The sequence below is a fragment of the Stylophora pistillata genome, chromosome 14, assembly GCF_964205215.1.
Source record: "Stylophora pistillata chromosome 14, jaStyPist1.2, whole genome shotgun sequence".
Taxonomy (NCBI): Eukaryota; Metazoa; Cnidaria; class Anthozoa; order Scleractinia; family Pocilloporidae; genus Stylophora; species Stylophora pistillata.
The window spans coordinates 12202657-12346835 of record NC_142532.1 but is presented as its reverse complement, the minus strand read 5'-3'; the positions used below and the strand labels follow the sequence as shown (position 1 = coordinate 12346835).

The 144179-nt window shown below is 39.5% G+C and overlaps 6 protein-coding genes and 1 non-coding gene across 11 annotated transcripts in view; 3 read left to right on the top strand and 4 right to left on the bottom strand.

Annotated features, from left to right (window-relative positions):
• The window catches only part of LOC111328179 (uncharacterized), a 92677-nt gene extending 57738 nt beyond the window's left edge, over nucleotides 1-34939 (bottom strand). The window contains exons 1-39 of the mRNA XM_088744605.1: nucleotides 34546-34939; nucleotides 33378-33454; nucleotides 26951-27172; nucleotides 26296-26487; nucleotides 25203-25277; nucleotides 23996-24321; nucleotides 22036-22555; nucleotides 20968-21196; nucleotides 19784-19830; nucleotides 18200-19051; nucleotides 17735-17831; nucleotides 16444-16529; nucleotides 15260-15479; nucleotides 14548-14992; nucleotides 13713-13995; nucleotides 12261-12467; nucleotides 11109-11352; nucleotides 10192-10239; nucleotides 10031-10063; nucleotides 9783-9854; nucleotides 7475-7534; nucleotides 7267-7320; nucleotides 6956-7048; nucleotides 6649-6678; nucleotides 6324-6467; nucleotides 5691-5732; nucleotides 5359-5412; nucleotides 5114-5191; nucleotides 4528-4803; nucleotides 3887-3928; nucleotides 3699-3752; nucleotides 3488-3565; nucleotides 2648-3169; nucleotides 2266-2307; nucleotides 2080-2133; nucleotides 1759-1836; nucleotides 1191-1262; nucleotides 645-1028; nucleotides 1-32 (exon numbers count right to left, since the gene is read on the bottom strand). The exon at nucleotides 1-32 is cut by the window's left edge and continues 10 nt beyond it. Of these exons, the coding sequence (XP_088600731.1) occupies nucleotides 1-32; nucleotides 645-1028; nucleotides 1191-1262; nucleotides 1759-1836; nucleotides 2080-2133; nucleotides 2266-2307; nucleotides 2648-3169; nucleotides 3488-3565; nucleotides 3699-3752; nucleotides 3887-3928; nucleotides 4528-4803; nucleotides 5114-5191; nucleotides 5359-5412; nucleotides 5691-5732; nucleotides 6324-6467; nucleotides 6649-6678; nucleotides 6956-7048; nucleotides 7267-7320; nucleotides 7475-7534; nucleotides 9783-9854; nucleotides 10031-10063; nucleotides 10192-10239; nucleotides 11109-11352; nucleotides 12261-12467; nucleotides 13713-13995; nucleotides 14548-14992; nucleotides 15260-15479; nucleotides 16444-16529; nucleotides 17735-17831; nucleotides 18200-19051; nucleotides 19784-19830; nucleotides 20968-21196; nucleotides 22036-22555; nucleotides 23996-24321; nucleotides 25203-25277; nucleotides 26296-26487; nucleotides 26951-27172; nucleotides 33378-33454; nucleotides 34546-34646 (6565 nt within the window). The 5' untranslated portion in view covers nucleotides 34647-34939. The remainder of the gene's footprint in view (nucleotides 33-644; nucleotides 1029-1190; nucleotides 1263-1758; nucleotides 1837-2079; nucleotides 2134-2265; nucleotides 2308-2647; nucleotides 3170-3487; nucleotides 3566-3698; nucleotides 3753-3886; nucleotides 3929-4527; nucleotides 4804-5113; nucleotides 5192-5358; nucleotides 5413-5690; nucleotides 5733-6323; nucleotides 6468-6648; nucleotides 6679-6955; nucleotides 7049-7266; nucleotides 7321-7474; nucleotides 7535-9782; nucleotides 9855-10030; nucleotides 10064-10191; nucleotides 10240-11108; nucleotides 11353-12260; nucleotides 12468-13712; nucleotides 13996-14547; nucleotides 14993-15259; nucleotides 15480-16443; nucleotides 16530-17734; nucleotides 17832-18199; nucleotides 19052-19783; nucleotides 19831-20967; nucleotides 21197-22035; nucleotides 22556-23995; nucleotides 24322-25202; nucleotides 25278-26295; nucleotides 26488-26950; nucleotides 27173-33377; nucleotides 33455-34545) is intronic.
• A 22580-nt stretch (nucleotides 34940-57519) lies between these two features.
• Nucleotides 57520-120189, bottom strand: LOC111328178 (uncharacterized). The gene is made up of 44 exons (XM_088745829.1): nucleotides 119947-120189; nucleotides 119030-119106; nucleotides 117682-117825; nucleotides 117368-117460; nucleotides 116660-116752; nucleotides 116045-116146; nucleotides 115621-115731; nucleotides 114677-114880; nucleotides 114079-114279; nucleotides 113613-113642; nucleotides 112284-112591; nucleotides 111460-111979; nucleotides 110431-110668; nucleotides 109515-109561; nucleotides 108247-108620; nucleotides 107411-107897; nucleotides 106791-106908; nucleotides 106442-106588; nucleotides 105305-105354; nucleotides 104284-104509; nucleotides 103448-103642; nucleotides 101777-102023; nucleotides 98717-98966; nucleotides 95512-95718; nucleotides 94662-94932; nucleotides 93726-94148; nucleotides 93238-93306; nucleotides 91028-91303; nucleotides 90146-90235; nucleotides 88496-88690; nucleotides 83426-87997; nucleotides 80094-80183; nucleotides 78790-78987; nucleotides 73439-78286; nucleotides 70092-70181; nucleotides 68791-68988; nucleotides 65306-68293; nucleotides 62810-62992; nucleotides 61265-62287; nucleotides 60544-60671; nucleotides 59672-59730; nucleotides 59242-59370; nucleotides 58806-58854; nucleotides 57520-58028 (listed from the first exon to the last, which is right to left on the bottom strand). Exons 1-44 carry the CDS (start codon nucleotides 120030-120032, stop codon nucleotides 57625-57627), a joined length of 20838 nt encoding a protein of 6945 aa, XP_088601955.1. The 5' UTR covers nucleotides 120033-120189; the 3' UTR covers nucleotides 57520-57624.
• Nucleotides 120190-120999: 810 nt separating this feature from the next.
• LOC111328172 (citrate synthase-lysine N-methyltransferase CSKMT, mitochondrial) lies at nucleotides 121000-125214 on the bottom strand. 3 transcript variants are annotated; one of them, XM_022932549.2, is made up of 3 exons: nucleotides 125156-125214; nucleotides 124908-125011; nucleotides 121000-123133 (listed from the first exon to the last, which is right to left on the bottom strand). In XM_022932549.2, the coding sequence occupies exons 2-3, from the start codon at nucleotides 124984-124986 to the stop codon at nucleotides 122394-122396; spliced, it is 819 nt and encodes a 272-aa protein (XP_022788284.2). In that variant the 5' UTR covers nucleotides 124987-125011; nucleotides 125156-125214; the 3' UTR covers nucleotides 121000-122393. The 3 variants fall into 3 exon arrangements, with proteins under 3 accessions (XP_022788284.2, XP_022788285.2, XP_088601958.1); XM_022932550.2 differs by having other exon boundaries at nucleotides 121000-123130; XM_088745832.1 differs by having other exon boundaries at nucleotides 121000-122716; nucleotides 123056-123133; nucleotides 124908-125203.
• Nucleotides 125215-125216: 2 nt separating this feature from the next.
• LOC111328171 (protein-L-isoaspartate(D-aspartate) O-methyltransferase) lies at nucleotides 125217-132122 on the top strand. 3 transcript variants are annotated; one of them, XM_088745831.1, is made up of 8 exons: nucleotides 125217-125366; nucleotides 125433-125537; nucleotides 125915-125946; nucleotides 126954-127058; nucleotides 127706-127826; nucleotides 127941-128026; nucleotides 128831-128999; nucleotides 132088-132122. In XM_088745831.1, the coding sequence occupies exons 1-8, from the start codon at nucleotides 125273-125275 to the stop codon at nucleotides 132105-132107; spliced, it is 732 nt and encodes a 243-aa protein (XP_088601957.1). In that variant the 5' UTR covers nucleotides 125217-125272; the 3' UTR covers nucleotides 132108-132122. The 3 variants fall into 3 exon arrangements, with proteins under 3 accessions (XP_088601957.1, XP_022788282.1, XP_022788283.1); XM_022932547.2 differs by lacking the exon at nucleotides 132088-132122 and adding an exon at nucleotides 129353-129721; XM_022932548.2 differs by lacking the exon at nucleotides 132088-132122 and adding an exon at nucleotides 129353-129721 and having other exon boundaries at nucleotides 128831-129002.
• LOC111328176 (uncharacterized) lies at nucleotides 129559-130279 on the bottom strand. The gene is made up of 2 exons (XR_015995581.1): nucleotides 130121-130279; nucleotides 129559-129858 (listed from the first exon to the last, which is right to left on the bottom strand). It is a non-coding gene; the product is annotated as an uncharacterized LOC111328176 (transcript).
• A 1903-nt stretch (nucleotides 132123-134025) lies between the features above and the next one.
• LOC111319226 (uncharacterized) lies at nucleotides 134026-136309 on the top strand. The gene has a single exon (XM_022922041.2). The coding sequence runs from the start codon at nucleotides 134806-134808 to the stop codon at nucleotides 136123-136125; it is 1320 nt and encodes a 439-aa protein (XP_022777776.2). The 5' UTR covers nucleotides 134026-134805; the 3' UTR covers nucleotides 136126-136309.
• Nucleotides 136310-136454: 145 nt separating this feature from the next.
• Nucleotides 136455-142006, top strand: LOC148716586 (uncharacterized). Its single transcript, XM_088745830.1, has one exon. The coding sequence runs from the start codon at nucleotides 136734-136736 to the stop codon at nucleotides 141846-141848; it is 5115 nt and encodes a 1704-aa protein (XP_088601956.1). The 5' UTR covers nucleotides 136455-136733; the 3' UTR covers nucleotides 141849-142006.
• The last annotated feature ends 2173 nt before the right edge of the window (nucleotides 142007-144179 follow it).

Here is a 144179-nt window from a genome sequence, read left to right as displayed (position 1 = left end):
TTGACACACTTGACGAACTTGAAGTAGATACACTATAAAGAGAAATAAAAAGGAACATGAGAAAACAACTGCAACATATGTAGAATACAGCAACTAAAATCTGATCGACATTTTTCTAAATGTTGTTTGCTGCTGTGTAATCAGTAATGCCAATTCTTTGTCACTACTTAAAGTTACTTGAAGGCCAATGCATTTAAGTTTGTCAGTTAGTTATCTATACTACTGAAATTTTTAAACGCCCCAGGGTATAATAACTACCTGAGTCAATTGCTAAATTGTTTCCCTGTAACTTTCTAATATTGGTGTTTTTTTTTTCTCGATCAATATTTCAATTGCAATTTACGGTCTTGTGAAATGCTGAAAACAATTACTCGATTGAAACGCTCTTGGATTGTATCAACCTTTCTATTCAAAATAATTTATAATGGAAATGAAGGCTGATGATAAATTAGGCACAAAGTTGACAAATCACAATTTCATTATGTGAGGTTTGGATCAAAATTGTTTCCTCTGATTAAGAAAATGTAGCTGTGGATTATGTGAACCCAGCTGTTAGAGAGTAATAATTCTTCAGAATGCGTTTATAAATGAGCTCGCACAAAATGGTCACATGTATTGCTATCTGAACGAGAAAAGGTCCTTACCTCGTGGTAGTTGGTGTCGAAACAGAAGACGATGTAGACGCTGATGATGAAGTCGAAGCGCTTGATGATGTTGATGCCGACGACGATGATGAAATGCTCGATGAGGTGGAGATTGACGAAGATGTTGAGATACTTGATGATGTGGACACTGACGAAGATGTTGAAGCACTTGATGACGTCGATGCTGAGGACGACGTTAAAGCACTTGATGACGTCGACGCTGAGGACGACGTTGAAGCACTTGATGACGTCGACGCTGAGGACGAAGTTGAAGCACTTGATGACGTCGTCGCTGAGGACGACGTTGAGGCACTCGATGACGTCGACGCTGACGAAGACGTTGAAGCAGTCGTTGGTGTTGATGTTAAACTTGATGTAGAAATACTATTAAAGAGAGACAAACAGTTATATTTTTCTCTTTCAATTAAACCAGTTGATCACAGTAGCGTCAACGAAGTTCTTTTATGGAAACTACCCAAGTAAAAGGAGAAAGGCGGTTATTTGAGATTACACGGATTGATCCTTAAAAAGGAGATAATTAACTACCTTGATGAGGTTGACACACTAGACGACGTCGATACTGACGATGATGGGGATGCAGAACTTGATGTAGAAATACTGAAAGACAAGTAAAGTCGTTTAAAAAAGACGGCTACGGTGGAGAAAAGTTTTTCGTCACGAAGTCTAGAAACAGTCTCTCGATCACCCTTTATACCTCGATGCTCTTAGCGATATAGAAAAAAGAGATGATAGAGTCATTATCTGGCCACTAAAACAGTTACGTCTTCAAAGCAGAAATTAACAATTGGGGAGTCAGGAAGGGAAAGTACTAACCAATTCAACTCAAGTATAATAAATCTTAGAAAACCTTTAAAAACAGATATTGAAATATAGATAGCCTGCATCAAAAACCCGTTTATTCTTAAAAACAGTTATGAAAAAAGTAACCTTTCGCATTGAGTTAAATACTCCAAAATAATATCACGTACATCAATACTATCACTAATAACCTTGAAGTGGTAAATAAACCAGATGACAAGATGTAATGACTCAGTTATGTCGAGCAAAAACTCACGGGGGTTCAGAAACAAGATCTAACAGACGTCATTCATACCTCGTTGTTGTTGGTGTTGAAACAGAAGATGACGTCGACGCAGATGATGTTGTCGACACAGAACTTGAGGTTGATGCACTTATTGGAAAATAAAACACACCAAAATAGTTGTCAAGGTTTCACATAAAATGCAAAAAAATGCAATGTCTACAACAGTCCACTAACAACGGCGAAAAAAACCCAAGGATCATTTGCAGAAAAAATATTAAATGAAAATAAAAGCAATAATCTAACTGGTTCTCTTACAACCAATAATTGACATGATCCATAAATTTCATTTAACTCAAAGATCTAATTTAAAACCATTATGTTTGTTTCTACCTTGACGATGTTGACACACTTGACGAAGTTGACGCAGAGCTCGATGTGGACACGCTACAAAAAAATTTAAAGATTTTATGCGTCGAAAAGACTAACACATTAGTTTATCTATTTACTCTTTTAAATATGATTATATATCGATACCTGTTTCTGATCCACCCTAACTTTAAAACACATTCCAAATACCTTGAGGAAGTTGACACACTTGATGAACTTGAAGTAGACGCACTGAAGTAAAGAAATGCATTAAAATTTCACATGAAAGTGTATACACACAGTACAATTGTAAATTTAGCTTAGGCCCGAAAACAGACTATATACATGTTTAAGGAGTCTAAGAAGTTTCTTAGTAATTATGAGGAAGCATAATAGTTTTTAGCTCGGAGAGAAATGTTTGTAGACTGATAAAAGTTGTAGTGTATCATCCACATTTTAATAGAAAAACGCGTAATTGTCAAAGTTTCTTTTCTCTCGAAATGGTACAATGTGAGACTTCAATATCATATTGTCACATAATACTGATATTGAGATGAATATTGGTATTGAACTAAGTTTAACCAATACATACCTCGTTGTAGTTGGTGTCGAAACAGAAGACGATGTTGACACTGATGATGATGTTGAAGCGCTTGATGAAGTTGATGCCGACGACGATGTTGAAATGCTTGATGAGGTCGAAATTGACGACGATGTTGAGACACTTGAGGATGTCGATACTGACGATGATGTTGAAGCACTCGATGATGTCGATAGTGACGATGATATTGAAGTACTCGATGACGTCGATACTGACGACGATGTTGAAGCACTTGATGATGTCGATGCTAAGGATGATGTTAAGGTACTGGACGACAGCGAGAAAACGTATCCCGAGGATTTCGAAACGTACGACGAGAGAAACCTCGTTGATACCTTTGTTTCTGTCTGAGGTTTATATGGTGAAAATCTCAATGAGGTCGAAATTGACGAGGATGTGGATACGCTTGATGTTGTGGACACTGAGGAAGATGTTGAAGCACTTGATGATGTCGACACAGACGACGACGTTGAAGCACTTGATGATGTTGATGCCGAACTTGATGTAGAGACACTAAGAGATAGATCAAAACATAGATAAGGGAATAGTCTCTTTCTTTTCTTTATATTTTATTACACTTGGTGATCGCAATAACCTTAAAAAACTTCCTCAGAGAAATTACATACGTAAACTTGAAACGACGCCTATCAACGATTAAACAGAATAATCGCTAAGAATTAGACAGGGAAATACCCTAAACGGGGGGGAAAACTGGACAATGTTGAGATTGGCCATAGACTAGATGTAGAATTCGAAAAGTTAACACCAAGACCTTTAATATATTAGACATTAAATAGTCAAGAAGCAAGGTCTGTAAAGCATTATTCCTACCTCGTCGTTGTTGGTGTTGAAACACTTGCTGACGTCGACGCCGAGGAAGATGTTGACACTGAACTTGAAGTTGACGCGCTAGAAAATGATGAAGTCAATAAAACTTTAAGTGCTTCAATCCTTTTATGTTGATCGTATAAGCAATGAAAAGGGAATAAAAACATTACTAAGTTGGTATCGTAAGCAATGAAAAACAGTTGTTCAACATTACCTTGATGAAGTTGACACACTTGACGATGTCGATGCTGAACTTGATGTCGAAACACTGAAATAAAATTAAAAATATTCAATGCTGTTGGAAAAAATCTCATATACTTTCTATGGTTGGCTTTGTAGTTTTGCTTTAGCTATAATTCTTAATTAAAAATTACATATTCGTATCAAATAGTTTTTTGATACCTTGATGAAGTTGATACCCTTGACGAACTTGAAGTAGACACACTTTACAGAGAAATAAAAAGCAACATGAATCAAATGACTGCAACATATGTCGAATAGCACTGCTAAAAATTGATCGAGTTTTTCTAAACATTGCTTGGTGCTGTGCTATCAGAAATTCAAATTCTTTGTCTTTATTCCAGTTTCTTAAAGCCTTACCCATTTGAAGTTTCTTTTAATTTAAATATCTATTATTTGGACACTTTTAAAAGTTAAGGATATGGCATTTATCTCATTTAATTACTAAATCTTTTTTTTTTTGGATATTTGCACTACTGATTATTTTCGATCAATACTTTAATTTTAATGTCATCTACATAGTCTTGTAAAACTATGAGAAGAATAAGTCAATTTTAAGGCTCTCGCAGTGTATTTCCTTTCAACTAAAATTTATTCAGAATAAAAATAAATGCCGGTATTATTTTTTCTATTCATTTTGCCAATAAAATTGACATTAACGAAATATCATTTAAAAGTGTGAGGAAAAGTAGGTGTAGATGTTGTGAGACATGCTGCTTAGGAGTAATATTTCTTATGAATGCATTGCAGAACACTACATAATGGTTATAATTATTCTAATCTGAACACGATTAATTCCATACCTTGTGGTAGTTGGCGTCGAAACAGAAGACGATGTAGATACTGATGATGATGTTGAAGCGCTCGATGATGTTGATGCCGACGACGATGTTGAAATGCTTGATGATGTCGACACTGACGACGATGTCGAGGCACTTGATGATGTTGACAGTGACGACGATGTTGAGACACTCGAGGATGTCGAAACTGATGATGAAGTCGAAGCACTAGATGATGTTGATAAGGACGAAGAGGTTGAAGCACTGGATGATGTTGATGCCGAACTTGATGTAGATACACTACGAGGAAGAAAGGAATTTGTGTAACAGAAAATTTCTTTCGAACTTTTCACTTTTAGAAAATCTAATAATCACAGTAACCTTAAAAAATATTCTCGATAAAAGCTTTTTATGTAAAAAAGGCGACATTATTGAGATCTCAAAAAAACTAAATAGCTAATTGCCTTAATGGGGCTGACTCACAAGACAACTTTGACACTGACAGTGAAATAAATGCAAAATATTTGATAAGACCATTAGCATAGAGCCAAGAGTAAAGTTGTTTTTTCGATATAACATAGAGACAAGGTTTCTAAAGCGTTACTTATACCTCGTCGTTGTTTGTGTGGGAGCACTCGATGACGTGGACGCCGGGGAAGATGTCAACACTGAACTTGACGTTGACGCGCTAAAAATGTGAAATAAATGGAGAAATTTGTGTTTTAATGGTTTTATGTTAATTTAACGAGCAGTGAAAAGAAAATAAAAAGCGAAGTTAACTTGATGCTTTTAAAACAACGATAAAACATTTTAAGTAGGCATAGTAAGTAACGCAAATTATTTGTGTATCATTACCTTGATGAGGTTGAGACACTTGACGATGTCGATGCTGAACTTGATGTCGAAACACTAAAGTAAAATTAAAGAAAAGAAAGCTCATTTGCTTTCTATTGTTGGCTTTGTAACTTCGTTGAAGGAATACTTCTTACTTATGATTTTCAGTGTTTACGTGGTTAGTATTTGTGTATTTTTCTTGAGCGCACACTCAGTTTAGAGCCTCGCTCTATTGTGTATCCCGCACCTTCGTCCCTCGTTCTTTTTACCTTTCGAAAAGTATTTTTTTTTAGCACAAATGAATCAATGAATAAACTTAAAAACTACAATTGCGGATCAAAGATTTTTTATACCTTGATGAAGTTGACAGACTTGACGAACTTGAAGTAGATACACTATAAAGAGAGATAAAAAAGAAACATGAGAAAACAACTGCAACAAATGTAGAGAACCACCACTAAAAACTGTTCCCGGTTTTTTTAAAACGTTGCCCAATTTAAAAAATGCAACAAATGAAGAATAGCACCACTAGAAATCAATCAAGTTTTACTAAACTTTGCTTGGTGCCTTTGTATCAGCAATTCCAATTATTTGCCGCTGTCTTAGGCCTCTTGAAGCTATACCCATTTCAAGTTGCATTTAATTTATTTATTTATTTATATTTCAAAAATTTTTTAAAACCTTAGCAAATAATTACTCTCTAAGTCAATGACTGATCTTCTTTTTTTTTGTAATTGTGTACTTCTCATTTTTTCCATCAATATTGTAATTTAAGGGACACATATATGGTCTTTTTAAAAATTTGGAACACTGAGTCCATTTCAACTCTCCAGAAGTGTAAACACCGATCTACTAAAGTTTATCTATAATATCGATAAAGGCTAATGATAGTTTTTGTACTACTTTTATCGATCAAAACCACCTTATTCGAGGTTTAGACCAAAATGGTCACATCTATAGTAATGTGAACAAGATAAAGTCCCTACCTCGTGGTAGTTGGTGTGGAAACCGAAGACGATGTTGACACTGATGATGATGTTGAAGCGCTTGATGATGTCGACACTGATGATGATGTAGACGCTGATGACGATGTTGAAGTAGTTGATGACGACGGTGATGAAGAGGAAATACTGGGATATCGGTTTAAAAATTGTCAATATTTTCATAACTCATAAGAGTGCGTATTCATTACTCTTAAATTTCTTACTCATTATTGGTATTTGAAAACCACATTGACCAAGCTATATATGCAATGGTGCAATTATGTGCAGTTGGGAATAAACTGTTAACAAGAACAACACTTCATCGTACCTTGATGACGAAAGGCTTGACGAGGAAATGCTGCAGAAAAAAATTGGTGGTTAATTTACATCTTAGCATCATCAAACCCACACGTATTAAACTCCAGTTTTACAGCTATGGCGAGCTACGTCTATTTCAGACATCTGTGCTAAGCGGAATTCTTTGTCGTAGTAGGATAGGGTTGTACGGTGAAGTTATTCACTTTTTTGTTGGTGATTAACCAAACACTACTAGTCTATTTCGTAATTTTCATCAAAAAGGGTAACAAATCAATGACTGTTTACTCAAACTGAAAGAGTCTTAGTATTGTTCCTACCTTGTACTTCCTGATGACAGGGAAGTAGATAAAGATGAGGTAGACGCACTTGTTGAAAGTGATGAAGTGGAGTATGTAGAACTTTTTGTGCTGCTGGAAGGATTAACGTATGGATAATAAGTGAAGTTGAATGATAAACTAATTAAGATTATTTGGGAGGTGGATAAGAACACTACAGAGGAATTTACTATCCCGAGACATTTGCATATTTCCTTTTCTTCTTTAGCCATGTAAGTAAAGAAAGCCCTGGTATCTCTTTGCCTTACATCCATAAAGGTATTTCAAAACAACCGTGTAACTCTTGCACGAACCTTGAAGACGTTGACGCTGACGAGGATGTGGAAATGGAACTTGAAGTGGATATACTGAAAAAAAAAAACAAATCTATTGTGAAGATCGAATTGCCTTCAAAGACTGTATGTAAAATGTGCGGTAGTACACTCTTATCCAGAAAATGTGAAGTGTGCATTTTCCAGTCATTTAGCAGGGATAATTTGGGATTAGTGCTTCTTCTTTTACCTTGTTGAGGTCAGCGTTGAAAGACTTGATGAAGTCGATACTGACGATGATGTCGACACACTAAGAACCCAAAAAAATTTCTGAGGTAAGAGTTAAATTTTGTATGAGATTTCTATTGATAAGACACTTAATGTATGCGCGCCGAAGTATGGCTGCCTTATGCGACGTTTGTAGTGCTGAATGTCGATCAATAAGTTGAGCGCGGTGGTAACCCGCTTGAACGACGGAAACAGGGTAACCACGTTTATCGAAGAACTGGCACATTGTCTCTGATTTGTGGTGGAAATCAGAGTCATGATTATGGCCATAATTATGGCTCCCATCGTCAAAACTTTACCATCATATATTAAAGACAGTCAACACGCTCTTCGAATTTTTCGAGACTTTAATTTCCTTGGCCAAAACAAACTTCTTTTCACCATGGATATTACGTCTCTTTACACTGTCATTCCTAATGGCGAAGGCCTTCTGGCCCTTAAACATTTTTTTGATCAACGTACTGTTAAGGAACCTAAATCTGAAACACTACTACGCTTAGCCGAACTAGTGCTCACACTCAATTGCTTTTCATTCGGAAACAACTTCTTCAAACAAACCAATGGTGTAGCCATGGGCACCAAAATGGGACCTAGCTATGCCAATCTTTTTGTAGGTTTTGTCGAACATCAATTTTTCAGCTAATACAACGGGTCCAAACCTGAACTCTACGGTCGCTACATCGACGACTGTATCGGCGCTACCTCCTCTACCAGAGAGGAGCTCACTAAATTCATAACCGCAGTCAATTCTTTTCACCCGGCTCTGAAATATACTTGGGAAATTTCTGACAATTCTTTATCCTTTTTAGACGTCAAAGTTTCAATTGAAGGTAACGGTTTATGCACTAGTGTGTATTACAAACCTACAGACTCGCATAATTACTTGTTATATTCGTCTTCGCATCCATCTCACGTTAAGAATTCCATTCCTTTATCTCAGTTTCTAAGACTTCGTCGTTTATGTAGTGATGACTCTGATTTCCACCACAAATCAGAGTCAATGTGCCAGTTCTTCGATAAACGTGGTTACCCTGTTTCCGTCGTTCAAGCGGGTTACCACCGCGCTCAACTTATTGATCGACATTCAGCACTACAAACGTCGCATAAGGAAGATTCCGACCGCATTCCATTCACTCTCACGTTTCACCCTCACAACCACTCAGTTAAATCCATCATTCTTAAAAACTTTAAATTACTTCAAAACGATCTAGAGACAAGCACTATCTTTTCGCAGCCTCCGCTCATTTCATTCAAACGCGACAAAAACATAGGCAATTTTTTGGTCAGAAGTTCTTTTCAGACTAATGACCAACCAGGCACTTTTAAATGCGCTCGTGCACGATGCAAAACGTGTCCTTTCATTCACAACACTGATAAAATGTCGGGACCTAAACGATCCATTAAGATCACCGATCACTTCACGTGCACCTCCGCCAATGTAATCTATTGCATAACTTGCACTTATTGCAAAAAGATATACATCGGCGAAACAGGCAAAAGACTAGGTGACCGATTCCGAGAACACCTTCGAGACGTGGAAAGGAATGACAAGGACACATCGAAACCAGTCGCTAGACATTTTAATTTACGTAATCATTCTAAGCAGCACATGGCAATCTGCGGTCTTTCCTTGCACTTAGGTGGCACGGAAAGCCGTAAAAATCTTGAACAAAAGCTCATCTTTCAAAACGGTAGTCTAAATCCCATAGGGATCAACGAATGCTTTTCATTCCACTAATTTATTCATGAGATAGAATAAATATATGAAAATCATATATTTTGAACTGCGGTATTTGATACGTATGATGGACGATCCTCGCAGTAGATAGCGCTATTTGAGCAATAGCGAAATTCAGACCTGAAAAAAATCAGGCCTGTACGGGACATGTCTCGTTGCCATGCTCCCACCAATAACGTAGCTCCATTTTCTGCCTTTAAAAGCACACACAACCCAAAATTCCTCTATTCGCTCCGACGAAGGGCTAACGCTCGAAACGTCAGCTTTTGTAATCATTACGGTGGCTAATTTACCATTTCAACTTTGTTGATATATTCAAATTATTTCGTTACTCCCACCGACGCAGCCCCAAACAGTTTCTTTCGAAACTATCAGCCTTTATTCATTTTTATTAAGAACAGCTTGTCGATTTTCAGTTACTCTTCTAAGAATTACTATCACTCGATCACTTAGCAACTTTTTTTGTTTAGTAAGTGAAATTTGTGTTACTGAAATATACGTTAATAATTAAAATTGGGAAAAATGGTACTACCTTGAAGAAGTTGATAAAGATGAAGACGTGGATGCTGATGACGAAGTCGAGATCGAACTCGAAGTGGATACACTGAAACGTAATGTTTTCAGTGTCAACTTCGAATTAGCAAATTATCTTACAAGATCTTTAAATCTGAATAGCAAAGTTTACTAACGGGGAATTGGTCAACCTAGCAGAACGCACAATAGACATTTGAAACAAAAGAGACATTCGCCAGTTTATTTAAAGTTTAAAACATCTATTACCTTGATGATATTGAAGACGAAGTGGAAATTGAACTATAATAAAAAACGAAGACAAAATTAAATGCAGGAAAGTCAGAGTTGGTAAAGACATAAGTAGATTATTAAGAAAACCTTAAAAATTGGCGTCCCGCCTCTAAAATAAAAGCAGCAAAATTGGATACCTTGATGATATTGATGACGAAGAAGAAATTGAACTTGACGTGGAAACGCTTAAAAAAAAACAGAGGGAAAAAACATTAGATTGAAGTGCTTAGCGAAGGTCGTATTTCTTTCGAATGGGTCGAGGGCATTAGAGGCGCAGACCTCTGTTCTCCTCCGCTTTTACATTGTCTCATTTTAATTTTCAAATTTTTTCTAGTTCAAGAATTCATGGTTAACATTGAGATTTTATTTTCCAAATAAAGTCAGTTTTCTTTTCTTTTTTTAAAGATTAAGGAAGAAGGTAAGTTTTTGAGGTCGGTAGAAAGAGAATAAAAATGTCCGAGTCCCCATAAGGACTCGAAAAATTGTCCAAAATTGTTCCGAAAAAATGGAGTCATGCCACCTCTAGAAAAGTTGCAAGTAATAATCTAAACAATTAAAGGGGTTGTAGCAAGGTGATTAAGGTGTTATCAACTGAGTTGATAATATAAAATGACCACTCTAAAGAGTTTCAAAGCTAGTTCTAGAAGTTTTCGTGAAGATCTTCTCCTTCACCTTGCACAAATTCTTTATTACCAAGCTTTTCAATAGTTTAAAAATGTATTGATCTGCTTGTTTGAAACAGGTTTCATCACTTCATCTTGATTAATGACTTTTTTCTAACCGAGCGTGAAGAATATACTATTGACCAAGGACCAATATTTCGCAGTACGGCTCGAGCAAGCAAGTCTGATAAATAGTTTATTATATGGCAATCGTAGGAAACGTGTTTATTTGGAATTTGCTAGCTTTGGTGAACACAAATACACAGATCATAACCGTTTACGTGGGAAAACGGACGCAAAACGGACCCAGGTAAGAACAAATCAGAACGCTTGGATTTACCTCAGGACAAACCGGCCGTATAATAATGTATCTTACTTAGTTTTACACCAACCTTGAACTTGACATAGATGAACTGCTGACTGACGAACAAGGCTGTTCGCAAGCACCTGACTGCGCTACGCATTTCTTTCCATTGAAGTAGTTTCCAGCAGGACATGAACAACCCTCAACTTTTGTTCCACGACAACATCTCTCGTTCCCTGCTGCACATTCGCCCTTACTTTCGCAAGTGGAAGGTATGGTAATGTTTGCTTCATATCCACCACTGTTTGCACATGGTCGGCAGCAAGGAAGTTCTGTTTAAATATAGACCAAGCTTGTGTTGATGGACATACAAATTTTCAATTGAGCAGTGAGAGTAATTCCAGATTGCACCGACTTTGCCTTTTCTCGCCTCCTTATTAGTTTGGTAAATTTGCCCAAAGTGTTTCGTTTTTGGGAAGTAAAGCTGAACCAATTGCGACCTAGTCACTAATATTTTTAACATTCTAAATTCCAATTCTACTTGAAAACAGAGGACAAGAAGAACTACTTCGTGGAATGTCCACTGCTAAATCCCTTATTTAACATTACCCCATCCCATCCCATTACGTTTCCTTGCACTTCGAGTATTTTGCTTCACTTCGATTCCCATTTATTAATATCCTCGAAAATTGGATCTACATTGATTCTGGTCTGTGGTCATCCAATCAAATGGTGCTTTAATAAACGAGAGATTCACTCAATAGCTCGCGAAAATAATGATTCAAATTAATGATATCAATAAAATTCGCAATACGATCACTTTGCCGATCGACATCAGATATGACTGAAAACGTTGAGATATTTAAATCTAAGCAAAAAAAACTAAAGGCTAACTTTAAAAGAAGAATGAAGCTCCGAAAACCATTTCATTTTTATCTCTGCCACTTGGTGAATCATCCCCTTGTTGGCATTGTGCTCCCTGTTCAGGTCCGCTAAAATGACTCGAATGTACTTGTGTTGTGTGCTGAAGTCTCACAACAAGGGGCGTTTGGAATGACGACGCACACAGGTTTATAAGAGAGCACATTCAAAGAGATTAAATCATAATTTACTATTGTCAACTCGGGACATGGTTATTGTCATAACTTCATCCACACTTTATAAGTGGCGGAGAGAAAAAAAAAGAACTTTTCTGGAGTTAACTAAGCTTTCTTAAAATGTCACTCTATCCAGCTCTTACCACAAAATCCTTCCCGACGCCACGTGATGGAGACCCCGTGCTGATTACAGGCTCTCACATAGGTTGCAATAGCCGCACAGAAACATGCGCAGTCACCTCCTTTGCTGCACAAACACGTCTCGTGAAGACAAGCCTTATAATAATCAAGTGGTGGAACAACCGCGTGACAAGTGGTAAAGTTTTTGTCCGTATACAGCATTGCACATCCTACAAAGAAAAATGAGACAGATCAAGTATTACTTTTGTTATTTTACATACAACAATAATTTTGATAAAAGGGTAGTCATAGTCGTAGTAACAGAACAGTTTTTAATGAAGTGTCGAAAGTTTTTTTTTTTTTATTAAGCTTCGCCGACCGGTAGGGACACCGCAACAGCTTGCGCCAATTACTGAGGGCCCAGTAAACCCACCCATCCCACCCCAGGGGAGGACATCCACCAGTAATCCCGGATTTGTTTACTTCGCTCTGTGATTGGTTCAGAGAACTTGCGCCACTCTCTAAATCACTCCTTTGTCAAACCTTCTTAGCTTTAAGACGAAAATGCAAGAGGTTTTACTTAAATAACCACTGAATTGGCCAAGCCGAACATTAGTACCACTTTTTTCTTTACTCGATTTATTATTGTAAGTGAGTTGGCTCTCCCATAACCCCGGTGGCTCCTTGGGTCTCCTCGCCTTCTAGCCATTATCGCTGTAAATAAATCTTTGTATTGTTAAAATAAGGCAAATAAAGATGATGATGTTGATGATGACGAACCGATCATATACCAAAGTAAACCCAATCACGACTTGATCACCTGCGTTTTCCCGCGTTTTAAGCAGCTGATTTTGTTGTTACCTTTTGTTTTTATTGGTTCTTTGGGGTATTTTCCTTTTTTTGGATTGGCCTTTTGTGATTATTTTGGTGTCATTCTTACGATATTAAATCGAAAATCGCTCTAATTTGGATAATACTAATTTTTTCAAATAGTACTTACCAAATTTTAGCGTCTCTGTAAAACTGTTCTGTGGAAAACTGGACAGTTATGTTTGAAAAACCTTGTGAATCACTTCATACTTTTGCGATAATTCTCAACTATTGGATTCATTTTTGTTGCCTCTGTTTCACTGTTCATTCGAAAATCGTTGCTGTATCATAATAGACAATAGGTCTTACTACCAAAAGGGTGTGAAATAGCTAGTTGTTTATCTAATTGCATCTAAATGTACTCCTTCATTGTAGAGTGAACTCGAAGGAATCAGCAGTCAACAAGTACTTGATCCATGGGAAACCAGAGATAAGGGCTGTAGCAATTTAGGGATACCACTATTGATTGCCTAAGCATGGCTTGCAAAATATAGCTATTCCGAGCTCTGAGTTCTTCTTTTATCAGAGTGCGGTTAATGCTTAGCCTGAGTGAATTTCCTGGTCAACGCTGGTCAATTTTAAGTTAAAACTACCATTTAACTCACCTTTATAGGCCCAACTCTTTCGGTCGGAGTAGAGGTCGCACACCTCCATGAAACTAGTCTCTTCCGCAATACCATCGCAATCTTCATTATTCCTCCAATCATCAACAAAATCTTTGTTGCTCGTTGTTATGAGCTCATTCTTTCCCAGGGTTTCATTATTCCTCAGGATTTTATCATTCCCATTCTTTCCATCGAAGTTACCGCAAATTCCTTCAAGTTTGTTTTGATTTTTGAACTTTTTGTTAGGGGTAATGAAAACTCGGTTACCTTTGTCGTATTTCACCTGTAGTAGGGGAAGGAGGGTAAACAAATTAAAATTTGTGATGTAACGGTAATATCAGAGCTTTAAGTCGTCGAATACAGTGATGCCCACATTCTACATTATTGTCTCACCCCACAGCCTGTCAAATCTTTTCGAATAATGAACTAGCTGCTGATAGCTTATGGTTTGTTATCCTAAATGGCCATCGGGTTCCAACTCAGAATCATCAGCAATGCGCTAATGGGCTAAATGCCATTTTGCAGCTTTTTTTGAAATTCAACCTTCAATTTCTAATATCCTCAGTTTTTCTGATCCCCAATCTGGAATTCCGAATTCCAATTATGATTGACTGCCCGGGGTGAAATAGGTGGCTGCCATTACGAAACGACCAAGACATCTTGGAAATAAAAATCTAAACCGACGGCATTAATAGGCCTTAGGACCTGCGGAAGAGCGCAGGAAACTGGATATTATTGAAACCATCCCTGTGTATTACTCCGGACATAATGAAGAAGAAAAAGCATTGAAACCTATAATAAGAAAGGAACATAAGGTAAAAAAGTTTTGACAAACCTCAAACAAGGGCTTGAAAGGATCGTAGGGGCTGAACACACGCACGATTATAAATAACCCCTTGCTGAAAATCTCCGCGTTGTCTAATGCGCTTCTGGTGCATGGTTCAGGGTAGGTCCCTGGCACATATTGTGTAGATGATCCTGCGGTAGCAATTGTAATTTTCCTCTGGAAAAGTTCGATTGATCCTTCTTTTGTTTCGATGAGTACTTTCTTGCACATTTGCAGCTCCAGTGATTCCAAGCATGCCTCGTTTGACACGCTGACCGTATTTTTAGTGTTCTTTATCCGCATGAGTGTGTATTCGCAGTTTTCACCGCTATTAAATGTGACCCACATGCCGTCAAATGTTCGATACTGCTCCTGACCAAACGCAGCGCATTCGTATTCAGGCAGGGGATCAATGCTTGGATCAGTTATCCATTCTCGTGCACCAGAACATTTCCTGTCGGGAACGAAAAAATCAGTCGTTACAATTAAAAGAAATGGCTAGGAATCTATTCCTTTTTGAGCATCTAAATAATATTTTACAATATTTATAACATTTTAATTGGATTCTATTTAAATAGTCTTTTACATGCGTCACCAGAAATGATCCAACACATGGTGACATGAAGCAAAGCCTTTTGAAAATAACAAGGCAGACTTTTCATTACATGTACCCCTCTGTCGTTATTTTCCCACCTCCTACCTTTGACATACTAGTACTTACATTGAACAAGACAACGGTGAAGATTCGCCTTTTTCATAATATGCTTTTTCGTGGATGCATCCACACTTGTCCTTTGGAACGCACGCCTTCTTGTATTCATTCCAGTAAAGACCGTTTTTGCAGTGGCATCCTGGAGTGTTATCTGTAGGAAGGCCGTACTCCAAATCCAAACAAGTACGTCCAAATGAACTATATTCATGGTCCTCTGCTTCACATTGAACTGGAAGATTTCAAAAGATAAAAAAAGAGTTCGTGTTGGATTTGAAAACTTTTACTAGACCTTTGGCACGATTGCTGTTGCCAAGTGTGTATTGATATCATGATTATCATTATTTTCAAATTCAGTGCTTTGGGAATAATTTATGATTAACGTTCATCAGTCTGCATATTAGAATCAAGACAAGACATGGGTTTGCTTTAAAGTGAAGCAATCTGCACGAGGGCTTAATCTAACAGTTGAAGAACACAGACGTTAATCACTGGGTATGCGCAGATCGATTAATTTTCGCCGGCAGCACCTTAAACTCATGCGTTCAATTTTCAAAGAAGTACATAAGCAGCAATCTGAGTCGCACAAAACGCGAGAAGAAAAAAAGAATTGAAACGTACGTTCACAAAAAAAACTGTTGAAGGAATCAAAAGCAGGGAAACGAAAACTCGAGATTTTATAGCAACCAAGCTTATTTGATGTTGGTTAAATCCAAACACTTTACCTTTTTTTTTTCAAGCTTTCTCAGAAAGTTGTAATCTTTAAAAACGCGGAGATTTACACGCAGAGCCATTTCCTGTGACGAGGGGTTAACGGTCGAAGGTCGACTTTGAATGTTCTTGACGGTGGCTAATTACATTATCAACTTAGTGGATAAAACCAGACTATCTTGTTATATCCCAACTCCCCAACCCCCCCCCCCTACCAACGTTGTGTCAAAGAGACACATAGGCCCCTTTTTTGTTTAGATTGAAAGTACCGTGACAGATGGCCTCTTTAGACACTTAGTGTTCCACATGCAGAGACGTTTGACCGTCTTCTTAAACCGCGGAGATACCAACTACTACTAACAAATACAAAGGTTAATAGTATATGTAAATAATAACATTCGTTCATAGCAATTTTCATCCCCTCTTGTTATAATTTTGAACATTAATTCAATGTTGCTTCAAGCTTTAATGTAAAGTACTCTAACCTGCACATTCATCTTCTGCGACACACTCATTTCCGCGCAGAACCATGCCATCCTTTTTGCAAAAACACCCTTCTATGCATCCACGACTAAACAGAAAAAAAAAAGAAATTAAGCGAACAATTATTTGCTGGCAATAAACCAAAGAGCATAATCTGTGTAGGAGCACCGCACACCTGATTTTTTTTTTTCATAATCTTCTCGTCAAATGGTCAGCTTTTTATTGCATAAGCGGTGACAGAGAGAAAGAGTTCGTATAAATTTTGTATTTCCTTAAGCAGTCGTTGTGACTCAGGCAAAACGCCACGGTTGTTTTTACAAATATAACATTATGATTTAAGAAATAATTGCTAACTGAACTTTATGAGAAAAAATTGTTTCTAAACTGCTTGGTACGCATGACGGTTGAGTGACCGGTTAATGCCAAAGGTTAATGGCCAAAGGCACCCCCTCACAAATCGCGAAAACGTTTTCAGTTCACCACATCTGTTTCCTGAAGAAATTCAGTGCTGTCTTACACTAGTAGAAAATATGTAAGAAAACCTTTGTTCAAATGTGCTTTGTGCTTTGTGTAGTGTGCTTTGTGCAATGTGCTTTGTGCAATGTACTTTGTGCAATGTGCTTTGTGCAATGTACTTTGTGCAATGTGCTTTGTGCAATGTGCTTTGTGCAATGTGCTTTGTGCAATTTGCTTTGTGCAGTGCGCTTTGTGCAGTGTGCTTTGTGCAGTGTGCTTTGTGCAATGTGCAATGTGCTTTGTGCAGTGTGCTTTGTGCAGTGTGCTTTGTGCAATGTGCTTTGTGCAATGTTTACGTCGACTGTGAGGATATGACATACCTTGAATTCTTTCTACTTCTAAATTGATAAAGATTATCGAGGAAATCCGACAGCTAAAATGGGCCGGATGAAATGATGTTGCTGGTTATAAAAAATAAACTGAAATGCTACGAACTCCCTGATTGGCTTCTGATCCTGGATTTACAAAACGTTTCTCGTGTTCTCCCGACGTCCTGCATGGGTTTTTACGACGGTAAACCCTTACAAGGCGTGGTCTATTGTTTACAGAACCTTGCGATTTCGGTCTTGAACGTTTGACGGTTAACCCCACTGGGAGGCTTTTTTGTTAAAGTATTGAAACTGCAATGATAATGCAATAGACTAAAAGGAAGATGCAACACGAACCACCGTATACCCACTGGTATTTGAAGGTTGGCCTTGAAAGGTAAGTTCTCGCCTGCATTTGCAATTTATAGGCGAACCTAAACAACGTAAGCTATAAAGTTGTGAGACTTACTTCTGGCAAGCTTGCTTGTTTTTTACATCCCCACACGTCTGCGGGCAAGACGCATCTAAACAGTATTTAAACTCTTGATCACTGGATGGACAACTCGCTGCAAGACGAAAAAAAGAAATTAGCAGAAAAAAAGCAGGATAGTAAAACCCATCTTAGCATATGGCATACATGAACTGGCTGACTCGTTTGTGTTTCATTTCAAATTTTATGTTCAACTCTTTATCGAACGGATTTTGGAAGAGCTAGCAATGATTTGGTCCCATTTGCGTGAGTTCAAGTTTTTGGGCGAGTTTTGCAAAGTAATGTTTTATTTCCCATCAAGAGTTAGGACAATTAGAAAACTTTAACGCTGGGGACCATCTCGCTCCTCTTGAAGTGAAAAATTTACATGTACCTGTATAGGACCATCATTTGAACACTAAAGTGAAAAAAACTTAAAATGTTTAGAATAAAACCTTTACGTACGCTCATCACATAGGCCTTTGACCTCTGCTCGTTGCCTCCAGCGTAGCACTTTAATTCCTTTATCGCCACAAGCTTTGGCGTATCCAGCTATGACGTCGCAGAGACTAACAGAGTGCCTGCAGTACGCTTCTATGGCATTTTGGTAAAAAATCTCGTCTTGCACATGTCTCCGGCACTCTTTAAAAGGACTATCCACGGCCCTTAGCAGATCGGCGTGCATTTTCGCCGCAGGCTTAAGCTCAGAATTACGTTGGCAGAAATCCATCTGCGTGGGAGCAGCGAGAGCAGGGTCGTCTCCTAATTGTTTTCCAGTGCATGTTTTTGAATTTTCATCGTCCATGGTCAACCATTTCTTCAAGAAGTCGTTCGAAGAGGCAGCCTCCGCCAAGTCGGGTTTCAAAAAATCGTCGTTGCTGTTTTCGTTAAATGTGCCGCAGAGACCAGATGTCTGCTTCTTTAGATCAGGAGACACGGATAGAAAGAGATTTTGCCTGGTTGCTGTCATTTGGAAATAGCGAGTGGATAACACTACAGTCTGTCCTCCAACTTTTTCCACGGACATGTCTACATCCAAGGAGCCGTGGGTGACCAAGAATTTAGGATCTGAACTGAGGTGCCTTTCAATTGTAACAACTGTTTTATTATTACCAAAAAGGATAGTGATGTCTTGACCTTGGCAGAACGGACGTGCTATGGTCTCCTCGCAATCCTTATTTTTGACTCTAATATCGAATTCAGATATTTCGCCGTCCTTGTGTTTTAGTAAATGAAACTCGCAATCCTTAGGGAAAACCCTGTATGTTTTGCCATCAAACGTCTTGAAATTGGTACTTCCCAAAATCGTACATTCACCTGTAAATATATCCACATTTTAAATAGTTTAGTACTGCTATCACACCGTAGTATTTGTTCAATTGTTTCAGTCTTATTTTCCCATTTTTGTCTAGACCGCTAGACCTCGTAAAAGGTCTCTTGTCGAATCAGAAAAAACAACAGCACTGGTTGTGCAAGTATACTCGAGTTAAATGATTATCACAATAACTTTTTCATCTTCAATGATCTTACGGAAAGTATTATTATTCCCTTCCAACGTCGATTAATTTACGAAGAATTACCTCTGTTCAGTTTTAATTGTCAAGGAAAGTTAAATCTTAAGTAAATTTAGATGTATGTTTTGAAATCTTCATGCTTGTCTTTTTGATAAACCAAGAGAATTCCCGTGACACATCTGGTACAAAAAAAAAATTCATGTCGAAAGCAATTTTTGCTGACCAACCATAGTGATTTAAGAGATGAAGAGAGAGAGAGAGAGGAGGGGGGGGGGGGGAGAATTAATAAATCATTTATCACCAAGGTCGTGACCGAAATCTCTACACATAAATTCTGCCCAACCTGCGAAACAAATTGTATACAGTTCTAAAAATTTTCAATGGAGCTGAGAATGTACTAGGCGACTCAACACGCAACGGATAGGATACCACCTGCGTGAACGGGCCGGATTGAAGAATACTGCCCACTCTCGGAACAGAGGTTTTGAATTATACCGCCCGCTCACGCATCGAGAAAATAATAATAAATACTCACCTCTACAAGGAATGGAATAACAATTCCACGTTCCCCCTTCGCATTGGCTATAAAATGGAAAGTATTTTTTAATAAAAGTTATAAGAGGCGAATGAAAATCTTTAAATTAGTGTGGAAATGAGGGTTTCCAGTCTATCAGATTAACTAAAGTTCACCATGAACATCTAGTGGTATCCTAAATAGATAACCTGACTGACGGAACAGCATAAGTTACCTTGTTGGAAATACCGGTGCCTTCTCAAATGGAATAGATGTGTTGGCTGCTCAAAATTTGAGTCTCCAGAATGTAGTTTAAATTGTCACATTAATGACCAAGGGTTAGACTTTTTTGAGAGTCGCATATTTCTTTAAGAATAACAGATGCTGTAAACTGCGTTTTAGAAATTTGTTTCATCTTAATTTAAACAACATACACACTGAATTAATTTTGACCTTTAGGCGTGACGTTTTAAGAAACGAACTTTTAATGAGGCTCGAAAGTGTCCTTATGCCGGGACAGAATGGATCAAAATAGCTATCTCCTACTCGCGACCCCACCGCGAAATTGCGTGGCACGAGTTATAAACGATAACGGCAGCCATAATATCAATGAACAACTTTGGGCCTAGTCTAATTGTGTTTTCGTACGTGTTGTTTTCGTCAAGTTCGCACAAGAATTTTGCGATCGATAAGATGTTCATTCAGTTCTTCGTAAGTTAAGAGTTCAAATACTGCAAAATGAAATGTGATATTAGAAAAATAAATCCTGTAGTCAATGTTTATCATACGATACAACCGCACATTTTGTAGATTGCCCACATAGTTATAATTATTAATGTAAATTTAATGTAAATTATTCAGTTCAAACCCTAATTAGTCACCATTAGGGAGTCAATTCTTTCTCAAATTAATGAAAAAAAAACAGATAGCCAGGGCTGTAGCTAGATTTCAGGACAAGACCAGGCAAGTTTCGAGCGCCGAAGGCGCGAGCCGCTAGAGGGGTCTGGGGGCATGCCCCCCAGAAAACTTTGAAATCTAGAGGTTTAGAAATGCTCTTTTAAGGATTTTCTGTGGCATTTTTCTTCAGAAAAGTCAATCTTTAAAAAAAAAAATGAAAAAGGCCAAAATTAAGACGAGGCAATTGCCTCGTCTTGCCTCGTGCTAGCTACGGCCCTGATAGCCTGCTTAAGAACTATTCAGCTTACCAGGCTTCGCAGATATCGCGACGAACTTCTCCGTGTTCATAGCGCCGCTCATCGTGGTAACAGGAACAACTAGACTGCTCCACGCACTTCAACCCGTCGTGATACAACCCGGGGGGACAAGTGCAGCCTGGTAGGCATTTAGTTGTGCATTTTGGTGCATTTTTTTTGCAGGTTCTAGCACATCCACTGGCGCATTCACTGTACTCCATAGTTTCTGGACAGGTTTTCGCTGAGTGGCGAAAGAAAATGACACTCTTCAGAAAGCTTAAAATGCAATAGCAAACCTATTCGTCAGAGCGGACGAATTCTTTGAAAATTCCTTAACTGACTAGTTATTAAGCTGCAACCGACCGACCAACCAACCGACAGACTCATTAACTGGCTGACTAAATACCGGTCAGGAAATCTATTAAAATCAAAGACCGATTGACTGATTAGCTGACCTAAATCCTGAGTGGCTGATCGAGCTGCGACCGACCGACCAACCAACTGATTGTCACTTACTTGCTGGCTGGCTGATGTTACGGAATAATTCAACCGACAGAAAATCACTGCAATCTTGAAAACTCAACTACTTTATCAAATGACGTGTAATATTCGTAGTAAGGAGCGACTCCAGTAGAAATACAGTAACTATCTTGGATAACTTACTAAGCCCTCTACAAACTTCATCTTAGCTCACCACTGCACAAACTGACAGTTTTCACCAAAGTTCCTTAAAATTAACAATCTTCCAAAACAGTCCTCTCTATTGGTATAGCTTTTTCAAACAGTAAAGCAACACCTACAACTATTACAGGACCGATTCCACATTTTCAAAGTATACCGGAACTTTTCAGAAGCTTACAACATAACTATTTCGGTGCTATGACAACAAAACCTGATAAAAGGTTCTAGAAGGTTTTTGCATGAAAGTCAGCATGACTGTGCATTCTAGAAATTGCCTTGAAAATTAATTTTAGTCACTCTCCACAGCACTGGCAAGATGGCCAGGAGATCTCAAAGACCGATTTGCCATTATCTGACAGAAAGACTGACTGACAGTAATGCATAATACGTTTCACTTACGACAGAGGCTTTCTGATCTCCAGGTCAGCTCTGTGTTATTCCAACTACATAATTGACTGTAGCGTGTCAAAATCGCGCATCTTGCCTCTTCCATGAGCTGAGGTGTCTTGCTAGCAGCGCACACGTCTAATAGGCACATTTCTTTGAAGATTGTAGGATCCACCACGCTATGGCAGGCCTCAAAGTCTTTCGTGTCCAGAACTGAGCACAATCTCTTCACAGACTCGTTTGCATCGCAGGTGTCCTTTAACGTAATTTCATCTGACTTACACAAGGATTCACCAGGGGAGTATATGAAACTATTAGCGAAGTCGTACACCTTTTTCATAATCTCGTTTGCAAGGGATTTCATATCGTCAGAGTTGTCGTCATTGAAACTTCCACACAGCCCTGACGTGTGCCATGTTTCTTTGGCTGTGTCTGGCAGATGGATGTCCACCGATCTTTCTCCGTCCCATGTGATTATGACTTTGTCTTTCGTGGTTACTACAATATGTTCCTTCGTACCTTTAAGTGGAAACTACAAACGAAACAAGTTACTCTTTTTTTAGGTACTTTTAGAAAAGTTGTTCTGACAACTGTTTTCAAACCCGTTGTTAATTTTCTTGTTGCATTTATTTCTTCCTGGCTGTCCCTTATTCATTCATTCACATTTGAATATGATGTGAAATAACTAAATGTATTTTCCACGCGCAGAATGCCACCGAGGCTGGTAGCACCGCTTTGGTTAAGTAAAGTAAGTAACTTTACTTCAACTCAGGTTGTTGAGGTTGATTAGGCCCCTAGCAATACATGCTAATATGCCGAGCAAAGTAATTAAACACCCACCCACCCCACCCCAGGGGAGGACATCTACCACACGGTAATCTCGTACGTGGGAAATTAACATCTCCTACCCCTTACCCTGCAGGAGACGGGGCCTACGGTTAATTCGTCCTAATCCGAGAAGACTAGAATATCTATCCATTTCTTGATTTTATAGAAAGGTAGCAAATTCTCCTCAGTTATTTTAAGACCATTAGTATTGGTCCAGCCGGGGCTCGAACCCTCGACCTCCCGCACAACACAATCCGGCGCTCTAACCAATTGAGCTAACCGGGAGGCTACAACAATCTTGCTGGCATGCGAGAGGCGCAAGTGGAATCATTTCTTCATTAGTCACGAAAAAAGTCTCTTTACCACCTCTCCGTCAAACATCTTCTTTAATTGCATTGTAGTTGCCCATTGTCCCCAAAAAGCTTTTGCAATATTACCGGGGAATTTATGATAATTTTTAATCTTGGGGTCAGCGATCTGGGAAATGTATTTATTTCATACATACTGAGATTTACACTGTGGAGTACTATCGTTCTTGTCTCTGATTGAAGCGTTCATGTCTCTGATTGGAAAGATGTATTTTACAGTCGCTCGCTTCCAATCTGAGATGCGTCGGTCCGTAGGAAAAAGTCTCAGTATATATGAAATAAAAAAATCATACCATGGACAGTGCTTGAACGATTCCTATTCACTCGTTGCGATGTATCAAAAAACTCACTCGTCCGCTGCACTCATTTGTTCGTTATTTGAGATGTATCGCAACGAGTGGATAAGAATCCTTCGTACGCACTTTCCATGGAATAACCTCTATGTCTTTTTCTAAGATAATTTCACGAGGGTGCTAAGGGCATACGACCTTTTTTAAACCTACATTGAAAGAAAAATCTTTTGAATCATTGATTTTTCCCACCCTAGCGGAATTTTTCTAAGGGAAATAAATAAACAATGTGTGATTATTTACTCATTAGGTCCCTTGGTTAGCTCATGCACTTTTCATATCGAGTAGGGAATGTATGTCCCAGTATTTTGGTCTGGCCTTTAGATTGTTTACAAAGTATACAGGCCCCCGTTTAAACCAGCTTTAAGCTGAAGAAGGCCAGCCTATTAAAAAATCGCGAATGAATAAATGCAAGGGGCTACATACTAGAGCTTTGATGTATACTGATTTGGTCACATCTCTGTGTGGAATTTCCACTGGAGAGCCTCCAACTTTGACATCGAACTCTCCATGTTTCTTAGGACCAAGTTCGATGCTCACGCCGTGAACATAAAGAAGCAGAGTCTTCTGGCACACTTGCGTGGGGTCGCATTCGAAATCGTTCTCTAAGATTACTTTCAAATCGTCGGGATTATTCTCCAATTGTAACAGGATGTACTTGCATTTGCCGTGAAAGGCATACGTTACGTCATCAAAGGTTTTGAAGTATCCGTTTCCAAAAACTGAGCACGTACCATAACCTGGGTATTCACCTAAAGAAAGACGCCGTTGCGAAAGTAATTACAATTATATCTTGAAGAGGGCTAAAAAAAATGACAAAATGAGGGAAACAGGTGGATGGAGCCCTTTCCCAGATAAGTTTTGGTACATTTTTGCTACTTCTATATATGTAAAACATTTCAGTAGCATTTCCGTCTTATTTACCTTGACAGTATTCCAAAATTTGGACTTTTTGTCTTCAACACTTCATTTGTTTTGAAAAGGGATTCAATCTGTTTATTTTAAAACTTGTTTGAAACTTCATTTATTATATCTTCTATCTGATAAATTTTTTGAAGTTTGTTATCTGCCAGAGGTGAAATACTTTGAGCCCTTTCTCTCAGCTCCTTTTGATTGCCTTCCACCACATTTTGAAATAAAATAGCTGACATGCGCCTTAACAGCCACTACGCAAACCCGGGTGTAAAAATGCTGTGCGGTTCAGGGGGGGGGGGGGGAAACTTTGCGATGGACCAGCAGTTCATCCAGAGGCAAGTAGTTACACTTCCAATCGCTTCACACTATGGAGACCGGGATAAGCTCAGGCTGAATAGGCGCCACTTGGCTCGAGCACAGCACAGACTAGGAATGTCATAATAGCTAAATGCCTCGAGAAAATTAAATTATGAAATAGCCAATAGGACCTTTTTCGTCTTACGGGCGAGGCTGTTATGTTTTATGTTCTCATCACTTGCCTGCGGGACAATTTGTTGTTGATCATTGCTTAGAGTCATAGAGATCACAAGTATGATCAGTACATGATCCCTACATGAACGTCAGTACATGTTCCTATGCTCGTTTTCATCTTTAAGATCAAAAGCAAGTGATTTCTTTCAAACCCATTGACGGCAAGAAAAAAAAAATCAAACCTTACTTGTTAACGCTCCCTTTATCGGTTGTGTAAAGTCGAAGCCACTGTCAGCTTGATCGTCTAAGAGAGGTGTCTTTACTGTGGAGAGCAAAACAGGATGAAAATAGCACAGTCTAATTAAAAGCATTCCCATAAGTTATAATTACATTAAAACATATAAAAACAATTAATTTGGATATATCAACAAAGTTGAAATGGTAAATTGGCCACCGTAACGATTACAAAAGCTGACGTTTCGAGCGTTAGCCCTTCGTCGGAGCGAATAGAGGAATTGTGGGTTGTGTGTGCTTTTAAAGGCAGAAAATGGAGCTACGTTATTGATGGGAAGATGGAAACGAGAAAAACTAATTTAATTTATTCTTGTTTTTCTCGTTTCCATCTTCCCACCAATAACGTAGCTCCATTTTCTGCCTTTAAAAGCACACACAACCCACAAATCCTCTATTTGCTCCGACGAAGGGCTAACGCTCGAAACGTCAGCTTTTGTAATCGTTAGGGTGGCCAATTTACCATTTCAACTTTGTTGATATATCCAAATTATTTCGTTACCCCCACCGACGCAGCCCCAAACAGTTTCTTTCGAAACTATCAGCCTTTATTAAAAAAAATTAAGTCCACCCTCTCTCAAAACTTCCTTAATGAAATAAAAGTAATTTTGTAAACTTTTATAATTCAGGACTTTACAATAATGAGCACGTGAGGGGGGGACGAAGAATGAGCCGTTAATCTTTTGGACTGTAATAGGCACTTCAAACAAAAAACATTAGGTGGTCCTAAAACTTCATTTTAGTATTGTAATTATTTTCTTCACTTCAAACCCTATAAAACTTTTGTAGCTCTTCTCTGACGCTAGTCATCAGCTTACGATGTAAAAGTGAGAAAGAGAACCGATTACTTGAAGGCAATCAAAGTCAAACAAGATTTACCTCAGGGATCTATAGGATCTACAAATGACTCGTCGAAGAATAACGAAATTTACTGGCCTAGGGATAAAATTAATTCTCACTCCTTGGGCAAAATCTAGAATGAGTGGTGGTCAAGCTTCCAACTAAAAGTATAATTAGATATATCAAGTGACCTTGAATTGCATACTTACAGTTGTTCTGCACAATACAGTCTTTCAGACTGTCATATCTATTTTCGTTTCCAAGACAACCCCCGTAATCAAACTGTAAGCATGAGCTAGTATCAGACTTGAAATACCAGCGCTTTTCAGTTTGAACATTGACCTCTCCAAATTCCTCCGGCTCCCAGAGTTTGTAACAAAGACCCCCTGTTAGTCTTGGTACTAAAAGGAAAAAGCAAATTCACAAATACGTATTTTTAATCAGCTGCTTATGAATTCCATAATGAAATCAAGAAATGTTAGAATAACTGTGACAAAAAATATCATTTCCTATAAGTTGCACTGACCTTAATGTCATCCTGAAATTGCAAATAAAATTTTCGTGGCCACTGATTGGATAAAACATCACTGAAAAGATTCTGGCCGACAGACGAGGCTTTTGACCGGTGAAATGAACTTGGTTCATGAATTTGGTTCAAGAGTTTATCATTTAAGGCTAATTTCTCGTATTATTATTGTTATTTTTCTTATTAATAGTAATAAAATTATGATGATTTTATCACCATAAACATGATTATCTTTATCATTAGTATTTTTCTTAGTGTTCTGAATCTGATGTTTTCCAGTAAGTGTGATTTTGTACTTGCAAGGTTTCGTTGGAACCATAAATAGAGATAAAACTTACTACACATGGTGACGCATTCTCTTTTATTATGAAGCGAGTTGTTATCGTCACAACTCTGGTGTAGTTGCACCAGGTATCTAAAGCATTCGTCGGTATTAGCCGAATAACCACGTTTCCGCAGGATATTGTCGATAGCTTCCAGCAAAAACACCTTGTTTGCTCCTGAATCTGGTGCCAGTGACGGTGCATGTTCTGGTTCTAGTAGCGATGAAGCATCCTTCACTGTTAGAGCGATGAGACAATATTAAAGGGTTTACCAACGAGTTTATGTATCTAGTTTAAGGCTAAAAAGCTGGTTTTAATGGACTTTTATTTTTGTCCTCCACCCAATTGTGCTCACATTTTTACGAGAATATTGAAATTGAAATTGATGAAAGGTTAATATAAAACCAAGAGCATCCCAAATCTGTAGTATTTTTAGGAAAATTATAAGCGTCTTGCAATCTTTTGTTAGCGAACTTGGTTTTTTACCGTTCAAAATAATTCTATTTCACAAAACTTGAGAACAAGGCAATCAATCGCTCACCAAGGGGAATTCATTTCAAACCGCACTATTTATATTTGAGACGGAACATTTCTCTGCAATTAAAATGTTCCTGCTCGATATAACTTAAGGAGGCGCAACAACTTATTATAGTTTTTTAACTTACGGCCCTCAAAAAAATAAATTTAGATGACAAATATGCATATCAATATACATAATTATTACACATAACAGGAGAATTTTATTCCATAAAGCTCATTTGTAAAAATCTATACGCTTTATTTTCACATATGAAAAAAGCCTATACAGCCAATCAGAATGGCGTACAGCTCTTTCACGTGTCGAAGTATAACCAATCGAATTGCTCGAAAGAATTACACTGGCGCTCGCTTGCTCGTGCTCGCAAAATTTTTGTAACTGCTCGCATGCTCGCATTCACAATTTAAAAGTGCTCGCAAAATTTGGCCTTTGTTCGAATTGCTTTATTGTTATCGCACACTTAGATTTTTTAAAAAAACTTTAGTAAGTGCAGTTTTCCGTTCAGCACTTTATTCAATAAATTGAATTTAGCCTGTATCCGTAATTGGATCCTCCTTTGTCATCCGCGAAGTTGACTTCGGTCGTGTATCTTCGATAGATCCTTAGTTGGGTTTCATATGGGGTTATAGGCTTCCCCTACCCTGTCACCTTGAAAATTAAGTTTCCCGGGAGACCACGTCTCCGATCTCGTAAATCACATCTTTGATTGCGGGGTTGCCAGCGTAGTTGTCCTGATAGTGTAGTGGTCATCACCCCTGACTAGTAACAGGGGGACGTGGGTTCAAATCCCACTCAGGGCAAATTTTCTTTTCAAACATTTATTATATATATCTATATCTACTTAACGGCCTGCTCCCAGTTGGCTTGTTAGCTCAATTGGTAGAGCGCTGCACTAGTATCACAGAGGTCAGTGGTTCGAATCCCGTACAGGCCTGATTTTTTCAGGTCTGATTTTCGCTATTGCATAAATAGCGCTATCTACTGCGAAGGATCGTGCATCATACGTATTTAACACCGCAGTTCAAAATATATGAACTTCATATATATTCATTGCATCATATATATATATCTATATATATATTTAACAGTTATTCGCCTCAGGTTCGGTGAATATCGTCCAATAATCCCCGAGACGAACTCGAAGGGATTATTCGACAATATTCACCGAACCTGAGGCGAATAATTGTTTTAGTATAATTTTAGAGCTGAACAACAGAGGAATTTCTAAAGTCACAACATTTTAGTAACATTTATTAACATTTTATTTTAACATTTTATATAAACGGCGTGGAGCGGTTTATATAGCGTCATATAAGGAACCGCTCGACCAATCAGATTGCTGGAAACTCTTTGCTCAGCTCTGAAATTATACTAAATATACTAAATATATTTAACAATTATTCGCCGAAGGCGAGGTGAATATCGTCGAATAATCCCCGAGACGAACTCGAGGGGATTATTTGACAATATTCACCGGACCTGAGGCGAATAATTGTTTTAGTATAATTTCAGAGTTGAACAACAGAGAAATTTCTAAAATCATAACATTTTGGTAACATTTATTAACATCTTATTTTAACATTTTATATAAACCGCGTGGAGCGGTTTATATAGAGTCATATTAGGAACCGCTCGACCAATCAGATTGCTGGAAACTCTTTGCTCAGCTCTGATATTATTCTAAAATTATATATATACACAATTGCTTACAAAGCTCCAGGATTGTAGAGCACTCTCCGATTCGAGGATAAGGTTTTTTACGTTTTCTGTAACCCTAACCCCGCAAGTCGAGCACTCTATTATCCCGAGTCGACATGGAAAAGTTATTTATACAATTGTTTACAAAGCTTCAGGATTGTAGAGCACTCTCCGATTCGAGGATATGGTTTTTTATATATAGGGTTTTTATATAAGGTTTTTAGATAAGGTTTTATATATATATAATTATACTTCAAGATCTAGGCTACATGAACTTTTACTGCAGTAAAAGTTCAAGTAGCCTAGATCTTGAAGTATAATTATCCACAGCTCTAGCCCTGCTATCGAGCACTTTTTAGAAGATGATCTCATTCCGTTATTTTGGTTATATATATATATATATATAACCAAAATAGCGGAATGAGATCATCATCTACTAAAAAGTGCTCAATAGTAGGGCTAGAGCCATGGATAATAATACCTCAAGGTTTAGGTTACTTGAACTTTTACTGCAACTCTGAGTTTCATGCCTCTTGCGAAGCTTCGCAAGAGGCATGAAACTCAGAGTTGCAGTAAAAGTTCAAGTAACCTAAACCTTGAGGTATTATTATATAATAATGCAGACAGTAGTCTTTCGGCCTTCTGGGCCTCATCAGTGCAGTGCTGATGCTAGGATTGGAGAGAACCGATATGGTTACCCCGAACGATCTCACATTTATGGCATCGTCTAAGCCATGCCAGAGTGCTCAAACTAGGAAAGCCTAGTGAGCTATGCGCAATGCAAGCGGCAATGACTCACCCCACAGTGCTCAATTTGGACATATATATATAAAGAAACGATATTTAAATTAGTATAAGCTATAACACATAATAGAAATTGTAAATATAGAGATCGATGAAAGAGAGTAAAATATGGGGGTTGTGGTTGGTACTATGAAAAACAGTTAAAAAAGCAGAGAAGAAGTAGAGAACTCTTTTAGGTCGGAACTAGGATAGATGGAAAGTGTAAAAGCACTATAGGCAAGTGTGCGTTTCCAAGCGTTGCTATGTGGGCATGGCACCTTTACATCATAAAGAGGGGAAAAATGGCCCAAAGGTCCACGCGAATCTATTAAATCTGCTGTTTGATGCGAGACCCACGCAATAAAACAGTCCATAGTTGGCTGTTTTTTCTTTTTCGTTCCTTTTGATGACTAGCAAAACTGTGCAACTGCATGTAAATTTATTAGTTGCCAAGTAAAATCTTGTGTTAAAAGAGATCTTCAAGACCTATCCGAATTTAGTTATGGGATCTAACAGGCATTAGAATTATCCAAATATAGCATAGTCTCACTTGAAGTCAGCATTTTTGGTTCAATTTTTAGCCCTTGGTAGCTTTGTTTAAAAAATGGAAGTAGAGCGGACTCAAACTGCTTGAAAGCTTATCATGAAATCACTTAAATTGATTGACGTAGTTTTTTCACTCTAGGAAATTCACCGAAAAGGATTATTTACATTCTCCCAACGCCACCAGTCAAAAACTTAAAAATACGAGTCAAAAACTTAAAAACAACATTCAACTTTGCATTCGAGAAATGATGTTTTTAGCCGAAATTAGGCCGAAAAATAAAAATATCACGTTTGTAAAATGAGTCAGGCATTTCAGTCAAGCAGATGAACATGAAGAGGGAAAGAGTTTTAGAAACTTCACTGAACGACTAAAATATAACATAATATATAATATACTTTCTATAACCTTGACCGCAGTTCAGATATATGAGTTTCATATATTCGTTGTGTTTCATAGAAAATTTCAAAGAAAAAAAAAACAGCCAGAAACACATAAAAGTGTCGGAGTCTTTTGAGTAATCCTGTAATTTCTTAGGCTGCCGATCAGAATGTAAGAAATATGAAAATATGTAAAAAGAAAAACGCACAAAAGAACCACTCTAAATTGGAGGCATAAAACTTGCCGAGAAAATCATTTATGTCCTTGGACTTCAGTGGTTGAGGGGCGACGTAGGCAATCCATTAAAATATGAAGTTGCCCACTACCTAGACAATTACGCTTGGCGATTCTATCCTTGCCATCATGGTTTTACCTGACCCAGACCCCTTTGGTTGAATTTCCTTCCGGAAAAACTGCGGTTTCATGCAGAGGCAGTTAGTATCATATGGATATCTAGCTCTCGCTTGTTTAGTATTCTAATCGCTACATATAACGAAAAAAATCCAGATTGATACTTTCCGCTTTGATAACCCTCGGCAACAGGAAAGGCTCATGCATATGGACAGAGTTAGTAGGGTGGACTACTAAGTCTCAAGTGGGTTATATGGCTATGTCACGAAACATGGTAGCAATGTTAAAAACTCTTCTCGTTCCAGGCGATGAAATAATACAATGAATTGTCACAAAATCTAATCAAGAAACTCTTAAAAACCCTAGAGTGAAGATGATTGATTGAGGCTGCACGTTATCCCAACAAATATGATTTTTTTTTTACCTTTCTCAAGTTCTTTCAGGCTATTCCAGTAATAGAAACGTTCAGCTCAATCGGAGGACCACCCAGATATCTAAAACTCCCGAATCAGAGATTTTGTGATTTACAGAAGCTCTCAAATTTGGCATCCAAGATCGAATGCATAGACATTCGCTCTTGGAATTTGGTATAAATGAATTTTATTGACCTAATATAGCAGGAACCAACACTTTCAACAGAGTGCTTAACTCAAGTTCGGGCATAAATGAGCGCCATTTTCCATTTTGGTTTACTCTAATAAGGCGGTTTTTTTTTTTTGCTAAATGGCATGTATCATCTTTAACCCATTGATTTGAATTTAAATCGAGCCACCAACCAAGAGAAAAGAGATAAAGGATTCAAGAGATTACACCAATTGAGCAATTGCCAACCGGCCATCGAATTCAATCCAGAACAAGAAAATAAGCCATTCCTATAATGAAAGAGCAGTTGACCATTATTTGAAATAAGGAGCAAACCCCAGATAAACAAAACTGAAGCATGATAAACCCGATTGCAATCAGAATTTTTGAAAATTGTTCATCTCAAAGCTATTTTTTAGACTTTATCTCTGGTGCTTGTAAATTGAATTCATGACGCCCCACGGGGATTTGGTCTTCAGTATAGTGAAGGTTCGTTCTCAATAATGCACTAGTTCAACAATGGACCAGACTGATTGCTCTGATTAGGAGTGCAAAATACTATTACGGAAGATTCAGGATCTTTTTACAAGCATGTGGTCTCACAGTATGCATTCAAGACAGGGTGAGGTTCCTTTGGCAAACCGATGTACATGGGAAACAATACATTTTCGCTGCCAAGGTGGCTAAAACGTAAGGCCTGTTAGCGTGTGATAATTTCTGAAAGAAATTACTCTATTTAATGTTAGTAACAGGCGTCGATTGGTTACTTGAAGTGTGCTTTAATTATCAGAATTTGACTTCATAAGTTTACAATGTTCGCCGAGAAAGTTTTGGATGTGATCCAAAAAATTTATTCCTGAACAAAGTTTCTGAAATTTTGCATTAACAAGAGACATGGCTAATTACGTGAAATGATAGTCCACAAGCAAGGGGGTTTAACGAGTTGAAGAAAAGCTTTGTATAAACGTAAACCTTTAGCAATTCTCCTTGTTTGCCATTATAAATGCTCCCACAAATTTTTCCTTAGAAAAAAAAGGAAAATTTTTGTAGATCTTCCTTGGGAGATAATTAGGAAAGGAAATAAATGTGTTCAAGGTCTCACTCGATTCACGTGAACTGCTCGTGGGATTGTCCAATCAGAAGAAGATAAGTATCATAGAAACATACTCTAATGCGTACATATAAAATTTTTGGGTAATATACAGTTAAGAATGTCCTCAATAAATCTCAGAAAATGTAACTACTCCGTGAGTTTTTTCGCTTTTTTTCCTTATATTTCTTTCAACCAAACAGAAACGGCAGTAAGTCTCTGTCTAGAGGGTTGCCATGTAAACTGAAAATTTAAAACAAAACTGCAATTATTTAGCTACCTCCCTCGGTCCGATAAATTCATCCCACTTAAATATTTTTGCATTCGGAAATAGAATAGCTTGCTTAAGTAAAATGCGACTTCATAATTATTATGTTCAACAACTCAATGCTTTTTTAAAACAGTTGAAGTTACGTTTGTCTCGGATATCCCAAGCAGTATACTACTAAAGGAAATATTTTCCGCCAGTACTTACGGCTTCTTAAAGATCGTTGATTTTCCAGTTGTACAAGGCTGTCGACTTCTGTTTCAAATGTCTTTTCGAAATTATACCTGAGGGACAAAATGTCGAATAAATTGTCAGACATGTATTTTCATCAATATTCTGATATTGAGTAACGGTAAGAAAATGTTGTAGTTAAGGACAGATGACTCGAATTTTCATAAAGAATAAAAAAGAGGTTTGAAATTTTCTGAAGAAGGTTGCGTTATTTTAACTTTTTTTTACTTTACTTAACTTACTTCTAGAAAAAAAAGGATTTTTTTCTCTCCCACAACCTAACAGATGCTTATATCAAACCTCTGTCATCGATGAAACCGCTTTCATTCCAACGAGAGTTTCAGTGACTCCGGCTGAAATGTTATCATGTAATTATTTTCTATTCCTTTTACAGGTGAAGGGGCACAAAACGGATGCTCCAATTGTGAGAGTGAATTTTTTTTAATCTTTTGGCTGGAAACCTGAATTAATACTCATTAGTGAGGAATCCTTCACTGCCATGTTTCAATAAGCTTCTTTATATTCGTTTTCTGATCAGTTAAAATCCGCGAAAATCATGAAAACAACAACTGCGAATTTCGATTCACAAAAGGCCAACTTTCAGACTTCTCAAGGGAGTTTATTCGCTTCAGAATGATATTCAAGCATAGCTATCTACTGTATAAAGTATGTAATCCGCCCTTGGGTAAAAGACGCGCCTGGAAATGGCTGCGAATGTTTGGAAAAATTTTGCGCCTGGTAATAATGCCAGTTTCCGTTTTCTAACTATAGAGAAAAAATTTTATGCGATAAAAACATTGGTTCCATAAATTCGCAATGTTTACCACATCAAATTGATTACTCTGTTCATTTATTCAACTCTTGTACTTATAAAATGGAACCTTCAAAATATAATTATTCGCTTTATCAACCGAGTTTGATGTCTTAAAATATAGATTTTGGATAAGATTTATACAGAAATGATTGAAAAAATCCACAGTTCTATGGACAGACCAACTTAATTTGATGTAGAAAAACCAAAAAAAACAGGAGGAAAATTCATTGGAAATAAGAGGCAGTCTATCCACAAAACAAAATAGTGTGCAATAAGATTCATACAGTTACATTTAAGCAAGAGTTAAGAATGTACAGATTCTACACTTACCCAAATGCACTGGCTGTTTGTAGCCCTTCTTGAAGCAACGCAGCGAGAAGAACTATTTGTAACGCCGAAGAGCTCAGCTTTAGTTTTATTCTTCGGTACATTATGATAAATGACCACCTTTACTACCGTCTTTAACTTGACTATATATACCAGAGAAAAAAAGAAATCTCTCCTGGTCTGGTATGAAAACTTCGTCGAGTCCTCCCTTAGCCGAAGCTTGGTGGAGTATGTTTTGAGTAAACGAATTAGAGGGTTCTAATATGGGTAAAACATTCTTTTCCAAAACTTCAAATATCTTGGTGACAGCACACAAGTCTCACTCCAGGCGATGGCACTCCCTTCAGTTAACATTCAAAAAGTTTCCTTGGCAATATTCAAAACTCCTCTGTCAAGAATTTACTCCTTTAAATTTCTGAAGAAAGTAAAAAAAAACTGGTTTTTTTTTGTCCTGAGTTTATTTCGGTGAGGGTTTTCTGCAACAATAAACTGTCAGGGAAGGATTTTAATTGTCATCAACAAACAGGCTATGACGGAGAAAGTTGTATTCAGTTGGGTTTATAAGTGATATTATTAAGTGGCATCTCTACAGTGAGACAGATCCTTTAGAATCCAATAACAAATTTTACAGTGACTACCTTATAAACTCTCCTTTGATATCTCAATGAGTTTTTCATGTTCTATTTTCCTTGTTTTATTTTGAGTTGGTCATGAAAAAATAGTCATATTTAAACCAGTGGGAAATATCTGTTTGTACTTCTACGAACAACTCAAAACAAACGAATAAACGAGAGATATATGTTGGCAATTCAAAGAAGACGGCTACAGAAAATAAGATTGACATTAGCAAATTCAAAGTTTAAAAAAATAAAAATTGAAAAAATAAAAATTGAAAAAATAAGAACCAGGTAGTTGGTTAATAAGACCTTGCCTAAAATTCCCTACAACCACGGTTTTTCATTTTCTATCGATGTAAACACAAATATTTCATTCGTTGCTTTATTTCTCATTTGAAGCACTTTTCAAATAATTAAAATCACCCATTTTCAGTCATTCTAAGTGATTTTCTGATAAAGTCTGTTATTCTCAAAATGCGAGACTATTGAAGTCTCAAGGTGATAAATCAATTTCAGTGTTAAAGAAAGCCGTCAAAACAAACAGTGAGGAATTGAAATTACTTCAAGATGATGGTTGTTTTGATCGATGAACGTTTAATTTACGGTGATAGAAAACTAAATTATAAGAAATAACGATGAGTATATCAAAAAGAGGAAGTGAACTAGTCTATTGCTTCGATGCAAACGAAAAAATAAAACGAGTCTTTCAGTTAATGTTTGGTGTTGAAGTGCTCATTTGAATAGCAAATTTTTAAGAAGCCATTACTTGTAATCACGAACTGACGGACGTTTGTCTCTTTTTGGTGTCTGTGAAGCCTCTTACTTAGCCACTGGGCTTTTATTTACTACAATTATTTGTAACCAAATTTCACAACAGCATTAAAACTGCAAATTCTGCTTATTCTTCCGAGGTAAATGCTGGAGATTATGGAAAGAATTTTATTTATTCATCCAAATGTAGATTAAGTTGTACATATACATGAACTCGACTGAAACTGTCTAACTGTCTTTGTTGATATATCCAAATTATTTCGTTACTCCCACCGACGCAGCCTTAAACAGTTTCTTTCGAAACTATCAGCCTTTATTCATTTGAAACTGTCTAACATAGCGAAGAAAAGTTATTTTATTTTTTTACTTGTGATAAATTTTTTTTTGTATTTCATTGGAAAAAACGAATGGTTTCAGTGAAAGTGCTAATTCTCCTTTCAGGGTGAAAATGTATGTAGTTCTGAACATATGATTTGTAGATTTGACGCTTAGTTACCATTACAGGTATCTCATTTCTGTCAGACATTACCAGCTACTGTGGATCAGGATGATTGTTTCCGCGGTGTTTTCACAGTGTCTTTTTCTGTCCTTTTCTTTCGCTATACTTTTTGATAATTAAATAAAGGCTGATAGTTTCGAAAGAAACTGTTTGGGGCTGCGTCGGTGGGAGTAACGAAATAATTTGGATATATCAACAAAGTTGAAATGGTAAATTGGCCACCGTAACGATTACCAAAGCTGACGTTTCGAGCGTTAGCCCTTCGCTCCGACGAAGGGCTAACGCTCGAAACGTCAGCTTTTGTAATCGTTACGGTGGCTAATTTACCATTTCAACTTTGTTGATATATCCAAATTTTTGATAATTAGTTTTGTCTTAAAACAGCTTTCAATGGTTTGTAGTCCCACTTTAAATTTTTCACATGTTTTAAAGAAATAAAAACCACAAAATGAAGGGAATACGTTTTATTCCGTGAAGCAAATATTCAATAAGAACACAAAATTCTTATAAAGAGGAATAGAGATTGATAAAGTGTCTTAAGCTTCTTATGCTATTATATGAACGTCAATAAATGAAGAACCATTACAAGCAGGGGCGGATCCAGGAATTTTTGATTGGGGGTCCAAACTTTGGTTCAGAAAGGACTGTTGCACTCTTTTGAGGCAAATTACTTCTCCCCCACCCCCTCCCGCCAGTCGCGGTTGCACGTTATAATTTCTTGGCCGCTTACCGTTTACTTGGATTCATTAATTAAAAAAATCAGCCAGTTAAAAAGTGATATACGATCTTGCGGATGTAAGAAGTTCAGTCTCAAAGTTGTAAGCGTCAGGTCTGATAGGGGGAGTCCGAATCTCCCCGACCCTCCCCCTGGATCCGCTATTGGCAAGTGTATTAATTATCGTGCGTATGTGAAGTTGAGAGCTTAGAGCTTAGTCATATATAATGTTTAATTAATTTCTTTTTGGTCCAAACTATTCTATTTTCCCCAATAACAAGAAAGTAACCTCGTTTCCTCACCTCTCAGCCCGTAAGTTGAGTTCGTTCGGACTTAGACTCTTGTCAATTTGACGGAAATTATCGTTCGCTTTCGCGTTATCACGGTCACGGTCACGGTCGCCACGTAATTTGGCCATCACTCTAAAGAACTTCACGAAATGACCTTTAATAATTCACCAATCAGGTGAAGCGAATCACGTGTAATCAATGCATCTTTAGCGTGCAGGATTGAATTTGTCTCAGAGGTCCAAGTTCTCTTGTTTCGTTACTAGGTAGACAAGAATGCTCGCGAAAAACTGATGGGATTTTGAAAATGTATGGTTAATATTGTGTAAAGCAAACAAATTTAGTTGTAGATAGAAGAAAAAAGTGTGATCTGGCACAAGTGCGGAAAAGCATGGTGCCAAAAACGTCACGTATTTGTAACGGTTGCTTCAAAATTAATTCTGTGAACTATTTGTACTTACTTGGGAACTGACCAATAAAGGAAAACGTACCACGTGAAAACAACGCGCAGTGCACGTGTAGCGTCCTCCTTGCCTTTATCTAATTAATTTCGGGGTAAAAGCCCAGGAGAAATTCAAATTTAGTACTGTTTTATCATTGGATCGGTTTTGAAACACTAGAATGTAGGTGAGAGAAGTAAGAAATAGAATATAAATTATGTAATAAACCCTACATAAGCGAATTGGAAAAATATGTTCGAATCCCCTTTCTAAATTTATAAATCAACGAGAAGCGCGGCACAGATTTAAATCTTGAACTTGCCATGAATACATCAAATTATTTGGAAACATTATGAACGCTTCTAATAAAATCTGCTGCCTTTTCGTTTTGACTAAAACTGGAGTCCAGTTCATTATTCTTATTATTATTAGTATTATCATTACTAATACTATCCATATTATCATCATCATCATCATTATTATTATTATTATTATTATTATTATTATCATTATTATCTTGGCACTGCACACTGGAAGTAAGGCTTCTGGAATGGACAGCGAAGATGGACGCCTCGTTCTGTGGACTTGTGGCAGTCCGTGACCAGTCCATGGATGCTAAAAAGTATCTGGGAACCCCTTGTAATATCTGTCAATATGTCTGTCAGCGCTATTTTACAGAAAGTTTCTCAGAACTTAAAAGCACGAGCTCTTTGTACTCCAAACATTGACTGCTTTTAAGACTTTGCGGCGCATTCAAAAATTCTATTAACCCCTTACACCCACACTCTTCTCTTTAAATTTTCTATGGTACTGTCATGGAGAATTGATTCAAGAGTGTTGTCACAGATAGAAATTAAAAGCCAGTCGCTCTGAGAGATTAAAGAGTCAAATAACCGGGGGAACAATAGTTGGCAGCTTGTCATTTTCAAACTTGCTCGGCAGTTAAAAGGACAATATCATAGGTGACAAATTACTCCTTAATTTTGGCGCGAAATTTCAGCGTTGATTTTTAATTTCACATGTAAAATTACAAAATTGCCATGATAACATCTCTTGTATCTCGATCAGAGCCAAGATGGCGTCGAGATTTAAGACGGTGACGCTTGAAGAAGTTACGAAATTAAAGGAAGCGGCCGAAAATTTAAATACGCGAAAGAGCGCAATTAACTGGTGCGAGTTTTTGAGAAGTGGTGTGACGAAAAGAGCCTTGAGAAAAATCTGGAGATGATTCTTCCCTAGCAGTTGGATAAAGTACTCGAGCGATTTTACGCCTCCGTGTGTAAACAAGACGTAATTTGTCACCCACGATATGAAATTATACGCGTGAAATCATTTCCTAATTTCACTCGTCGCCATTTAATTTGATTATACATACTAACTATTACAGTAAACTCAGGTTATGGTAAGACACAAGCTGTGTTGCTTGCTTTAAAAAAATATTTAATTAGGACTAAAATGCAAAATTTAAGCAATTCTTAAATACTAAAAACACTGGTAGGCAAACCATTACCAAGCGACTAATCTGTATAATAATACGGGGGACGTCTGACGAGTGGGGTTTGTATAAAATTTTGATCACTACGTAACGTACTTAAACGGCTCATTTTTTAAATTTTACTTAAACGGACATGAATTATCTTTTAAGTCAAAATTCATGCAAAACTTACTTCGACTGATGAAAGAGAACGATGCATGGAAATTGTTAATTAGCTATTTGTGTAAATAACATTTAACAGGGAAGAGCCACCTGGTGGAACTTTTGAATAAATTTTTATCGTTTTTATCATTTTTGTTAATTTAAGTTTTATTTCTTTTACGTATAATTTAACACGATCACTAGCAAGTCAAAATTGTGGTTATTATGAAACCAAAGGCACTTGTTATTGGGATCCACTTAGATATTTTAGTAAAAGGACTGTCATTACCTTTATCTTATTTTTTTTGTCGTATTATTACAACATTATGATAGATAAAAAAACAAATTCTAAAAAAAACATACCTACGATAAGGACATGGAGAGGGCGTACAGCAGGATAGGTATGACTCGTCTTCTGCCCTTTACCCATTTGGACCTAACATCAGTTTGCACATTCCTCTACTCGCATTTCCTAAGATGCTAAGGAGAGAGTTAGTTGAGTGTTAGTTGGTGGTCTTTACCCATCTGGACCTAACATCAGTCTGCACATTCCTCTACTCACATTTCCTAAGATGCTAAGGAGAGTGTTAGTTGAGTGTTAGTTGGTGGTCTTTACCCATTTGGACCTAACATCATTCTGCACATTCCTCTACTTAACAATTGGTTCATGCTTTAGCGTGCACTATCGAGTTATGGAGCACGTGGGAAGTTTCGAGAGCACTCAAGAAGCTAGAGTTGCCCTCGGCTATCGCCTCGGGCAACTCTTACGCTTCTTTCGTGCTCTCCAAACTTCCCGCGTGCTCCATAACTCGATAGTGCACAGCTGAAAGCATGAACCAATTGTTTTAGAACATAGCCGGTAGAATTGTGCATCAAATCCGACGCGAAAAATAGACAACAATATCAGTTGAAGCGAATCGTGACGGCGCTGATGCCGAGTCTCCTTTTCCTTTGTTTTTCTCTTTTTCTGCCTCATTTAAGAACTCTAGCCCAAGGGAAAAGGTCGAAACATTGTCTTCGTTTTCGGACTAGTAGGCCGAGTTTCTGTTTATATCCATTATTGTCGCGAAATATATTATTTTTCCCGCGCTAACAATCGGCCGCTCGCGCGAGAAAAAAATTTCTGGCGAAGCGATTTGCTGACGCTGTCAGCGTGCACTATCGGGATTTTGAGCACGCTTACAAATATTGAATTTGATTGCGCGGTTCTGCTAGCTATGTTCTAATTACATTTTCTAAGATGCTAAGGAGAGTGTTAGTTGAGTGTTAGTTGGTGGTCTTTACCCATCTGGACCTAACATCAGTCTGCACATTCCTCTACTTACATTTCCTAAGATGCTAAGGAGAGTGTTAGTTGAGTGTTAGTTGGTGGTCTTTACCCATCTGGACCTAACATCAGTCTGCACTTCCTCTACTCACATTTCCTAAGATGCTAAGGAGAGTGTTAGTTGAGTGTTAGTTGGTGGTCTTTACCCATCTGGACCTAACATCAGTCTGCACTTCCTCTACTCACATTTCCTAAGATGCTAAGGAGAGTGTTAGTTGAGTGTTAGTTGGTGGTCTTTATCCATTTGGACCTAACATCAGTCTGCACATTCCTCTACTTACATTTCCTAAGATGCTAAGGAGAGTGTTAGTTGAGTGTTAGTTGGTGGTCTTTACCCATTTGGACCTAACATCAGTCTGCACATTCCTCTACTTACATTTCCTAAGATGCTAAGGAGAGTGTTAGTTGAGTGTTGGTGGTCTTTACCCATTTGAACCTAACATCAGTCTGCACATTCCTCTACTTACATTTCCTAAGGTGCTAAGGGGAGTGTTAGTTGAGTGTTAGTTGGTGGTCTTTACCCATTTCGACCTAACATCAGTCTGCACATTCCTCTATTCACATTTCCTAAAGTGCTAAGGAGAGTGTTAGTTGGTGGTCATTTAATTTATTCTTGTGACGTCTATGTGTGTGATTTAGGGGGGAAATCAGGTGCTGGTCACCCATAGGCGAAAAATGTTTACTTTAAGTTCTATCAAGTATTATCTATAGGAAAGGGAATAAAATTAATAATATAGCAATTATAGTACCAACAACGATAAACATGATAGTAAGAGGCTGATGCCGTAGATCGGCGAAAGCTTGGAATAAATAAAATACAGTAGCTGAAGGAGTCAATCGAATCGTCCCTCTAATAGACATGCTACCGAAGGACAACTCAGAACGTTTATGTAATAGTTAGAGGAAAAAGGGAAATAAAATAGCGTGATATTAACATTAAGCAAAGTAACATTTATACAATGCTCTTCACACTTTGATTTTACAATTGAATACTGATTTCCTTGTCGGCTCTCTACGCATAGATATAGGAGTGTCCTTCCAATAATAAAACCCAAAACTGTTGGATAAAATTGCTTTATGCATTCAGCATTTGTAACGCCACTACCCGCTATCGAAAGCTTGATCCCATCCTGATAACAATTACATGTTACAATGTAATAACTGCAGCCGCAAAGTTATAAAAAGCATCTCGCAAGAGCTCCCGAACACAAGACGTTTGTTGGTCGTTTGGGGTGTCAATGACCTGTGATAACAGCTTCTGTTTGAAAGACCTTTGTTGATCAGCAAGTCATAAGCTCAACCAGAGGGAAAACAAGCTCTATTACAAGCTCCCGATCACAAGACCTTTGTCGGTCGATCAAGGTGTCAAGGAGCTCCCGACCGCAAGAAGCTTGTCTGTTTATCGGGGTGTCAATGAGCTCAGACAAGAGCTTCCGAACACGAGACGTTTGTCAGTCTATCGGGGGTGTCAATGACTTGTGATAACAGCTGCCGTTTGAAAAAACTGTATTGATAAACCGGTCAATTATTTCAACCAGAGGGAAAATGAACTCAAATACAAGTTCCTAACCACAAGACGTTTGTCGGTCGATCGCGGTGACAATGACCTGTGATAACAGCTCTTGTTTTCAAGAACTTCGTAGGTCAACCAGTCAATAAGTTCAACCAGAAGGAAAACGAGCTATAATAAAAACGAATAATGGCTGATAGTTTCGAAAGAAACTATTTGGGGCTGCGTCGGTGGGAGTAACGAAATAATTTGGATATATCAACAAAGTTGAAATGGTAAATTGGCCACCGTAATGATTACAAAAGCTGACGTTTCGAGCGTTAGCCCTTCGTCGGAGCGACTTTGTTGATATATCCAAATTATAATAAAAACGCTCGATCACAAGACATTTGTCGGTCGATTGGGGTGTCAATGAGCTTTAACAATAGCTCCCGATCGCAAGACGTTTCACGGTCGATCAATACAATACAATACAATGTCCTTTATTTTAAGAGGGTAAATACATGATTAACCCAGTAAAGAGTTTTGTAACACATGGCCCTCTGTAATACAGAACAACCCACCCATCCCACCCCAGAGGAGGACATCCATCACACAGTAATCTCGTGTGTGGGAAATTAACGTCTCCTACCCTAACCCTGTAGGAGACGGGACCCCCATTTATTCGTCCCTATCCGAGAAGACTAGAATATCTAACCATTTTTAAGGTAGCAAATTCTTCTCGATTATTTTAAGACCCTGAGTGTAGGTCCAGCCGGGGCTCGAACCCTCGACCTCCCGCACAACAGTACAACGCTCTATCCATTGAGATAACCGGGAGGCGGTTAACAGCTCTCGATCGGGGTATTAATGACCTGTGATAACAGCTCCCGTTTGCTAGAGCTTTGTAGGTCAACCAGTCAATAAGCTCAAACTGGGGGTAAACAAGCTCTAATAAGAGCTCCCGATTATAAGACTTCTGTCGGTCGATCGGGGTGTCAACGAGCTCTGATAAGAGCTCTCGATCGCAAGGTGGTTGTCGGTCGATCGGGGTATTAATGACCTGTGACAACAGCTCCCGTTTGCAAGAGCTGTCTTGGTCAACCAGTCAAAAAGCTTAAATAGAGAGTAGAATACAAGCTCCCGATCACAAGACGTTTGTCAGTCGATCGGGATGTCAATGAGCTCTGACAAGAGCTCCTGATCTTAGGACGTTTGTCGGTTGATCGGGGTGTCAGTGACCTGTGATAACACCTCCCGTTTGCAAGAGCTTTGTAGGTCAACCAGTCGACACTCAACCATGAGGAAAACGAGCTATAATGAGAGCTCCCGATCACAAGACGTTTGTCGGTCGGCCGGGATGTCAATGAGCTTTGATGAGTGTTCCCGATCGCAAGGTGTTTGTCGGTCGATAAGGGTGTCAATGAGCTCTGATTGGCTGTCTTGACAGCAAGACGTTTGTTGGTCGATCGGGGTGCCTATGAGCTCTGACAAGAGCTTCCGACTGGAAGACGTTTTACTGGTCGGTCGGGGTGTCAATGCTCTTTGATAAAAACTCGCGATTCCAAGACATTTATCGGTTGATCGGGGTATCAATGAAATGTGAGAGAGCTCCCCATCGCAACCAGTTTGGGGCTTGGAATGAGCCGTCGTAAGAGCTCCAGAGAACAGGTAGATTTTTTGTCGATTAGGTTATCGCAGATCTCTGATAAGACCTCCTTATCGCAAGATGTTGACCATGGTAAAGTTAGATCCACTTAGTGCTGTAATACGCTATTAAGGAACTAGCTACAGGAGCATTCTTGCCAGATGGTTTGGGTCTTCAACGCATAAAAACTGGGTGGAAGAGATAAAATCATTGTTAAAAAAAGAAATACATCGTAATAAAGTTGGATTTTGTGAGACCATTACTCAAGATGAACATCAAAATGTTTGCCATGAAGGCTAAGTCAAAATCTGCTAATGAGAAACTTCTAACGGTGAGCGCGGACGGGAATTTATCCGCTCGAAAGCTTTTTGTTACAAGATCTTGAGAGATAAAGCTTAGAAAGATTCTGAAGTACGAACTAATCTCCATTCCTTCAACTTTGGAACACAGACAGGTCTCTGAGACAGAAAAAAAAGAGCATGCAATAAGTAAGGTGCCCTTGACGAAAATGTTGTTGGTCTACCAAGACTTCATGGACACTGTGCTGTTGAATTATCATCTGCATTCATCATAGGTGGTATGGCAATTGTGCAGATGAAGAGGAATGCTGGTTCATAACTTTTAAAGATTATGACGTTTATTCTCTTTAACAGTTTCCGATCGCAAGACGTATTTTGGTTAATCGGGATGTCAATGAGCTCTGATAAGAGCTCCCGATCACAAGACGTTTGTAGATTGACCGGGGTGTCGTTGAGCTCTGACAAGAGCTCCAGATTGCAATAAAATTAGAAAAAACATCGTCAATTGATCCAAAACGATTATGATACTTCTCTTTTATTGCAAATCTATAACAATTTAATTCAAATATATTTCACAAAAACCATGTTTATCTCGGTTTCCTTTGAAGCCATTGTCACGGTAACGGCTTAACCAACCGCAATTATTCCATATTGAGTATCTAAAAAAGTTACTCCCCTCCTTCCTCCCTCCCTCTCAAAAAAGACTTGCTTTTGTAGTTCCGAAGATATCGCTAAAATCGCCTTGAACCTGTACATCTCTATGTACTACCAAAAGCATCACCCCCCAAAAAAATCATTATGAAGCAGGTCACGGAAACCACCATTTGTGACGTCAATCAATCAATCAATCAATCAATCCTTTATTTAAACACGTGACACCTAGGAGTACAGAAGTTCAAACTGACGTTCAATGATATCTGGGTATCAGGAAATCATAATCCGATCGTTAATCTTTCCTGTGTTGGAGGTGCTACTTAGTACCTTTTTAAGCCTCTTTTTTTTAAATATCCTCCTCTACTATCTCAACTACCTCAGCAAACTATAGTCATCAGAATTACAAGGCAACACCCATTTACGAGGTGTAAAGTTTTCCAAGTCTCTTTTCCACAGTCAAATTCACTGTTTTTTAGAGATATCTTTAGCTGGATGAACCTGTAGTATGTGAAAACGTCAAAATTTAATAATATGAATGGCTGAAAAAATGGGTGAAAGAAAATCAAATATTGTTCGTGTTACCGGGAGTTCCGAGGTTATCGAGTCGGAGTTGGAGTTGGAGGGGCTGCACTATATTACAAACCAGTCACAAGACCAAATGGGCATAGTCGAGGCTCCCTTATGTAAGAGTCTCTTCAAATGTTATAATCAATATCCACTTCCGTTTGTATTTTTCATCCTTTTGTGTACTTAACAAATATAGGTACCTCGACTGTGCTTTATTCTGTTGTAAAGCACTTAAGAAGCGGCTAGAGCGCGCAAGAAGTCGCGCAAGAAATCGGGAAAGAATATGAACTCAGAACGTGAACTCAGAACGTGAACTCTGAATATGAACTCAGAACGTGAACTCAGAACGTGAACTCAGAACGTGAACTCAGAGCGTGAACTCAGAACGTGAACTCAGAACGTGAACTCAGAGCGTGAACTCAGAACGTGAACTCAGAATGTGAACTCAGAACGCGAACTCAGAACGCGAACTCAGAACGCGAACTCAGAACGCGAACTCAGAACGTGGACTCAGACCATGAACTCAGACCATGAACTCAGACCATGAACTCAGACCATGAACTCAGAACACGAACTCAAAACATGAACTTAGAACATGAACTCGAAGTATGAACTGAGAACCTAAACTGAGAGCCTGAACCGAGAGCCCGAACAGAGAGCCTGAACTAAGAGCCTGGACTGAGGACCTGGACAGAGAGCCTGAACTGAGAACCTGGACTGAGAGCTTGGGCTGAGAGCCTTGACTGAGTGCTTGGACTGAGAGCCTGGACTGTGAGCCTGGACTGAGAGCCTGGACTGAGAAGTGAACTGGGAAAATAAACTGAGAGCCTGAACTGCGAGCCTAAGCTGAACTGAGACCCTGTGCTTATAACCTAAAGTTAGGGTCTCAATGGGATTTTACCGTCTGCTGTCACTAATAATAATCATCATCTTTATTGAGGAAACTTTTTCATAACAAATATGGTTTTCAAAAAGGACCTCGAAACTAGATATATATATTAGAAACAAAAAAGCAATAAAATTACTAAGGGATTAAAAGGATACAAAAAATGCATAAAAAATAAATAAGTATAAATAAAAATTAAACGTAAATAGCTATATTAAAAACTTAAAAACATTACGTTTAAAACTATTGACATTCTTTGAGTCTTTGATAGGGTCTAACATTCAACGATCAGCCATCAAAAAGCATAGATTTTTACCGTCAGTCGTCAAAATGACAGCTTTATATCGGCCGTCAAATCGTTTAAAATTCCTCGGAATCTCCCTTTCTGGAACTTTCTATAAAATGGTAGACTAGTCTTCAGGTTTTCAAAAATACTCAGTTTATTATCATTTTCACTGTTTCTTTTTTGCCAATAAAAGTGACGGATTAAAAATATTTGATATTCAAATTCATATTTTGTTATAGAAAAATAACTGATTACATTATTAACTGTTAGCGTGCCTTTCGACAAGATCACAACTAAAATCAAGTTTTAATCATTTCAGGCGTTCTGAAAGCCTTCAATAGCCATTTTTTATCGCAAAACTCCGCATATTGATGATTCCTTCGAGATCAGCGACGCTTTTGTCTATGATCTATGCTTAAAATCTAATTACAGTAAGAGTGGCGGATGATTACCCTTTAAATCAAGTGAAATGCAATGCTAGAACTGCACGAGATACTAACGTAACTCTAGAATCAAGAAGAAACCAACAAGGAGCGAGTTGCCACCGTAACAATGGAATGAAAAGAAACTCTAAAAGTGCCCGAGATTCCAAAGTAACAATCAATTGAAAGAGAAGCCAATGAGAAAACCAATGAAAAACAATAATAAAAGCGCACGAAAGACTAAGTTAAACTTGACAGGTGAATAAAAGAGAAGCCTAAACGGGTGCGATAGACTAATGTAACACTGAATCCAATAAAAGATAATCCAAAAGTCAGTACACGAGAACCTAACTTATTAACCGAATAAAAGAACATCCTAACTAAAAGTACGCAAAGTACTAACCTACCGAGCCTATGCAAAGAGAAAAGTGCCCCAGATACTAGCATAACAATGCAATGAAAAATAATTCTAACAAAGTGTGAAATACTAATTTAACAATCAAATGAAAGAGTGCACGAGACACTAACGCGAAAATCCAATTTGTGAAAGAGAAAGAGAAACTTGCGCAAGGTGGTAACATGACAATCCATTGAAAAAAAATTTCAAAAGTGTGGTAGGTATTAACTTAAACATATAAAAGGAATTCGAAAATTGCACGAGAAACTAAATAAACAATCCAATAAAAGAGAATTCTAACAGAGCACGAAACACTAATGTAACAGTCGAATGAAAGATAATCCTAAAAAATTTGAAATGTACGAGATACTCGAATGAAGGAGAATCTTAGAGTGAGCAAGATACTAACGTAAAAACCTTATAACCTAACGTAACAATCTAATGTAGGAGAATCCAAAACGTGCACGAGATACTAACGTCATAAGCCAATAAAAGAGAATTCTAAAAGTGCGCGAGATACTAACGTCATAAGCCAATTAAAGAGAATTCTCAAAAAAGAAACGAATACTTTGAGTTTAAATTTACAAGACATGTTTCGACATTCTCATGTCATCTTCAGTTGCGAATGAGCTTTGAACGGTTGTACATTTGAATTTATATCAAGGTACGTTACAAATTACGTGTCAGGGCTTACGTTTCAATTTGAATATTAAATACGCGAAAAATGTAAATAGCGCGCGCTTGACTAGATAAAAAAATTAATAATAATAATAATAATAATAAAAGAAGAGACCAAGGAACAACGTAATTAAAAGGAAAGAGATAATTCTAGATGCTTCAATTGCGGATTAAGAATGGGTTTTTCCCACTTGATATGCAATGCCTCTTTGATCTTAATTTGGTATTTTGAAGCGGCAGAATCTAGATCGTGAAAGATTCATAATCACAAGAGTCAAGACAGGCCCTTGATGATTGCAGGTGCTTGTAAATATGCGAAGTTTTGTCCGACAAGAGGTGCTCATGAACTCGTGTACAAATGTGGCGAGTGTCACCAATATAACTGACATTACAGCCAGCACACGAAAATTTATAAACGGCACGCGAACGTAGACCTAGTGGTACTGAATCTTTCACACTGAACATGTTTCTGAGTTTAAACATACTGAAGACTAACATAACATCTAAATCAGCTCTACAATAGCGTTTGAGTAGTTGTCTTAACTTAGTCTGAGCGATGTTAGAAAATCGAACAACATAGGGAAGTTTACAATAGTGTGAAGAAGGTTTACCGGAGTTAGAAGAGGCGTTCTGCCCAGTAGGAGAAGGATTATTTTTCTTAGGTAGATACCTGTAAATGATCTTGTCTATTACCCAAGATGGAAAACAATTTTTCCGTCGCAAGACAATAAGTTTCTTGACATCCAGATGAAAACCAACCCAGGAATTATTGATCTTATATACTCTGTCAATCAATGTTCTGACTAAACCTAATTTGTAAATCATAGGGGCGAACCTGAAATAATTAGTAAGAAGACCAGTAAACGTCTTCTCGCGATATACACTAGTGACGATGGATGTATGACTGTTGTCTAACAATATGTCAAGAAACGATAATTTCTTATCAATTTCCCTTTCCATTGTGGAACGAATACTAGGGTGCCTGGCGTTGATATAATCAAAGAACACGAGCGCGTCCTCCTCGCTATTAAACAATCAAAAGGTGTCATCAACATAGCGTCTGTTGAACGGAATTTCAGAGAATGAATAGTTATCCAGCCAGTTTTTTTCATGATGTCCCATAAAGAGGTTTGCAAGTACTGGAGCAAGTGGGGACCCCATGGCAACCCCATCTATTTGATCATAAAACACACCCTTAAACAAGAAACCAGTCTCAGCTGTTGCGAGGGTAAAAAGCGTTTTTAGGTTAGCGGCGTTTATCTTAAGACCAGGGTTACCTTGATAAAAGTATCTGATCGCCAGATCAATGCATTCATCAAGAGGTATACCAGTGAATAAACTCTCAACATCGAAAGATACCATGAACTTCCCTGCGGTTGATAACTGGTTGATTTCATGTACAAAAGAAAACGTGTCGCGGACGTTGTATTCACGCGGAACATGTGGCTCTAGAAGATTAAAAAGGAGCTCAGATAAATTGTAATTGTAGGTACCTATTGAAGATACTATGGGTCGAAATGGAGGTGTTTCATTAGGCTGCCGAGCCTTGTGCATTTTAGGTAGCCCACATTTCTTTAAGTCCCCTGCAGAAGGTTGGTGTTAAGAAACGTACGAATGGGCAATATGAGAAAGGTCTGCGACCAGTTTTCCCTTTAGCTTCCTGTCGAGTAGATTTCTGACCATGATCCGATTAATCAGCTCAAAACAAGAAAAGACATCCACTGCAATCATCAAGGGCCTGTCTCGACTCTTGTGATACTGATTGTTTCACGATCTTAGATTCTGCCTCTTCAAAATACCAAATAAAGATCAAAGAGGCATTGCATATCAAGTGGGAAAAACCCATTCTTAATCAGCAATTAAAGTATCTAGAATTATCTCTTTCCTTTTAATTACGTTGTTCCTTGGTATCTTATTTTATTTATTTTTTTCTTTTGATCTAGTCAAGCGCGCGCTATTTACATTTTTCGCGTATTTAATATTCAAATTGAAGCCTAAGCCCTGACACGTAATTTTTAACGTACCTTAATATAAATTCAAATGTACAACCGTTAAAAGCTCATTTGCAACTGAAGATGACATGAGAATGTCGAAACATGTCTTGTAAATTTAAACTCAAAGTTGTCGTTTCGTTTTTGAGAGTTATTGTCACTTGTCCTTAAAGAGAATTCTAAAAGTGCGCGAGACACTAACGTCATAAGCCAATAAAAGAGATTTCTAAAAGTGCGCGAGATACTGACGTCATAAGCCAATAAAAGAGAATTCTAAAAGTGCGCGAGACACTAACGTGCCAATCCAATGAAAAAGATACCATTGTTACAGTCGAATGAAAGACAAACACGAGGATCCGAATACAAGCTACTCGTTCAATACTCATCACTTCGAATAGTTCTGGCCTCGGTTGTTCGAAGGTTGGATAACGCTGTACACTGAATAAATCTCTATCCGGTGGATAGCGCAGTAGGTTTTGCTATCTCTTATCCGCTGGATAGCGATATCTGCCTTTTATACAATTGGGCCCTGAACATCATTAATTTTCCATTTCAAAAAATTTGAAATTTATTTTAACTCATGAAAAAATATTTCCTAACGTACATCAACCGTCAAAGGCCTTGAAATTGAGAGCCTCAACTAAGAAACTGAACTGAGCGCCTGGACTCGGAACATGAACTGAAGGTACGAACTGTGAGCCTCAACTCCAAGATTGAAATGAGGACATAAACTGCGAGCATAAACTCAGAACGTAAAAATTATCTTTATCCTCGATTTATAAATATAACAATAATGCAGAAATGCGTTAGTCTGCTTCATAGTGATAAAAAGCTCGCAACTAGGTTTTTTTTCATTTCAAAGCATTTTGCTTGACTCACTAAGAAACAGAGAAATTCCTAACACAAACACTGGAGGAAAAGCGAAATACAGAACGATAAGTACACAAAGACAAGAAACGAAACTTACCTCTCCAAGTCCGCAAGTCTCCCGTATATTTCTACCGATGTGGCAAAGGTACGCTCTATGTAACCTTTACCAAAATACCCCATGAACTGTTGAAGAAGAGGAATGGTCGCTTTCACTGTCAGTCTGTAGGGGGAGGAATGATAGAGCCAAGAATTTCCCTACGAATCTGTAGAAATCGTCTTTTCGATTGATGAGCCGATTGGAGCCCAATTTATTGAATCTATTAATGAGAAGAGTAAATCAAAGATTTTCTGAGCATCTCGCGCAATTGACAACGTTACTTACTTACTTACTGCCCATCATGCCTGCGTGGCACATCATGGGGCAGCAACAAAATCCTTCCAACCCTGTCTATCTTTAGCCAGTTTTTTTTCAATGGTGCACCAGCTGTAATTGAGCTCCTTTAGTCCCTTCTCTACAGTCCCACGCCAAGTTGTTTTCGGTCGTCCTCTGCTTCGTTTGCCTTCAGGTGTCCAGCGTATTGCAATTGTGGCTATGTTGTTACTGGGCTTCCGCATCACATGTCCAATCCACCTCCATCTTCTCCTGGTGACAAGTGTACGAATATCCTCCTGCCTGGTTTGCCTCAGTAGCTGGTCGTTTGATATTTTCTGAGGCCAGAAGATTCTCAGAATCTTCCTGAGGCTAGCTGTGTGGAAGGATGCTAGTCTTGAGAGGTCTTGTTCTGTCATTCGCCAGCATTCCGAGCCGCAAAGGAGAGTTGACAATACGCAGCTCTGATAGATTCTAAGCTTCGTCTCTGTGCTATAGCTTGCTGACCTCCACATTGATCATAAACTCATAAAGGCATATCTTGCTTTGTTCAATCTGCTTTGTCTATCTACACTAGTACCTCCATCTTGGCAGAGCACACTTCCGAGGTATGTGAACTTGTTGGTGTATGGAATGTCCTGTCCTCTTACCCTGATCTTTGTTGGCGGAAGGGAAATTAACATACATGACCTCCGTCTCCTTCAAGCTAATTCTCAAGCCGACCTGGTTGCTAAACATGCTGAGCCGGTCTGTCTTCTCCTGAATATGCTGTCGAGTGTGGGACAATAGGGCTAAATCGTCTGCGAAGTCGAGGGCTTCAAGCGTAGTAAAAGGGGTCCATCTTATGCCTATTCGCTGATCTTCCATTGTTCGACAAAGGACCCAGTCGATAGCAATATTGAATAGCATGGACGACATGACACATCCATGCCGTACACCGGTTTTAACTTCAAAACTTAGATCCCCCTGACCGATGTAACATGTGCAATTTGAGTAGAAGCATTTGATGATATTAACAATACGTTGTGGAATGCCATATGCTCTCAGAATCTGTCAAAAACTGTCCCTATGAATGCTGTCAAATGCTTTCTCATAGTCTATGAAATTTACATACAACTCCCTGTTCTACTCAGTACATTGCTCAAGTATGTTCCGTAGTGTGAAAATATGATCCGCACATCCACGCCCCTTGCGATATCCAGATTGTTCGTTCCACAGATTGTCATCAACAGCTTGGGTTTGCGCTGTATAATGACCTTGCAAAAGATTTTACTCGGCACAGACGAAGGGTAATTCCTCGCAAGTTGTTACGAATCTGTAGAAATCGTCTTTTCGATTGATGAGCCGATTGGAGCCCAACCTCTTGAATCTATTAACGAGAAGAGTAAATCAAAGATTTTCTGAGCGTCTCACGTAATTGACAACGTTACGAGAAGTTACAGAAATTTTGTCACAACACGGGTGATTGCTATGTATTCTCTAGCTACATTATGCTTTACTTAAAGTCAACGTTTTGCAAACCGGTAACCTATGAAGTCTGTTATCATTCGAATTGTGAGTTATCATCACCTTCCTCCACAATGCTCGTGTCCAGTGAAACAGACAACCTTGACGTGCCACGTCAGACAGTAACCGCGGGAAAACTGACCATAAGGTGCTTAAAAAATCAGAGACCAACTTCTTAACCAATAACAAGACAGAGAGTAGATCAGGCACTACTCGAGACACAAAAAGGAGTAAAAATTGTGAAACTTAGAGTTACCAGAAATAAAATGTTGTCTTTGATTGTCATTCCTAGTAATATTATGTAGCATTTATAGTATAGCAGGACTAATAGTTTAACATTCGATAGTTAAGTAATTACTCTGATCGTCTACTACCTCACGGTAGTTTCGATTTTTCTTCCCGGACATGACCATGAACAGGAGGGGAACTTCCTCGGCTAGTTCACTTCTTTTTGTAAATTCATCTGTGGAGAAAAGATGCATGAATGAAGGGCAGCAAAACTTGAAGGTACCTTCAACGCACGAGGTCTTCAAGTTTTCCCGACAAAGGTCGCCTTACTGCTGGGTTGTAGGGAAAATGAGGTTCTGCTTGGACCTGATCTGGATGTCAGCCTGCAGAAAATTTGGTGGTATATACTCCTGGCCCAGTTCGAAACCAAGATCTGTGGGGCAGTTTGGCCACATTTTCGCGCCAAATAACTTATTAAAGTTATGAACTCTTTTATCGTGACGTCACATGCACAAAAAAGGCTAGTAAAATAGAGCTCCGCTAATAACTCAAACTCGGTTAAATCGACAAACAAAATCCAATTTCCCTTTGATTTGACCCCATTTTCTTTATCATTTATCATAGTATTATCAGCTGCCTCGAACTCGGTTGACTCTAACTCCCTGTTAACTTCCCTGATAAATCGAACTTTAAGTGACTACGTCACGCCCAACGTCAAAGTTTCAGAACCTAGCTGATCAACACATTCGAATCAATGATGAGGTAACTTAACCATAAATCAATCAGCGAATTTGAGATTTTTTCTAACATAAATAAATGTTGTCATGTCTCTAATGTTTGGCTCGACACTAAAAGATTGTAACCTTCATGGAAATGGCTGTTAAAATATTTAATTGATTGTTATTTCAAGTGCAAATCATGTGAATAACTTTCTTGTCTACAGATATGATTGGCATGTAGTAAAGTTAATTGTCCTTTGTATTATAAATGTCATTTGAGCGAGATAAAAATAAATTTTTAACCAGTGAATGTCTGAAGGAGGTTTATTCTACGAATGAATAGGGAAATGTATATTGGGGACATTTCCACAATTTTTGTCGGGCTATATCTGACTGATATAAAGGTGCTCAGTGATGAAAAATACCCGCTCGTAATAACCGTTAAATGTAATCTCTAACTTGTTCCCAGATGTCCCAGTGAAAATAAGCTGCAAATCAACTATTAATGACAGTAATATTTTATAGGGCTTTTTCAGAATAATACTTTGTAACGTATATGTGCACGATCCTTCGCAGTAAAGCACTATTTGAGCAATAGTGAAAATCAGACCTGAAAAAAATTTCAGGCCTGTACTGGTCAAAGAGGAGTGTGTACATAAAAGCAAAAGCGCCCTGAATACCTGAACATGAACACAGAACATAAACTCAGAACGTAAACTCAGAACGCGAACTCAGAACGTGAACTCAGAACATGAACACAGAACATGAGCTCAGAACATAAACTCAGAACGTGAACTCAGAACGTGAACTCAGAACGTGAACTCAGAACATGAACTCAGAAAATGAACTCAGAACATGAACTCAGAACATGAACTCAGAACGTGAACTCAGAACATGAACTCAGAACATGAACTCAGAACGTGAACTCAGAACATGAACTCAGAACATGAACTCAGAACATGAACTCAGAACATGAACTCAGAACGTGAACTCAGAACATGAACTCAGAACATGAACTCAGAACATGAAACAAGATCATGAACTCGGAGCATGAACTGAGATCACGGACTGAGAGCCTGGACTGAGAGCCTTGAGTAAGAATCTGGACGGAGAGCCTGAACTGCCGGAGAGCCTGAACTGCCGGAGAGCCTGAACTGCCGGAGAGCCTGGACTGAGAAATGAGCCGAGGAAATGAACTGCGAGCCTGAACTGCATGCCTGATATGAGAAAATTAGCTGAGAGTTTGAACTGAGAGCTTGGGCTGTGAGCTTGAAAGAAGAACCCGAATTGAGAGCCTGTGCCGAGAACCTTAAGTGAGGGCCTCAATGGGAATTTACGTCAGCCGTGAAAGGGCCTAAAATTAATCAATCAGCCATCTAAATGCTTAGATTTTTTTCGTCAATCGTCAAAATTACAGCTTCATATTGGCCGCCAAACCGTTAAGAGTTCTACCGATCTCCGCAATTCAGCCGCTTAGCTATAACATTTTTAGATCTGGAAGTATCTATAAAATGGTAGACTAGTCTCCAGGTTTCCAAAAATACTCAGTTTATCATCTCTTTCACTGATTGTCGTTAATAAAAATGACAGTTTAAAAATATTTTGATTTTCAAATTCATTTTATGAGATTGAAAAATAGCTGATTACACCGCTAACCTGTATCCATGCCTTTCGACGAGATCCCAACTAAAATCACTTTACTTTTGAATCATTTTAAGCGTTCTGAAAGCCGTTAATAGCTATTTCTTATCGTTAAACTCCTCATCGGGAGTTTTCACCGTCATATCAATGATTTCCTCGGGATCAACGACTCTTTTATCTATGATCTACGCTTAAAATGATCTTAATGAGAGTGGTAGAAGACTAACCTAGATTTGCGCGAGACACTAATTTAACTTTCGAATGAAAGAGAATCCTAAGAGAAAATTCTAAAAGTGCACGAGGTACTATTATAACAACCCAGTGAGAGAGAATTCTAACAGTGCACGAGATACAAATTTAACAATCGAGTAAAATATAATCCTAAAATTTTAAGTGTACAAGATACTCGAATGAAAGGGAATTTTAAAGTGAGCAAGACACTAAAGTAAAAAACTAATGAAAGACGGTCCCAAAAATATGCGTGGTACTAATGTAACAATCAAATCTAAGATTACAAATGTAACAATCCAATGAAAAAAAATCTTAAAAGTGCACGACATACAAACTTTACAATCCGATGAAAAGCAATCTTAAAAGTGAGGGGATACTAACGTAACAATCCAACGTAAGAGGATCCTAAAAGTGCGCGAGATACTGACGTAATAATTCAACGTAAGAGGATCCTAAAAGTGCGCGAGATACTGACGTAATAATCCAACCTAAGAGGATCCTAAAAGTGCGCGAGATACTGACGTAATAATCCAACGTATGAGGATCCTAAAAGTGCGCGAGATACTGACGTAATAATCCAACGTAAGAGGATCCTAAAAGTGCGCGAGATACTGACGTAACAATCCAACGTAAGAGAATCCTAAAAGTGCGCGAGATACTGACGTAACAATCCAACGTAAGAGGATCCTAAAAGTGCGCGAGATACTGACGTAACAATCCAACGTAAGAGGATCCTAAAAGTGCGCGAGATACTGACGTAATAATCCAACGTAAGAGGATCCTAAAAGTGCGCGAGATACTGACGTAACAATCCAACGTATGAGGATCCTAAAAGTGCGCGAGATACTGACGTGAATCCTCTATTTTGATGATCTCACCGTTCTTAACTGTCAACTAACCTCCTAGTTTTAGATTTAAAAATACCTGAAGACAGTGCTCAGCTCTGACACAGACTAACCCTCTTAGATCTCAATTGGTCGCCACATTGAATCTCACCCGAACAATTACCGTGTTGAATGGCAACGGAGCCACGAGCTTCCCAGGGAAGTGTTTTAAAAAGCGCGCTAGCCTGTTTAAAAAATGGTGTTGACGTGGAACTGAAGAACTCCATTCAATATTTATTTCTTTCATGATCATTTCAATATATAGACATGGGTGTGGTTTTTTTTAGTTAACGCATGTAATTATAACAGTTGATTTTTGGTGTGAAAGTATTTACTTTGTTACGCCTTCATTGTGAAATTGTACGTGGGTCGAAGCAAATCCCGATTTCGACAGAAAAAGAATACGTTCTGTGCTGAGGAAAAGAGTCCAAAGGTTTGAGGGCGAACTGGCAAAGGTGGGGCGAACGTACTTTACGTTAGGGGGCGAACTCGCAAATGTGGTATGGGGCGAAACCACCATACTTCTTTCGTAATTCGACACTCCTAGCCGTTTGTGCAGCGATTTATGGCGTGCATTTGCAGTTGTGTAAAAAATTCCACGATCTCGATTTGGGGGTGAACTTATAAGGGTTGGAGCGAACTCACAAAGATGGTTCTAAAAGCGAACTTGTAATGGGGCGAAACCATCAATTACCAATTGAAATTGCGCAAAGACGAAAGTATTTAGGAAATTTAAAAGAACTTCGCGTGTTTTCGAATCTGGTCTTCAAGGCCAAGTGAAGGATTCAATATCGCGCGTATTTATATTCACAGGAATGGAATTGAAACGGAACCTTTTTACCTGTGTATAAATGGGTATAGGGGTAAGTGTGCAAGTAAAAATCAAGATCACACCACGAAGAAATAACACTCGCAGCCATTTACATCTCCGGTACGTTTTTTATTAGACATTAACTCCCATCATATAAGGTTACGAGTTTGTGAGATAACTATTACTTTGACCCATTCGTTCCCCTATAATTGCTTAACGACGACGTCTTCGGCCAACACTTTGTTGATTGATGTCCACAACTTGACCTTTTTCGTCGATTTCCTTTATTCCGCTTTTGTCCTGTTCAGACACACACTTGAACTGTTGACAGCGACATGCTTTAATCTCGAAAAAGGTTGTCGAACGGACTTCGTTGTTGGGGCAGTCTAGAGTTGCCGTGTAGCGTTTTCCTGTAGCGGGCTCGCAACATGTGCAGAACGACTCCAGGCCGGTCTCGCCATACGTTGAAGTGGACATGGACTCACAAGTTCCGCGGCATTTGTTGTGCTGGTACTTAGCTCTGGATGTGCAGTTTTCCTTTGTCTTGATGTAATCAAATTTTCCTTTTTTCAGTAAACAAGTGCCACTGCTGGCTATGTCGAAGTTGGGGCCTGGTTCTATGAAAATTTAGTAAGGGCAAATCAGTATCAGTAGCAATTCTGACTAACTAACAGCTTTCTCAGGCTGATTTAACAGAGAGCAATGCGGCAGCGGCGCTTGAGCCTTGACCGAATCACAGTTTTGTGTTCCTTAAACATTTCGCTCTTACGGTACCTTTCTTTAGCCAGGGATACAAAAGGGTTTCGCCGACATGTCAGGCAATTATGAAAAAATGGTGGGGGGGGGATGGCCTGGAATTCCTTGTGGGGGGGGAGAGGGAATACCTCTATACCAACTAAAAGCGAAGTCAGCCCGGGAAAGTTGGGCCTTAGGACTCGCAAGCTAGCTTTTTCTGACTCTACTCTATTCTACTCTTCATATTCTTAACAAAGTCCGTGTTGGAAAAGGTGGTGTGTTGAAATGGTCGCTGAATCAGGATAGAGCTCTCGATAAGCAAAATAATTTTCTTTCTCTGTTAAATCCATTGGTTTTACACAGCTTCCTAGCTCTGCCGCAACCACTCCTTTTTCTTTTGTACGTTTGTGAGTTGTTTCTTTTTGACCTCATTATTCTCCACCGCTTCAGTCCATCTTAGTTATAAAGATGATATATAGGTTCTCGGGTGGTGGATAGTAACATGCTCATTAGCTCGGGAAGTGGTCGGCCCTGTCCACGCAAACTCTGAGAGGATCAACCAGGTGAGGTACTTACCCCTCGAGATGTAGATGTAAAATACCCATAACAATAAGACTTGTACTTCTGGTATTTTTCACTAATTTCTTGATTTAACTTACCGCATGGAGGACAACAATCCTTATCATTGGCAGGAGGTCGAATATAACCCTACAAGAAAAGGAAATACTTAAATCAGCAAAGTTATTTAAAATGCATGGCGCTGATGTGGGTTGAGAATTACGCTGGAGATTGGCAATGGTAACCAATCGTTATTGCTCCTGTTGTAGATGTTTTTTTCTGAATTTCTAACCAGCCAAATGTTAATGTAACAATTACCTGAAAGAAAGCATATTTTGACCTTCAGATTGTATACAAATGTCTGAAGGTGCGTTTCTAATTGGAGCTCACCTGCAAAGATCATTTCCTCACTTGTAATCTATTGGTGCATGCTCATGAGCACGTCGATAATGATTCCCTTGGACTTGGTTTGGATACAAGAAAACAAGCGCTGACTAACAAGAAAGACGTATATAAAGCCCAAGCTCAAATGCTCACCGTTGGACATTTGTCGCAAATAACATGCTCTGTTTTTATCTGTACACTTTGGTTTAGAGGGTAGCAAGGGTTAACAGTAAGTTCGCACTTGAGTTTCAAGCAGCTCCCATCTGTCCAGGTAGTGTCGGGCTATAACAAAACAAAAAAATATCAACATCACGACACCTTAGAAGTGACCTACTTTTTTCATCAGCCTGCTAGGGTTGCTCGCTAAAAAAACCCACTTTCCCTTTCAATACTGTAGAATCATAGAAAACCAAGTGTAATATTGTAGAGAGGGAGAGCCGGGAGTTAAAATAAGGGTATTGGGAATAACACTGGTTGGAGTATTTCGATAATATTGCGCTCTTATTAGTAACGTATCAACATTTTTGCCGCTGATTGATGCCATATTCTCTGTTTGCGCCGGCACGGTAGGCATTTGACTCACCGCATGATATTCTGTCACATTTTTGCTGTTAATGTAGAAGCATGATGGACAGATTGACGCTGTGGGAATAAAAAAAATTGCAGATAAAACTTAATACACAGCAACTAAATATTACTGTGGCTCAATAACTGGTGTTTATTTCTGTCAAAATCATCTCAGTAGGCAGTCAAACAATCGAATATAATTGGCTAATAACACGCTCAGAACCGGTCCAGCTTTACACTGTACAGGCCAAGGTCCGAGTTTTCCGGGCTGGTCCCAGCAAAGCATAAAAGAGAAGACCGGAAGAAAATTATTTACCAATCAGGGTCGGTCCGTAGGGGGAAATCCATGCGATCATCCCACCCATTAAAAAACCCTTTTCTAATCCATAAGAATTTAAGTGTGATCCTTAAAGGTTTTCTTTAGTTAACTGAACACATTTTTGTTGTGTTACGCAAAATTGCAAAACAATTCCCTTTTTGTCTGCGTTTAACAAGAGACAGAGATGAAACTAGGGAAGGACTACGGAACGGTCAAGCTGATATTCCGTACTTCTATCTTTTCCTGAGATTTTGTGGCTAATTGTAATTTCGAAAGTGGCCGAAATTTAAAAGAAGGGCTAATGGACCCTTCAATATACATTCTAACCGAAACTTCAGATTTTTTCTAGGAAAGCGTATCCAGCAATTGCTTAGTGAAATTGCGAGTACCCATACTAACGATGAAAAAATATTTTCTTAATCAGAAAGGAATTAGCCCCCAATGCTTTACAAAGTGACTCTCAAAGTGACACTCAATGTAAGAATTTGCAACAGAAGGTAGCTACGCACGGGGCTTATCTAAAAGTGAGTCTACTCAGTACAAAGGAAATAGCAACTTCGGATACTCACAAACGCTAAAAGATGTCGAAACTGAGGAGGACAGCGAGGGACTAATTGAGCTCGAGAAACTCGTGGAAGCCGATGAGGAAACAGACTTCGTGAATGTTGGCGTCGTTGTCGTCACCAAACTGGTGAAACTAAAATAAAAGAATGCCTCTTCAACAAAATTATTAATGGAAGTACCTTAGCCAAGGGAAAGATAACCGACTAACTCTGATGACCTACACATATTAGAGGTTAAGAGATCTTTGATGCTTCATAATGCAAATTTAAGCAAATTGGGGGAACAAACAAAAAACCGCAACCAAAACCAAACCTATGCATTTTGAATTCTTGTTTCCCAATCCAAACTACAAGACAGGTTACCGAGAAAATATACCGAGACAACACACCAAGATCTGACATGCATTCGAAAGCTACCATCGCTAGCGAAGGTCTAGGGACGCTTAATTCGCTTCCGTACGGGCTGCACTGGTTCTCGAATCTTTTCTTATTCCTGCCCCACCCCCTCCTCCCCTCTCCACAATATGTAAAAATAGTTATTTGCACTCAAGTTATTGCTTAAGTACGAAAGTTTAAGTTAGTTACGAGTATATTGTTTGAATGAAGAGATTATAAATTTTGAATGAAAAGTTTTAAAAACAAAGAACTTAACCAAGAAGAGCTATTTGTATTTACCTTCTCGATGACATTTGACAATTATTCTAGTATAATCTTAAGAGAAACTCACCGAGACAAGGTGGTTGATGTTGATGTTGAAGTTGATACTGATGTGGAAACACTCGTTGATACTGATGTGCTGGCACTGGTACTAGTGCTCACACTAGTTGACGTTGAGGTAGACACACTGGTGGATACGGATGTTGAAGTACTTGTGCTTGCACTGGAATATGTCGAGAAAACTGTGGTTGTTGGTGTACTGACACTTGTCGAGGTCGATGTGGATGTGCTAGTGCTGAGCGATGTTGATAGACTTGGTGACTTACTTGTGCTCAATGAAGTCGATGTTGAAACAGATGTAGAGGTGGACGCTGTCGTCGAGGCACTTGTGCTTGCACTTGACAATGTCTTGGAAACCGATGTTGTCGGTGTACTCACACTAGTTGACGTTGAGGTAGACACACTGGTGGATATTGATGTTGAGGTACTTGTGCTGGCACTTGAGTATGTCGAGAATATTGTTGTAGTTGGTGTACTAACACTTGCTGATGTTGACGTGGAGGTGCTTGTGCTAACAGAAGTTGAAACACCAGTCGATGTTGAAGCAGACGTTGAGGTCGATTTCGACGCCGACGTAGACGCACTGGTCGACACTGAGGTTGAATAACTTTTGCTGCCACTTGAATATGTCGTGGAGACCGATGTTGTTGGAATGCTCACACTAGTGGAGGTTGAGGTAGACACACTGGTGGACACTGATGTCGAGGTACTTGTGCTAGCACTGGAATATGTCGAGAAAACTGTGGTTGTTGGAGTACTGACACTTGTTGATGTTGACTTGGTTGTACTGGTACTAGTTGACGTTGATACACTTGTTGACTTACTTGAACTCAATGAAGTCGATGTTGAAATAGACTTCGAGGTTGAAATAGACACGCTTGTGGACACTGAAGTTGAGATACTTGTGCTGGCACTAGAATAAGTCTTTGAAACTGATGTTGTTGGAGTGCTCACACTTTTTGAGGTCGACATAGACACACTTGAGGAAGCTGATGTTGAGGTGCTTGTGCTAGAACTTGTTGAGGTTGACAAACTACAAAGAAAAAAATGCAAAGTACAGAAATATTAACGAGAAGACCGAGCATCAGTTTGGTATATTTGGTGCGATTTTATCGTAAGGGGTTTAGTTTGAAGAAAAATCTAGAGTTAGCGTAAGAAACCATAACTTCCGTGTGTGGTTCGGTTTTAGTAGGTTATGACACAAGTCAAGGGTAAGATTTCTTTTGAATGCTCAAGGCATTAACTTTGCCTCTTGTGAAAATATACTTATTTGGTGATAGTAGAGTACGGAGCAGGGCAGGATGTTAGTTGTAAACTGCAAACCAACCAAGATCACTTCCCCACCCCTGCCTTTTCTTTCTTTGGCTTGATATAACCCTTATTTCCCTCCCGTTCTCCACACCCCTCCCATCAACTAGCCACGTATCCTAACATTCCCGCTTTCACCTATGGCTGCACTCCACGAGTGAAGGTTGAAGTGGATTGGTTTATGCTCCCTCACCATCCTTAACTATTAACTGACCACCCTTCACAGCTGAATGGTAAATGTAAAAACCTTGACGTGGATGATTGTGTCGATGGCTTCAAACTTGGTGGCTTTCGACTTGATGTGGGTATAGAGTACTGTGTCCCTGTACTTCTTGTCAGGGCACTAGATGGGAAAACAGTGACTGCAGTCTTCTCAGAAACTGGTTGATATGACGACGGTAACACTGGAGTGGACCTCGAAGTAGAAACACTGAAAGACGAGGGAAATACCGGTGAGAACTTTGATGCAGAAGAAATGGTGAGGGCTGACTTCCATTTACTCTCAACGCGAGAAGATGGAGCTTGAGTATACAAAGGCACCGAGCTAACCAAGTTGAACAAAAAAGTTGACTGGTGACCACTTTGTCATCACACTTGGCATTTTAGAAAAATCCACCCTTCCCTTTTCCTAAATCTCTGACATTTGTAACAGCACAGCGTAATCTTGATGGTTATATCTCCTATCCTCTACACTCTCTTCTATAATTTTATTGGAATCAATTGGTTGATTTAAAAAGTCATTCGAGTTTTAGTCTCAAACGACTTGCTGCAAGCAAACAAAATACAGTGGAACCTCGATTTAACGAACCTCTGTATATTGAAATCCTTGGTATAACGAATGATACTTCAGTTTCAGCCTGGCTAAAGTTACAGTAAAATGTATGTCACAGAACCTCGATATAACGAATCCTCGATAACGAACCAGTTTCCCCAGTCCCTTTACACTTCGTTAAATCGATGTTCCACTGTAGTGTCTATAGCACATTTCAAAATAAAAACTCTCTCGATACTTGAAGGAAAAACCTGGAGTTCTAACAATTTGGCAGTTTTTTTCCAGGGAAATGCAACTACAGTTGTACTAACCACGATACTACTAACGCCAACATGAAGCCCATAACATTTATATCAAGACCACCATACGTCTCACAACTATCATACCTTTAGTTCTCTCATCGACAACCTCACAATATACTTAATCAACCTCACAATATACTTAAAAACTACAAAACTATATAATTTTGACATTCGCTATTAAAACGTTTTAAAAAGTACTTCTTACTGTTTTTAAGATTAAATATAGCAGTATAACCTTTCAAGAATTATCCTTAACTCTTGAAACTTCCATTACCGACGCCACCATTTTGAACATCTTAGTAACGTAGCCAGAATCCATACCGTGCAATTCTTCAAATAGCATTGAGTTCTGCTTTCAGTTAGCTAACCCACCGAGTGAAACAATATGAGCCGAAGTCGGTAACGTTACAGATTAGCGGCCAATGTAATAAGTTTGTAGACAAATTTCTAGCGGTAAGGTTACCCATTAGAATCTAAAAACGCAGTCAGTGTTTGAATTTCATGGATCAGTTTTAATGACGGCGATAACAGTTATCTACCTTCTTTTGCATGTTTCTTCTTTTAACGTCTACATCATCATAAATCTCACAGCACCATTGTCACAACAATCATCACCGCTAACAGCATTATCATCACCATCATTAACCCCATCTTCATCATCAACTACAATTTGACTTCAATGGCTTTTTTGATCCCTCAAAGAGAATCAACTCCTGGCGCGTTTGAGTACAAACCTACCAGGCTCCTTCACAACTACTGTAATCTGATTAGCTACGACACTCGTCATCTGTCGTGTGGCGAGTAATCCGACGGTGTGCAGTGGTAAACAACACCATAAACCTGTCAGGTGGTTAAGTTTTGAACGACTACTAGATTTATACAAAAGCAATTGGATTATTCGCACTCGGTTTCTAGGCCTAAAGAAAAGGGCGGCCTTTTGGAGCTATCTTTCATCCTTCTTATTCTTCAATGTCATTTTTTTCCTACTTGGCTTTCATAACTTCCAATATCAATAATTAGTATATACCACACAAGTGAATAGCGTCTTTTTACGTAAGCTTATTGGCTAGTTCGGAAGTGAATAGCAAGTATTATTCACTTCCGAACAATCGATGAATCATTTACGTATGATAAAATGGAGAGTAAGAAAACAAATTTATATATATATATATATATATTTTTGTTTGTTTGAATCTTCAACTTCCCATGCTCAATGATTTACGTATGATTAAATGGAAAATGAGATTGTATAAAGTAATAATCATCGTTTTCGAAATCATGGAAGTGTCTTAATGAATGATGCTTGCTAATCTAAAGCCGACAATTTAATTCTTTTTATATTCAACTGCATTTCTTTCTACGTGGAAAGGATGTACAAAAAAAATTTACTAAAACCTTTCTCTCGAGAAAAGGAAAGACACTACCAGGAGGAAAGGCGCACCTTTTTCTTTACTTGAAATGCTACGAAGGTCCTAGTGAAGAGGAAAGCCTCTTCAAAAGTGTCAGTAATATACATGAACTTCCATGAAAAGAAAGACCTGACCTACGCACAAGTCTTGTACATGTATTTTACGTTTTCCTTTAGGGTTGACAAATACTATACCAGGAAAAGTGCCGTGAAAAAATATCAAACCTCGAGGAAAACGCAGAAAGAATTGCATTCACATACCTGGTACTAGCAGATGTTGAGGTGGACACACTTGTTGACGTTGACGTCGACGAACTTGTACTAGCAGATGTTGATACACTTGTTGAGGTCGTCTTTGATACACTAGTACTACCAGATATTGATGCACTTGCGGATTTACTTAAGCTAATCGAAGTAGAAGATGACGTCGAAGTAGAAGTACTGGTGGACACTGACGTTGAATAGCTTTTGCTGCCACTAAAATATGTCGTAGAAACCGATGTTGTTGGTGTGCTTACACTTGTTGAGGTTGAAGTAGACACACTAGTGGATACAGATGTTGAAATACTAGTGCTGGCACTTGAGTATGTCGAGAATATTGTTGTAGTTGGTGTACTGACACTTGCTGATGTTGACGTGGAAGTGCTTGTGCTAACGGAAGTTGAAACACTACTTGATGTTGAAGCAGAGTTAGAGGTTGAGGTAGACACACTGGTGGAAAATGACGTTGAAGTGCTCGCACTAGAAAGTGTCGTGGATACCGACGTAGTTGGAATGCTCACGCTAGTTGAGGTTGAAGTAGACACACTGGTTGATATTGATGTTGAAGTACTTGTGCTTGCACTGGAATATGTCGAGAAAACTTTAGTTGTCGGTGTACTAACACTTGTTGAGGTCGATGTGGAAGTGCTTGTGCTTAGAGATGTTGATACACTAGTTAACCTGCTTGAACTCGATGTAGTCGATGTTGAAACTGATGTAGATGTGGATGTAGACACACTGGTAGACACTGACGTCGAAGTACTTGTACTTGCACTTGACAATGTCCTAGAAACCGATGTTGTCGGTATACTAACACTACTCGACGTTGAGGTGGACACACTGGTGGATACTGATGTTGAAGTACTAGTGCTGGCACTAGAGTATGTCGAGAATATTGTTGTAGTCGGTGTACTGACACTTGCTGATGTTGACGTGGAGATGCTTGTGCTAACAGAAATTGAAAATGTCCTTGATGTTAAAGAAGAGGATGAAGCCGATTTCGACGCTGACTTCGACGCACTGGTCGATACTGAAGTTGAATAACTATTGCTGCCACTCGAATATGCCGTGGATACCGAAGTTGTTGGAATGCTCACACTAGTTGAGGTTGAGGTAGACACACTAGTGGACACTGATGTGGAGGTACTTGTGCTGGCACTGGAATATGTTGAAAAAACTGTGGTTGTTGGGGTACTGACACTAGTTGATGTCGAGGAAGATGTACTGGTGCTACGGGATGTTGATTTGATTGTTGAAGTAGTCACACTTGTGGATATTGAGGTCGAATAACTTTTGCTGCCACTTGAATATGTCGTGGATACCGATCTTGTTGGAATGCTAACACTAGTTGAGGTTGAGGTAGACACACTCGTGGACACTGATGTGGAGGTACTTGTGCTAGCACTGGAGTATGTGGAGAAAACTGTGGTTGTTGGTGTGCTAACACTCTTTGAGGTTGAGGTGGATGTTGACTTCGACTTACTTGTTGACGTTGAGGTAGACACACTGGTGGACACTGATGTTGATGTACTTGTACTCGCACTTGACAATGTCGTGGAAACAGACGTTGTTGGTATACTCACACTAGTTGACGTTGATGTAGATACACTGGTGGACACTGATGTTGAGGTACTTGTGCTGGCACTTGAATATGTCGAGAAAACTGTAGTAGTTGGTGTACTAACACTTGCCGACGTTGAGGTTGAGGTGCTTCTGCTAATGGAAGTTGAAGTACTAGTTGATGTTGAACCACTCGTCGACGTTGACTTCGACTTACTTGTTGACGTTGAGGTAGACACACTGCTGGACACACTGGTGGACACTGATGTTGATGTACTTGTACTCGCACTTGACAATGTCGTGGAAACAGACGTTGTTGGTATACTCACACTAGTTGACGTTGATGTAGATACACTGGTGGACACTGATGTTGAGGTACTTGTGCTGGCACTTGAATATGTCGAGAAAACTGTAGTAGTTGGTGTACTAACACTTGCCGACGTTGACGTTGAAGTACTTGTGCTAACGAAAAATGAAGCACTAGTTGATGTTGAAGGACTCGTCGAGGCTGACTTCGACTTACTTCTTGACGTTGAGGTAGACACACTGGTGGACACTGATGTTGATGTACTTGTACTTGCACTTGACAATGTCGTGGAAACAGACGTTGTTGGTATACTCACCCTAGTTGACGTTGACGTAGATACACTGGTGGACACTGATGTTGAGGTACTTGTGCTGGCACTTGAATATGTCGAGAAAACTGTAGTGGTTGGTGTACTAAAACCTGCCGACGTTGACGTTGAAGTACTTGTGCTAACGGAAGTTGAAGCACTAGTTGATGTTGAAGGACTCGTCGAGGTTGACTTCGACTTGCTTGTTGACCTTGAGGTAGACACACTGGTGGAAACTGATGTTGATGTACTTGTACTCGCACTTGACAGTGTCGTAGAAACTGACGTTGTTGGTATACTCACACTAGTTGACGCTGACGTTGACGTAGATACACTGGTGGACACTGATGTTGAGGTACTTGTGCTGGCACTTGAATATGTCGAGAAAACTGTAGTAGTTGGTGTACTAACACTTGCCGACGTCGAGGTTGAGGTGCTTCTGCTAATGGAAGTTGAAGCACTAATTGATGTTGAAGCACTCGTCGAGGTTGACTTCGACTTGCTTGTTGACGTTGAGGTAGACACACTGGTGGACACTGATGTTGATGTACTTGTACTCGCACTTGACAATGTCGTAGAAACAGACGTTGTTGGTGTACTCACACTAGTTGAGGTTGAGGTAGACACACTGGTCGACACTGATGTTGAGGTACTTGTGCTTGCACTGGAATATGTCGAGAAAACTGTGGTTCTTGGTGTACTGACACTTTTTGAGGTTGAGGTTGATGTACTGCTACTCACTGATGTCGACATACTTGTTGATTTACTTGAACTCAAAGATGTTGATTGTGATGTTGATGAAGACGTGCTTGAGCTAAAGAAATTAATTCAAAAGGAAATTCAGTTGAATTATTGAAGTCAATAAATCTTAATTGAGCAACTTTATCTGCAATAAGCGTAGAAGACGTATTTCATACAGCATTCTTAACCTGATTTAACTGTACGCTCTATCGTGAGTCGTATTTTAGAGGTAGTAGAAGGTATTTTATTTGAGGGAAAACAACCGATATTTAAATTGGTAAATTGTTCCTTCCATCTACCCTGACGTATGAAATCTAGATATATTCCACGCTAGTCCTGACCCCTACCATTCCACATCTTTTACCATCTTTATCCAGAAAACCGCAATCTTTAGCTGTAGGATTCACTTGACCTTAATCAAAAACAGGTATGAGCCCTGTAAATACCCATTTTTCTAATTTAATTCCCAAAGCAGTAAAGTAAACCACCAAAATATATTTTTGTAGTGTTTTCCACTGCTCTATAATCCCTTGATGAGAAATCCACCTCTTATCAACAGAATCTAATAACCTGTAAGATGAAACACTTGAAGTAGAAGATTGTGCCGGTGGCTTTAAACTTGGCGGCGTCCTACTTGATGTGGGTATTGAATACTGTACTTTGGAGGACAACGAGTACGCAGAGGATGGGTAAACAGTGGCTGCAGTCTTCTCAGAAAAGGGTTGATATGACGACGGTAACGCGGGAGTGGACTTTGAAGTAGAAACACTGAAAGACGATATGTATCGCATGTTGAAACATTTCCCAAAAAAAATACTTCAATTAAATTCGCAATCATCTTTATCATCAACTTTATATCCATCACCGCCACTTCATCGACATAATTTTCCTTCTCCTCGTCGCCACCATCATTACCATCAACAATAGCATCAGCAGCAGCACTACCAACATCAGTAGCAGCAGCAGTAGTATCTCTACGATGACCGGCACATTTTTTACTACCTCTAACTCTGGAATCGTTAACCTACGTTATGATCTAGAGACTTCTTGATCTCCATGGTGTTGAGCTAAGAAGATCGTATTTTTATTTTGGACTTAGTGCCCAAACACGATAAATTTCACTTCATGTTTACCTAATTGGAAATATATGATAAAAATGTGAAGTTCCCAAGAGTTCCCGGTGAGTTTGATTATCACTCTTCCACCAACACAACCATTTCATTTTGGTCATACGTAAGTGCAAAGGTGATTATCACTCTTCCACCAACACAACCATTTCATTTTGGTCATACGAAGTGCAAAGGTTTTCAAGCCCAACGGATTTGATGTGATGAGTCTTTTGTTTGATTGCACACAGAATCCAAAAGCATTCAAACAACATTGAACTAGTACAGCCGGCTTTGAATTTATTCGTTCTTAATTGGCGAATACATTTGCAAAAGATTTTGCATGGTCAGGGAGATCCCAACAATACCTGCAGCACCTTTGTGTTATTTTTGCTTTGTGCAGGCTTTCATTCACTTCTACTTGATGCCATTTCATGCTCAATGCAGTCACCACAACAAGGAACCATACTGACCAATAACAAGCTAATCCACCATCATCATAAGGATCCATGCCACCATCACCGACTCCTCTTATTTATTGTTCCACTATAACTCATTTACCTTATAAGGAATTCGTTAAAAACAAATGATAAATATGTTCGAATGAGTGAGCTTCCTTTACACTTTTTGGAAATCGTAATTTCGATGCACAATACAAATAAGAACGTCAACATACACTCAGATGACGATTTTAGTTGAGAATCAGTCCAGCTGTACAAGCCTTGTTAATTACTGATTAAAAAACAACAGGAAAAGAAAACTAACCTCGTACTTGTGGAAGTGGATACACTTGTTGAGGTTGATTTCGACGCACTCGAGCTCAAGCTTGTACTAGCTGAGGTTGATGTTGATATACTATATAGTAAAGCAAAAATTAGGGTAAACAACTGAACAAAATGTTTCAATCATACCAATTCGGGACATTAGGAAAAATCCTTTATCACCGGTGAAGGAAATTAAGCAAAAAGCACATATTTATATGGGTTTACAAAACAGTTACAGCTTGAGGTCGATGAACACACGGGTGACATTCAACACTGCACTAAGCACAACGGTATGCGGTATCGAGAAGTGTTTATTAACCGTTTACTGACGAAATTACTAAGCCTTTGTGATGAAACGCAAATTTATTCCAAATTAGCTCCAGGATTAGGCAATTTACAGCCAGTACAACCTAAACAATGTGTGTGATAGTGTAGCCTGATAGTGCAGTTGAGTGTAGTCCTGATAAGAAGCCATTACTGGATGACTTTAGCATGATTATCATGAATAATCAATGCCAAGGTCCGACTTATCTTCCGAAGTTAAAGGCTGAGGCTGATAACACAAATGTGAGGTTTGATATTCCATTACAATTTGCAAAAACCGAATTCACTAAGTCTGTTTCGTGTAAACTGATTGGTCACTTTAGCCGTGATGTTATTGGCTGCAAGACTCAAGTGGCGTACTGCGGTAGCGATTAGTCACATTCGATCCGTCGCTAAAGGCTAGGAAGTTTTCTTTGGTTTGTTTTTTATGTTAATGTCGCGAATAAGTCACGTTTGAACGTTGCTGGTAATAGTTGACTCCAGTTGAGAGGAGTCTGTTAAAAGAAAGTAAATCAGCTTTTCAGAGGCAGTCGTTCAAAATAGTTATTGCTGTAGGTTAGGCATTGCGCAGAGTCCCAGTCAAGAATGTGGTTGGTTAATCGATGATGTTCAGCAATGCAATTGTTGACATCACCTTTTCTCATCGCGCGCTTGTGTTTACTCAGTTTTGCTGCAAAATGTCTGCAAGTCTATCCAACGTAGAAGGCTTGGCAGTAGGAGCAATCGATCTTATAAACCACTCCCTGTCTGTTCGGTTCGTCCCTGTCTTTGATGTTTGTCTTTAACTGGCATAGTACTGATGGATAATGTGGGGGATGCGGATATTACTGATATCTGCATCCCCAAAAAAGGGTTAAGGAATGCGGAAGATGTTCTCAGAGATGCCCGTTATGTATGGAATAGTCGTAGGAGCTGAAGTGTCGTTTGTTTCGGTGGCCACAGTAGGTTGGTGAGATTTTTGTCAAAGGAAGTCGTTGTTGTTGTTGTTAAAGAAACCACCAAAACAAAAACAAAACAAACAACAAAAAACAAGTCAAGGCATTTACTTCCGTCGGATAAGCAGTCAGTTGTGTTACGTACTAGTCAGGTTCGTCATGTTACAGTTCTGATAGTCGTGGGCTTTATGTGATGTCGGGTTGTAAGATGACTCGTAATATGTCTGTGTGTCGGTTTCCTGTTAGCTGTTGTTTGTTGTGAACTGTTTTTAGCAACGTTGAGTGTCAATGGCGTTTGTCGTTTTGAGTGTCAGTATATAATTTGGATATATCAACAAAGTTGAAATGGTAAATTGGCCACCGTAACGATTACAAAAGCAGACGTTTCGACCGTTATTCCTTCGTCGGAGCGAATAGATAGATAGATAGATAGATAGATAGAGAGATAGATACTTTATTATAAACACCTTGCAGCCATAGGCTGAATTACGAAATATTTACAAATACAGATGAGGAATAGAGTAGAGGAATTGTGGGTTGTGTCTGCTTTTCAAGGCAGAAAATGGAGCTACGTTATTGGTGGGAACATAGCAACGAGAAAAACACGAATAAATTAGTGGAATGAAAAGCGTTAGTTGATCCCTGTGGCATTGAGACTGCCGGTTTGAAAGATGAGCTTTTGTGCAAGAGTTATACGGCTTTCCGTGCTACCTACGTTTAAGGAAAGACCGCAGATTGCCATATGTTGCTTAGAATGATTAGGTAAATTAAAATGTCTACCGACTGGCTCCGATGTCTCCTTGTCATTCCTTTCCACGCCGCGAAGGTGTTCTCGGAATCGGTCACCTAGTCTTCTGCCTGTTTCGCCGATGTATATCTTTTTGCAATAAGTGCAAGTTATGCAATAGATTACATTGGCGGATGTGCACGTGAAGTGATCGGTGATCTTAATTGTTCGTTTGGGTCCCGATATTTTATCAGTGTTGTGAATGAAGGGACACGTTTTGCATCGTGCACGAGTGCATTTAAAAGTGCCTGGTTGGTCATTAGTCTCAAAAGAACTTCTGACCAAAAAATTGCCTATTTTTTTTTGCGCGTTTGAATGCAATAAGCGGAGGCTGCGAAAAGAGAGTGCTTGTCTCTGGATCGTTTTGAAGTAATTTAAAGTTTTTAAGAATGATGGATTTAACTGAGTGGTTGTGAGGGTGAAACGTGAGAGTGAATGGAATACGGTCGGAATCTTTCTTTTGTGACGTTTGTAGTGCTGAATGTCGATCAATAAGTTGGGCGCGGTGGTAATCCGCTTGAACATTCCGTAAGGCCTTGAACATTCATCAAAAAAAGTCCCTGGACTTCTTCATAAATGCTTCGTGATCGCCAAAAATAGAGATAGGAGTGAAAGGAAAACACCTCCCAAAGCCCAGAATAAGAAAAGCAACGCCTAATTAGCACAGCAACACTGTAACTCTTAAGTTCTTTGAGTAAATAGTTTAATAGATCTACCTCGACCCGCGGCCTAGTAAGGATCAAAGATGACTCTTAAGCGACCCTTAAATGTAAGTACCGTTTCTATCCATAAAACATTTAATCAAACATAAGCTCTTATTTGTATGGGAAGGGATCCAAGCGGGCTTAAGGTTGCTGAACTTCTAAAGGGAAATTATTCAAAATTCCAGAAACAAACACGCATCATCTTCTCAAGCTAGTCAAAAGGAACTACTCTTCATTATATTAAAAAAAAAGAGAGCTGACTCGGTATTTCAAATGACGCGGCAAGAGCTCAAGTCCTCATAGAAATGAACTTAGACACCAGAAATTAAAAACTTAAGAAACCCATCGCCTTGTAAATTAAACATTATAATGAGCATATGACTGGTAAATACAGCTTCCTGGCAAAAGAGTGGCGCTCTATTTCTCTGCAGTTTTATTTTCAGGGAAAAAACAAGGCATCGCCTTTCTAACATTTGTTTTTACAAACTACCTTAGATGAATTTTATCCGCTAAAAATTTCTAAAACATCTCTAACGATAATCCAAAAGCAAATCTTACTAGAAAAAAGAAAAAAATACCACCATTTGCATTACCATACCTTTTGGATGCTGAAGCTGACGTGGACGTGCTGGTTGAGGCACTCGTCGATGTTGAAGCACTCGTCGACGTCGATTTCGACTTACTTGTTGATGTTGATGTAGATGTGGATGTAGACACACTGGTAGACACTGACGTCGAAGTACTTGTACTTGCACTTGACAATGTCCTAGAAACCAATGTTGTCGGTATACTAACAATACTTGACATTGAGGTAGACACACTGTTGGACACTGATGTGGAGGTACTTGTGCTGGCACTGGAGTATGTGGAGAAAACTGTGGTTGTTGGTGTGCTAACACTCTTTGAGGTTGATGTGGATGTTGACTTCGTCTTAGTTCTTGACGTTGAGGTAGACACACTGGTGGAAACTGATGTTGATGTACTTGTACTCGCACTTGACAATGTCGTAGAAACAGACGTTGTTGGTATACTCACACTAGTTGACGTTGAAGTAGATACACTGGTGGACACTGATGTTGAGGTACTTGTGCTGGCACTTGAATATGTCGAGAAAACTGTAGTAGTTGGTGTACTAACACTTGCCGACGTTGACGTTGAAGTACTTGTGGTAACGGAAGTTGAAGTACTAGTTGATATTAAAGGACTCGTCGAGGTTGACTTCGACTTACTTGTCGACCTTGAGGTAGACACACTGGTGGACACTGATGTTGATGTACTTGTACTCGCACTTGACAATGTCGTAGAAACAAAAGTAGTTGGTATACTCACACTAGTTGACGTTGATGTAGATACACTGGTGGACACTGATGTTGAGGTACTTGTGCTGGCACTTGAATATGTGGAGTAAACTGTAGTAGTTGGTGTACTAACACCTGCCGACGTTGACGTTGAAGTGCTTGTACTAACGGAAGTTGAAGCACTAGTTGATGTTGAAGGACTCGTCGAGGTTGACCTCGACTTACTTGTTGACGTTGAGGTAGACACACTGGTGGACACTGATGTTGATGTACTTGTACTTGCACTTGACAATGTCGTAGAAACAGACGTTGTTGGTATACTCACACTAGTTGACGTTGAAGTAGATACACTGGTGGACACTGATGTTGAGGTACTTGTGCTGGCACTTGAATATGTCGAGAAAACTGTAGTAGTTGGTGTACTAACACTTGCCGACGTTGACGTTGAAGTACTTGTGGTAACGGAAGTTGAAGTACTAGTTGATATTAAAGGACTCGTCGAGGTTGACTTCGACTTACTTGTCGACCTTGAGGTAGACACACTGGTGGACACTGATGTTGATGTACTTGTACTCGCACTTGACAATGTCGTAGAAACAGAAGTAGTTGGTATACTCACACTAGTTGACGTTGATGTAGATACACTGGTGGACACTGATGTTGAGGTACTTGTGCTGGCACTTGAATATGTGGAGTAAACTGTAGTAGTTGGTGTACTAACACCTGCCGACGTTGACGTTGAAGTGCTTGTACTAACGGAAGTTGAAGCACTAGTTGATGTTGAAGGACTCGTCGAGGTTGACCTCGACTTACTTGTTGACGTTGAGGTAGACACACTGGTGGACACTGATGTTGATGTACTTGTACTCGCACTTGACAATGTCGTAGAAACAGACGTTGTTGGTATACTCACACTAGTTGACGTTGATGTAGATACACTGGTGGACACTGATGTTGAGGTACTTGTGCTGGCACTTGAATATGTCGAGAAAACTGTAGTAGTTGGTGTACTAACACTTGCCGACGTTGACGTTGAAGTACTTGTGGTAACGGAAGTTGAAGTACTAGTTGATATTAAAGGACTCGTGGAGGTTGACTTCGACTTACTTGTCGACCTTGAGGTAGACACACTGGTGGACACTGATGTTGATGTACTTGTACTCGCACTTGACAATGTCGTAGAAACAGAAGTAGTTGGTATACTCACACTAGTTGACGTTGATGTAGATACACTGGTGGACACTGATGTTGAGGTACTTGTGCTGGCACTTGAATATGTGGAGTAAACTGTAGTAGTTGGTGTACTAACACCTGCCGACGTTGACGTTGAAGTGCTTGTACTAACGGAAGTTGAAGCACTAGTTGATGTTGAAGGACTCGTCGAGGTTGACCTCGACTTACTTGTTGACGTTGAGGTAGACACACTGGTGGACACTGATGTTGACGTACTTGTGCTGGCACTTGAATATGTGGAGTAAACTGTAGTAGTTGGTGTACTAACACCTGCCGACGTTGACGTTGAAGTGCTTGTACTAACGGAAGTTGAAGCACTAGTTGATGTTGAAGGACTCCTCGAGGTTGACCTCGACTTACTTGTTGACGTTGAGGTAGACACACTGGTGGACACTGATGTTGATGTACTTGTACTCGCACTTGACAATGTCGTAGAAACAGACGTTGTTGGTATACTCACACTAGTTGACGTTGATGTAGATACACTGGTGGACACTGATGTTGAGGTACTTGTGCTGGCACTTGAATATGTCGAGAAAACTGTAGTAGTTGGTGTACTAACACTTGACGACGTTGACGTTGAAGTACTTGTGGTAACGGAAGTCGAAGTACTAGTTGATATTGAAGGACTCGTCGAGGTTGACTTCGACTTACTTGTCGACCTTGAGGTAGACACACTTGTGGACACTGATGTTGATGTACTTGTACTCGCACTTGACAATGTCGTAGAAACAGACGTTGTTGGTATACTCACACTAGTTGACGTTGATGTAGATACACTGGTGGACATTGATGATGAGGTACTTGTGCTGACACTTGAATATGTGGAGTAAACTGTAGTAGTTGGTGTACTAACACCTGCCGACGTTGACGTTGAAGTACTTGTACTAACGGAAGTTGAAGCACTAGTTGATGTTGAAGGACTCGTCGACGTTGACCTCGACTTACTTGTTGACGTTGAGGTAGACACACTGGTGGACACTGATGTTGAGGTACTTGTGCTGGCACTTGAATAGGTCGAGTAAACTGTAGTAGTTGGTGTACTAACACCTGCCGACGTTGACGTTGAAGTGCTTGTACTAACGGAAGTTAAAGCACTAGTTGATGTTGAAGGACTCGTCGAGGTTGACCTCGACTTACTTGTTGACGTTGAGGTAGAGACACTGGTGGAAACTGATGTTGATGTACTTGTACTCGCACTTGACAATGTCGTAGAAACAGACGTTGTTGGTATACTAACACTAGTTGATGTTGATGTAGATACACTGGTGGACACTGATGTTAAGGTACTTGTGGTAGCACTTGAATATGTCGAGAAAACTGTAGTAGTTGGTGTACTAACACTTGCCGACGTTGACGTTGAAGTACTTGTGGTAACGGAAGTTGAAGTACTAGTTGATGTTGAAGGACTCGTCGAGGTTGACTTCGACTTACTTGTCGACCTTGAGGTAGACACAGTGGTGGACACTGATGTTGATGTACTTGTACTCGTACTTGACAATGTCGTAGAAACAGACGTAGTTGGTATACTCACACCAGTTGACGTTGATGTAGATACACTGGTGGACACTGATGTTGAAGCACTTGTGCTGGCACTTGAATATGTGGAGAAAACTTTAGTAGTTGGTGTACTAACACTTGCCGACGTCGAGGTTGAGGTGCTTCTGCTAATGGAAGTTGAAGCACTAGTTGATGTTGAAAGACTCGTCGAGGTTGACTTCGACTTGCTTGTTGACGTTGAGGTAGACACACTGGTGGACACTGATGTTGATGTACTTGTACTCGCACTTGACAATGTCGTAGAAACAGACGTTGTTGGTATACTCACACTAGTTGACGTTGAAGTAGATACACTGGTGGACACTGATGTTGAGGTACTTGTGCTGGCACTTGAATATGTCGAGAAAACTGTAGTAGTTGGTGTACTAACACTTGCCGACGTTGACGTTGAAGTGCTTGTGGTAACAGAAGTTGAAGCACTAGTTGATGTTGAAGGACTCGTCGAGGTTGACTTCGACGTACTTGTTGACCTTGAGGAAGACACACTGGTGGAAACTGATGTTGATGTACTTGTACTCGCACTTGACAATGTCGTGGAAACAGACGTTGTTGGTATACTCACACTAGTTGACGTTGATGTAGATACACTGGTGGACACTGATGTTGAAGCACTTGTGCTGGCACTTGAATATGTCGAGAAAACTGTAGTAGTTGGTGTACTAACACTTGCCGACGTCGAGGTTGAGGTGCTTCTGCTAATGGAAGTTGAAGGACTAGTTGATGTTGAAGGACTCGTCGAGGTTGACTTCGACTTACTTGTTGACCTTGAGGTAGACACACTGGTGGAAACTGATGTTGATGTACTTGTACTCGCACTTGACAATGTCGTAGAAATAGACGTTGTTGTTATACTCACACTAGTTGACGTTGACGTAGATACACTGGTGGACACTGATGTTGAGGTACTTGTGCTGGCACTTGAATATGTCGAGAAAACTGTAGTAGTTGGTGTACTAACACTTGTCGACGTCGAGGTTGAGGTGCTTCTGCTAATGGAAGTTGAAGCACTAGTTGATGCTGAAGCACTCGTCGAGGTTGACTTCGACTTGCTTGTTGACCTTGAGGTAGACACACTGGTGGACACTGATGTTGATGTACTTGTACTCGCACTTGATAATGTCGTAAAAAGAGACGTTGTTGGTGTACTCACACTAGTTGAGGTTGAGGTAGACACACTGGTCGACACTGATGTTGAGGTACTTGTGCTGGCACTGGAATGTGTCGAGAAAACTGTGGTTCTTGGTGTGCTGACACTCTTTGAGGTTGAGGTGGATGTACTGCTACTCACTGATGTCGACACACTTGTTGATTTACTTGAACTCAAAGATGTTGATTGTGATGTTGATGAAGACGTGCTTGAGGTAAAGAAATTAATTCAAAAAGAAATTCAGTTGAATTATTGAAGTCAATAAATCTTAACTGAGCAACTTTAACTGCAATAAGCGTAGAAGACGTATTTCATACAACATTCTTAACCTGATTTAACTGTACGCTCTATCGTGAGTCGTATTTTAGAGGTAGTAGAAGGTATTTTATTTCAGGGAAAACATCCGATATTTAAATTGGTAAATTGTTCTTTCCATCTACCCTGACGTATGAAATCTAGATATATTCCACGCTAGTCCTGACCCCTACCATTCCACATCTTTTACCATCTTTATCCAGAAAACCGCAATCTTTAGCTGTAGGATTCACTTGACCTTAATCAAAAACAGGTATGAGCCCTGTAAATACCCATTTTTCTAATTTAATTCCCAAAGCAGTAAAGTAAACCACCAAAATATATTTTTGTAGTGTTTTCCACTGCTCTATAATCCCTTGATGAGAAATCCACCCCTTATGAACAGAATCTAATAACCTGTAAGATGAAACACTTGAAGTAGAAGATTGTGCAGGTGGCTTTAAACTTGGCGGCGTCCTACTTGATGTGGGTATTGAATACTGTACTTTGGAGGACAACGAGTACGCAGAGGATGGGTAAACAGTGGCTGCAGTCTTCTCAGAAAAGGGTTGATATGACGACGGTAACGCGGGAGTGGACTTTGAAGTAGAAACACTGAAAGACGATATGTATCGTATGTTAAACCATTTCCCAAAAAAATAATTCAATTAAATTCGCAATCATCTTTATCATCAACTTTATATCCATCACCGCCACTTCACCGACATAATTTTCCTTCTCCTCGTCGCCACCATCATTACCATCAACAATAGCATCAGCAGCAGCACTACCAACATCAGTAGCAGCAGCAGTAGTATCTCTACGATGACCGGCACATTTTTTACTACCTCTAACTCTGGAATCGTTAACTACGTTATGTTCTAGAGACTTCTTGATCTCCGTGGTGTTGAGCTAAGAGGATCGTATTTCTATTTTGGACTTAGTGCCCAAACACGATAAATTTCACTTCATGTTTACCTAATTGGAAATATATGATAAAAATGTGAAGTTCCCAAGAGTTCCCGGTGAGTTTGATTATCACTCTTCCACCAACACAACCATTTCATTTTGGTCATACGTAAGTGCAAAGGTGATTATCACTCTTCCACCAACACAACCATTTCATTTTGGTCATACGTAACGAAGTGCAAAGGTTTTCAAGCCCAACGGATTTGATGTGATGAGTCTTTTGTTTGATTGCACACAGAATCCAAAAGCATTCAAACAACATTGAACTAGTACAGCCGGCTTTGAATTTATTCGTTCTTAATTGGCGAATACATTTGCAAAAGATTCTGCATGGCCAGGGAGATCCCAACAATACCTGCAGCACCTTTGTGTTATTTTTGCTTTGTGCAGGCTTTCATTCACTTCTACTTGATGCCATTTCATGCTTAATGCAGTCACCACAACAAGGAACCATACTGACCAATAACAAGCTAATCCACCATCATCATAAGGATCCATGCCACCATCACTGACTCCTCTTATTTATTGTTCCACTATAACTCATTTACCTTATAAGGAATTCGTTAAAAACAAATGATAAATATGTTCGAATGATTGAGCTTCCTTTACACTTTTTGGAAATCGTAATTTCGATGCACAATACAAATAAGAACGTCAACATACACTCAGATGACGATTTTAGTTGAGAATCAGTCCAGCTGTACAAGCCTTGTTAATTACTGATTAAAAAACAACAGGAAAAGAAAACTAACCTCGTACTTGTGGAAGTGGATACACTTGTTGAGGTTGATTTCGACGCACTCGAGCTCAAGCTTGTACTAGCTGAGGTTGGTGTTGATATACTATATAGTAAAGCAAAAATTAGGGTAAACAACTGAACAAAATGTTTCAATCATACAAATTCGGGACATTAGGAAAAATCCATTATCACCAGTGAAGGAAATTAAGCAAAAAGCACATATTTATATGGGTTTACAAAACAGTTACAGCTTGAGGTCGATGAACACACGGGTGACATTCAACACTGCACTAAGCACAACGGTATGCGGTATCGAGAAGTGTTTATTAACCGTTTACTGACGAAATTACTAAGCCTTTTTGATAAAACGCAAATTCATTCCAAATTAGCTCCAGGAATAGGAAAGTTACAGTCAGTACAACCTAAACAATGTGTGTGATAGTGTAGCCTGATAGTGCAGTTGAGTGCAGTCCTGATAATAGGCCGTTACTGGACGCGTTTAGCATGATTATCATGAATAATCAATGCCAAGGTCCGACTTATCTTCCGAAGTTAAAGGCTGAGGCTGATAACACAAATGTGAGGTTTGATATTCCATTACAATTTGCAAAAACCGAATTCACTAAGTCTGTTTCGTGTAAACTGATTGGTCACTTTAGCCGTGATGTTATTGGCTGCAAGACTCAAGTGGCGTACTGCGGTAGGGATTAGTCACATTCGATCCGTCCCTAAAGGCTAGGAAGTTTTCTTTGGTTTGTTTTTTATGTTAATGTCGTGAATAAGTCACGTTTGAACGTTGCTGGTAATAGTTGACTCCAGTTGAGGGGAGTCTGTTAAAAGAAAGTAAATCAGCTTTTCAGAGGCAGTCGTTCAAAATAGTTATTGCTGTAGGTTAGGCATTGCGCAGAGTCCCAGTCAAGAATGTGGTTGGTTAATCGATGATGTTCAGCAATGCAATTGTTGACATCACCTTTTCTCATCGCGCGCTTGTGTTTACTCAGTTTTGCTGCAAAATGTCTGCAAGTCTATCCAACGTAGAAGGCTTGGCAGTAGGAGCAATCGATCTTTAAACCACTCCCTGTCTGCTCGGTTCGTCCCTGTCTTTGATGTTTGTCTTTAACTGGCATAGTACTGATGGATAATGTGGGGGATGCGGATATTACTGATATCTGCATCCCCCAAAAAGGGTTAAGGAATGCGGAAGATGTTCTCAGAGATGCCCGTTATGTATATAATACTCGTAGGAGCTGAAGTGTCGTTTGTTTCGGTGGCCACAGTAGGTTGGTGAGGTTTTTGTCAAAGGAAGTCGTTGTTGTTGTTGTTAAAGAAACCACCAAAACAAAAACAAACAAACAAAAAACAAGTCAAGGCATTTACTTCCGTCGGATAAGCAGTCAGTTGTGTTACGTACTAGTCAGGTTCGTCATGTTACAGTTCTGATAGTCGTGGGCTTTATGTGATGTCGGGTTGTAAGATGACTCGTAATCTGTCTGTGTGTCGGTTTCCTGTTAGCTATTGTTTGTTGTGAACTGTTTTTAGCAACGTTGAGTGTCAATGGCGTTTGTCGTTTTGAGTGTCAGTATATAATTTGGATATATCAACAAAGTTGAAATGGTAAATTGGCCACCGTAACGATTACAAAAGCAGACGTTTCGACCGTTAGCCCTTCGTCGGAGCGAGAAGATAGATAGATAGATAGATAGATAGAGAGATACTTTATTATAAACACCTTGCAGCCATAGGCTGAATTACGGAATATTTACAAATACAGATGAGGAATAGAATAGAGGAATTGTGTGTTGTGTGTGCTTTTTAAGGCAGAAAATGGAGCTACGTTATTGGTGGGAACATAGCAACGAGAAAAACACGAATAAATTAGTGGAATGAAAAGCGTTAGTTGATCCCTGTGGCATTGAGACTGCCGGTTTGAAAGATGAGCTTTTGTGCAAGAGTTATACGGCTTTCCGTGCTTCCCACGTTTAGGGAAAGACCGCAGATTGCCATATGTTGCTTAGAATGATTAGGTAAGTTAAAATGTCTAGCGACTGGCTCCGATGTGTCCTTGTCATTCCTTTCCACGCCGCGAAGGTTTTCTCGGAATCGGTCACCTAGTCTTCTGCCTGTTTCGCCGATGTATATCTTTTTGCAATAAGTGCAAGTTATGCAATAGATTACATTGGCGGATGTGCACGTGAAGTGATCGGTGATCTTAATTGTTCGTTTGGGTCCCGATATTTTATCAGTGTTGTGAATGAAAGGACACGTTTTCCATCGTGCACGAGCGCATTTAAAAGTGCCTGGTTGGTCATTAGTCTCAAAAGAACTGACCAAAAAATTGCCTATTTTTTTTGCGCGTTTGAATGCAATAAGCGGAGGCTACGAAAAGATAGCGCTTGTCTCTGGATCGTTTTGAAGTAATTTAAAGTTTTTAAGAATGATGGATTTAACTGAGTGGTTGTGAGGGTGAAACGTGGGAGTGAATGGAATACGGTCGGAATCTTTCTTTTGTGACGTTTGTAGTGCTGAATGTCGATCAATAAGTTGGGCGCGGTGGTAATCCGCTTAAACATTCCGTAAGGCCTTGAACATTCATCAAAAAAAAGTCCCTGGACTTCTTGATAAATGCTTCGTTACCGCCAAAAATAGAGATAGGAGTGAAAGGAAAACACCTCCCAAAGCCCAGAATAAGAAAAGCAACGCCTAATTAGCACCGCAACACTGTAACTCTTAAGTTCCTTGAGTAAATAATTTAATAAATCCACCTCGACCCGCGGCCTAGTAAGGATCAAAGATGACTCTTAAGCGACCCTTAAATGTAAGTACCGTTTCTATCCATAAAACATTTAATCAAACATAAGCTCTTATTTGTATGGGAAGGGATCCAAGCGGGCTTAAGGTTGCTGAACTTCTAAAGGAAAATGATTCACAATTCCAGAAACAAACACGCATCATCTTCTCAAGCTAGTGAAATGGAACTACTCTTCATTATATTAAAAAAAAGAGAGCTGACCCTGTATTTCAAATGACGCGGCAAGAGCTCAAGTCCTCATGGAAATGAACTTAGACACCAGAAATTAATAACTTAAGAAACCCATCTCCTTGTAAATTAAACATTATAATGAGCATATGACTGGTAAATACAGCTTCCTTGCAAAAGAGTGGCGCTCTATTTCTCTGCAGTTTTATTTTCAGGGAAAAAACAAGGCATCGCCTTTCTAACATTTATTTTTAGACACGTACCTTAGATGAATTTTATCCGCTAAAAATTTCTAAAACATTTCTAACGATAATCCAAAAGCAAATCTTACTAAAAAGAAAAAAAAACCACCATTTGCATAACCATACCTTTTGGATGCTGAAGTTGACGTGGACGTGCTGGTTGAGGCACTCGTCGATGTTGAAGCACTCGTCGACGTCGATTTCGACTTACTTGTTGACGTTGATGTAGATGTGGATGTAGACACACTGGTAGACACTGACGTCGAAGTACTTGTACTTGCACTTGACAATGTCCTAGAAACCGATGTTGTCGGTATACTAACAATACTTGACGTTGAGGTAGACACACTGTTGGACACTGATGTGGAGGTACTTGTGCTCGCACTGGAGTATGTGGAGAAAACTGTGGTTGTTGGTGTGCTAACACTCTTTGAGGTTGAGGTGGATGTTGACTTCGACTTACTTGTTGACGTTGAGGTAGACACACTGGTGGAAACTGATGTTAATGTACTTGTACTCGCACTTGACAAAGTTGTAGAAACAGACGTTGTTGGTATACTCACACTAGTTGACGTTGATGTAGATACACTGGTGGACACTGATGTTGAGGTACTTGTACTCGCACTTGACAATGTCGTGGAAACAGACGTTGTTGGTATACTCACACTAGTTGACGTTGATGTAGATACACTGGTGGACACTGATGTTGAGGTACTTATGCTGGCACTTGAATATGTCGAGAAAACTGTAGTAGTTGGTGTACTAACACTTGCCGACGTTGACGTTGAAGTACTTGTGCTAACGGAAGTTGAAGTACGAGTTGATGTTAAAGTACTCGTCGAGGTTGACTTCGACTTACTTGTTGACGTTGAGGTAGACACACTGGTGGAAACTGATGTTGATGTACTTGTACTCGCACTTGACAATGTCGTAGAAACAGACGTTGTTGGTATACTCACACTAATTGACGTTGATGAAGATACACTGGTGGACACTGATGCTGAAGTACTTGTGCTAGCACTTGAATATGTCGAGAAAACTGTTGTAGTCGGTGTACTAACACTTGGCGACGTTGACGTTGAAGTACTTGTGCTAACGGAAGTTGAAGCACTAGTTGATTTTGAAGCACTCGTCGAGGTTGCTTTCGACTTACTTGTTGACGTTGAGGTAGACACACTGGTGGAAACTGATGTTGATGTACTTGTACTCGCACTTGACAATGTCGTAGAAACAGACGTTGTTGGTATACTCACACTAGTTGACGTTGATGTAGATACACTGGTGGACACTGATGTTGAGGTACTTGTGCTGGCACTTGAATATGTCGAGAAAACTGTAGTAGTTGGTGTACTAACACCTGCCGACGTTGACGTTGAAGTACTTGTGCTAACGGAAGTTGAAGTACGAGTTGATGTTAAAGTACTCGTCGAGGTTGACTTCGACTTACTTGTTGACGTTGAGCTAGACACACTGGTGGAAACTGATGTTGATGTACTTGTACTCGCACTTGACAATGTCGTAGAAACAGACGTTGTTGGTATACTCACACTAATTGACGTTGATGAAGATACACTGGTGGACACTGATGTTGAAGTACTTGTGCTAGCACTTGAATATGTCGAGAAAACTGTAGTAGTCGGTGTACTAACACTTGCCGACGTTGACGTTGAAGTACTTGTGCTAACGGAAGTTGAAGCACTAGTTGATTTTGAAGGACTCGTCGAGGTTGCTTTCGACTTCCTTGTTGACGTTGAGGTAGACACACTGGTGGAAACTGATGTTGATGTACTTGTACTCGCACTTGACAATGTCGTAGAAACAGACGTTGTTGGTATACTCACACTAGTTGACGTTGATGTAGATACACTGGTGGACACTGATGTTGAGGTACTTGTGCTGGCACTTGAATATGTCGAGAAAACTGTAGTAGTTGGTGTACTAACACCTGCCGACGTTGACGTTGAAGTACTTGTGCTAACGGAAGTTGAAGTACGAGTTGATGTTAAAGTACTCGTCGAGGTTGACTTCGACTTACTTGTTGACGTTGAGGTAGACACACTGGTGGAAACTGATGTTGATGTACTTGTACTCGCACTTGACAATGTCGTAGAAACAGACGTTGTTGGTATACTCACACTAATTGACGTTGATGAAGATACACTGGTGGACACTGATGTTGAAGTACTTGTGCTAGGACTTGAATATGTCGAGAAAACTGTAGTAGTCGGTGTACTAACACTTGACGACGTTGACGTTGAAGTACTTGTGCTAACGGAAGTTGAAGCACTAGTTGATTTTGAAGGACTCGTCGAGGTTGCTTTCGACTTACTTGTTGACGTTGAGGTAGACACACTGGTGGAAACTGATGTTGATGTACTTGTACTCGCACTTGACAATGTCGTAGAAACAGACGTTGTTGGTATACTCACACTAGTTGACGTTGATGTAGATACACTGGTGGACACTGATTTTGAGGTACTTGTGCTGGCACTTGAATATGTCGAGAAAACTGTAGTAGTTGGTGTACTAACACTTGACGACGTTGACGTTGAAGTACTTGTCCTTACAGAAGTTGAAGCACTAGTTGATGTTGAAGGAGTCGTCGAGGTTGACTTCGACTTACTTGTTGACGTTGAGGTAGACACACTGGTGGAAACTGATACTGATGTACTTGTACTAGCACTTGACAATGTCGTAGAAACAGACGTTGTTGGTATACTCACACTAGTTGACGTTGATGTAGATACACTGGTGGACACTGATGTTGAGGTACTTGTGCTGGCACTTGAATATGTCGAGAAAACTGTAGTAGTTGGTGTACTAACACTTGCCGACGTTGACGTTGAAGTACTTGTGCTAACGGAAGTTGAAGCACTAGTTGATGTTGAAGGAGTCGTCGAGGTTGACTTCGACTTACTTGTTGACGTTGAGGTAGACACACTGGTGGACACTGATGTTGATGTACTTGTACTCGCACTTGACAATGTCGTAGAAACAGACGTTGTTGGTATACTCACACTACTTGACGTTGATGAAGATGCACTGGTGGACACTGATGTTGAGGTACTTGTGCTAGCACTTGAATATGTCGAGAAAACTGTAGTAGTCGGTGTACTAACACTTGCCGACGTTGACGTTGAAGTACTTGTGCTAACGGAAGTTGAAGCACTAGTTGATTTTGAAGGACTCGTCGAGGTTGCCTTCGACTTACTTGTTGACGTTGAGGTAGACACACTGGTGGAAAGTGATGTTGATGTACTTGTACTCGCACTTGACAATGTCGTAGAAACAGACGTTGTTGGTATACTCACACTAGTTGACGTTGATGTAGATACACTGGTGGACACTGATGTTGAGGTACTTGTGCTGGCACTTGAATATGTCGAGAAAACTGTAGTAGTTGGTGTACTAACACTTGACGACGTTGACGTTGAAGTACTTGTCCTTACAGAAGTTGAAGCACTAGTTGATGTTGAAGGAGTCGTCGAGGTTGACTTCGACGTATTTGTTGACGTTGAGGTAGACACACTGGTGGACACTGATGTTGATGTACTTGTACTCGCACTTGACAATGTCGTAGAAACAGACGTTGTTGGTATACTCACACTAATTGACGTTGATGTAGATACACTGGTGGACACTGATATTGACGTACTTGTGCTAGCACTTGAATATGTCGAGAAAACTGTAGTAGTTGGTGTACTAACACTTGCTGACGTTGACGTTGAAGTACTTGTGCTAAGGGAAGTTGAAGTACTAGTTGATGTTGAAGGACTCGTCGAGGTTGACTTCGACTTACTTATTGACGTTGAGGTAGACACACTGGTGGAAACTGATGTTGATGTACTTGTACTCGCACTTGACAATGTCGTGGAAACAGACGTTGTTGGTATACTAACACGAGTTGACGTTGATGTAGATACACTGATGGACACTGATGTAGAGGTACTTGTGCTGGCACTTGAATATGTCGACAAAACTGTAGTAGTTGGTGTACTAACACTTGCCAACGTTGACGTTGAAGTCCTTGTGGTAACTGAAGTTAAAGTACTAGTTGATGTTGAAGGACTCGTCGAGGTTGACTTCGACTTACTTGTCGACGTTGAGGTAGACACACTGGTGGACACTGATGTTGATGTACTTGTACTCGCACTTGACAATGTCGTGGAAACAGACGTTGTTGGTATACTCACACTAGTTGACGTTGACGTAGATACACTGGTGGACACTGATGTTGAGGTACTTGTGCTGGCACTTGAATATGTCGAGAAAACTGTAGTAGTTGGTGTACTAACACTTGCCGACGTCGAGGTTGAGGTGCTTCTGCTAATGGAAGTTGAACTACTAGTTGATGTTGAAGCACTCGTCGAGGTTGACTTCGACGTACTTGTTGACGTTGAGGTAGACACACTGGTGGACACTGATGTTGATGTACTTGTACTCGCACTTGACAATGTCGTGGAAACAGACGTGGTTGGTATACTCACACTAGTTGACGTTGATGTAGATACACTGGTGGACACTGATGTTGAGGTACTTGTGCTGGCACTGGAATATGTTGAGAAAACTGTGGTTGTTGGTGAGCTGACACCTTTTGAGGTTGAGGTGGATGTACTACTACTCACTGAGGTCGACACACTTGTTGACTTGCTTGAACTCAAAGATGTTGATTGTGATGTTGATGAAGACGTGCTTGAGCTAAAAAAATTAATTCAAAAAGAAATGGAGTTGAGCTATTGAAGTCAATAAATCTCAATTGAGCAACTTTATCTGCAATAAGCGTAGAAGACGTCTTTCACATCGCGTTCTTAACCTGATTTAACTGTACGCTCTATTCTGAGTCATAATTTAGCTACTAGAAAGTATTTTAATTGAGTTAAAACAACCGATGTTTAAATTGGTAAATTACTCCTTTCAACTACCCTTACATATGTAATCGAGATACATCCCTTGCTAGTCTTGATCCCTACCATTCCTCATTTTTAATCATCTTTAGTCAGAAAACCATAATATTTTGCTGTAGGCTTCACTTGACTTTAGTCAAAACCAGGTAAATGCCCTTTAAATACTCCTTTTTCTTATTTGATTCACAAAGCTGTATAGTAAACCACCAAAATGTATTTTTTTTTTCGTGTTTTCCACTTCTCTTAAATCCCTTGATGAGAAATCCACTTCTTATTAACAGAAACTAATAACCTGGAAGATGAGGCACTAGATGTTGAAGATGTCGTCGTTTGCTTTAAACTTGGCGGTATCCTACTTGATGTAGGTATTGAATACTGTACTCTGAAGGACGAGTGCGCAGAGGATGGATACACAGTGGCTGCTGTCTTCTCCGAAAAGGGTTGATATGACGACGGTAACACGGGAATGGACTTTGAAGTAGACACGCTGAAAGACGATATGTATCGTATTTTGAAACATTGCCCAAAAAATCTCTTTACTTAAATACGCCATGATCATTATAAACAACTTTATATTCATCACCACCATACCATCATGATCATACTTTTCCTCCTCGTCACCAACATTATTACCATCAACAATAGCATCAGCAGCAGCACTAATATAAGTAACTGCAGCAGTAACACCTCTACAACGATCGGTACAGCTTTTACCACCTTCAACTCTGAAATACTTAATCTCCGTGATGCTTGAAAGACGTCTTGATCTCCATATTGTTGAACTACGAAGATTGTGTTTTTATTTTAGACTTAGTGCCCAAACACGATGATAAATCACACTTCACGTTTACCTTATTAAAATTTTGTGATGGAAATGTTTGGACACCTGAGAAGTTCCTGAAAGTTCCTAGTGAGCTTCATTATCGCTTCTCCACTGACATAACCATTTTATTTAAAGGTAATGAAGTCCACCAGATTTGATGTGATACGTTTTTTGACTGCACATAGAATTCAAAAGCGTTCCAATAACATTGAACCAGTACTGTTGGCATTGAATTTAGTCATTCTTATTAAGTGAATACAATTACAAAAGTTTGTGCGTGATCAGGAAGATCCCACGATAGCAGCACCTTTTTTTGTATCTTTCCTTTGTGCAGTCTTTCATTCACTTCTACTTAATACCATTTTATTTCTGATGCAGTGACCGCACCAAGGAGCCCTACTGACCAATAGCAAACTAATCCACCATTATCATAAGGAACAATGCCACCCAAAGCACCACTAATCCCTCTAATTTATTGTTCCATTATCACCTCATTTTACCTTATTAGGACCAAAGGACGTGAATGAATGGAAAGCAGAGGGAGAAATGGCCGCATTGATCGATCCAATTTTTGTATTTGTTGGCCTCTCCTTGGTTTGACCTCTTGAGCGAAGAGCTTCCCATCAAAACATATATATATATTTTATTTTAGTGATTGGTCATTTTGGCTGACTGGTTTCTTTTGCGTCGTTTCCATTTTTTGCGTTCCTCATGCGATCGATAAGGTTGTCAGACAATGGTTTTAGATGATCCCAAAATCATAACATGATATAATAGTGGGATAAGATATTTCTTATTGGATGACCTAACAGCTCCCAAAATACGCCATTTATTTAGGTGTATTAAATCATAACGTTGGGACATTTAGCTCTATCGTTACTTCAGTTTCAATACCAGCGAAATTTCAAAAAACGTCGCTTGGTTAATGACACATGACTGCAAATGTGTTGAAAACAGTGAGGTTCCTCTAATATTTATGCAAATCGTCATTTTAATGTACAATAAAAAAAAAACCAAGGTCAAAGATACACTCAGATGACTATTTTAATTGATCATCAGTCTAGCTGCACAAGCCTTTTCTTAATAACTAGTTAAAAAGAAAACCAAAAGGAAACTTACCTCACACTTGTGGATGTGGATACACTTGTTGAGGTAGATGTCGACGCACTTGAGCTCAAGCTCGTACTAGCTGAGGTTGATGTTGATATACTATATAGTAAAGAAAACATTAGGGTACAAAACTGAACAGAATAATCGACGAACGATACATTTTTGTGGGGGGCTATCTAATAGTTACAGTTCTACCCTGTAACTAAAACTAAAACACAGTAAGTGAAATCGTAGTCTAATGGTATGGTCTGCGCTTTTTGCGTCTTTTTTGTTGTTGTTGTTCTCTGCTCAAGTTATTTCATTTGTTTTATGCTTAACCAAAACCTTATAGAGTTTTCAATGTTCTAACCGGTTGGGTTAGTTTGTGGGGAAATTTTTGCAAGGGATTACTAAATTTAAAGAAAGATTGATTTCCAAGCCAAGAACAGTAGCAGGGAGTTTCCTCACCAAGCACACCTTCTTACTTTTTCCGATCTATGCGAGCAGTTACGCGGATAGTTTGAAGACTTATTTTATTTTTCAGAAATTAAAGATGCCCTTTATTGATCAAAAGACTGCTTTCAATTTCAAACGTTGTCCTTCCCTGTCCAAAGCAGAAAAATTAGACGAACAAAATGATCACTTCAGTGTCTGCTCATTAAACTCAACAAGCAGTCCATACATCGTACATCTCCTTTCAGCAGTGTTCTATAAGCAGATAAATACATATATTTCACCCTTTTTCGTCCATAACCATTTTTCCTCTATGATGGATTTTGGTGTTTCTCCCTCACACCCAAACGCCCATCCCATACCCTTCCACCTATCCTCAACCCCTCTGCCCATCCCCTCTCCCTCTGCTCATCTCCCAACCCTCCCTTCCTCTCCCATGTTTACAATAGTGCTAGTAACCTGGACGATGAGACACTGGATGTAGAGGATTTCGACGGTGACTTCAAACTTGGGGGCTTCCTACTTGATGTAGGTATTGAATATTGTACTTTGGAGGACCATGTGTGCGCAGACGATGGAAACACAGTGGCTGCAGTTTTCTCTGAAACTGGTTGATATGACGAGATTGGCGGGAATATCGGGCCGGACTTCGACTGGGACGAGGACACTTGAAAAACTGACTTTGATTTACTCGTGCCATAGGAAGATAGACCTTGAGTGTATAACGGTTGTGAACTAGGAGATCGAAAGAGGGAGGAATTGACATCGACACTCTCTATCTCCATAGACTCGTTGAGCTCAACTTATACATGAAAATTATTTTAAAAATACTTTATGCATCTCTCATTGCCCTCTTACCATCCACAATAAACTTGCTCCTGCGATAGAGTAACAGAGTTTTCCGTGCCTCGCCACCATGATTTCAGCATGGAATACTGATACTTAAAATCCCACAATCGGCATCATTTTCACCATCACTGCCCCTTTTAATCATCATACCTCCATTTCCATCTTTGCTACTATCAAACCTATCACCATCGTCATTGCCATCATCATCAAAAACGACTTTGTCATGGCTTTATGGGGAACCTCTACTCTTTTTACAAATACCGCTCAAAATGAATATGTGAGCAATCTTCGCAGTAATGAAAACTAATTAACGTATATGAGCACGATCCTTCGCGAAGGATCGTGCTCATATACGTCTCATAACCGCAGTTCACACATATGTTTCATATGTTTGTTGTTGTTTAAAACTAATTAAGTACGTATGATGCACGATCCTCGCAGTAGAGAGCGCTATTTATGCAATAGCGAAAATCAGACCTGAAAAAAACCAGGCCTGTACGGGATTCGAACCACTGACAATAAATATATGAACTTCATATATTCATTGTAACCAAAACTACTTAAGCAGTAGTGGAAATAAGGCCTGAAAAAAATTCAGGCCTAAACGGGATTTGAACCCATGACCTCTGCGATACCGGTGCTGTGCTCTGCCAACTGAGCTTCAAAGCCAACTGGGAGCTGATCATTTTGTTGGTTCGTAGTACAGAAACCCGTGAAGAGATTAGTCAATGTTTGTGAAAATATGAAAATCATATCTGTGAACTGCGGTTAAAGAAATTAATATGAGGGCGGTCTTCGCAGTAATGAGTTCTCTTACTCCTTCTATCGCTCAAAATGTTCACAATTTACCTCAATAGATCTGGCATATAAAAAATTTCCTTTCAAAGCGATCTGTTTTTTTTTTTTTTTTTTTTTTATCGTTTTCCAAAGAAGGTTCTAACAGCCACTTCCGCCATCTTGAGTGTTGTACAATGCACTTCGGGCTGATGACGTGTAATAGTTGCTCGGTGCACTCGCAGTGTAGCGTTTCACTCTTGCTGATGGCAGATAGCAGCCGCAGAAAATTCGAAGTAGCTGTAAAACCTTTGTTTAGAAAATGACAAAAATCAGATCGCTTGTTAAGGCATTTTTCTTCTTAATGCCAGATCTATTGAGAAGTAAATTTAGAACACTTTAAGCGGTATTTGTAAAAGAGAAGAGGTAAAATATTACTCCTGGGTTCACGAGAGTCGCCTTCTTCTGACATTTTATGATGTCACCACCGCCACCAACAGACAACGAAAAACTTGGTCAGCGCTTTTATGATCACCTGCTGTATCTTCAGCTAAGTGTAGTCTGCATTCCGTGTTGATCTTTTTCTCGCACATTGAACGTATTATCAAATTACCGACACACGAAATAGATCCAAATTTTTTTACTCCAACCACTCTCAATATCTTTTTTCTGACCCGTCCACGTCATTTTCTTTTTATCGTTTGTATCTGGATTGAATCACAGTATAATACGTGTTGTAGAACCTCACTTTTGGAAATAATTTATATTTGGCCATAATGATAGGTAATGTGTCGATGGAATTTGAGCAATTTCCACAAACAGTTCGAGCCCATTCTACATCTTGTTAATTTTCTTAGTATCTCAGGCAACAAAAGTATTCGCAGCGAACTGTATTACGTTTTTTCCGACAAAAAAGATAATCTGGGAGGCAAAAGCCATAAAAGGTATTTTAATTGATGTTTTATCAACGTACTGTACGATGTAAATTAAATCGTTCATTCAATGTGTAATATAATAAACTTTTAACGTAAGATAACAATTCATACCTGGACAAGCTGGTAGAAATCGACGTAGATTTACTAGCTGAAGCAGACTTTGAGGTCGAGGTTGACGTACTATGCATTAAAGAGAAAATCAGAACGATTTTAGAAGTTAAGTACTTTAATACAATTTCGTCTTTTACAATTAATAATGAGTCCAGATTTAACGCATCACGTGCATCATGAACCAGTCGAGCTCTACAAAATCCATAAAGCGTTTAGAATGTTGTCATTATATGTCTCTAGCATATGGTCACACCTTGCAAACAATATTCAGAAAACACCAGTAAATCAGAACAGGTTACAAAAGGTCACGCGAAAAATGACTTTACGAGACTAACTAATTAGTATCAATATCAATCCAACTTCTCTGACTCTCATTAAGAGCTTCCATTTTCGCTAGCTTCCTGGTTTGATTAATGAACGAATGTTAAATTAGGCGACGTAAAACATAAAAAGATCATGGACTTGGAAACATTTTATGCAATATTCACCTTACGCTGCTTGAAACACTAGTTGAAAGCGAAGTTGATACACTTGTTGACGCCGATGTAGTAGTGCTCGCACTAGTTGAGGCTAAACTAGACACACTAGTAGACGCTGAGGTGGAATAACTTTTGCTACCACTTGAATATGACGTGGAAACGGATGTTGTTGGTAAGCTCACACTAGTTGAGGTTGACGTGGAGGTGCTGGCCGACGTTGAAAGACTTGTTGACCCACTTGAAGTCAGTGACGTTGACGACGAAAGTGATGTTGTTGGAGAGCTAATACTAGTGGATGATGGCGTAGATACACTACTGCTAATTGACATCGAGGTACTTGTGCTCAGAGATGTTGATGCACTAGTAGATGTACTCTTACTATATGAAGTTGATGTTGACGTGGATGTGCTCGCACGTGAGGAACTTGAAATGCTTCGAAAAAGATAGGAAAAGAGAGAGAAAAGGTTAGAGATGTGTATTATTTATTCTTGCCTTTTGACATTTACAGTCTCACATCTGTTGTTATTAGTTTTTTTTATCAAATAGTTACGTAATGTGCCTCGAATCAAGAAGTTTTTGGTGATGCCCAATGCACGGGAAAGAGTCAGTTTTATGCCTTTTCGTTATAGAAAGAAAAATTTTCCACAGAGTTATAGGAAAAGCCTAAATGCTAAAATGTTAGAAAGCCCAGATTGAGGCATTTCTTACCAACAAAGTACATCAAACTGTAAGAGGACAAGACCCCCTTTACCAAGGACAAGTTTAATGACTTTTTAGATTTTTATACTAGCTTCCATTCTTGGTTTTACAGTAGTTGATGAAACTATGAAGGGCTAGTTGTCGGACCGGAGCTCTGTTACGAAGTGACAATGTAACAACTTCTTTAAAATTATAGTAGACTAAAGTAGCATAGCAAACATGAACATTGTGTTCTTAATCACACACCTGATGCTGGTTGTAGTTGACACACTTGTGGTGGAGGACGCGACGGTCGATGAGCCAACGCAAGGCCTCTCACACTTGCTAGTCTGATTGACACATTTCTTACCATCGAAGAAAGTTCCACTGGGACATGAACACCCTTCCACACGTGGTCCTCGACAGCACCTTGCCCCCAACTTTTCGCAATCCTTTGGAGTCTGCTCGCACGTTGAAGGCAAACTAATGTTGGCAAGGTAACCACCGGTATTCTCACAGGGACGACAACATGGTAGTTCTGGAATTTATACAGACATAATGATATCATAAGACTAGGAACTGCGATCAAGAAAAAAAAGAACGTAAAAACTTCAACGATAATAATAATAATAATAGTAATAATAATTTTAATAATAATGATAATTTATTTATTCTACAATCACTAAAAACATTTACATAATTATGATAAGGTGCTTAAAAATCGAAAAATGCATTAGAATGTCTGATTAAAAATCTAAGAAAAGCTAGTGGATACACGCTTCGTTTAATAATGATGATGATACAATATCTAATGAGGGAACCTAACTCACCAATGTAGTTTAAAGTGCCCTCATTGTGGGGCAATTTTGTGCCGATCATTTTTAAGAAAAAGATCTTCAAATAATTATCAACATAATAGCTTTTGGTGATCTTTCTTGTTCACCTGAGTTGCATGCCCTAAATCGTTTGGAAAAATTCCTTCATCCTCTTTTCCCTGTTGTTACCCTTCTTGAATGCTACCTACTTTTTTCCCTTCTCCTGAATTCCTTAAAAATACTGCATATAAATACCTAAACAGACATTCAAATAAATAAGTAAACCATGTCTTAACACTCACCGCAAAAGCCTTCTCTACGCCATGTAATTGAGATGCCCATCTGATTGCAGGCTCGAACGTATGTCGCTATCGCTGAACAGAAGCACGCGCAGTCCCCTCCCGCGTTGCAGAGGCAGGACTCATGTTTACAGGCCTTTAAATAAGGCTCAGGATCTACGGTATCGTGGCATGCTTTGAAGTTGGCATTTGTCTTGATCTCGTTACAGCCTTAAAAATAACAAGGCAATTGTCTTTGTAAGTCTCTTCAAACAAGCCTGATAGTTTCGAAAGAAACTGTTTGGGGCTGCGTCGGTGGGAGTAACGAAATAATTTGGATATATCAACAAAGTTGAAATGGTAAATTGGCCATCGTAACGATTACAAAAGCTGACGTTTCGAGCGTTAGCCCTTCGTCGGAGCGAAAAATTTGGCTAGAGAGTGAAATGGGTAGAGTCTTGCTCAACTTACGCTGAAAACACTGTTTTGCAAAACTATCTGCAAATAACCCCAAACCAAATTTTTGACCACATTGCATTGAAATCTGAAAGAAAACGCCAAAAGTTGGTTGAGACCCGATCTTTCTACCGAAATTTGGCCAGAGAGTGAAATGTGCCAAGTCTTGCTCAACTCGGGCTGAAAACACGGTTTTCCAAAAAGTATCTGCAAACTTGCCAAATCCAATTTTTTTGACCAGATTGTATTGAAATCTATAAGAATACACTAAAATTTGGTTGAAACACAACGTTGCCTGCGAAGTGTGGCCACAGTGTGAAATGGGTCAAGTCCTTTTCAACTCAGGCTGAAAACTCGGTTTTGCAAAAGGTATCTGCAAAGTTGCCAAAACCAATTTTTTTAATAGATTATGCTGAAATCTGTAAGAAAAGACTAAAATTTGGTCAAATAGTCAGTCAGCAGGTCAGGTACCAGTGAGTCAGTCAACTATTCTGTTATCGCTCCGACGAAGGGCTAACGCTCGAAACGTCAGCTTTTGTAGTCGTTACGGTGGCCAATTTACCATTTCGACTTTGTTGATATATCCAATTCTTTTCAAACAAGAAGCTTTGAAGATTGTTGATCGTAACAATAAGTAGGACGCTTTTAACATAATTTATGAGGTTAGTACATAGTCCGCCCCACCATCCAATTCTTCATGACTCGGTCGTAGAACATCGTACTGAGGCAAGGACAAAAACTATAGGCCGGCTATTTAAACAAAGTTGTATGATAAAACCGCGTTCTAGGTCATATTCAATTTAGCCAAACCTTTTATCTGAACATCTACTCTGTGATCAGTGTCAAGAGGGCTGAAAGCTAATAATGGAAGGACAATCATTGAATTCAATCAACCCTCTCAAAGAGAATTCTTGAGGCCCACTGCTTACGTAAAACCGCGGTTTGGGTTAGACCCATCCTCGGAGACCCAGGGGCAGTGAGGCGATTTCAAGTTAAGGGCAGAAGAGCCCCTGGGAACATTGTCTTACAAGACTAGTTCTAAACGGTCGCAGTCGTTCTGGCATCTGATTGGTGCCAGAAAATCTTTGTGTTTTTCTGCCCAATCAGAGGGAAGTGTCGTTTGGAGTCCTTTCGTGTGTTTTAACACGCACATATACAACAAGCTCTGTTGCTCGCTATGTTTGTCTCGGCCGTGCGACGAAGCTTTGCGCGAGGGGAAAAGTTTCAGTCTCAGCACACAGTGTAAGAGAAATTGATCAGATTGTCTTCGAAATCTTACCGGAAATTATACTGAATATTTTCGCAGGTATCACAAGAGAACGAGTTTAAAAGTTTGCGAGGTTCGTTTTAAAACATAATAGTTGCAGGCATTGATATGTCGCATTAAACGTTAGATGAGATGTAAGCTTAAATATTTTTAGATTTTTTGTACAATTTGTTGTGACTGAAACTTTTCCAAGCCCTTGAAGTTATTTTGTCGCACGGGCCACGCAGGTATGTCAAGCAACTGGCGCTTACGTAGCTTTCTGTGCGCGCCAAATTCTAATCGTTGCTTTGTTGTAAATTCTTTACAATATGGCCAAACTTGCAGAGAACGTTAAGTACGTGGACGACCTCCAGCAAGCCCTTAAAGAAAGCTTAGCTGTGTTTCCGGTTAGCTAATTAAAATCTGAACAAAAACTAATCATCGAGAACATCGTGGAAAGGAGATATGTTTTCGGACAGTTACCGAAGGGGTTTGAAGAAAGTTAATCTTTCAACTGCTGCGTTGAGTGTTCAAATTCTTGAGCTCGAAAGGCCACGGATCCTCTTCTAGTCCCTTGGTCATTGTCACTTCACCTCTTTTGTCGATAGTTGAAGACCAAGTTAATTACCTTTGATCATTGGGAATCGATGCTGCTTTCATTGGGGAAAACAAAACCAAAGACAAAGAAATATTGGATGCAAAGGGCGAGCTTGCCTTACTGCAAATGTCAGCTTAGTACAGGGTTATCTACCCACATCTAATAAACAAAAGTTTCCACGTTCAGCTTTTCTTTTTAATTTTTCAAGCGAAGATTAGATTAGATTTTGGCCGGGCGTGCACAAAAAAATGCGTAAGCGCCATTGTTCGACATACCTGCGTGGCCCGTGCGACGAAATAGCTTCACGGGATTGGAAAAGTTTCAGTGACAGCAAATTATCCAAAAAAATCTTGAAAGATTTAGGCTTACATCTCATCTAACGTTTAAAGCGACATATCAATGCTTTCGACCATTGTGTTTTATACGAACCTCCCAAACTTTTAAACTCGTTCTCTTGTGATACCTGCGAAAGTATTTAGTATAATTTCCGGTAAGATTTCGCGGACAATCTGATCGATTTCTCTTACATTGTGTGCTGAGACTGAAACTTTTCCCCTCGGGCAAAGCTTCGTCGCACGGCCGAGACAAACATAGCGAGCAACAGGCTTGTTCAATATGTGCATGTTAAAACACACGAAAGGACTCCAAACGACACTTCACTCTGATTGGGCAGAAAAAAACAAAGATTTTCTGGCACCAATCAGATGCCAGAACGACTGCGACCGTTTGGAACTAGTCTTGTAGGACAATGTCCCCAGGGGCTCTTCTGCCCTTAACTTGAAATCGACTCACTGCCCCTGGGTCTCCGAGGATGGGTTAGACCTCGTGTAAATAACCGATCCTATACGTTTTCCGAAGCTTACTTTTTTATTAAAAGACTTAAGCTCAATTTTGTCGCTCCCTAAGCAAAATCACATACGACTACTTACCTTTCTCGGCCCAGCCTTGGCGAGATGGATTTTCCGTACAAGGATCAAGAGACTTTGGACGGGGGCAGTCCTCTTCATCTTTCCAAACATAACCAAACTCAAGATCATCACTTGCCGTGACGTTATCGCGAAGCTTCAGGTCATCCTGAACCAGTCCGTTAAAGTTACCGCATAGACCAGAGAGCTTGTCCGCTTTCCTATAGGCTGGATTGGGTGTGATATACACTCGGGAACCTTGGTCAAATCGAACCTATGGAGAGTTTTTAAATATCTTCAATTTCAAAATTTTTTCTGCAATAATCAGCCTTATCTCCTTACAAGACTCTTTCGACTTTAATGATGTTTTGAATACTCAGGGAGTTCGTCGCTTATGAACCTAGTGAACCTAAGCCCACCAACGAGATCTCTTCAGCTCAGAAGGGAGAAAAATCTATTAGAGGAACCGATTGCAAGCTTAAAAATTCTGGGAAAATCATATATACTTAAAAAATGGATACACGCAAAAAGATGTGTTGAAGGCAAATTATAGAAATGTTACCTTAGACGAAAAAAGAAAACGTGGCAGGGCACACATGAAAAAAAGGAGGAGTACTGGGAGAAAGAGTAAGGAGATTAGATAGCAATCGACGCAAGCTGAGACAACTATTTGCAGAGTACAAGAAAGATAAAAAATTGATTTCTTCCTCACATGTTCTTTAGGCACGAAAACGAAGCACGTAAGTGAGTGTTAGCTTTGAAAAAAAGGCTCAGGAAGGGCACATTACTTTCTACAGTAAAATTAAACAATAAACCACTTTAGGAAATTTTGGGAGAATGCGAGAAAAGTTTGTAAACCACGAGGCGGAGCCGATTGGTTTACAAACTTTTCGGGCAAGCCTTGCAGAATGCATGGACATCATTAATTATTCATTACCGATAGAGCGACAAATTTGAACGCGAGCTCGCTTTGATGACATTTAAATTAGAGAAAATTGGGCCAAAGTTGGCCCACTAGGCTTTGTAACATTCACTTTTCTGAGTTTTAAAAGCGCTAACTCCTAAATCAACGCGCGCCTTTTTGAAAATTAAAGATGTACCTACATTTTGTATCTAAATGTAGGAAATCTACGAAGTATGAGAATGATCCTTTTGCACTTGAAAGTGCACTAAATTTGGTCATATTTGGTATGAAGTCATTTTTAAGATCGATTTAATCGAGTCAACGCCCGGCAAATGGCACATTAATCTTTCCTCTAAAAGAATTCGTTTTCATTTTGAAAATTGGTCAACAGGAACTACTATCCTTTATAGTTTGAAAATTGGCAGTCGAAGATGCGTTCAAAATGGCGCGTTTCGAGTGAGGGGCCATTGTCTTGAGCCCAGACACGAAAAACAATACATCTGTCAAACTAAACAATGCCCATCGTGAAATCACTTCAAAGTTCGCGGTGATTGTGAAGACAACGACAGGAACAATAGAAGATTTTGGTCTAAATCGTACAATTTTCAGACTTTTCGACTCTGGTTGTAAATTCTAGTAAACAACAATTCAAGTCTGGTAATTCAACGGGTTTGGTAAACGTAAGAAATTTGTATGTTTTTCGCTTCGTTTTCCGAACTGTGACCGTCATTTTTAATTGTTAATATGTCCTAAAAGTATTTTACAATATTGTGATGAAATTTTGTGGGCCGAGGCCAGGAACGTGTTCGATAATTGAGTCAGTTTGCTAGACATAACGTCTCGTAGTCACGTTCGACGCACTAAAAACTACTATAAAACGAATACAAGAATTGTAAAAACGTGTAAAATGGTATATAAAAAGTCACTTGTAAAAATGTAGCGGAATTCCAAATCGATTTCGATCAATTACGATCCTCATCAGTAGTACTCCGCCATGTTTAAAATACTCATTTTACAATAGAATATTTTAATTTTTTAATCGTACAATTTAAGAATTTTCATCGCAAACCTACGTAATTTTCCGGCCCTGTATTCCAGTAAACAACAGATTCAAGCATGTTGAATCCACTACACGGTCTCGTACATGCAAGAAATTCGTTTGTTTTTCGCTTCTTATCAGCAAATTTACAATTCTTTAATTAATCTTTAGTCCTGAAATATTTTTTAGTCGTTTTTGCCTTGTCTTTTAGTCAGTTTTTTGGTAGATTGCGATTACCTGGTAAACCCGACACTACAATAATAATAAAACTCTTTCTTCAAACATAAGTTGTGACCCCTATATTGTAAAAGAATCAATTGTTGCTTTTAGCTGTGCGTATGTTGAGTTATGGGCGCACTTTAGAAGTTTGGAGAACACTAAAGAAGCTAAAAAAAGTTATTTTCGACTGCGCCCTGAGCGACTCTTACGCTTCTCTCGTGCTCTCCAAACTTCCTACACGCATCCATCGCATCCATAACTCGATATAGGTACGCTGAGCAGGAAAAAATTCCTTATGATTCAAGTGATGTGATTCCAACGTTACACCAATTTTTTTGCTCTCGGATGACAAAGGAGGATCCTTTGGCAAATTGTCTTTTCAAACATTTATTCTATCTAAGTATGATTATTTGGGGTGTACAGAGTCAGGGTTTCCCTCGTATACAGAATTTGTTTAATTGAAATTAGCCTGTATCTGTAATTGGATCCTCCTTTGTCATCCGCTAAGTTGATTTCGGTCGTGTATCTTTAATAGATCCTTAGTTGGGTTTCATATGGGGTTATAGGCTTCCCCTACCCTGTCACCTTGAAAATTAAGTTTCCCGGGAGACCACGTCTCCGATCACGTAAATCACATTGCCGTATTGCCAGCATGGTTGTCCTGATAGTGTAGTGGTCATCACACCTGACTAGTAACAGGGGGACGTGGGTTCAAATCCCGCTCAGGGAAAATTTTCTTTTCAAACATTTATTCTATTTATATATATATATATATATATATATATATATATATATATATATAACTAACTGCAGACAGTACTGTTTCGGCCTTCTGGGCCTCATCAGTGCAGTGATAGTGGGAGGAAAAAGACAAGTAAACTACAAGTTCATCCCATCATTCATATGTAGCTGTTCCACTTACCTCAAATTTAACAAAGAAGGGGTTATTTTTCGCGTAAATGCGAGCTATAAGGAACAATCCCACGTGAAAAATCTCAACATTAGGAAGGTCTGCCATCATCCGACACGGCTGAGGATATTCTCCGGGTTTGTAAGTTTTCGTATTCTGATTTTGAATGATGCTAAATTCCTTTTGGAACAACTCAACAGTAGCTCCTCCCTCTAATTTGATTTCAACTCGTTTGCACATCTGCAACTCCAGTGATTCCCTACAAGAAGTAAACAACACTAGAATCATCTGAGCTTTTGAATTAGAGACCTCTTTTGATTGACTGTCACAAAACTTATCACAAAGTGACCAAAAGAGCCAATCACATCAAAGGTAAACATCACAACGAGCCAATAAGAACCCTGAGTAAAAACAAAAACCGCTGGAAAACGTGGGTGATCAAGTCGCGATTGGTTTTACTTTTGCATCTGATTCGTGGACGGGTTGCGCGAGTTTTCTGGACCAATCACAGAACGAAGTAAAATAAACTTCATCAGTCCCAGACTATTTTTGATATTTATCATAGTAATTGAACTGAGTGGAGTGCAATTTGGGCTGAAATCATACGTGTGATTTCAAAATCGAACGAGCGCACAGCGCGAGTTCGATTTGAAGTCACAAGTATGATTTCAGACCAAAATTGCATGACACGAGGTTCAATTACCACTTTATTACATCCATTTTGAAATGGCCCAAATACAGGACTTGATCAATTCAAATATTTTACTGATGCAGGACTGAGCCGGTTTTTAAATAAAAAGCGGAACGGGAAACGCTTTTACATCTTATTTTGAGTGCAAAGACTTTGACGTCATGTGTCTAAAACTCAGTCAAGCGTAAAATGATGCGATTTAGAGCAAAAAATGGTGCGATTCGTGAATAAATCGCAACAATAGGCCATTTTACAGTTGTGTACTTAGTTGCCAAGCCTTTGATTTGGAGTGAGGCTGAAGGTGACCTTGTCATGATAGAGACCTGTATCTAGTTAGCATGATAACAAAGTGATTTACATTTGAAAGGAAGCAAGGCTTGTATCATAACAAGGTCACCCTCAGCCTCACTCCCATTCAAAGGCTTGGCAACCAAGCACACAACTGTAAAATGGACTATTAGAGCCAGTGAAATTTTAGGGACCACCAGTGATTTCAAAATGGATGTAATAAGATTGAAAATTGGTCCAGGCTCTAATCTGATTTTAGAAATGTTTCTTAGTGTGGTAGCCTGAGCCTTTCGCTTCTACATCAACAATTGGGTCAACATCGGAATTCCGTTGTTACACTCACTCACTCATCTCGACAACATACTTAGCTTCGCCCACCCCCCTCCACCACGCCCAAGAAAAAAAAAAGGAAAAAAAACACCACAACAGCAAAGCTAACGATGTGCGCATATACTTCTTTCATAAGGTACAACGCATGCCCAGAACCGTGAATGCGCTTGCCGACCGAAATTTGATATAAACCTAGTATAAAAATTTCCAGGTTACGAAGGGACTTTACACCAATTTTTTTCCACACTCCAGCAGATAGCAACAAGTCATTAACTGCATAACCGCATTCAAAACTTTTAAAAAAAGGGAAAAGATATCACAAAGAGCCAATGAGAGCCGAAAGGCAAAAATTTGATGAGAAACTCAGACCATACCTGCAAGGCTCGTTCTTGACAGAGATTTCGACTGTATCTTCTTTCATCATGGTTAACTTACAACTCTCCTGATGAAACTTGATCCATCTGCCATCAAATGATCGATAATGATCCTGACCCGTGGCAGCGCACTCGAATTCCGGCGAAGGATTGGTCGCGTTGTCGGAGATCCACTCACGAGCGCCGTTGCAAGTTCTAGAGGGATAATAAAAAAATCAAGAAATTAACATTAATAGTCTTGTTATTCAGGCTAACGGTAAATAAGTACACAATAATTTGGCAGCATTTGAAAAGGTCCATCGTGATCCGTGATATCTATTTCTCTAGGTTGTTAAAGGATGATTAAATAGACATAAGGTAAGGTGATAGCATCTTCATAGTGGGATACATAACACAACAAAACACAAGCATCACAACGGAGCAGTTGCAGAGTCGGATTGGGGCCAAAAATAGTTTACCGGTAGCGTGCATAATAACCAATCATATCTTTAGCGATGATATTCAATAAAAAGCCATCAAAAAAATTTAAAATATCGTAATTGTTTTTGATCAATCTTTTGATACTGGTGGAAATGCCGAACGTGCAAATAATACGAGATGAAAAGGCGATTTTTTGAGTGTACAACGTTGGCTGCATAACCTTATTTAAGATGCCTCCTCCCCTCGGCATGAATTCCTAATAAATACTCTTTTTTTCTATTTTTAATCCATTTTTTGATAAGATGAACAATGCAAGACAGAGCAAACTACCTATGATACAAGTTAAACAAACTTAAATTGAGAACGCTTAAAACACTTCATACCGTGTTACATTTTTGCATTAATAGTACACGTACTTTGAGCAATCAACTGGGTTAGCTTCACCCTTCTGATAAATCTTATTGTTGTGTTTACAGCCACACTGATTCTTTTCCACGCAAGTTCCGTTTTCAAGGAGCAGTTGATCACCAGGACAGAAACATCCCCGCTTACACCGGGACTGTCGTGAGATGTCACTCATCAGGTAGTTGTCGCAAGTGAGGCCACAGTCTGAGTACACCTTTCCATCACTGGCGCACATTTCTACAGAGAAAAATTGAAAAACAAACGTGATTGTTCAAATTGGAATCGAAACACAAAAACTTGTAAAATACTTTAAATGTAAAAAATGCAGCTTAAAATAACCCGACCTAATTGTCACCGTTTCCTTTTGGTTCCAGTTTTGAGTTCCCACTGTTCTCTCTGTTTACTCATTCATCTATATATCTATCCATATACTCTCTCACTTATGCACCCATAGATCCATTAACTAATTAACTGATTCATTCATTCATTCATTCATTCATTCATTCATTCATCCATTCATTTATTTTTCCTTCTGTTTATATCTCCATCCAGCGACCCATTCGTTCCGGCATCAATTCATTCACTCACCTCTCCATTCATTTGTCAAGATACCCTCGGTCCGTCCGTCCGTCAACCCATCATCCATTCTGATTCATTTATTCAATCAATCTTTCACTTATTCATCCATTTAGTCAGTGAGTCAGACTGCACTCAGCCAGTGATCCACTCACTTGAAGTCAATCCGTCATTTTAATTCACGACACTGAACAAAACTCGCTAACCGCAACAAAACCCGCTAACCGCAACAAAACCCGCTAACCGCAACTTAATCGCAACTCACAACAAAATCAAGCTCTGAACACCATAGCATTGAGAAGAAGAAACATGATCGAGGTAAGAAAGGCAATTAAAATAGTAATGGAGACAAAAGTTACAGTTTGAAGAAATCTCACTGCGTGTTCGATTAAACTGATGAACTTAAAAGGCTTGACTTCTTTCTGGCCACATGTTTTACACATTTACTGCACTTACTATCACAATCGTCGTTAGTACACTCCCATTGTCCGCCTCCTTTGCAAGTGCTAAGGGTAAAAAGAAATTAAAAACTCCAAGTCAAGTATTACGACCTAACATCTTAGCCTATATATTCATTACTACTTCAGCTTTTCCTCAGTTGCTTCTACAGTGTCTGCGCAACAACACGGCTACTCTCCTTTCATGGGAAGCTGGTCCATCATTACGCTGGTACCCGTGGCCTTCCAAATCACAAAATTCCCATCAAGTTTCTCTGACATTTCCATGCACACCCGATGGTCTGGATGAGGTGAAAGGACCAGCGACAAAGGGCGAAACTACAACTAACTACCGACAAAACCCCACAAAAACTTACTGATTGGTGACAAGTACATAGTAACCGACCACTGACATGGTCTGACATTAGCGATATATGTATTCAAATAGAAGAGCACTCTGGCTTAGAGGGCAGCCCCTTTGATGGCATTTTTGTGTCATTAAAGTTACGCTATGACCAGGTGGGAGCGCAGGCTCATTTTCAGAACAGCGTCCAGAACTCGTGCCCGCGAATTACGTAACAAATTTGATCAGTTAACTTGCATTTTAAGTCATTAACTGAGAATGACCGACAACCAACAAAGATCGAAGATTTTAACCGACTACCGATAAATTGGTGAAATTCTAAACGACAACCGACAACATGAGGACCCCTATTCAGGCCCTCATACTCCTGGGTGAAAAAAGACTGAATGAATGTGAGATGTCGTATCTTAAAAAAAAAAAAAGAACAAAAGGTATGACCCTGCTTGGACCAAAACCCAACCCGAACGTTTCGATATGGAGTACAGTGCAAAAACCAATGGGGAAACGAATATCCCACATGAAAAGGAATCTTATTAAACCACTAACTTCGGAAACGATGAGTGCGGTAAACGTAGCTTTTCAGTGAAATTTGCAGATTCACAATTTCAACACTGAAATTCTAATAATTATGTCCGAACTAAGTCATGCTGAGAACGTAACGAGATGACCACACCCCTCTTCCCCTCTTACTACTTCTTTGCCGCAAATCTTGGACATAAGAAAAAGGTCAGATGACTTCATTGGCGTAAAAAACGTTACCCTTGAAACCAAAACAATAAAAATCAAACGTACCAAGTGTTGCATCTAACGAATCGTGTGTCTCCCTTCTCATACTCTTTCCCTTCAAAGTAACAAGGACAGTCCTCCTTTAGCACGCATTTGTTGCCTCTCAAAACCTGGTCCTTATCTTTACAGTAGCAAGCTTCTACGCAGCCACGTCTGGAAAAAAGTCGCTCACGTTAAAGTAGTTTACAATAAGAGTGTAACATGACTGTGTCCATGTGTGACGAGGGACAAAGTGACATAATGCAAGTCCTGTAGCAGGTCATTTTATTTCTTTCATCCAGCTGAGAAGTTACTTCAAGGTGTTCAGTTGCCAACCCCGTTAAACCAGTTAGTAGCTAAGCACAAATCACATTACCTCTTGCAATCTCCGTCTTGGTCGGGATTTAGATCCTCGCAGGTCTGAGGACAAGCTAATGACCCATTGTTATGTCTGTGACATTGCTCAAGCTTCATGTCTGCATTGCACTGGAAATCTGGAATATCATTTGGTTCTTTGTTTAGGAGATAAAGTACATGTAGAGGTAGCCAAAGGCACAATAAGAACTCAGATACTTAAAAGAAGTGTTTAATGAGATTTTTTTCTCACGATCCGATATATCACAAGGAAGTATAGACGAATTCCAATTTTTTTAACCTCTTAAAAAAGAACACAATTGCGGTTTAATTTCTCGAAAGGCTTTAGAAAATTCTAGAGTAAAGTAACTGTGTTTGAGTAAGAGAAGCAAATCCAGCTTTGGTCGTAATTATTGGAACTTTATAGAAAACCAAGGTTTGATAAATTTGGATTCTACTGTGTTCACATGTCTACCTGTGTATCTGGAAACGGTGTTTATTCGTCGTCTCTTGAGCGTTTTCGTAGCCTGTTTTAAACCCCAAGTTTTACAAAATATGACGCAGTTTTCCCATTAATTTTGGAGTATTTGAAGTACACCGAGAATTCTATCTTTCGTGTTACGTGTATCGTATAAAACCTACCTGCCGCGCAGCTGGAAACTAAGTTCCTCCATCCGTTCAAATCGATGCCCTTGTCCGCACAGGCCTTTGCATACCCTGCTATGACGTCACACAGGCATCCCTTGCATCGACATCCGTCTTGCACACACTTTTCAAAGTACTCCAACACACTCACCTCACTGTGACAGGCAGCAAAAGGAAGCGAAGTATCTTTTAGTTTCAAACACTGATCAAGGGTCCACTGTTTGTTTTGTCCATAAATGTTGCAGTAGTTGATCGAGCTCACCACGCTTTCCGTCTCGCACTTTGCATCGGAGAGATCTGGGATCAGCCATTCCTTTGCGAAGTCGTCGATGGAAACTACGTCGTCATTACTGCGCATGTGGAAGTCATCTTCTTTCATATCGTTGAATGTACCACAAAGACCACATGTTTGGTCTTTTAGCGTCGAATTCACGGTAAAATAAACGTTGTAACCAGTCCAGTGAATAGAAAATGCCACCCCATTCTTAAAGGTAAACATAAAATTGAATAAGTGAAGGAAAAGGGAAAAAATACGACATTTTTTCTTCAAACCTTATTATCTCTGTTTGTTTTCCCTTAAAATATGGTATACATTTAGGAGTTGTGATGGCAATGGCCCAGATTTGCACATGAAAGCGAAATAATAAATGGTATTATCCCCGGTAAGGCTCACGTGATAGAGTTTAGCAAAAAGGAAAGAGATATCTCAAGGAATCGATCTCTCAGGATCCATAACCAAACGAAATACCTGCGACGCGTTCATTCTCTTCAATCAATTTGGATAAGTTTGAAACTTTTGCTTGTTTCGTAAAGCCCAGCTCATCGATTCTTACCCCTAGGTCAACACGAACAAAAATGTTTCGGTCACCAAGAAACTCGACATCCATCTTCTCAGCGGAGTAATCCGTTTTGACACTCGTCACGCTGCCACTTTGAGTCTCGATGGAAGCAGTCGGCTTCCTGGTAGCATCATCGACATCCAAAATTAAGAATGGTTGGCCAGTAACATTCACAAGCAATTCCCGTTTACAATTTGCGTAATTTGCTGTGCAGTTTCTGTTGCGAATAGTGATGGAGTAGCCCCGACCTACTCCATTAGGCATGTGACACTGCTCTGACAGCACATACGAGCATTCCTTCAAATGCATGGTGTACGTCTTGCCGTCAAAAGTGGTGACGTGAGGGTCACCGATGACGGAGCAAGTTCCTAAGAGGCAATAAAATAATTTGTCAAAATCATGTAATGGGGAAGGAACGCTCTCGAAAATAGTCCACGCAAAAGAGGTCTCCACACGCTGATTTTGGCCTAAAATAAAGGTCGGCAAGTGCCTAGCTACTCAGCTAAATCTAAAACTGCAAGCTGCAATTCATGCCTACAATTCTGAACTTGGGAGTCGCGATCAGTTAAATATTAAGAAGTTATTTGAGGATCTGTGCATCAGAAAAATTTTACCCCAAGTTCGTAGACTGCACTTTTGTTCACCTTCTGCAAACTTACGTCCTTTTTCCTTTGATGTTCTTGTCTTTTTTTCGGGGGGGAGGGGAGTAGGTTTTTCCTTTGTTTGTTTGCTTGTTTCGAATTGGAGACTACAAGTAGCTGGCATTGCAGCTAAACTAGTGGAACTTTATGGAAGGTTAATTTTCATTCTTTTATCCACGTATGCTGCATTTCTGCTTTCCCTCGCATATAATGTACTTGTAAATTAAAGCAAAGTGCGTTGTTGTTCACAAAACCTGTCGGACTATAGGTAACTGCTTCTAAATCTAACGACCCAAGATACAGATCTAAAATCGTGACCAAAATAAAAAGACTCTCTCCAATCGGCTCATGTATTCATTCAATCATTTAGAAAATTACGGTATTATTTTGTCACCTTTATAATCATATTTTTTAACGGAGCAGCACTTTGCTACATGACACTTATGGGTTACAAATTACATGAGTCCTTTTAGGAGTCACAATGGTATGAATTTTCTAAGTAGTTTACCTTCAAGCGGTTTATATATTCAGCTGCTATTTGAAAAGGCTCTAATACAGATGTATGAAATAAGCTTGAATAAGTAAAGCGGGGAAAAATAGCTCAATTAATCGATGACTTACCTGGACAAGGCTTCTTTGAGCACATCCACTCTCCACCGTTACAAGTACTAAAAATAGACAGTTTCAATTCATCAATTTTATGAGTCAGTTGGAAGGCCCAAACTAGGTGTTATGAGGATGCAATTATTTCAATACAACATTGCTTGGAATTCAACATTGTCGATAAGCCAAAGTCGGGTTATCTTTAGTCTAGTAATTTCGCTCATATCGTTATTATGGGATCCAAGCCTTGGAAAAAACATCTTCGTAACAAACGAGGATAACTTCCGAAAACAACTTCTGTGAGAAAAACAAGACCAATTTGAAAAATTAAAAAGGACTGGGTGAACATTATCCAAATGACATTCGTTTCAGATCGCTACTTAACAAATTTTTTCCAGGTACTCGTGAACTTTTTTATGTTTATTCTTCGTTTTTGTTCAGTTAAAGATGTCTTCTCTTTACCAGCTATAGTGTTGGATAAACGTTCGATGTTCATCGATCGCCATTTAACAACTATTCACTACAATGGAGTTGGCTAACCACCGACACTTAGATGAATACTTACTTAAGTATATACTACAAGAGTGAGATCATATAGAACGAAAAATATGTTTTGAACTCATTTATTCCTGCAACGATTACAATATTTTCGGGCGCAAATCCTTCTCGAGTGCTCGGAGGTGTGTTCGGAGTTTGAGTAGCCAATCACAGTGTGTCTTCAACGTTATTCATTGTTTTATTGTAAACTAATATGATGGGTCAATAAGCGATGATCACGAGGTGTCCATGCCTTTATACTCAGCTGAAACAAGTTAGTTGCCGTAAGGGAAAACTAAGAACGCCACACACTCAATTTAAGAGTACAAGAACGATAAATTCAAACGAATTTACCCTGATAACAACCGCTAACAATTATCACCTTGCGAAGACTCACCATGTTTCACAAGGTTCCACTCGTTGTGCGCCATTGGGGTAAACTACCTTTCGATACAAACAGGAGCACTTGCTTTTTTCAACACAAACATTGCCGTCCAGCCATTTTCCTTCGGGGCAATGACATCCGTCAGTGCAAGGAGAGTTACAGCCGGCATTTTTGCTGTTGAGATTCCGGCAATTCAATGGGCATGACGATCCACATTCATTGTACACGAATCCAGCTGGGCACGTGATTGCTGTGAAAAAAAAACGAAGGAATTAGGAAATTAGCTTTTACAACTTTCAAAGGTGTTATGAACTTAAATTTAACAAATAATTCTCAGAAAATTTGGCAGGAAAAATTTAGCCTTTTTTTCAGGCGCTGCTATTTTATCAGATTTACCTTTTCATCCTTCGCCTCTTTATTCCTCAGTGTTTTCTCCTTGCCTGCCTTATGTTTTCTAACTTGGCAAGCGAATATACTCCATGTTACAAGGCGCCAAATATTACTATAACTATCGAGTGAGCGCTCAGAAAATCTTTTGCGTTTCTATCGCATTCCCATTTGCAGAATTACGCAGATCATAGAGTTTTTTTTTGGGGGGGGGGGGAGGCGGGGGGGTGCCGTTCTTCTGAACACAAAATCACGAACTTCTGACACGTATCCCTGTCCCAGCTCACGTCACTTCGCGCTGCACTCGCAACTGTTTCTCCTCATATTTTCCAGGCGTAAAATCCAAAATATAATCATGATTGTCTGGTTATTTCCGAAAACCTATCGTCCGTTTTTCGCCTTACACCATTACTATTCTACGGGAAGAACTGTGTACGGCCAATGGTTTGAACCCAGTGGTCTAGTCTGATGTCACAGACAGCAAAAACAGTTCTTTCACCCGTTGATGATACCACCCTCAAGCAACCATACTATCATTCCAAAAAAGCGTATAAGTGTTTGAATTAAGCTCCATTCATCTTTCACCATAGTTTTCATTTGCCACCAATATTTCAAGGAGTCTTTTCATTCTGACTGGTAAGATTGTATACTTACGACAACTATTCGGTGTCCTCCATCCTTTGACTGACGTACCGTGGAACCACGCGCAAACACGGGCGTAGAGCGCGAACGAGTCGCATTTCGCTTCGTCCCAGAATTGCTTACTGGTTTCGTACAAGTCCGACATGCACACTCCCATAAAAGGACGGTAATCGGTAGAATTATGGCACGGCCCGAAAGGGCCAAACATGTCCCCCATCAAACTACACTTCTCCTCGATTTCGCGTATTTCACTGGATGTTCTGTTGGGGGGCTTCCTGTTCTGGCTGCTAAGACAACTTACGTCTTGTTTGAAGCTGTCTGCGAAGTCTTGGATATCCTCTTTCCCCTTTAGATTGCCTTCGATGTCGGTAAAGTCGTTCGCACTATTCGCGTCAAAAAGACCACACAGACCCACCAACTTGTGTGCATTGGATTGCTTATAGCTATCAGGGACTTTGATAATGACATCTTGTACACCGTCCCATAGAATGTTGATGTGGTCTTGTGATTTCACCAAAACATAACGACCACTCTGTAAAAGAAAAAAAATATTTCTATGAATGCTTTCTTGAAGCATATAAGACTAAGCAACGTTTTGCTAATGCGGCCATCACTTCAAGCTAACTCTTTCTGTAAACAACGTAGGAAAGAGAGTTGGCTGTAACAGAAATCCCTCAAGCTGGAAACTCCAGTTTCCATATTCAGTACTATGTCAAGCAATCTCGATCAACACTAGAGTTGACCAAATGCATGGTGGGAAAAACGAAAAACATTAGCATCATTGCACTACAACACCATTAACAACCACAATCATTTTTTTTTTCAAATGCACCCACCTTTTTCACATAAGGCCACGAATCTGTATATGGAAGATTAACCTGTTTATCATTGACTTTCACAATAAACGTGGTGTTGGTTTTAGCTCCAAGGTATACTTTCGCACCATTCAAAACCAAATCAAGGGATTTTTGACAAGGATAAGTCATTTCGCAACCCGAGTTCCCGTTCAGGACCACCTTAAACTCTTCGGGGTTTTCTTTGTCCAAGACAAGCATTTGTGAACAATTTCCCTGAAAGAATCTGTAGGGTGTGTTATCAAATGTGTTGAAATGATCTCTGCCAGTGACAAAACAAGTTCCAGTTGCTGAAAAGATATGAAAGTAGAAATCATTAGAACTATTAAAAAAAACATCTCTTTTATTAACCAAGCGTGATGTCATGATAGCATAAGTATTATTTAGGTTTCTTCGTGTTTTCATAGACTGAGACGTAATCGACGTCTCACAAAAGCGCGAAACAGAAACATCAATAGACCACCTTCCTAAATGGCTGCCGGACTAATATTCTTTTGTTTAAATTTAAATTAGCCCTCTTGGCCTTGTTCTCCAGTACAAAACTCAAAAGAATACATTATCTCAAGCGAGGCCAGAAGGGCTGATTTAAATTTAAACAAAAGAATATTTATACGGCAGCCATTTATGAAAGTGGTCTCTAGTCAGCCATCTTCAACAAATGGAGGTGGGTAGATTACAGTAAGTAGAGTTGACGAGTGTAGCCAAAAGAAAACACAGGATTTGCTTACCCTTGCGCGTTAATCGAACGTTTGATATAATGGGAGACATTACTCCACAAATCATATCTGTTTAATACGACTGCGAAAATTGGTGGGTTACCTGGGAACCTTCGGTGATGAGAAACGTATGAGAGATAAAGGATTCCGTTAAAAAAAAAAACGCCTCGAAAACTTCTATAATAAATAATGCCGAGGCTCGCTGAGCAATAGGAGATAGCGATATGTCTTATGGGGGTAAAGCGAAAATGGTACGAAAGGCTTAAAATTTTTTTCCCATGCGCGGCTGTCGATGAAGTAAAAGGTAGCCGTGTTGGAAAAGTTTGCGTAGCTGGAAATAATCATCTGGGTGATCACAGCCAATCAGAACTTCGCACTTGACAAATGAAACAAGAGTGCAAGGACTTAAAACAGGTTTGGGTAATAACGGGTGCACAGGAGCGTAACAAAATTAAAACTCGTAAAGAACGGTAGCTTCTATTGGTTATTTGAGACTGAAAACAAATTAAAGAATTAATGCTTATGGTTTACCCACTGAAAAATGATAGAAATTATGTTTAGGAAAAGTACTCAAACAGAATAAACATAAACTCACTGTTTATGAATGGCAATCTCGAAGCAGTGCCTGTGAAGATAAATTATTGAATATGTTAAGAAAATAATATGGTAATACAAGCATTGAACTTTAAAGCACAACTGAAGCATAAAAAGTGGAGAAAAACAAGAAGGCAACAACCACTTTGGCAAATAAGCTGTAACAGCAATATCTAGCGCAAAAAAAATAGACGATGAAAATGAAGGTAAAAAGCAAACAATTTCAATCGCACAAGGGTATAGTTGAATACAACGATATGATGCAGTAAAATACGCCTTTATTTGCAGTCTCTACCGTTACCGGAGTCATTCAAACTGACCAACCTCTCAATAAATAAAACAAACAAGAATTCCACATAAACTCATTCCTTTTACTAAAGGCGTTATTAGTTTCCAAGTCATTTTATTACTTTATAAAACGAAGATTATAGATGGAAAGGGGAGAAATCATGGGTAGAAGTACTCACGGACGCATTTATCTTCACAGCTCTTCATACTACCAAAGTTATTCGCATTTCCCAGGCAGCCAAGCGTAAAGAAATTCTTGCACGTATTAGACTCGGCGTCGTAGTAAACTGACTGGTTTCCACGAGGAATACTGCTTTTTGAATATCCCGAGCTCTCAGGATCCCAAATCTTTTTACATACATCATCCGTTTCGTCAGGAACTGTAAAACAAAATGTGAAAGGAACGATTACTTACAACTTTCGGAACTACCCTATATAAGTGCCTATATAAATGCGCGATATTCCAGCAATAATTACGATACTTGTCAGATAAGAACCTTAACATGGTTCAGTTTAGTCGCCAAGTGCTCTGCTGCTTAGTTTTTGGTAGAAATCAAACAATCTGAAGTTGAAATGTTCGGGGTGGAATCTTAGCTGTTTTATAAGGCTGCACCAGTGGGACACAGAAATACAACACCATTTTTTTTTTTCGATGGGATTTTCAGGTACGTACGCGCAATACATTATGGTCGACTATGGTGTGTTCCAAGATTTAAGATAGATAGCATCATTGATAATTTCACTCCTTGTAATAAGGGAAGCAATCATTCAACTTACGGCAGTATTTCTCGCATTCAGTTTGGTTGAATGATGTCTTTAATGAAGGGCACTGATTATTGACTTCCTCAAGGTATTTCAAACAGGCTCTTTGGGTTGCAGGATCTGTCTTCCAGCCGAGACTATTACTGTCACTCAGTGCAAAAGTTTCGGCGAGAAAGTACGAGCTTGCACCTTCGTCTAAGTCCATCTCACACGGATTTACTGTAAGAAGTTAAACAAAAGACGACTCGAAAAAAATCAGGGAAGTTGTAAAACATAGCGCAGTAACTAGGTAAATGGGTGGATATATAGGAAATTAGTCTCTTCAGAATAAATATCAGGAGATTCTGTCCAACAGTTATTGGGTGCTACTATTGGAATGATATTCTTATATCTATACGGGAAAAGCTTACCAGAAAACTATTTTAAAAGAAAACTTTTCATGTATTACTTTTCTTAGTTTTAATTACTGTCTTCGTTTGACCTTGAACTATTTATCTATCTGTTGTTTAAGCTGTAATTACTCTTTCCTCTCTTACACTTATATTTGTATAGTTTTGTTTTAATAAACGGCAAAATGTAATTTAACCTTAGAATTGGAATGAGATCGAGTAAAAAAAAAGAAAGACCGACTCTGAACACTCGAAAAGACTCAGTCATTTCAACGAAACTGCTCATTTAATTATGCACTTTCTTGTGTTCTACTCTATCTCATTTTATTCTAGTTTAGTTTCACACTTTCCTTTCTTTATATAACGTAACTGAACCAATAATTTACATTTGATAATGGTGACACGTCGTTGCCGAAACGTCATGTTTTAGTCGCGCTACTTTTTATCATAAATTGTTGAAATGAAGGAAAAATCAAAATTGAAATAGATAAAAATAATAATAGAAGCTAAGAGGCCAGGGTAGTTGAGCGAGGGGGTGTATTGGTAACTAGGTAGGTGTAGGTAGCTTACCTTGGTCGCAAGCGGCACCGAAGTATCCCTGCTTGCACAAGCACATTAGTCTACTCTCAGCGCCGTTTAATGCACAAATTCCGCCAACGCCACAATCAGGATTACACCTTGCTATTTGGAAAAACGAAAGTGCATTGTCATCGAGGGAAAAGAAAAAACAATTGTGTGCCTTGTTCAACCCATAGTTTTAGAATTAGAACATACATAGTTCGATGGAACGGAAAACAGCTGAGGCACCCTGCTAAGAAGACTTTGTAGGAAGACTTTTATTTGGGTTGTTCAAGATCCATACCTTTATGGACATTGGGGGCTTGGAATACTCTCCTGAGGATGTTACCTTGAGTAGCTTTCAATTAAATGTACTAAATCTAAGATAACATAAAGTAAACATCGATTCCACATCTGAAAAGGAAATTTCACTTACACTGCTCGCAGTTGGTTTTGGGGTCATATCCAAGTGGGCAATTACATGTATTCGGTTGACTTCCACAGACTCCCCCGTTCTTACAGTATGGAATACAGGTAGCTGCCAAGTGGTAATTTACAAAGAAATTAATCGAGACAATAATCTAAATAACAATAATAATAATAACAACAATAATAATAATAATAATAATTTAATAATAATCCACTACTAAATAAAGGGCATGATAGATTAATGGTTCTCTTGTATAATTGCAGAAGTTGAAAACTGAAATATAATTGTGCCCTGAAGAATCGCTGGGCTCCAAAACAGTTAAAGCAGCCTATGGATTATCTAATATATTGCCCGTCTTTTTCACCCCCATCCACTTCTCACACGGACAAGCCGACTACGAGTCTCCTGAAGCTCAGTGGTAGAGCATCCGAAGTTCTAATCGCAAGGCCGTAGGTTCGATTCCTATTGAGAGCATTCGGAGTTCTTCTCTGACTGTGCTTGTGTTATTTACTGAATCGTATCATCTTTCACCTATTTGGCTTGTTTGTTTGTTATGAGAGTAAAAGAAGAAAACTTAATAGAGATCAGCAAAGAGTGCATAAAAAACGTTTATCTTCTTACCTTTGGTGCAAGTTTCTCCGGCCCAGCCATTAATACAAACACAGGTATCGTTCACACATGCTGCCCCATTCGCACAGTCTTTCGTACACGCAACTGCGAAAAGAAATTTTATACTGAATCTTAATAGAGGGATTTTAACTAACCTTTACGATGTTAAAATAATTAAAATGCATTTTAACGAGAATTTGATGGGAGAAAAGCATAAACTATCACGACCTGTAAGGTTAGAAGTAAGATGGAAGCAAAACTTGCTCACAGGGTTCTGTAGTTTGAAGCCACTCGTGTATTCACTCTACCTGGATGGAACGCAAGTCCATTATAACACGCCCAAGGAAAACTAAAGCTATTTGATAACTTTGTACAGACGAACCCTTAAGGCAACACCAAATTTTTAACCTGAGCGCGAGTTTCACTGAGTCTGTCTACAAAAGGAAACTGTTCTAAAGGTTACCTTCCTGAAAAGGCAAGTGGTTCTGACGTTAATCACAGCTTAAAGTCGCAGTATTCTCCTCATTTCTGTCATACGCTTCTTCTAAAATGTTAGTTTTGGGAATCTGGTGGTCAAAAATTTCTCGTGGCTGGTATCTTTGTAGATTTTAATCCCCTGACAGTTTGACAATGTAATCAGTTGATACTGAGGAGAAATATCCTCTTGTTCACACCTGGAAATACCGGTGTCTTAAAGCTCTTAAAATATATCTTACTCACTATTTTGACAGCGGTCTCCTTCCCAGCCTGAAGGGCATTTGCACTTTCCATTTTCACAGGTACCACCGTTCAAGCACCCAGGCGAGCAGACCTCTGAAACAATAAAAAAATATACCATCTGTCTTTCATTTTTGACGTTCGACATTGCTAATCGCAAGTGAGCATTTAAAAGTTAACATATAATCGTTCATACTTCTCTACTCTGGCGGTAACTTCACGAGATGTGAATAGGACTTTTGACGCGATAGCACTTTTGAGATTTGCACACTTAATTAGAATGAACTACCTTTACAAAGCTCCTTATTCAAACCCACCCTCTCTGCAACTTCTTCCCCGCCACCCAACGGGACAGATGCACGTTCTGTTAACGCAGGTTCCGCCGTTGGCGCACAATGGAAAGCAAAGGTTGCTGTCGTCATTCTGGTGGCTTGACCTTCTTCCCGGGCCATATACGTCATCTGCGAGGCAATTTTGATACCATTAGCTCTACTGGAAATGGAATGTTACATTTGAATTTACGCAGGTAAAGTGATGACGGATCTCGTCGAATCTTAAAGGGAGGGGAGAAAGATTTGTGGCGTAGATAAAATTAGAGTTTATTCCCGAAAAAGCGTGAGATTCAGGGAGGAGTATTGACGCCATGCTTTTCTTCAGTTTCTCTCAAAATAGTTTCATGATTACCTTTAAAGAGATTATTATTTTAGCTTTGTTTACACAGAAGTGAATTTCAACAGAACTTTCACAGAAGCGAACTTCAACTAAATTGTCGACTTCTATTTTCGAATTAATCCAACAGCCTCCTTAAGTCATTTTGATTAAAAATGAACGTTATTCGGGAAAATTCTCGTCGCCTGGAAAATTTGTTTTACAGTAACATAGCACAAATTTCTGACGTGAACAAACCAGTAGCAACCAAGTAGACTTTGGTTGCTACGCTCGCGTTACCACAAAAGAAAAAATTTAATTTTCCATCTTTACGATTTCGTTTATCTTTCCAACATAACCCATCGAAAATCAACCGCGATTTTAGAACAGTATATATTTCAAGTAAAATAGTTTAATTCGGGGAATATTTGACTCTAGAATTGGTAAAAAATAAAAGCAATCGTGGGGCTTGCTCCTGAAAAGTAGATGTTCGTATTTGCGAAATTCATCTCAAGAAAGATGACCCTATTAAAAAACTGCTATTAAAATCGATGCCTTAATGTCCCTCTAAACCCATTTTCGAGACATTTTAAGCGTTGAGTCCTTCATCAAAAATCACAAGGATAAACATTCAAAACATGGTTTTAGGAAAATCAAAGAAGCCAATCTTTGTAAATTTTTCTGTAATTCAGTTAAATTTTCTTCTTACAAAACTTCTTTCTTGGAAATATTGAAAATAATAAAAGGGAAAAAATCTGATACAAACTGCGGTTTCCAAATGGTTCGACAAAGATGAATTCCCTTTTATTTCATGCAATTTTCACTGATAAATGCGCCATTTTTTGCGATAAATTTGCTTAAAGGAGTGGAAATGTTGCATCTCTAAATCAAAGAACCGCTGACAAGAGAAAACCCTCGCAAGGATGATTCTACAGTTGTATTACACAAAGTTAAAGGTTCTTAAAAATAGAAAAATTGGTTCATGAGAAGATAAAGAAAGTGAAGGGGGGAACTTACAACGGAAAGATCTCTGATTTCTTTCCAGCGCGGCAAGATTGTCTACCTCGGCTTCATAAGTTTGTGGCAAATCATCTCTGTAAAGTAAAGAGAAATTTCGTTCATTATTTTTACATAACTAAGTGTATCTTTTCCTTACTGAGGAAAAGAGGGTTTAAAAAATGCAGAATGCCAAACTACATGGATACCCCACGTTTTGTGACAAAAGTGAGCAATTTGGGCACAAATAATAGAAGAGAAATATTTCATTATGTTTTAGGTAATTCACCATAATTATTTCGCTTGTTCCTTTTCAAATAGCTTTTATTTTCCAGCGTATTGATGAAGAAAACAAAAAACCAGTTCATTAATTCGTTGACGCGATGTTTCAGTGCGCAATCTTTCTCTGTACAAATATGAAGAGAACCACTAAAGAGGCAAACTAAAAGATAAAATGTTTAACCCTCTTTTTATGATCGTGCCAATTACTTCTCAAAAATATTTCGGTATTCAACGAATAAAAAACACGACGAGAAAAACCTCTTAGTCGCAATATATTAGTCGGGACGCATAACCTGAAAATTTTAGGTAAAAACTCGAATTTTTTTTCTGAGATTAAAACTAATGGCGGTTAGTGGCAAAACTAAAAGTATTTTCACTGGAAAAAATTTGCAGCCACCAAAGAGATTTTTTCCAATTGGATTTTAAGGATTACATATGATATGTTTCATTTACAACTGCCAATTCTGAGTTGTCTCTTTCTGGTTCTCAGAGTAAATTAACTTCATTTCGCTCGCTTCTCTTTTCTGACATCATCTTCTCAAGAGAACTCTGACATGTCCCACCGTTTTAACTAGCTGTAATTCTCTCGAACTCTCCCTGGTAATTTTGGTTTAAAAATAAGCCAACCTCCTTTTTTGTAACACAAACACCTTTACCTCAATCCATCCGCAAGTCCAACCGCGAGAAATAAAGCTAAGAATGTGAAGGAAGTCACTGGGCGGAATCGCGTTCTTTCACGCATTCTATACTAGATATGTTTTCTTTTTTTGTCGTTCCCCCTCGAGTAAGAAATATTCTTTCCTTTATCTTTTTTCAGGCTTTTAAGTTTTAGTTTCCTCAGGCCTAGTTTGGGGGACTGAAATAGTACGGCCTGTAATGGTGTTGACGATTTTGGCTAAAGTAAATTTAACTCCTCATGCTAATTGGTTCCACCAATGAGGTTTTGGGTGTGATCAATAGATGGTTTCAAAGATATTTTCCTAGTCATGGTGACCAGCAATCTTCGACACCTTGGCTCAAAGACATCAGAAAAATCATAAAATGAACGGTAACCGTAGAGATTTGAACATTGTGTTCGTAAAGAATGTAATCTGGAAGCCACTGATTGTGTAAGATTTCCTCCTTCTTCACATAGACTTCAAAACCTCGATTAAATAATTATAGAATAATTTATTTCGCTAATCAGACTTAAGAAGAAGAATCGAAATAGGCATTAAGGAGATCTAAAATGAATTTTTGAAAATTTCTGCTGATTGTTAAAACTATTTTCTCACTAGATGTCTGAGAAGAAACTTCAAAGCGTACATCACGATCGCAACAAAGTGTGCGCCTGTGCGAAAGGTTTAGCAAACTTGTTTTTTTCCTTTAAATCGTGTGAGCCACATTTCCAAATTTTTGGCCTTTAATCTTATCCTCTTCACATTTACTTTCTTAATTTTTTCTCTTGTAAAACTCAAAGATCAATATTAGTTTGGCCACTGAAATTTTTCAAAACTCCTCGTATTTTTTTTTTTTCTAAAATGGATTTTAACTAAACAAAGCCATCTGAAAATCTTTTTTTAACCGATTGATACGGACAGTCATCAGGTCTCAAAAAGAACAGGGAGAACATGGCTAGCTTGAACTAGTATTTGCCAGAATGTTAAAGGTTTGGCTCTGTGTAGAGGCTTTGCTCAATTGTAAGGGCCAAGATCAACCACACAGGCAGCGTCTGAGAAATCTCAAGACCCCATTCTTTATTCAACATTGTTAGCTTCGTTATAACCTTGAGGGATCGAGATCTCAGTAATGGAGCGGGTAATATTCCCATAAGAAAATTCACTTTTGGTTGCCGAGATGAACCTTGAAACTTTCGACTTGTTGATCACGATATACTCAAGGTAAAAATTTACCATATGAACATTATCAGGATTGAGATCTATATCCCCTTAGCCGAAATCAAAATTCTTCCTTTTCACCAAGTTCAAGGGAACATGCCCTGAATCCTTGTTCGCAAAACACTAATTGTCCACGAAATTCAAAACGAAAACTCTCCAGCGAACACGGTCTCACATGTTGCCAGTTGGTGAGGAAAGCATTGGTTATAACTAAGGTTAACTACTTCAAAGTAGATGTCTGGAGGGATTGGTAGAGGCTCTACACTACACTTCATAATATTTTTAAAACATAAAAAGTTCTTCATTTAGCCTGTAAAAGTCAAGCAAACAATTTGGTTACAATTTCGTTTGAACCTGAAGGATGTTTACCTATGCACACAGGAAGCACGTGCAATCTGTGCACTGTTCACGTGGTCATACTGATCGTTGTACAAGTTGCTAACAAGACCTCCTAAATATGGGTTGATCCAATCGTCACGTCGAATAAAGTGCACTCTTTATTCATGAGACAAGAACTCAGGGTTCGAACGGAACCTTTGCGGCCGACCTACAGCGTGGGCGTAATGCTTGATCTGTACAAAGTAATGTTTCCTCATGCTTTCCAGTCGGACTGTTACATGGTAATCAAACAGGCGCACATTAAAGATGTTTTTTTTTTTTCAGTTAAGAGGTGGAGAAAACATTCATTCGAAGGGCTTTGGGAAAGGTGAGGCTTAATTTATTAAAAGGTAAACACAACGAAAAAATTTCTTGGCTCGACCTGGTAACGTGACACACTGTTTGTGACACTGATGATTTGACCTGGACGAAACACTTCATGCCTTCAGCCGGAGGCCTCCGATCGTAATAGAGGTAAAACAAAATAGAAATTTCAATTCGTTTTCCATGTATCTAGTACCTCTGTGCCAATTGGGGACTCAATGAATGGAATAACGATTAGCGCAGTTTTCAGTTGAGTTTCGAAAAATCAAAACCAAAGTTACCAAAACCCTTGAGCCAATGGGAGCAAAGTTCAACATCACCGTTCGTAAAGGACGATAAAAGTAAAACAGGCTAACTGCATGAAAGGCGGGAAAAGACAAGTGACCAATCACAGTTGGTTTAATTTAGTTTTGAATCTGACTGGAGATGGTGGTGCGAGTTTTCTGTAACAATCAAAGTGCTAAGCCAAAGCAATAATGGATTACTGTCGACACTCAATCCAACACTGCTCTAAAACTTGAAATTTATCGATGCTCGCCTACACCCTCTTTGTGGACGACATACAAATAATGCTGAAAAATTGACTGTGTGCTAAGTTCACGCCAGGACAAACGTAGCTTCGAAGAATTAAGCCCTGTAGAGTACGTCTGAACAAAGTCATTTTTTACTTTTTCCAAAGCGCCCAAACGCAACTCCGGTGGTTCATCAGAGAACTGAATCAGCTTTCCACGAGGTTTCAAGATACGCAAACACTCATGTAACACGTCTGCAAATGCGACATCTCCTTTTGGTCCTTTTAGAACTGCATCGGAAGTACCCTTATCAAGAGCAAGAGAAAATGTTTCATCTGCAAAAGGCATGTTCTTTGCATCAGCTTGATGACACGCCAGGCCAGTCAAATCAAGACTAGATTCCAGTTTTCTCTCTGTCTCGACAATCTCCTTTGCAACTAACCCACGTTCTTGGATGTTTTTTCTCAAAAATTTTATCGCTTCGAGTGAAAAGTCGATGCAATCAATGCGACAGTTACGATTGAAGTGTTCAAAGAGCTTCAAACTGAACTCTGAGGTTCCGCAACCAATCTCCAAAATTCTTGTGACAAAACTGTTACTGACAGGGGGGAGGTACGGCTCAATATATTCAATGGCATCTTCAAAACGCACAAACCAATCAAAGTGTTTGTTACCTTGACAACTGGAATAAAAGTTGTTCCAGTATGATTGATCAGACATGTCTCCAAAACATCGCAATGTGATCAAACCTGCTGAAAAACAAACCACTAATACGATTTAGCTTTAACAAAAGCTTTTTCGTCCTTCTTAACTAAATTGTATACCTTCTACAGAGTGGACCAAAAAATGTGCTACAAACACAAATAAATGTACGACAGCCATGGTTCTAATGCAAAGGAGGTACGAGGTAGGGATTTCAGAACAAATTGTTGTAAAGGAAAAAAACCACGTTGACAATAGGATAGAAAGTTCCGAGTATCCTTGGCTGAAAGAAAAGGTCTGCAGAGAGAATGTGGAAAGACATTTATTGGTTTTTTTTTTTTTTTTTTGGCTTTAGTATTCTTTGTTCACTAGTTTACTTTGTAAGTTTCAAGAAAACTGAGGGCTTTTAAAAGAAATGGGGATTCTACTGTAGCTTTTAATTTGATATTATCTGTAGGTTTTCACTTCTTGATGTAAAAACATAGGTAGAGCTTCAATAATGTCTTTGTTGTTGTTATTTTACTTCTTTGATTTGCTTAAGTTTACCCTGTCAAAAAGTTTTAAATCATTTGTCAGTCGAGAGCAAAGTTGGCTTATAGAAAGAGGCAACCTTTTTCTGAAAAAAACTCATTGAATCATAGTCTCTCCCATAAAATTTAAACAAATCATTCAAAAACTAAAAAAATTCAAGAGTATTAATTTTTTTGTAAGAAACTCAATTTCTACACTGATGAAAGACTGCACTTATTTAGGCAGCCTCTGTTACAGCATCCTCACTTCAGAGTACATATAAAGGCTCTGTGCACAGTTTTTTTTTCCTGCAAATATATTGGAAGTGACTGATGGTGCTTGAAAAGTATAGGGACTGCCAATTAAAGCAATTGACTTTTCTCAATGGAGATTGTGATATTGTAAAAATGATGGCTATAATGAAATATAATGTATGCAATTTATATACTTGATTAAGGTGTTGATGTCAGTTGTCGAGAACATTAGGCAAAGACCATCTGACGGCACCACAAAAGATTCTAGTGACCACCAGATAGTCACCCAAGTTGGATGCCCTTACTACTGAGCTACAAAAGAGTTATCTGGGAAGTCCGCTGGGCAAAGTTCATATATGTATGACACATGTCCTGTGCAGAGCTAGGATCAACTACATGGCAAAAGCTGAAAATATTCTTCAACATGTTGGGTCCTGAACTGACTCAAGTTTCACCCAGTGCCCCTATTGATATAAAGCTGAAGGATGGGAGAACCACAGTCATATGCGAGGAATTTGGCCCCTAAAACCATTTCCTTTCCTAACTGGGCCCCAGGATATGGATGTTTGATTTCTTGCAAGAGGCTGTGGGGCTAAATCACAGCTTCACATGCACTCTATGCAGCAATCTTGAAAGACACAGGAAAAGTCTCAAAACCTAACAATTTTTATCTCTCATTCATGAATTAATCTCAACTATTCTTTTGCTTTCAGGGATATTGCTTCTCTGAGGTGAGGAAACTTCACCTAATTTTCAGGCCCAAGGAAGGTCACCAAACATTGACCTTAAAGGTAAAATTCCTGGGGTCCCCCCTTCCCCCTTGGGCTTAACATTGATAGGTACTAAACTTATGCTAGGTCACTGAGTCGCGTAACAGCCATTTCCCAGTATAGACCAATGACCACAAGTTTCCAACGTAAAATGTCAAAAATAATTTCAAAACCCGCCCAGTATTTCGTCCAGCTCTGCAAATCATTGGTGTCACTGTGTCACGTCACCAGCTCAAGCCGAGAAACTGTTTTTTTCATTTTGCTGACCCCTTTTGTAAATTAAGCCTTACCTTTCCCACAGACCATGGAATGGATGTTTCCTCTAGCTCTTAAAGCAAAACATCTTCTCCAATGTGCGGGCAGACTCATTCTAACCTCAGCAAAAATAGAAGGTCTGGGAAGAAGATAGCGAAAAAACTTGTATTTTACTTTCAAATGGTAATAGAAGCAAGACGCATTAAAGAGCTCTTAGCGGAATGCCGATAATTCTATTTAAATATTTTCTTTAGATGCTGTGTATATGAATTATTTCAACCACCTAAATCTCCGCGCTGTTCACTTCATCGACCATGTTGTTGACCGACTTAACGGCGTCACGCATGTCAGCAGTCCAAACCAATTATTTGTGCGCAGCGCTGTTCAACTGTCATGGCGGATGGGTGTTTCAAGAAGTAAACATCAAATTTTGAGAAACATGGCGTGGAGATCGCACGGGGAAAGCAATAGTGACCTCCTCGATCAGCTGAAAAGTACGGAAGAAAATGATATGTCTTGCATGGTGTCGTATTTAACTGTTTTTCTTGCCTTGATTTTAGTCCATGAAGTGTTGAAAAGCAAAAGAGTCGAAGAGGCTCTCCGACGAGTTGATAGAAAACATTACTGTCGAAATCGAGCATTTGAGGATTCTCCACAACCGATAGGTTTGTATGATTTATATACCATGTTTATCGACTGGAAAGAAATGTGTTTGTGAATTCAATGCATCTGTAAGCACGCAAACATAGAATAGAAATTAAAATGAAACCTGGGGGAAACCATTTGTTTATGTTCGTGTTTGACGTGAGCAGTTTGGTAGATTTTTTAGGAAGTTTGCAGAAATGCATTCATTTGATACACCTAGAGAGAAAGAGAACTATAGTGTATAGGAAACTGCGAGAGGTCCAAAGTAACTACCTCAAAATAGAGAAACAAGCACACACGCACCTAATAGGGGCTGGATCCTGGCAAATTCCTCGATCATCAGGAAATAAAAACTTTAATGTTGACTGAATAAATCTTTTTTTCTCACCTTTTTTAGGTTATCAAGCAACAATCAGTGCACCACACATGGTAAATAGCCTGTGAATAAAATAGTTTTACCAGAACCTGCAGCACACTCTGCATGCATAGCAGAACACAACAACAATTCAGATTATGGTAACCCATCCACCTTTTAACCTTTGAATTCCTAGAAGTGATTAACTTGGAACTTCTCCCTCTTATATCTCATACATTTTTCAGCAATGATGTAATGAGAATATTCAAACCTATCTGGTGGATGGTGTTATCTTGATCTAATACCAAATTCACATGACTAATTTATTAGGAAATGTGAAGCAGTTAAAGGGGAGAATTGACAATCAGATCTTGGTCAGGTGATGTAGCCTCAGGGTTGTCGGTAAGCCCAGTGGTTGCTGGGAAAGTTTGCTGGAGGAAAATTTGGCAATCCCCAGCTGGATTTTTGGCCGGTAAGCAAGAATTACAATCCTTCACCACCTTATGCCACATCACTTGAAATTTCAGCCAGTAGTGTAATTTCTTAGCTACAACCCTGTAACCTTGTGGGTCTTTATCAACAAAGCATACCAGACTTTAACACTCAAACGGTGCTTAATTTCAAAACTCCAACTAAATTTGAGATCACCTATCAGCCAGCTGAACTTAAACACTAATGTAGGGCTGGTTAATTGAACTATTAACTGTCGTGTTCCATTAACTGAGGGTTTTTTTTCTTGCTCAAACATGCTTACAGTTTAATATATCAGTAAGCATAATATCATGAAGCCCAGTTTTGTCTACAATGTTAACAAAATATTCCAAAATGATCAGCAACTGTCATGGCCTTCTTTCAAACTTGACTTCCTTTGAATTCTATAAAAGTGATGAAGGGAAATAGAGTGAAATAATAGAAATGTACGGGAACAGTGATTGGAAATTTCTTCGATAGATGGTCTTGATTATCAAATCAGATTGCCAGTTCTTAGGTGTCCAGTGTTGTTAAAAAAAAACTGACAAAAATCTGCAGCTAGATTTCATAACCAATATTTCTACTTAATAAATTAGTAATTTTGTTGCAGCATGTGTATGCGCTACAGCAACTTGAGGGTCATCTTACAGAGGGTGCTTGTGCTTTAGATGTTGGTTCGGGGAGTGGCTATCTCACAGCTGCCATGGCTTATATGGTGAATACTGACTAGAAATGAACAATTTTTCCACGAGCGCGCATTGGATATGAGATGATAGATAGCCAATGAGGCGCATAGGGCTGAGTTGGCTATAATCATCTCATATCCAACAAGCGTGAGTGGAATAATTGTTTTATTAAAAATGCCCCCAAGAAATTATTATTTTGTAAGAAGAAACTGGATTTTTTAGCTCCCTTTTGATTTTAAGCTGACGCGTACGCTTACCATATTTGTAGATTATGGTATATTGGCTGATATACCATAATGGCTAAGCCAATAAAAAGTCTTGAATTGCATTATCCAATGTTCCAGTTTTTAATAATGACATGTACATGTTCATCTAATTGCTAAAAATTCAGTATCAACATCATTATTATATCAACACTCTACAGCTGTGACTGTGGTAGTACATTGGCAAAAGATATAACAAGATAATTTGGTCTTACGACAGAGTTGATTTAATATGAAATAATGTAAATTGCCACATGGTAAAGAGGTGCTAAAGCTGACATGTCGGCATTAGCCCTTTGTCAAACCTCATTCTTTGTTATCCTTTAATGATTAAATCAACTTTATTTTACCAAGAGTATCAAAGCAGTAATTCTTCTGAGAAACTAGTGGCCCTTGATCCTTTGACGCTTCAGGTTGGAGAAACTGGAAAGGTTTATGGAATTGATCATATCGATCAGCTTGTGAAAGACTCTTTGGCTAATATCAAAAGAGGGAACCCGGAACTTCTTGAAAAGGGCAGAGTCAAAATTGTCTGTAAGTGTTTCATTTTCCTGCATAAGTGTAGAGAATGTGTTTGTCAAAATCACTAGTTACAGGCAGCTACATGTTATTTTCAATTGAAAATTCCATTTGTTACATTTACTATAGCTGGCGATGGGCGCAAAGGTTATGAACCTGGGCAACCCTATGATGCAATCCATGTAGGGGCAGCTGCAGCAGATTTACCTTCAGCTGTGAGTAGACTTAACACTTTAATACAGTTTGACATGAACTCTTCATATGAAAATGTGGATATGTGATTTGTGAACCACATTCAGCCTACTTAACCTTTTAAACTCCCATGAGTGACCAAGACAGAATTTCTCCTTACAATATCAATACAATATCAAGCAGACAAGTAATGAGAATAAAGAAAAATATCAACAAGCAGTTTTCATTTGATCCAATACCAAATTTTCCAAAGTAACATCTTAAAAGTCATATGGCAGACAGTTAGGAGAATTACTCATCAGATCTGGGAGTGAAAGAGTCAACACTTAACCTAACTGCTTGTGTTGTACCATAGTGTTGTTATGAACTGTTTTTAATATAAAAGTTACCAATTCACACTTGCCTTTGGAAAAGATATTTTTAAAATACACCGCTAACAAGGTTAGTCTTAAAAGGACTCTGGTTGCTTGAAGGTAGCTTGTATTTAGCCATGGCTGCTGGTACAGTGATTTTCAGGGAGGAATTGAATGCTTTGTCTGATTGCATTCCTACATTTATTAGGGCAAAATCTCACAATTGACTACTTGTCATTTGTATTTTGTAATTGCCTGTGCATTCTTACAAATAAAAATTACAGCAGCAATCAGAGGCATTCATGTAAATTTTCTACATAGAATTGGCTAGTCAGAATACATGGACACTAGCCTTTGTGTTCACTGTAAACCCTGGAGGTTAAGTTTGGGAAAGATGTGTAGAAAACAAATTTAGTTATCTTCAGAATGAATGTTACTGCAAAAACTTGTACATACATTTTTTTTTACCCCAAGCTTCTAGAACAACTTAAACCAGGCGGCCGTCTTATTTGTCCTGTGGGAGCAGAAGGTCGGAATCAGGTTCTCGAGCAGCATGATAAACTTGAGAATGGCCAGATTATGAAGAAGAATCTGATGGGTGTCATCTATGTCCCACTCTGTGATAAAAAGCACCAGTGGCCAGGTTGTAAGTTATCTTTAACCTTTTATGGCTATATTTCTTAAACTGTTTTAATAATATTTTTTTAAGCGGATAGAGTATTTCCTTTGCATGTATACCTGTATGTTCCAATGGAATATGATTTTATGAGAGATTGCAAGCAATTATTGCTTTCAGTCACAGAGTTGAAGTGGAGTCAGTTGGCATAGATGTGCAAACTGTTTATATGCATTTTGGTGTCCTTGAGAGAAAACGAGTGACTTCTGGCTGAAGTGGCCCCAGCCTGTGTTGTTATCACAATCGATATGATTCTATCTATTTTTTTTTTTTTTTTTTTTATGACCTCTAAATTTGCTTTTCTCCTTTTCTATTTTTAGAGTTCTAAATTAAGGAAATAATATACAACTGGATTTCAAAGCATGCCAACAGCATACTTCAGGCTTTTTTGGCAGTTTTATCTCTAACTTATTACTGTTCAAGCATTTTATCAGCGACATGAGATCTCAAATGGGAGCTGGTCAAAGTGAAAAGTGCAGGTAGCCTGGTTCAAGTGTAAAAAACTCAGCATACTTTAGTAAGGAAGGTGGAAAGGAAGAATGAACAATTTCTTCAGATGGTTTAAGCATAGGATGTCTCTTTTAAATAGAAATGATACTACAAAGTGGATTTTTGTCACTAGATATTTGTATTTGTCTAGTTGAACAGAGACAGGTAGAAAATGTCATTAAAATTTCAACAACAGATCACACTGGTGTACATGTGTATGAAGGATCATTGTTCACACCTTCACCTGCCAACTGAGGTTGTATCAAATCCCTTCTCCAACCAAGATCTAGCTACTCAGTGTGTTTGAGGGCTTTTATCTTCTTGATTACTCACTAAGCTAGAATTTGATAAGAAAATTACTTGATGAGGTGAGCATGAGAAAGAGAATTGCTAGAAAGAAACAGCGAAACAAAATGTCATTTTGAAGTATGAAACAAGGCTAGATACTATGTTGTTGTATAAAACTTTATAACTTTATGAACGAGATGAGTAATTTTAATCAGAAAAAAAGTAGTGGAATATAATGACCCCAGTCATGAAATGAAATGAAAAAAAAATTGTACAGGAAATGACAAACTAACCCTTGGAAGTTGTCTTACCATGTTGTTGAGTTGATTTATCCTATGAAGTTTCAGTTCCCAAGGGGCCTGTTGATGATAAGCAGCCAGTAGTTAGGCAGAAGGAACTTGTGTTCCTTAGCTCTTCAGTTCCCAAGGAGCCTGTTGATGATAAGCAGCCAGTAGTTAGGCAGAAGTAACTTGTGTTCCTCAGCTCTTCAGTTCCCAAGGGGCCTGTTGATGATAAGTAGCGAGTAGTTAGGCATAAGTAACTTGTTCCTCAGCTCTTCAGTTCCCAAGGGACCTGTTGATGACAAGCAGCCAGTAGTTAGGCAGAAGTAACTTGTGTTCCTCAGCTCTTCAGTTCCCAAGGGGCCTCAGCTCTTCAGTTCCCAAGGGGCCTGTTGATGATAAGCAGCCAGTAGTTAGGCAGAAGTAACTTGTGTTCCTCAGCTCTTCAGTTCCCAAGGGGCCTGTTGATGATAAGCAGCCAGTAGTTAGGCAGAAGTAACTTGTGTTCCTCAGCTCTTCAGTTCCCAAGGGGCCTGTTGATGATAAGTAGCCAGTAGTTAGGCATAAGTAACTTGTTCCTCAGCTCTTCAGTTCCCAAGGGACCTGTTGATGACAAGCAGCCAGTAGTTAGGCAGAAGTAACTTGTGTTCCTCAGCTCTTCAGTTCCCAAGGGGCCTGTTGATGATAAGCAGCCAGTAGTTAGGCAGAAGTAACTTGTGTTCCTCAGCTCTTCAGTTCCCAAGGGGCCTGTTGATGATAAGCAGCCAGTAGTTAGGCAGAAGTAACTTGTGTTCCTCAGCTCTTCAGTTCCCAAGGGGCCTGTTGATGATAAGCAGCCAGTAGTTAGGCAGAAGTAACTTGGGTTCCTCAGCTCTTCAGTTCCCAAGGGGCCTGTTGATGATAAGTAGCCAGTAGTTAGGCATAAGTAACTTGTTCCTCAGCTCTTCAGTTTCCAAGGGACCTGTTGATGACAAGCAGCCAGTAGTTAGGCAGAAGTAACTTGTGTTCCTCAGCTCTTCAGTTCCCAAGGGGCCTGTTGATGATAAGCAGCCAGTAGTTAGGCAGAAGTAACTTGTGTTCCTCAGCTCTTCAGTTTCCAAGGGACCTGTTGATGACAAGCAGCCAGTAGTTAGGCAGAAGTAACTTGTGTTCCTCAGCTCTTCAGTTCCCAAGGGGCCTGTTGATGATAAGCAGCCAGTAGTTAGGCAGAAGTAACTTGTGTTCCCCAGCTCTTCAGTTCCCAAGGGGCCTGTTGATGATAAGCAGCCAGTAGTTAGGCAGAAGTAACTTGTGTTCCTCAGCTCTTTAGTTCCCAAGGGGCCTTTTGATGATAAGCAGCCAGTAGTTAGGCAGAAGTAACTTGTGTTCCTCAGCTCTTCAGTTCCCAAGGGGCCTGTTGATGATAAGCAGCCAGTAGTTAGGCAGAAGTAACTTGTGTTCCTCACCCTCATGATGAGGTGTCAGTTCCCAGTGGATTCATTGATCACAAGCAGCCAGCGGTAAGGCAGAAGTATCTTGTGTTCCTGGCTTATGTTCATGCATTCTATTTCAGTGTTAAGAACATGAAACGTAAATGAATCAAATTGTTCATATCTAAACCTGTGTATGATGGCAAATAACAAAATGATCCCCTTAGGTGAACTGCAGGTTAAGACCTTGCAGACAAAATTTGGCTATAAACACCTTATACTGCCTATTGACAATGGAGATTTTGAATGAGATACACAATGGACAACCTTAGCAACGACTTAAAAATAGTGAGAAGAGGAAACATCTAAAAACGAAAAACCCTCATTTTCTAAACGAAATGGTGGGTGAAATCAAGCCCTCCAAAATGTTTTACTGAATGCTTGACACTTCTGCTTATGTCCGCCAGTTGATTAATGCCTTCGGTGGTAAGTGGCGGAACCTAGCCGATAAAAAACGAGAACTACACAGGTTTGATTTCGAGGTCGAAAGGGATCTTCGGGTCTCACTCTCTCCTCTGATTTCAACAGTTTCCTCACCCCACCCCTGATGGAGTTCTGCAGCGTGCTCACTGAGGTTGCTAGTCATGCGCAGAAGATCGTTAACCATACGGCCGAAGTCGCGAAATCAAACCACAGACCTTTCGATCGATTTGATATGCATGAGAGAGACGTGGAGTACTTAAGAAGAGCGTAAAAAATGTTATCCTGTTCACACAGTTTTTTCTCATTCTTTTCAATCTTCAGCCTTCACTTAAAAAATGTACGTACCCTCGGTATGACGATTTGTGATTGAGCCTGATCAAACCTGGAATTTTAACCTCAGGCCTTTGATCACCCGTGCAAATATGATTTTTGAAAAAAATCGCAAATCACCCTTGAATTGAGGGCGCCATCGGAAACACAAAGGGTTTGATAGACCCCGCAGGCGTCAAAACGATTTAATGCGGTTTCGGTGGAATCCAATTTATCTGTTACACTCTCAAAAATGTATTACAAAAACCTCTGAATTTAAACTACAATGGTAGCGAACGATACGTGAATGAACAACCAGCAGAAAGAACATATGTTTACAACTTTAGTTTATGTTTTAATCGTTAATTGGAATTAATTGAATCTAACGGTAATGCCTCTGATACAATGTATATATGAAGTTCATATATTTTGAACTGCGGTATTAGATACGTATGATGCATGATCCTCGCAGTGGCGAGCGCTATTTATGCAATACCGAAAATCAGACCTGAAAAAAATCAGGCCTGTACGGGATTCGAACCATTGACCTCTGCGATACTAGTGCAGCGCTTTACCAATTGAGCTAACAAGCCAACTGGGAACAGGCCGTTAAGTTGATTCGTAAAAAACCCGTGATGATAAATCAGATACAATGTATATATGAAGTTCATATATTCATATATTGCATAAATAGCGCTCTCTACTGCGAGGATCATGCGTCATACGTAATGCCTCTGATGATTGTAATTGCCGTGTTTACTTTGATAAACGCTACGGCGTTTGAAAATTTTTTTCGTTTCCGATGCGGTGGCTATTAAAGGCGGTGTTCATGCCAAATTCTTATTTCTTAAATCTGTGACACCAATTACAGTAAATCATCTGCAAATATTTCCTAGAACAGCAACACGTCTAAAGTTCCAATGACTCCCATTTCAGTTACAGGTAATCTCCTTCGAAAATTTCGAGCACTACAACATTTTTATCCGCTTATATTGCTTATAAATTATAAGATCAGAGGTAGCGGTATCTTCCGTTGCTTTGCGTTAATTCCATTAAGCCTAGAAAGTGTTAATATGAGACAAGACCACCATGACGGATTAAGAGTGCTTGAAAGTGTTGTTTAATTAAGTAAATTAATGTCTTTTAAGTCTCTCCTTGAGTGGAACAAATCCTTCACTTCAAATTAATTATCCTACTTATTTTGTTCAACAACAACAACAACCTTTATTTGTTCTAATTTCTAATGACTATTTTAACAAATTGGACATGCCCACAGGTAGCTAGCTAATCTAGGTGGGTTCACATATTTTACTTACACGAAAGGAGCGGCAAGATAGGTAAAGTCCTTGAAAGTAGTTTTATAACATAGTCTGACAAGGGCAGGGATAAAAGTAGAGGTGGTAGACTTTTGACGCTACGAGCCTCTTTTGCAGGCGGCGGTCACACTCCTCCTGTAATCCTTTCAGTTCACGCAATTTTCGCTCTATCCTGAAGTAAACTTACCCCTAGTAAAAGTGTTTACATTCTGTACCCACTTCAATTTTTGTTTTGAAAAATAAAACCCTGCAGCTTTGCGTAAACCCTATTTGTTTCCGTCCCTATTTGTTTACGTAACTGTCGAGCACAAAATAAGGAATACTCCAATAGAAAGCACAGATTAGTCTCAGTCATTTTATTACCCAGTCTTGATGAACAAATGAAAACATTTTTTAATACCAAAGAACATAATCCCGTTAGATAAGGGCATACACGAAATGACCGGTAGCAGGTAATATTCTGCCCCTGATGTTATTATCTCATTTCCTTCGCTTTTTCCTCCATTGAAATGTAATTGACTCGGAGGTAATATTTCAGATTCTTTAGATGATACGGGTGTGTTAAAAACGTTAAGCTCATGCCTGTCGAAATTTTTTTTGCGTAATCCTAGAAACTTTCGAGAAATTTTAAGTGAAGAATCGAGATCAACTCACACGAAGAACACAGGCCGGCAATAGAGCGATAAAAACCATTAATGATCACTGCATGGAACACCTAAAGAGTCTGGAGCTAATTTTGCTGTCTTGATCCTGAAAACGTTTTTGAACTTGGGGAAAAGGCAGGAAAAACTTTGCCGGAGGTTCATCAAAAGCTAAAATGATGAATGGCGCTCGACCGACCTTGACATGAAAAAGGTTAATCTATAAAACGTTGAATTGGCGACTGTGGCTTGTTGTTCATAAGGTAACAAGCGCACACCTAATTATGGTTTCAACTTGAATTTCATTTTTCTCGGCAAAAAGGTATTTAAAAGACGTTTAGTGGGGGTCTATCTCACTGTAACGCAAAATTAATTGAAACAGAAGGTAGCCAATAAAGTTTTGCGTAAAGCCACAAGGCTCAGTAATCAAATCCACTAGTTACAGTAAATCTCGTTTAGCTAATCGCAAGAGTTGAATAGTCCAGACGAGGTCATAAATGAAAGCTTAAGCTACGATAAACATTTTATCACGATTTTGACAAGAATTACGTACATAAATGAATTGGGTCAGTCATCGGCAACGCTCTCACATTGCGATGGCTGACATTCATTGCTTCGTTCTCACAGTCTTGCTGGTTTTGTGTACGTTCTCCAGCGTTTCTGGCAAGATAGGAAAATGTGAAAAGCTCAAAATACCTATGTGCCAAGGCCTTGGCTACAACTTCACTTACGTGCCAAACATATTCAACCTCGCACAGGAAGAGGCAGAGCTTGAAGTTCATCAATTCTGGCCGCTGGTTGAGATAAAATGTTCGACAGATCTGAAAGTCTTCCTCTGTGCTATGTATGCTCCTGCCTGCCAGCCAAATGTCAAAAGAGAAGCTCCACCATGTCGGTCGCTTTGTGAACGGGTGAGAAAAGGTTGTGCACGTTTTTTGCGTCAGTACGGCTCTTCATGGCCTAAACGTATAAAATGCAAAAAGTTTCCTGAACTCGGTGGAAAAAAGCCATGCATTGCAGGAAACAGAATTGGGGCGAATGGAACTCATCCAGTGGCTGTTCTTCCCACGAAAACATCCCCTGTTAGAAAATGTGAGAGGATGACTGAGATACCTATGTGTCAGAGCATCGGCTACAACTTCACTTACATGCCAAACATGTTTAACCACAGAACACAGAAAGAAGCGGCAGATGAAGTTCGTCAATTCTGGCCGCTGGTTAAAGTCAAGTGTTCACCAGATTTAAGGGTCTTTCTGTGCTCCATGTATGCTCCTATATGTCAGCCGAATTTTAACAAAGAAATTCCACCATGTCGTTCGCTTTGTATACGGGCAAAGGAAGGTTGTGAGCCTCTCATGCGTCGGTACGGGTTTTTGTGGCCAAAGCAAATGAAATGCGAAATGTTTCCGAAATTTGGCAACAAGGTGTGCATAGGACGCATGGCAGTTTCAACTACAGCATCACCTCTTCCTCAGGTCGCTGATCTTCCAACGAAAACTTTGACCGCAACAAAGAAATGTGAAAAGATCAAAATACCTTTCTGCCAAGGTATTGGCTACAACTGTACCTCACTGCCAAACATCAAAGAGCAAGATGCCGTTGATTTGCAACAGTTCAGGCCGCTATTTGGGTCTAAGTGTTCGCCAGATCTGAAGCGCTTTCTTTGCTCCATGTATGCTCCTGAATGTCGACCGAAAGTCACAAACCCACTTCCTCCATGTCGGTCAACTTGCAAACAAGCGAGGAGAGGCTGCGCTCCCTTTATACGCTTGAATCGCGTTCGTTGGCCCAAAAAAATGAGATGCAAAAATTTTCCAAAGGCTGGAGGCAAGAAGTCCTGCATAGACCCGAAGGGGATTGCACACAAGGGTTCATAAACAATCTCTAAATCTGTTGCTTCTACCAGAGCCAGTCTAACATCAGAAAGACTAACCTTTCAGCTGGAACATTAGAACTCTATTTTGTAATATTAGCCGTCATTTACATGATATCATTTGTGATATATCATCATTGCTTGCGCTGGATTATTTAAAAAAAAAAATAAAAACAAGCTTGGCAATATTGATGACGCAGTCGTAAGTGAGTCTTATTTGAACTTCAAAACTGTCGTTCAAATTCAAGGCACTCAATTGTCGGAAACAGAATAATAGCATAGATATCAAATAGCGATTGTGAAATGTTTGTCTGGAAATTTTGTTATTCTTATGTCTGGAAGATTCGTATCTAGCCAATCAGCGTTCTTTTAACTAAGGTGTCCCGCAAAGATAAGGAACAATTGTCTGTGATTTATTTAGCTTTCAGTCGAAGTAATCTTTCATATCAGTTGAGTCGAGGAGTTGTGACAGCTGTAAAACCTAGCGAGAATAGAAGAGGAGAAGAATAAAAAATCTAGTGAAGACGTGACGGTGTGGGCTATCCTTACTAATTCCCCACATTTGTGGCACCTCCGACGGGACACGCAGTGATTTGGACAACCTGTTAGTCAATGGAAGCTAAACTGGAGGCAGAACTTCAGCTTCTAAAGCTTGCACGAGGAAGGACGAAATCTGTCGTGGAGAAGGGAAATATCGAGAAGATCACTCGACATAAAGAAACTCTGGGAAAGATTGTGGCATCTATAGAAGACTTGAAGCTAGACATCGAGAAAGGTAAGCTTGAAGCGGGAAAAGGCATTGACGAAGTTGATGAATGGGGAAAAATTATCGAGCAAACGATTGATGATGTAGATAAAGAAGTAGAAGATTTAAATCGTCATCTCGAAGAAGCTGGGGCAAAAGCAATAAACAAAAAACGGGAAGAGGAAGAGGCTCTTCTAGCCAAAAGGAGGGAGGATGAACTGAACTTTGAAAACCTTAAACTTGAGCAAAAATCAAAAATGCAGTTGCCCGATCAGTCCGCCGAAAAACCCCTAAGTAAGGGAAATGTCAAAATGCCAAAGCTGGTAATTACGAAATATGACGGTACCTACGAAAAGTGGCTTTCCTTTTGGAACAAGTTCAAAGCGGAAATCGATGCAGCCGATATTCCCCCGGTTACTAAATTTGCTCACCTCAAAGAATTACTGGAAAGTGATGTTTGTGAATCAATCGATGGCCTCCCATTTAGTCCTGAAGGTTATGTACGTGCTAAAAATATCTTGAAGTCCAATTATGGCAAGACAAGCGAGATTGTGAGAGCGTATATTGATAACATCAATGGTTTACCTGTGGTGACCGGATGCATCCCTAATGAAATTCATAAATTTTGTCAGACTTTGAACTACAATGTTCAATCATTAGAGACCCTAGGTAAACTTTCTGGGTGTTTATTTATGGTGCGTGGCGTCCTAGACAAATTGCCAGACATAAAGGCAGACCTCGTGAGCGGAAAACCGGGATGGCAAGATTGGGGTTTCGGGGACCTTATGCAGGCTTTAGAAGAATGGAAAGCCATTCATCCGATGGAAGCTCTGGGGGTAGAAAAGGCAAACGAAACGTCTCCGACTCCGCCGATTTATCACCCGCCGCGTCCGCCGCGTCCCCCACGTTTGCCTCGTGACAGAAGTTTCTACGCGCGACAGGGCGAACCCAACCCACGACACGCGTGTGTCTACTGCGATCGCGTGACACACAGATCTTGGGAGTGTGAGAACGTGACATCTCCAGCGGAGCGCCGTCGCATTCTACAAAACAAACGCTTGTGCTTCAACTGCACTGGGCCTCAACACAGCGCTTCACAATGCCGAAGCCGCGCATCTTGCGTACACTGCAAACAAAGGCACCACTCATCTATTTGCGACCGACCGTCGGCAACTGGACGCCAAAGAGCGAACAACGGCGGAGTGGCTCTAACTGCAACTCAAGAAGGAGAGAAAGTCTGCCATCCAATCGTACTTGTCAAGTTGAATGGCGTGACCTGTAGAGCCCTACTGGACACCGGTGCGACTGCGTCTTATGCTTCAGGATACATCTTGGATCGTCTAAACCTCGTACCAGCTCGCACTCTAACACGCCGTATACAAACTATCGTGGGCATAGTGACTAAGCGGACAGAAACTTACAATACGCAAGTGAGTGACACTAAAGGAAACAATGCAATTTCATTACGAGTAACTAGAGTAGACCGCGCTGAACTTTTGTCCGTGGAAAATCCTAACTATAAGGAGATGATCAGCAAATACCGCCATCTGGAAGGCGTTTCAATGGAAGACATCGACACTAAGAGCTTACTTCCGGTCCATGTTATTCTGGGCGCGAGTGACTACGCGAAGATAAAAACTCGAGAATCCCAACGCACCGGAGCTATCGGCGAGCCTGTGGCTGAGTACACTCTTTTTGGATGGACCATCATGTCACCAGGAACGGAGACAGACCTGGACAGGATGTTTCTAGCGCAGACGGCCTCGAATGACTATGAAGAGCTTTACCGGATGGACGTCCTAGGACTCGAAGACAAACCTAATGGCGATCAGAGCGTTGTTTATGAAGAATTCCTTGAACAACTCAGCCGCAGCCCTGAGGGTTGGTATGAAACTGGCCTTCCCTGGAAAGGGGACCATCCTCCGTTGCCCTCTAACAAGTCTGGAAGCTTAAAGCGACTGGGGAGCCTAGTCCAACGACTTAAGAAGACAGGAAGGCTAGACGACTATGACGCTATCATACAAGAACAGCTTAATGAAGGAATTATTGAAGAAGCAGAGATGCCAGCAACTCAAAGAGAATTCTACATCCCGCACAAAGCAGTAGTGAGAGAGAGTGCAGAAACTACCAAGATGCGTATTGTCTACGATGCCTCAGCAAGAGCGTACGACTCAGCCCCTTCCCTAAACGACTGTCTGGAAGTTGGACCACCCCTGCAGAATCAACTATGGAAGGTACTCCTAAGGGGACGGTTTCATTCAGTGGCTATCGCTGGCGATATTCGCAAAGCATTTCTTCAAGTGCGTGTCCGAGAGCAGGACCGAGATGCGCTGCGGTTTCATTGGTTGGAAAGCAAGGATCCTTTTCGTGTTCGCACGTACCGATTCACCAGAGCTCTGTTTGGTTTGGGACCCTCGCCGTTTCTGCTTGGCGGTGTAATTCAGCACCATCTGAACACTTGCAGACCTACACACCCTGATCGCGTAGCAGAAATCGAGCGAGAACTGTACGTTGACGATCTCATTTCGGGTGGAGGTACTATCCAAGAAGCGAAACAAAAGAAAGCTGCAGCAACTGAGATGTTCCACCAGGCCACCTTCCACTTAAACAAGTGGCATTCAAACGTGACTGAACTAGAGCTCACTGAAGAAACTGAAACTGGGGATGACTTAAGCTACGCCAAGCAACAACTCGGAATCAAGCCGAGAGAATGTGGGCTGCTTGGTTTAAAGTGGAACAAACTGACGGACGAAGTTGGAGTTACAATTCCAGAGGAAGTTGCCCAACCGACAAAGAGAGGGATTCTGGGAAAAGTGGCGAGGATCTATGACCCCCTTGGTCTTATCGCTCCAATCACCCTGCAAGGAAAGCTTCTGTACCGCGATGCCTGTGAAGAGAAACGTGCATGGGACGCTCCGTTATCCACCCCCCTAGAACAGCAGTGGCAGAAGTGGGAACGTTCCTTGCCGCAACACGTAACTTGTCCACGAGCACTCACCAGCGTCCAAGAACCTATCGAGGACATTAAACTTCATGCTTTTGGAGACGCGAGCGGAAAGGGCGTGGCCGCTTCTGTGTACGCTGTGGTCAGACAGTCAAGCGCAATCAACCAAGGCCTGGTTACAGCAAAGGCAAGACTGGCCAAACAAGGGCTGACAATACCTCGCCGCGAACTGGTCTCCGGTCACATGGCTGTAAATCTTCTGACCAACGTACGAGATGCACTGCAAGGATTCCCTGTGACTTCGCTGCATTGTTGGCTTGACAGCAGCGTGGCCTTACATTGGATACTAGGAGGAGGAGACTATAAGCAGTTTGTGGCCAACCGGGTACGAAAAATTAGAGAACACTCTGATGTTGTCTGGAGGCACGTACCTACTCAGGATAATCCTGCAGATCTTGCTAGCCGAGGTGGACTGGTAACTGAGGAGAACCAACTGTGGTGGAAGGGACCAGAGTGGCTAAGTGATCCTGTGAAATGGCCAGCCGACCTTGTGACCGCGCCCACCGCTGAATCTAACGCAGAAATGAAGGCTACAAAGGAGCTCTTTGCCATGGCCGTTAAAGCTGATGACGATCTAGACCATCTTCTGGCCAAGCACAACTACTGGAAGACTTTGCGAGTGTGCGCTTGGATTATGCGGTTCGCAAACAACGCTAGAGCGAAAAGAGCGACAAGAACAAAGGGACCCCTGACAACAGACGAAATTGAGAAGCAGAAACACTTTTGGTTGCTACGCGTACAGAGCCGGGGAAGTGAAAGCATGGAGGAAGATCGCCTGTGCCTAAACTTACAGAAGAACAAAGATGGATTGCTTGAGTGCCGTGGGAGACTGCAAGGGGTCTATCCGATATACATCCCAGACGCCACAACGTTCGCAAACAAATATGTCGAACACGTCCACAAAGCCACTCTTCACGGGGGAGTGGGGCTTACTATGGCTAAAGTGAGAGAAGAGTTCTGGATTCCCCGCCTGAGGCGCCTCGCGAAGAAAGTCATCAGGGAGTGTTATGGGTGCAAACGCTTCCAGGCGGTTGCGCTCGCAGCTCCACCCCCCGGTTTATTGCCTCTGGAGAGAACTGAGGGCTCAACTCCCTTTGAAATTGTTGGAGTAGATTTTGCTGGGCCGATCAAGTACCGCAAGTCCTCTCGTGTAGAAGGAAAAGGCTATCTGGTGCTCTACACGTGCAGTTTAACGAGAGCCTTGTACTTGGAGGTCCTGCCTAATCTGGAAACTACTACCTTTCTTTCAAGCTTGAAGCGTTTCATCGCTAGACGTGGACGACCTTTAAAGATCTTTTCAGACAATGGAAAAACGTTCGTAGGAGCGGCAAACCTACTGAAAGGAATTCAGAAAGATGAGCAAGTTCAAGGCTACCTTGCATCAGAGAAGATTATCTGGAGGTTTAACCTAAGTCGAGCACCCTGGTGGGGTGGCCAGTTTGAGCGACTAGTGGGCCTCTTCAAACGTGCATTCTATAAAGTAATTGGTGGAGGAATGCTATCCTGGTCAGAGCTGTGCGAAGTCGTGCTGGATGTGGAAACTCAACTAAATCGCCGCCCCCTGTCCTATGTAGAAGATGACGTCCAGCTCCCTCTACTCACCCCATCTTCTTTCCTATTCCAAAGATGTATTCGCCTCCCTGAACAAGAACCATGGCGAGAGGAGACAACTGACCTACGAAAGCGTGCCAAGTATTTGAGGTCTTGTAAGGACGCTGTGTGGAGACGCTGGTCTCGAGAGTACTTGGCGGCGCTCAGAGAGCGTCACAACTGCAATGGAAAAGGCAAGGCGAGGCCCTTAAAGCCTGGTGACGTCGTTCTCATTCGTTCAGAAGAAAAGAACCGAGGAAAGTGGCCATTAGGAGTGGTCGCTAAACTATTCAACGGCCGTGATGGAATTGTACGTGGAGTGAAGCTGCGCGCAGGGAAAACAACTCTCCATTTATTTCCCCAAAAGATGTGCGATCTTTTAGTCTAGAATAGAAACATATTCATTCTTCGATAAAGTAAAAGTAAACGTGTTTTTAAATGTAACTGTCAGATGGTTTAGGTGGTGTGGTCTTGTCAGAATCCTTTTTATATTTCAGTCAAGTTTTAATTACCTTGTAGAAATAAAAATATCTCTATTCTTTGCAAGAGCAGTAGTAATCATTGTTTTCGTGGTTCGACCATTTCATAAAAAATGCAATGGTACCACTTCGAACTGATTTTCTATTCGATCAGTTAGCATTTGGTGGCGTTACAACCATCAAAGCTTCAACAGAGCCACATAAAGGGAGCGAGGCAATTCAAGTGGATTAACATAACCGTAAGTTTAAGTCAGAGCTCGTCAAGTTTGACATGAACTACGAGGGGGGGGGAAGGGGCGTGTCTAAAAACCCACGTTTGTTATGTCTGGGAGAAAAACCACTTAATTGGCACGGATTAATCATGTCGAGACAAACTGTTGGTTTTTCTGTGTAAAATAATAAACAAAGTTCTGTCTCGCAGTACTACATTTTTTCTCTCACGTTTTTTAATTCTTACAAGATATGATTTTTGGTTACAAGAGGTAACTTCATGCAAAGCAGTTGATGACAGATGAGTTTGTTGATAAAAAAAAAAATTGCTCTTTCTCGGGAGGTCCACCGCTAATTTTCATGCGTACGAGTACCATTCATTGGGGATCACATCCTTGACCCTTAGCTTTAGCCCATTTGAACGTATCTTGCACAAGCCGCTATGGTTGGAGCCAAGTGCCAAGCTAAGGTCGTTGTTTGATGCTTTTCTGTAATTTATTTATCTCTACAAGATCTTGCTATCAGAAAAATCATCGTTGTCTTGATAATAACGTAATTATGTCAACAAACCTTGGACATTAGCCTTTTTTTCTGAGCATTTACACATTTTTATCGAATATGCTAAATCTTATATTCTTACGTTGACGCCTTTCCCCTGTTAAATTAGGACTACTTTGCGCTTTTGTTGACCCGTTAACTTCCAAGATCTGATTGTTAATTCACCCCTCTAGCTACTAATCATTTCCTTGTAAATTTGTCACGCGAATTTCGTGTTAGATTGAGATAACAACTATTACCTGATAAGTTTAAGTATTCTCGTGGGCTGTTTGTAGAATAATGTATTTTTCATATATTTTCAGTTGCTTTTACTGTAATAATAATACATGACCCATTCAAGCACTCCAACAGTGTTTTGGCTGGTACTCCTTGCTTAGACGTTGGTCTAAGTAAACAAATAAACGTCTAAATTGAATTGAATTTCCCTAAATTCTATTTTTATTATCATTAATATAATCATCGATGGCTATCTCTAATTTAATTTGTTTAATATTTTTTTCGGCCTCAAGCTATCTTGTTTCGGTTTGGAAACCGAGCAGAAAGTGTTTCAACGTTTTATATCTGTTGTGTTTAGAATTTTACAAACAAAAATAAAAGCCCATCCATGTCTATTCCAAACACTGACATAGGAGAGTTGAACATTTGTGTACATAATATTCTTCCTCCATTTGGTGTCTCGTTTTCTTTGTCGTTCCATTGTGAACTTACCCAGCCAGCGATGAAATTTAAGGTCAAGAACCGGGATCAACGCGAACTTTGGACTTCAGAAATAAAGCGGCACAGATTGTCTTATACAATTTTGCGACAGCCGGGCGTGGTCAACGACGTCTAAAGAGTCTGGAATTGAGAGATGGAAAATAGACATGGCGGGAGGTTGAAAAAAAAAATCTATGTCATTCAGAAATAGTGTACGTTTTCTCCGACCCATTGAGGACTGCACATCATTTCATCCAGAACAGACAAGCCTCCTCTCTCTTTTCTTTTTTTTCCATGGGAAATGCACATTTTTTTAAGGACTTATATTGTTATTTCCACCTTTTCAATCCTGACCTGACTACCAAAGATATGCACCATGTAATGCTCGAAAATTGAGGATTAAATCAGACCACAAATGTCGAAATTTAATCTTTCTGTCTTGCGTGTGGTTTACAAGAATTACCACACGCACTTGTTACATGCAATTGCGTGTTTTTGCCGGGTAACTTGATAGCTTTTTATTCAACTCTCTGGGATGAGGCTGACAAGATTTACTTGCCAAGTGTATATCTGATAATGGATGTTTTACAGTGAGGTCATTTCATAGGGCTTGAAGGGCAAAAGACATGTATGTTTCACTTGTTTTTCTCAGCTCGATAGTTGAAAGATTATTATCTTCAACTCGGGCTGGATCAATTTCAAACCATTTCTTCCCTCCAAGAGTCGCTCTTTAATCAAGGAGGTTGTCGCGTACGCTGGGTCTGGTTTAACAGTGG

Excerpts from the sequence above, each read along its gene's own strand:
- LOC111328171 (XM_088745831.1), top strand. The coding sequence starts at position 125,273 with ATGGGTGTTTCAAGAAGTAAACATCAAATTTTGAGAAACATGGCGTGG. Across the intron at positions 125,947-126,953 it reads CAATCAGTGCACCACACATG|CATGTGTATGCGCTACAGCA; the intron begins GTAAATAGCCTG and ends ATTTTGTTGCAG. Across the intron at positions 127,059-127,705 it reads CAGCTGCCATGGCTTATATG|GTTGGAGAAACTGGAAAGGT; the intron begins GTGAATACTGAC and ends TTGACGCTTCAG.
- LOC111319226 (XM_022922041.2), top strand. The coding sequence starts at position 134,806 with ATGAATTGGGTCAGTCATCGGCAACGCTCTCACATTGCGATGGCTGAC.
- LOC148716586 (XM_088745830.1), top strand. The coding sequence starts at position 136,734 with ATGGAAGCTAAACTGGAGGCAGAACTTCAGCTTCTAAAGCTTGCACGA.
- LOC111328178 (XM_088745829.1), bottom strand. The coding sequence starts at position 120,032 with ATGCGTGAAAGAACGCGATTCCGCCCAGTGACTTCCTTCACATTCTTA. Across the intron at positions 115,732-116,044 it reads CAAAACCAACTGCGAGCAGT|CAAGGTGTAATCCTGATTGT; the intron begins GTAAGTGAAATT and ends TTTTCCAAATAG. Across the intron at positions 59,731-60,543 it reads TTCGACATCTTTTAGCGTTT|CGTCAATCTGTCCATCATGC; the intron begins GTGAGTATCCGA and ends TTATTCCCACAG.
- LOC111328172 (XM_022932549.2), bottom strand. The coding sequence starts at position 124,986 with ATGAGTCTGCCCGCACATTGGAGAAGATGTTTTGCTTTAAGAGCTAGA. Across the intron at positions 123,134-124,907 it reads TTCCATGGTCTGTGGGAAAG|CAGGTTTGATCACATTGCGA; the intron begins GTAAGGCTTAAT and ends TTTGTTTTTCAG.